General features: G+C 38.4%; 2 protein-coding genes across 3 annotated transcripts; both read right to left on the bottom strand.

Annotated features, from left to right (window-relative positions):
* Positions 1–19,344: 19,344 nt before the first annotated feature.
* Positions 19,345–72,299, bottom strand: ADAM23 (ADAM metallopeptidase domain 23). The gene is made up of 25 exons (XM_088523743.1): positions 72,116–72,299; positions 71,104–71,330; positions 63,780–63,856; positions 57,346–57,409; positions 54,470–54,552; positions 53,729–53,792; positions 51,459–51,531; positions 50,941–51,014; positions 50,056–50,121; positions 46,534–46,605; positions 44,781–44,947; positions 43,896–43,980; positions 43,077–43,167; positions 41,469–41,517; positions 39,643–39,742; positions 36,896–36,967; positions 36,151–36,237; positions 35,526–35,606; positions 34,926–34,976; positions 34,486–34,549; positions 32,782–32,887; positions 31,225–31,344; positions 30,117–30,285; positions 29,357–29,468; positions 19,345–19,439 (listed from the first exon to the last, which is right to left on the bottom strand). Exons 1-25 carry the CDS (start codon positions 72,297–72,299, stop codon positions 19,345–19,347), a joined length of 2,433 nt encoding a protein of 810 aa, XP_088379869.1.
* A 19,319-nt stretch (positions 72,300–91,618) lies between these two features.
* Positions 91,619–107,293, bottom strand: ZDBF2 (zinc finger DBF-type containing 2). 2 transcript variants are annotated; one of them, XM_088523733.1, is made up of 7 exons: positions 107,249–107,293; positions 104,607–104,744; positions 103,772–103,823; positions 103,203–103,254; positions 102,525–102,630; positions 102,111–102,238; positions 95,861–98,708 (listed from the first exon to the last, which is right to left on the bottom strand). In XM_088523733.1, exons 3-7 carry the CDS (start codon positions 103,821–103,823, stop codon positions 95,861–95,863), a joined length of 3,186 nt encoding a protein of 1,061 aa, XP_088379859.1. In that variant the 5' UTR covers positions 104,607–104,744; positions 107,249–107,293. The 2 variants fall into 2 exon arrangements, with proteins under 2 accessions (XP_088379858.1, XP_088379859.1); XM_088523732.1 differs by lacking the exons at positions 102,111–102,238; positions 102,525–102,630; positions 103,203–103,254; ... (1 more) ...; positions 104,607–104,744; positions 107,249–107,293 and adding exons at positions 91,619–91,891; positions 99,878–99,953 and having other exon boundaries at positions 95,872–98,708.
* Positions 107,294–114,493: the final 7,200 nt, after the last annotated feature.

Here is a 114,493-nt window from a genome sequence, read left to right as displayed (position 1 = left end):
GGCAGCATGCAAAACCATCCTTTGAACAGGAATAGGTTACTTGATAAAATGCAGAACAGTTCCAAAATGATGATACAGCGAAGCCACAGCATGTGTGCACACAGGCACAATAACCTGAGTAGTTCTGGTGCTGTAGTATTAGTGATCTGCAACAAGTACCTGTAAAGTTGTCAGGGATGTCAGAGTTGTGAAACTTGGTAACTAACAGCTACAGGTAGGAAGCCTAAGAGTGGTAACATTTTGGGAATAGCAAGGTCCAGTCATCTCCAACAAATTTAATTTCTAATGCATATTTCTAATGCATGTGAGAGGTAATAGGTCTGGGTTCTGTGGCAGTTGGCAACATCTGAGGCCATCTGAGCTGAAGGAGACTCTGCAGAGCTTTCAGTCCTGGCAGTGATACCATTGCCCGTCTCTGCCTGGCTACCTGTTGGGGTTCTGGGAAAACTTTGGTATTTAGACTATGGAGAACTAACTGTCCAAACTGTTCACAGGCATTTTTAAACCGAGTTAGGATCTTGAGAGCCGAGTTGCGCACAGACCTGGATGTGATCCCGCACTGCATGGGTCTCGCCGGAGCGTTCTGCCCCGCGCGCCGTCCCGCCGGGCAGCAGGCCCCGCGCAGCGCGCACGGACACCCGCTGCTGCGGCGCTTCCCGGCAGCGCATCCTGAGCTTCCTACTCAGTGACTCAAAAGGCACTTTGATACCTCTTCTTGTGGTACGGCCGCCTTATTCCTCTGGCAGAATTTGGATGAAGTTACCCTCCCCACCCCCTTTTATTTTTTTTCCCTCCAAAAGTCTCTTAATTCTCCTGTTCCTGCTTTTGAAATCAATTTGGTAATGACACATATGGCAGAAAAAAAAAATCAGTTCAAAGGTGCAGTTCTCCCCGAGGAGTGGCTCTGAAATGGGCTCTCAAGGATGGTTCTGTCACTCGGGCAGGGTTTGCCCGGTTAACGCGCCGGTTCCGCTGCCTTCCCCCGCCGCGGGCAGCTCTCCGGGCTCCAGCCCCGGCCGGGGAGGGCGGCCCCAGCCCGGGCAGCCGCGCGCCCCTCGTCCCGCTCGCGCCGCCCTCGTTCCCGTGCCAACTCGGCTGCGTTTCGGAGGGCTGGAGTCCCGTGCCAACCCGGGCGAGTTTCGGGGCACCAAGGGGGCGCCCCCGTGACAACCCGGGCGCGTTTAGGGGGCTGAGGGGCGCTCCCCACGCCGCCCTCTCTCCCGTGCCAACCCGGGCGCGTTTCGGGGGCTGAGGGGCGCTTCCCGCGCTGCGCGCTCACAGACGGTCCCGTGCCGCGCGGAGCGGGGCGCCCCGCGCGCTCCTCACCTCAGCGCTGCCCGCGCTCCTCACCTCAGCGCTGCCCGCGCTGCCCGCGCTCCTCGCCTCAGCGCTGGTCCCTCGCGCCGCGCGCTCCTCGCTTCAGCGCTGCCCGCGCTCCTCGCCTCAGCGCTGGCCCCTCGCGCTCCGCGCCCGCTGCCGCCGCGCGCGCCTTAAGAAGCCGCCGCGAGCGGCCCCGCTCGCTCCTACGTCAGGGCGCGCGGAGAAGCCCCCACCCGCCGCCTCCCTTTCGGTCCCCGCAGCGGCCCCGGCGGAGGGGCTGCCCCCGGCCGCAGCGGGAGCGCGACAGCCCCGTGGCAAAGCCGCAGCCTCCTCTCTGCCAGCTGTGCCACCCTGGGGCTAAGGGTAAGGAGCGAGTGCTCGCAGCAGAGTCCCGAGGATCCAGGCCTGCCCCAAGCATCTTGTTTCTGTGCCAGAGGGGCTCCCCGGGGTGGGATCTGCCTGGCCCAAAGGGTGGGGTTTGGGCAGCACTTGTTCCGCACAGCAGCAAGCGGGTGAGCTCTCCTGGTAAGGGCAGTCGAGCCCTAGAGAAGAGTCCAGGAAGGAATCGTTGCAGTGGTGGATCTGAGCTGCTCCCTGCAGCTCCATTCACCCAGCTCCAGGAGGAAGAGCTGCCCTGTGGGGCTGGTTCCCCTCCTGAAGGAGAGAGAGGGCCCTGAATGAATTCCCTTTCCCCTGGCTTGGTGCCTGCAGGGTAGGAAGGAAAGTCTGTGCTCTATGGTGCAAATGGCAACTCTACGTGCGTGCTCTGTCTGTTGCAGTCACCCCTTCACATCCATCATACTGCAATAAACCCTTTATCCCCAAAAGACGGGGCTCCAGGGGCAGGAGGGAGAAGGGGATAGGAGGGGACACAAGAAGGGGATACGAGGGGACACAAGACTGTTTCACCGTTCAGTATTTGACATTAGAACCTTAAACGTTCCTTGCTGAAGTGTGCAGAGCTGCACCACTTCATACCACCTGGGAGGTTGAGGTGAAACACTGGTTCTTTTTAACCATCTGTATCTTTATGATTTAAGTCTTTGTGTGTCCGCTCTCTGCAAGTGGTGATGCTTGTTTCTGTTCTGACCATGAGCTGCAATGTGTCTACAACAGCACAGACCGCACTATCTTTTCCTCTGATACTTTATTTCCTATACCAACTAAACCCAGTGGAGGTGTATTTGTCATAAGTGATATTACTTATGTAAACCTTTTTAAAAGAACCTTTTTGGATGTGAGAAAACATCTGACTAGAGCCACTGTAGTTAATTATGTTGTAGGACTCGTGCAGATTTGTAGATGTCCCATTTATTCCTCAAGAAAAGTGGCATTGGGAGTGGTAATCACCAACTGCCAAAAGGGACTTTGGGAAGGAATGATGAAGAATTTTGCACCTTGTAAAGAGCCCTTGGGGCATGGCAGGGGAAGCCCTTGTCTGACGTGGTTTCTTCTCTGTGCTGTCAAACACAGGCTACTCCGTGATGCATCCTTCTTCCAGGTTCTAGAACAAAGATGGGCCTCGAGCCTCTGCTCCTCTATCTTCCTCCAATCTGCTGGGTAGGAGCCACTTTTGACTTGCCCTATTTGGAGTCACCCTGGTGAGTGGGAAGGCTGAGTAACCAATGTGCTTTTCCCAGCCTCTCTCTGGCGTTGAATGGGATGGTAGAGAAGGAAAAAGCGTGGCTGTAAGAGAAGGGGGTCATGGTGTAACCTAGAGACAGCTCCTGGGTAGAAAAAACTGAGGCTCCTCGTGTTTGTAGGAGGCCACAACTGAGCGGGGTGGTGGCACCTTAGTGGCCGCAGCTCCTGCTCCTGTGGTGAAGTGCTCTGAGCACTGCCCTATATTGCTGAGTGCAGGGGAAAAGGCTGGAACTGGGAAGGAAAAGGTGGAATGTTTCTTACGAACCGGTATGTTTCTGCCAAGCTGGAACCTCTCTGAATTCTTTCTACGAAGCGAGTTTATTTAATTGAGTCCCATTCTGGGGAGCACTTTATCTCGTCTTGCATCAAGAACAACATTGGTTTCATTCCACTCGGGTTCCTGCTGGTAGACCCAAGGGTGCTGAACCGGAGGATCTGAGAGAAATGAGGGTTGCAGCTCCAGGGAAATACTGCCACAGATAACATGCCGTGCTCCATAAAAACCCTCCGAACCAGAGCACTCATACTCTATTTCTGGGAAAGAGGTTTTTGTTAATTGGATTCATCACCTCAACCTCCTCGCGGAGCAGAGACGTAGAAGGCTTGGCCGTCTCGTTCTGTTCGGTGTATGCTTTCTCATAGAGCTTTCTGTGCCCTTTTTAGGCTATGAATAAACTTTCTTTCATTGCGCTGCGTGATGTATTCCCCTGACAGCCAGTGCTCACATCTTCAATGGGTTTTCCATATCTTATGAATGGATTTAAATCAGACAGGCTGTAGATCATGTCCAGACTCAATTGCTAAACAAGAATTTTGTGAGGGAAAGTTTATTCTTGAACTCATACTAAGAGTTATTTCAGATCATGAAGCACTACCAAAATGGTGTATTTTTTACCAGAAGAATGCCAATTTAAAACACACAGATGTTAAAATGATCGGCTTGGAGAAAAGCGGGAGAGCATCACCTTGACACGGGTGTTTGGGAGAGTGTGAGGGCATAAACCACCACGTGCAGCGTTGGCCCCGTCCTGCGGTTTGCTCCTGGCAAACCCACCCATGTGGTTTAGCATTCACAGTTACTAGGTGGCCTCTGGTGGCTTGAGCAGTGACCTTTGGACCTTCCAAATGTAAAGAAAATAAGGGGCAGCAGCGTAGGATGATGTTTGCTGTCTATTGCCTCTCTTCTGTCTCTGTAAGCAGTGATATCTGGGTCCAACATTAAGCTTTTAAAACCATCTGAATGACGAGAGAGAGGCATATTTAAGCCTCGATCCAAAAGAAGGAGGAGGAGGAGGGAAAAAAAAAAAGCTTTTAGGAAACATTATTGCTTGAAATTTGTGTTTTGCTGAATGGAATTCCAGATTTTCTGAACTTTGTGTGAAATCAGAGCAAGGCGCAGCAAAGACAAAACTTGAGATTCTCCCAATTCAGGAAAATCTCCAAAGTTAGTGAGGTGATATGCGTGGGTTTGGGGAGTTTTGTTTCATTTTGCTCATTTGGATTTGTTTTGTGATGGTTCTTTTTTGTTCGTTTGTGTGTTTGTTTGTTTTGCTCTGTTTGTTCAGTGTGGCAGAATGTTATTTCTCTTCCAAGTCCACAAGGACAAAGTGGGCACCTAACTCTCACTCATACCTTTGCAGATTTTCTCTCAAGCAGGAGATTAAATTGTGCTTAAAATCGGCTCCCTGCCAAATATACCTAAGAGCTTCTTGGAAATGAAATGCTCATGCTTGATCCAAAGTCTGTTTGTGGATTTTTTTTTTTTATTAATTTTTAAAGTGATATTTAGAGCTTTGAGTCAGGACTTGGAGTTATCCTGCTGCCTAGTAAAGGACAACGCAAGCCCTTGATTGAACGAGGAACTTTTTAAATGGATACTCTGCTTTTAAAACAAAAAGGGTTAATTTCAGCTAAGGAATCGCATGGGACTGTGATGAATCTGGATGTTTTGCAAGCAAGAAGAGGAGCAGAATGGAACAAATTCATCTCAGAGCGATTCACTCTCTCCTTTCCTACACAAGATCGTTAGAGTAACTCTTAATAAATAGTCTGTGTCGAAGTAACAATGTTTTATCAAAACAGGGCTTTCACATCGTTAATGTGAAGTGTGTTGTGCCCTGTCCGGTGAGGTCTAATTCCGTGTGCGTGGAGCACGTTCCCCAGCAGCTCCTACTTCTCCTCACCCGGGACCAGCCGCTCCACACGTGGGCCCGCGCGAGGGTCTTTGTTGGAAGCGGACCCCAAGCCCTGGTGGCTGCATGGTAGCCCTGGCCAGGCACTCGTGTTGTCCTCCCTCTGGGCAGGTGACCTGGGCCAGCTTCCCCACCACTCTGCTCTTAAACAATTCTGCTAATGTTGCACCCTTAAGAGCCTCCCTAGTTTCTCTGGGACACAAGTAGTGAATCATATTTGCAGCCACGAAGTGGCCCATGACCCCACACTGCTCTGGACAGCCCTTTGGATCTATTTTCTATGGAAATGTCAAGCAGGAAAGTCACTGGACAGCAGTTTATGATGAAGATGCTTATGCAGTTCTTACTAATAGGGAGATCTTAGGTGCTTAAGTGTAGAGAAATCTTCATTTCACAGTCCTGCAGGGAACCTGTTCCAGTGCAGCACAGCCCTTGTTGCGATTTTTCTTTTTTTTGCTCTACTGTTAGAGCACCTCTCTTGAGCCACGAGCAAGTATGTGTGGAGTTTCTCTGGAATGCCACAGGGTTTTCCCAGCTGGTACTAGGGGGTATTTGCTTGGCTGCTCCTGGAAATGTGTCTGCAGATCCTTGTGTGAGCGGCTGCCGCCTCCTGAGAGGATGCCAGGACAGAGGCGACTGGCGTCTCCGTAGGGTTTGTATTTCCCAGCCTTCGCTGCCTGAATCTGGTGCTAGGTCATTATTCACAAGCACGGGAGCCCTGCAGCCCATGTTGTGTGTTTCCCCATTAGTCATTAGGGCCACATTCCCATATGGAATCTGTGTGCTGGTTGCTTGGGTTGTTGTTGTTTTTCTTTTCTTACTTTGCAACAGAAATGCAGGCTTTAACGCTTAGAGGTTTAATTTTTGTTGCTAAATCTTGTCGTCGTGTTCTGGCAATGTGAAAGGCTTCCTGTTATTAGGGCCTTTTTAAATTATTGGTAAATAATGCCTGATAAATTGGTGGCTGTAAGTCTAGTGCGCATTCCTTCCCCTCGACCCGTCCGGGGTCCTGCTCCCTCTAGCAGGAACCGCTCAGCAGCAGCAGTTCCTCAACAGAAGAGCTTGGTCCTTCTCAGATAACAACATTTTCTTCTTGCCTTGTCTACCAGCTGTTGTGTGCGGTATCGCTGGTGTATTTTTCCCAAGAGAAAATCAGGTTCCATTAGTCATAAATTTAAAGTGGCTTCATTATTGACTGATTTAAGTTAAATCAGTCAAAAGTGGTAATGTTCCTTGTAAGAGAAGTATTTTAGCACCTTTTGGAAAGGTGTTTGGAGCAGGTGCTTTACAAGTGCAAGCTAAGTGATGTTGGTCAGAAAATTAGGATTTTTTTTTTCCAAAAACATAATTTGGTGATGACACATTATAAATGCAAATGATCTTTGTGAAGAATATGACTAAGAACATACTATATTTGTATCCAGGTATACTAACACATTCTAGGAAAATCCTAAAAACCTTGACTAATGAATACATTAGCAATTAAATGTTCATGTCCTGTGGGCAGGATGTCTCACTTTAGCCATCTAGTGCAGTTTTTAGAGAGTTTTTGATTAATTTTAATGGGACCCATAGCTTGCACATCCAGGTGACTTTTAGTTCCCAAATGAAGGAATGTCCCTTTAGATGTCTCATATCTCCATGCTCCAAAGTAAATTTAGTACTTCCTGTTCTCCTTCCCTCCCCAATATTCACAGGCAGTGAAAAAGAAAGAAGAGAAAGTCCTCCTCACACTCAGGCGTGCCAGGCAGGAGCAAAGTCACCCTGGGAATGTGTCATGGGTAGAAGAGCCCCTGGGTGAACGTGTTTTCCCAGCAACATCTAAGCAGAAAGCAGCCCCGTTATGGGATTGCTTTCTCCTAGTGCTATAGCCAAATCTGGAGAAAAAATAGTGTTCACAGCGTGTTCTTTCTTGAGGATGAGTAGGAGCACAGTGTAGTCTCTCTTAGCCCTGCCCTTTCTTGAAAGGGATATTTCTTCCCTGCAGCTCTTGAGGGGTGAAGGATGTTTGAGTGAGCTGACCCTGGCTACCTTCTGTGCCAAGAGATGCCAGCAGGTGATCCTCTCTTTAGTATCTGGTTTAAGTAAGTCAGATTTTGGGAATCTGAAGTGACCTGAGTTGAACAAAGCCCTTTCTGTGCTGTCCTTGGTGAGGCAGCACTATCATCCAAATCAGCCAACCAGCCCTGTCTAAAATCGGAGCTCTCCAGGCCTGGTGCTAATGATCGCCTCTCAGGGACAGGTTCCTCTCCTGGGAATCTCCCTTTTAAGCAGAAAATACCCAGCCAAAAGAGAGGAGGGAAAACGGCCAAAACCAGCTGGGACCTGGATCTGGTCCAGCGCCCCGCTCCGAGGGGACGCGGTCGGGGTCCTGCTGTGTAAGGCAAGTGAGTCTCCTTCCTGCGAATGGAGCCCTTACGAGGCTTGAAGTCAGGGCCTCCTCATTAATCAAAGGAGAACTCAGTATTTTTAATTTCCTAAAGCTTTTCAGTGATGCTGGAGGACACTATAATAGCTCGAGTTTCTTGGAACTGCTTTCTCATTGCACAGAAATCCCAGTCAAGCATGTATTGTCCGTACGCTACATTTATTTTTAACCATGTCTGTAAGGGTAACTCCACAAGGGAGCAAGACTTGCGATGGAGCACGGAATTCAGATGTGCCTGACAGAAAACAGTGGAGAAATGAATGATTTCAAACAGCCAGGCTTGCTTGCACGCTTTGTCTGCACCCCTTGATTCTGCTGCTGTGCCACCCTCGCTAGGCTGGGGCATAAGGGAAAAGGACTGGGGAGGGAAGGGATGGTCAGCGTACGCCGAGTGCCTCCATCCATACACACGAGGGAGGTGAGAGGTGTGCTGGCGAGTGTGTATGTGACCAGGGGGTATTGGAAACATCAGCCTTGGCAAGCTAAAGACCAAATCTATGGAAAACACCTGATTTAATAAAGTGGGGAGGGGGCTTATTCCATTCCAAGGCAAACCAATACCCCAAACTTACACCGAGATGCAACATGTGTGAGCGCAGGTGCCTGAGGACATGACTTGTATTTTCCTGTAAGCAGTATTGTGCCTGTGCACAAAACACTGTAAGGGGTCGCACGGGAAACGGAGTTGTTGGGTGTTTCTGCCATGAGCTTGTCACGGCTGGTGCAGAAGCCAGGCCAGCGCGGCTGCTGCAAAGGCTCCGGTGTGCCGGCTTCCCGGAGTTCCGAGCTGTGCAGGCAGCTCCAGGCTCCCGGCCCGGCAGGGAACGCACCCGGCACCTTCCTGCCCGCTCCGGTCTGACTTGCAGCCCGGTCCCCGCTCGGAGCCGCGCACGCTCCTCCGTTACGCGCTCCCACCAAGCAGCTGGCTGAATAAACCCGCAGGAACGCGAAGCCGCGTTGCACATGGCAGCAGCCCGAGCGGCATGGGCCGCTCTCATTAGTGCGGCTTGGTGACCTTCAGGTTTCAACAGTATGGGTACTATAGTATCGCTACTACCTAATTTCATTTTCTTCCTTCAAGCTTCCCAAGTCTTTCTCTGGGCACTTAAAGAGTCTCTATTGTATTTCTGACATATGATTCACATTAATTTTTTTCATCTCTTTCAGGTAGGAAGCTATAATAAACGTATTTGGAACAAAAGAGGGTTTTTCTGGTTTGTACAACTTGACTTGCTGTGTGTGGCTTTTCATTCTTGCAGCAAGTACTCCAAAAGCTCACGCTTCAACACTTCTGCCTGGAGATTTTTTTTTTTTTTTTTGAATTATACTACTTGTAAACACAAAAGCAGAAAGGAATCTATATAATGTTATTACACCCATATATTGCAGTAAGAGGACTAATTCCTATTTTAGGAATGAGTATCCATTGCCAGAATGCTGGATTTTAACATTGAGTTTGTGGTAAATCCTTTTATGATCAAATGAGAGGAAATAAAGGCGAAGATGCTCGAAGCAAGAGTGTATCTAGAAAAGTGTTCTTGGATCTAACCCGATCCCTGCCCTGATCTGCCCTACCTTGGGAGAATGTGGATGCAATGGAGCACAAAGGCAGGAATGTTGTTACTGTACATTTTTCCTAAACTACAGAAAAACTCAAAGATGTTCAGAGTCACTGTGTTTTTCCCTTAAGGATGGTTTGCCCCTCACCCCAAATGCTATGTGTAAGCATACATAGTATTGTGAGATATTAAGGCAGAAATACCTTCCCCTCTTTGGAGCCGCTGAAAGCATAAAACTTGCAGTTATTTGGTAACTGATGTGTATTTAGTTCTTCCATACTGACTTCACTAGAATTAGTCTGGCAAATAAAATGAAATGAAATTTCATGCCACTAACATGACTGTATAATTTAACCCTTAAAATGTAGCATTTTTAAACAATTACAGATTTTTTTTTGTAATTATATCGTTCAGATCTCCACAATGCAAAAGGCTTACCTAAGCAATGCTTAACTCCCTGACGCCAGCAGATGAGACTTAAGGGAAGGGTACAGCCAACCTCCTTCCTCATTTGTGGTGTGTTTGACCATGTTTTGAAGCATCAGTCATTAGCTCTAAGCAAACCGGAAAGCCTGGATAGCAGATTCTGTCACAGGTGGAACCTGAGAGAGATGGGATCAAGTTTGGGAGATCTTCGGTACCAGCAGGGGTCAGCCCAACTACTCCCACAACTCTGATACTTTGAACACAGAACTTAAGGGAGAGAATAAGGGAAAATAATTGAAAATTAAACTCCATTCCATGTTCATGAAGTTTTTAATACTCATTTTGCTACGATGTAGAACAAGGACTATTAAATTTCCATTCATTAGCAGGCAACAAGGTATGAATGAGTATTAACTTCAAACAAAAACTGATTTACCACATCAAGTTGTGCACTTAAAAAAAATTACAAATCTTTTTAAAAAGAAAGAATAACAGTGGAAGCAAAAATGAATATAAAACATGTCTGATTAGGCTGAAAACATAATTTCAGTATTCTATGGCATTTCTTCAGGCAGTTGTCTTAGATTTGTTTGTGCAATACCCATCTTTGCATAGTAAAGAAAAAATTTGTTTAACCCAGTCTTAAGCAATTTTTGTTTCTTTTTAACATGCACCTATATATCTTTTGCTAGTTTGCCTACTAGATTTCTCTTTCAGGAGGATCAGGTCAATTCAGTGGGATCATGCAGCAAACTGGTATGAGCTATACAGTTACCATACAGCTTCATGGCCAGATGAACGGTAAATAAGGCAGATGTATAGTGGGTGACATGGAGACCTTGCTGACCAGGTATCCTACCAATGACACGTTGTGATGAGCAAATTATCATTAGATGCATTTGTACTCTCCAAAGCATACCAAAGGCATGATGTAGAAAATAAATATCTAAAACATTTTATTGTCTAATAGAAAGCACTTAATCTGTACCCACTCCAAGCTGTGTTGCCACTTGCATTCTGTACACAGAGCAGAGAGCGAACGTGTTCTTAGACATGCACACGACAGCTGATGAGTGGCGCAGAAATTCAGGCAAGAAGTCGTAATCCCTATGAAATTGCTGGCGTAAATAAAAAGTTACTCCAGCACTTAACGTATGTACATAGTAGTTGGGGACCACTGTGGTCTGATTTAAAACATCACATCGCACATTTACAATGTTGATTGTGAAATGCTTCTCAAAGGTTTATTACACAGGTAGTTGGTGCCTCTGCAGTTCAGTGGGGGATTCTGCTGACCGCCCATGCTTCTGTCGTGGCCACATTCCCTTTGGGAGCGGAGCTCCAACAAAGTTGGGGAATATGTTTCCAAACCAAGCAGTTTTACAGCACGATGATACCACTGCAGTATTTTTGGTTCCCCACGGAAGTAGTTGTTGTTGCTAACTTAATTCCCCCTGAAATCAGGCAGGGATTTTTCAGAATGTGATTTCTTATATATTTATAAATCAATGTTGACTACCTGTGTGCAGCACCTTTAACTCATGTAGTAAGTGTTAATGTGATTATGTTAAAGCTGTTTAAAAACACTTCATAACTGTCAGCCAGAACAATATATTGCAGTTCTCTTCTGAGACTGTCAGATTCAACGTCACTACAATACGAAATCTAATTAAAGCCAAAAAGATCTTGTAAGTCACAGGGAAATCTGCAGCATTTTTCCTGATGTTCTAGTTGAGCCTTAAAACTAACTCAGGCAACTGGTTTCCGCTGAACAAAGATGGAATAAATCTCGTAACTGGAATTCCATTGCTACCATTCTCCATCTTGTAAATTAAAACTGCAGAAGAGGCTTTAATTATGATTACCAGTTGCAGCTGTAGAATTTTCAGGTAATTTCACTTATTTAAACTGACATATACGACTGTAAACTTGGTACAAGACTGGCCAGACCTTATGGCTTTATAGTTGAAGAGAGGCCTAAGCTGGATCTCTTTGTGCCCTGCTCTCGGCAGGCGCCTGGGCTTGCTGCCAGCCACAAGTGCAGAACGGCTGCCCGGCCCCTCTGCAAAAACCTGGGCTCCCACACGAGGTACAGCTAAAAGTGATAACAACACACAAACCCTCCATATCTGTACGAGTTTCTGCACATTTAGTCACAGTAGCTATCATTAACAAGAGTCAAAATACTAATTTTTGTGTTAAATTCTGACAAGTGATACGTACCAGAGATACAGGGAGTGATTTAGGAACGTGAGTTATCGTGGCAAGCCAGTTTGGTGGGGGGAAGGGAGAAAAAGAATAGCTCATTCTAAGTTTTTACATTTGTGAGTAGTTTAAGGCTTTTAAGTTTCATTCACAGGAACTAGATTAAAAAAAAATAGCTAAAGTCTTTTTTTTTCAAAAAAAAAAAAAAAAGGTTGGCACTTCTGTGATTAATTTGAGAGGGTGTCACTTTCTTACATTATATACAGAAAATCTGCATGACAGCCACAAAAGTAACCCAGGAGGCTTATAGTCAATACACAGATATGCATTTATACATTTTAATTGTTTTTGGTTTCAAGCATACAAACTTCAGATCATGTCTGGTGTCAGATCTCCCTATATCTGCATGCCATTATCCGCCTTTTTTGCGCAAGCCCAGAACACCCACTGTACAACATGCTAGAGAAAATGGGGAGCGAAAAAAGAACCAACATCAAAAATAGATTTACATAAAGAATAGAACCTTTTTAGGGGAATCCTTTTCTCTGTATATAATCTGTGAAAATGATACGTCACTTTGATTTCCGTACTTACACCTTTTTTCCTTCCTGGAAGAACTAGACATCCCTCACTCCGCAGCTTCCATCCCCAACAGCCTCCTCGCGCCGGAGGCGGAACAAGGCGGACGAAAGCTCTGGGAGCAGGGAGCTCTCGAGGGCTGGAGGGTGGTCAGGACCCGCTCCCGGCTTCCCCGTGGTTTGTACGGATCAGGCTGCAGTTCTGCTGGGGGTCAGCTCGCTAGCTGCGCTGCTTGTATGTGAGCCATGCAGGTTACCCTTTCCAAAATAGCTCCTCATGCCACTGGAGTTTCGATAAGAAAAAGGAAGTCATGCGAACTCAGGTGAAGTTAGAGTACCAGCAGGTTGGAAAAAAAGTCTTCTGCTATTTCTTTATTTTGAAACAGTTCTCTTATTGCACTTGGTCTGTTTCTCCTCCTTGGCTGGAGAAAAGAAAAAAAAACGGATTTTGAAACAGTTTGCTTGTAACACTTGTCTGTCAACATGAAAAGAAGAAAGGTAATGGAGAAAGTATAACACACTTCTCTCCAAAAAGGACAGTTTTCTATCACCCCAAATCCCAACACCCCAGCATTGTGTCCAACGTAATTGTTTTTTTTACATGCTTCCTTACTGATTTATTTCCTCTACAACTACGGCAGAGATATCATACCCAAAATCCAGTAGTGCAAGGAGAAGCTTTGTGAATCAAGTTCCTTCAAATAGGGCCTTGTTGAGTTGGATCGAACCTTCTTTTTTTGACATTTCTTCCAGGTTGCATCAAAAGGAGATGAAAAGAAAAAAATGCAAAACGTTAGGTATGGCAGGAACAGAGCGTAGCACTAAGGTCATGGCGAAGCAGAAGGCTCACACTGAGAGCTTAACAACATAAATTGTTACTGCTTAGAAAAATTAAAGGAATTTGCATGCTTTTTGTAGCGTAATTCCAATTATGAATTTCCCTGGGCAGTTCAGGGTCACGCTGGCATCATTCAGTTACTGCTGCGGTACTGGGTGATGCTTTCAGCAAGCAGAAACGTTCTGCCCGGAGCCCTCAGTGAGCCCTCGCCTCGCCACGCGCCGCGAGGGACGAAGGTGACAACGGAGCCGAGACAGCGGCGCTCGGAGGAGACGGGACAGCCTGGCCAGCTCGAGGATCCAATTTGATTGTAATCAATCAGCGGGCAGGAAGCTGCGCTGCTCATATCCAGTCTCCTCCGATACTGATATCCTACGTCAAACAGCAAGACGTCACAACCGACAACAAAAGTTAGGTGCCACCTCCCCAGTATCTGGCTTTATGTGGGGCATCAAGCAAGGGGCTCATGCATTTAATTTTAACATTGGGCATATGCACCAGTACCGCCACCAAATGACATGCAAAGAATACCGAAAATCGAAAATTCCCCCAACCTGTGCACCAGCCCCGGGATATTCTGTTTCTGTAGCCCTACTCCTGCTGCACCGGTGTTTCCAGTGTACCACACTCATGGACTGCTGGGGGTTAAGTGACTAAAGGACACGTCCAAAAGGCAGCCCCCGCCCCCTTTCCCATGGGTACCAGTACCTTCATTTTTCTGTTTTTTTTAAAGCATGCTTAAAAATTGCTTCTTTCTAAAATATCATTATATTGTTTAATCATTTTCTTTCTAGCAGTGCTATACTAAATGCTCCTATAAACCATCATATTCCAGTTAAACTTGGGAGGACTAACGATTAGACTCTATACTGAACTTTGTTACCAGAACTTTATAAAATTAAATTGGAAAGTGGGTTTTGTAAGCCCTCGTATAAGCAATGGAGGAAAAACACGTTGCTAACGTCCCCAGTAGAATCTTCCAACCAATCTGTTTTGCCTTTTTCAAAGGGAGCCTTTCCTGTTCTCTCCTCCAGCGGCGCAGAAGCCTGGTCACTGCAGCGCCGGGTGCACCCCTGCCCTGGGCAGCAGTCCCGGTGCTGAGGAGCCCTCGGCTTGCGTCCCCCACCTGTCCAGAGCCCAGCTCGCTCGTGCCGCGTTCCATCCGGCAGGACGTCCCGCTAATCACGAAGCAGAGCGGCTCGCGCGGCCCCGGCAAGCAGGGAGGCTCCCGTGGGAGCCAGGATTCACTGCGAGGCCTCGCGGTGCTTCCGCGAGGGCTCTGCGCTCCCGGGCAGACCCGCCTGCTGCCTGCTCTGTAGCTGTTGTGTCGCAGCAGCCCAAGGTACTCCTGGGCAGGGAACCTTGGAGCCATCTCCTTGCCTGTGGCTGTCACTTCTGGGTCATTTTCCTGTTTCTGTTTAACCTTTCAGAAAGCTTCTTAGACTTTTATTTATTTATTTGTTTTCAATTACATATCACAACTAGTCTCCTTTGAATCTCTCCTACCTCTATGAGGAAAAGCAAATCTGCTATCTTTAAAGCTGGCAATAAAAGAAACAAAGGGTGTAGGACCTAAATGATACTTGATGCTGTTTCCTAGTCATTTGTTTTCTGTAGCATCTATAGAACATTAACACATTAACATACTTAAATAACAGTGTTCCACCTCTGTCTGTAATCCAGCAAGACAAGAACAACAAGGTCTCTTATCTGGAAAAAAACTAATTTATGGAGAGTCCTGACTTGGACGCAAGCAAAGCACTCTGTATGAGCTGTAGCATGTGGCTCTCTGCAACATGATTTTCCTTCATAGATGACAAAATATTTCAGAAAAGGAAACACCATTTTTTTTTCAAAAGGCTAGGTAATATATGCAAGAAATACCATTCTTTGTTCCTCTGTTCTCTCTCTCTTTCCTCCCAGCTAATTAGGAATGTGTTTATACAATACCTGCTTGGTCATGAGTCTCTGCCTGTTTTGTGTGTTGCCAAAAAAAAAAGAATAAAGTCTTACAAAAGTAGTTAAGACTTGCTCTAAATCAATATTCTAATCTCTTCAAATAGCTAATGTTTCTATACGCATTTTTAAAGCCAGGTTCAAATGCTGAAGAAGGGATTATATTAATGACCTTTTGCTGTAAACTGATGCAAATTAACAAAGCAAAGAGCTAAAATCAGCAGCTTAAAATAATATGTTGACCTGCCATTTATTGTATTAGTTTGGAAAAAAAAATAATAAAAAAAGGAGATAACTCAAGTTTGATTCTTTTGTGTAGGCATGACTATCTGAATCACCGTTCATGTTGTAAAGAAATACTGGTAACGGAGAAAAGCACGTACCTCCAAAACAACCTCCATTAGCATTTAATTACCTTATTTTGCAGAAACTTTTTTGGGCCTCTTTTGGGTATCTAGAGACCAGCTGAAAATTTGAAATCTGTAAGGACTGGGCAAGTCCTTGGTCCATCTGTAACTTCTTAGTTAAAAAAACATCTGCAAAACTCTGCTCAAGCACCAGAACTGCAGCCGCAGTCTACTCTTATCCTTGTTTCTCAGATACCGCCACGTTCTGATGACTGCAAGGGAGTCTTCCATGTGCATCCTACAGCCCCTTTGCTAGCACTGCCTTGTAGCAGGATTGCTTATTACCAACAATTGCCTTAACAGTGCTGTACTTTCAAGTCAGCCACATGTTTAACCGACTTGCTCCTTTTGCAGAGCTCCTGCAGCAGCGTCGTTGCACATGCCACAAAACACAACTGAGACCAGAGACCAAGACAGAGGAGCCAGGCAGGAACTGCTCATCCCGACAGGCCGTTCTTGTGCCGTTCTGGTTCGGAATGCTGTTCTCCATGTCCTGTGCTGCACTGAAATGAACTTCAGCTCTTGTGACTGCGGTGTTTCCATCTATTGCCCAGCACAGTTAAGGTCAGTCCTGACACATATGATTCCCTCTCTGCAATCTAAACACCAGCAAGGTTTCCATTCGCACCCTGTAATTCTAAACCACCAGATTTATTTATCCAGGGTCCCTGTGTCCCCTAAAACTTTGGCAGTAAACTTTTTTTTTCTTATTTCCTATTCTATTTGCATTATTAACCTGATTAGCAAACATAGCCTAAGATTCCTTCTTGCAACTGGAAGGTGTTACTTCATTTCCTAAACCTGCATCAAATCTTCTTTTCCAGTTCCCCTTCCCCCCCAAACTCCTCCTCACCTCAGTTCATGAACAAAGTTTGCTTAGTTGCAGCTTACGTTTGATTTGGACTTGACACCACAGTACCGTATGTACATATGAACATCTGATAACCTGTGGAACAAAAATCACATCTCCCAGTTTGTAAAGCATTAGCTACCTTCTCCCATAGTCGTAGTGACTAAACATATCACTTGCTTGAAAAGGAAAAGTTAAAATCCTCTGTATTCTCCTCAGCTGTCCCTCCACAGATGTCTGATGCCAAGTGTTGGAGGGTTCTTTGTGTGCAAGTCAGTTCCCCTCCGAGCCCAAGAAGAAACATGCACTTCAAGCTGTGAGCTAGGCCAGGCCAGTGTATTTGAGGTTCTGCTACAGAATAAATGTTTTTATCTTGCTCTTTTGAGAATACCCACTTCAAGAGACTCTTCCAAAATGCATCTTGTATAGGGATAACAAACTCCTTCATTGGGGCAAAGGAATAACACCAGGATGCAAAACTGAACAGTTATGACAGTTATTTAGGTCATAGGAGCACAAAGAGGAAATGAATTATGAAATAACGTATTGTTAAAAGGGAAGGATTCTAAATAAAATTAAGCGCTGCACCATAGCTCTAAGAGAAAGCTCCAGTCTAGGCCAAAGGTTCCTATGGCACAAGAGAGCTTCAAAAGAATTTGGAGCAAGATGCTGCCTAAAATGTGAGTATTTTAAATTTTAATGACTTCTGTTTTAGTCAAATTACCTTTTGTATTAGAAATATATTACTTAGGGAAAAATACTAATTTCTGTGCATGGAAAGTATATGCATTGTTAAGTAAAAATTCTGTCTCTGATACGGATCCAGAACTACAAACTGTCATGGTTTTTTCTACTGAAACTCAGAACGTTTAATTGCTATAGAAACTTATAAGATCAATGCTTTTAATATTATCATATTATTCAAAAACGCATACAAGAACACTTTGCCTCAATAAATAAAAAAACCCAAGAATGTTAAATACAAGACTTGCAGAAAACTTGGCTGTGTTTTTTTTAAAGCTAACTGAAGTAAAGTATAAGTAAAATCAGTTCTGCAATTAAGCTATTCCCATATAGCTTATATGTTTTATGTAGCAGAAAGTCTTTTCACCTATAATTGTACATCATTTCTGCATATCCTAGTAGATGCAAATGCACCTGTGCTAGTTAATGCTACAGAATATGTCTAGCAGCTAAAGAGGGTAAAAAGCACAAGACCTGGAATGGGCCCTTCGCTTAAAAAATCTTTGAATCCATCAAGTGAAGACTAAAATATACATGTTATTTGAATTTCTGCCTCTGAACATACATTTGAAGCAATACAAATCAAAATAACAAATCAATTTGTTTAAACAATACAACAAATTAAAAAATAAATATTAAATAAGCAGTTTAGAAATCTGGAAAATACTAATCTCAACCATTTTATGCAAAACAACGTAAAAGACACAACTGCATTAAAACTACTTCAAGAGCTGCCTGCAGAAATGTACAAATCCTGGAGGCCAGTTTAAATGAGGAGAAGCCATAAGAAAAAAGATTAAACAGCTTCAGGTAGGTCTATCTGCAGGGATTAAAAGGCCAGCAAGGATCACACGCCATGATTTAAGCAGAGAGAAGACTGATGAGGATTTCATCTTTCCCACTAAACAAATGAGGTGTGGTATCTTTGGACAGGCAACACATTTTCTGTTCTTGGATGGGCTAAAAGACACTTAGAAAGTTTTGAAATGCATAGATATATATGCACTTACATAATTAATGCCACTGAACACTATCAAAATGTAACAATCTGAAATAAGTAAGAAAACAAACAAAAAAAGCCACCGAAGTTAGGTGTCTTTTCATAGTGAAGGAGATAAATGTAACTTGAGCACTAATTTCTGTTTGGATTAACTTTGTACTCTTCATTTTAGATATGCAACATGAATACAGACTTGTAATTCTTCCAATGGTTATTGATGTTATTGTAGAACTGTGATTTACTGTATCATGTCTTAACTTTATATTATTGAAAAACAACAGCATCTTGAATACCTGGAGAAATAACCTGGTTTTATGCTTAGCGCTCTTAGAGTCTTTAAGTTTTAAAACACTGGTTCTGAATTTGGATCCTTTTTATCAAATATGGAGCATGTTATGGAGATAGACGTAAAGTATAAAGTAAAAAAAAAAAGGACAAAAAAAAAAAAACTCTTCTATGAGACTTTCTCTTAGCTTTAACAATTACAAGTAGAATGATTAGTATACTCCTCTTGATAGTATATATTAAACTAGAACTGAGTGAGAATTTTTACCATTTCAGGATTTCAAAATGGTCTCTAATACTGAATCAAAATAAAAAAACCTCAATTTGTAAATCTGATGTGAATTGATTATTAATAATCATCATTCATGACCAACAAAACTTGGCTCTAGTACTTTTGAGACAACCATTTCAGCTGCATGTTTTTGCTATTGAAAACTACTCCTTTACTGCTGTCACTTATTTATCAAAACCACATGATGGTTTTGATTATAAAAATGTTTATTAATTTTAACATTTATTGTATTCAGAATCAACACTCTTCAAAATATGCATCTTTTGAGATTATCTTTTAACACCCGGAGTTAATTTCTGATAAAAGAGAACCATGACACTACTAATTGGAAGTGAGGAAAAAAGGAGATCTCGCTTGTTAAGTGTTAGGGTGAACTCCTGTAAGTTAAATTATTTCTCTCCTCATTGTTTTTCAACTTTGCATCCTGATGGCATCTGTCTTGAATCCACTTCCTCCTCTCCCACTGTGCATATGTAATTCATTATCTTTAAAGAAGTTTGTTATAGTTCGGGATTTTTTCTTTTTTAAAATATAAATCTTGTAGCAGGAACTCAAAAATTAGTGATGTAAGCAAGAAAGAGAAATGCCATAGCCACCAAAGAGAAGACATGCGGCATTGCTTACTTAAAGCCCCATCCTGTCCCCCCAAGGACAATAGCTGCTACCAGGATGGCACCAGCGATGGAGCCTATTATAAGATTGGTGGCACTAGGACCTGTGATAAAGGATTACGGGAAGAAAGACATAAGAACCAACCACTTTATTCACAGTAAGTGAAGCAATCGAAGGGTAGGCAAACACTTAAAGGAAAATAGACAGCACACCAGGTGATGTCTCCATACATTTTCAGCAGGCTCTACTTACTTTAACAGTAAGAATGAACAAAGCTGTTGGCCTCTCCCAGGCCTACGTTAACATCTACCACATGTAAAGAGCTAGTCTTAAAGCAAAAACTTCATTATGACTTCTCCATTATCTAGCAAATAAACTGTCACCTGAGAGCTTTACGTTTATAAATTAGTTCCTTAACTTAAAGGAAAAATATGATTTTGTTTTACGCCTACAGCAAAAGAAAATCAGAAAGCCTGCTTTTTTTCATGTAGATCCTGAAAGGTACTAGATATCTTTTAATTTGAGCTAAGAGCTAAGCGCTGCATGCTAACCAGAGTCAGAAGTCCCTGCAATTACCTCAGTGCTAAATTTGTAAACAACAGCTTGACCAAAAAAAAAAAAAAAAAAAAAAAACACCAAACCAACCAAACAACAACAAAAAACCACAACTAATAGGACTATATAATAAGGAACCAAATTTGAAAGAAAAGCTGTATTGCCATTAAACTTTCCAACATCAAAGCATTACTTCAGCATCCTCAAGAAGCTACTTAACAACAAAGTGGGGAGGGGTGCAGCAGGAAGAAAGAACAAAAAGCAACAGCACAAAATGTATTTGTGTAATTTTCTGAAGAGGGCAAGAGAACACCTAAATACAAAACTTACAATTAACGCTTAAGTGATCTATTTTCTGAGGGTGGAGGCAGACAGACAAGAGGGATCACTTTTACCAGCCTAATTGCTCAGAACATGAATCTCCTGTTGAGCAGACTTTGATGTAGAGCTAATTGCAACTGAGTTCAAGGAGAAATGAAACCATCCCAGCCATTCCTCTACAACAAGTTGCACACTTTGAGTTCAAACATTTACATGTCCACAATTAGGCTTCAAAACCAGTTCTTATCTCCTATCCCAGGCCCCTCAAACCAATGTTTCTGCTCAGCAACAGGGACTTTCTATTCTAAATGCTCTGCTGCAGCGCCTGAGCACCCGGCAGGCAGCTGGCAGGAGGAGCAGCTCGAGGCAGCCCAGGAGAGCGCAGAGGAGCCGCTGCCACCGAAAGCCTCAAGCCGCCAGGTCAGTATCACAGCCCCGCGCCGTCCCGGGCACTACGAGGAGGGAGCACACGCACAGCAGCGGTGCTGCCAGGTACCGCGTTAGCCACAGGAAAGCCAAAATCGTCATCTGCCAATTTGTAACTTTCAGTGCTATGAAAGGATTATTCTGCAAACATTTTATTAACTGTTCACATAAATATATATTTCAGGCACTGCAGAGCATACAGACCCAGCTCAAAGTCCATATGATTTATCATTTTGAATTAGTACATGTAAAATTATCCCTCATCGTTCAGAACAAAAGCCCAGATTTTGAATGAACCTAGGTTGAATAGTATACTGGTTTTCTGAGGAGTCCACATGTACCTCAGGGGGACTGCTTGCAGATTTGTTTCAAACAAGTGTAGCAAAATGGACATTCTCCAAAACCCTTTCAAACATTTGGTTTAGAAATGGCTTTCTGCAATTCCTACACAAAAAGTGGTCAGGAATATTAGTAAAAGACTTCAACTAAAATATAGAAATATAATTGACTTATAACTATAAAATGAGATATAGAGAGTTTTGCATGTATAAGCAGTGCACAAACTTGACAGCAATAATAAAAAGGTAATTCTTCCACAGTTTGGAAGACTACGACTTACTCGGACTTACCTTTAAAATTCCACCTGGCTATAAACCAACAGCAGTGAGTGCAGCAGCGAGTAAACAAGGGCCCTTTCACAGGCATGATGTTCCCAGTTAAACCCTCCTTCAACAGTTAGTATTCTAATCAGCTACTGCACCTGGCTCTGAAGTAGCTTTGGCTTTCTTTACCAAAGGAAACAGCACACAGCAAAAAACTGACAACGGAGCAAGTATTGGCTGTACCAATTTTTAGACGCCTTGAAAAATTCTAAAGCTAATTTCTTCCTAACCATAGAATGTTATTTTTCCCACAAAAGAACTGATAGGGACTATGATTAACTGTTAGTAATATATTTATAATTTAGATAATGAGTTACCAAGCAGCTACTTTTTAACATTTCCTTATAGGAAATCTATGTTCCTGGTTGTTAATTGTTTGGGGGTGGGGATGTTTGCTAGTGCACATCCAGCTCACAGGCAGTGTGAACTTTCACACATAAGCATGGAAGAATTCCATTAAAATTTAAGCCAAGGAGGACAATAAGAGAGTCTCCTTCTCTGGAGATCTTCAAACCCGCCTGGATGCCACCCTGTGCCACGTGCTCTGGGTGTCCCTGCTGGAGCAGGGGGTTGGACTAGATGATCTCTAGAGGCCCTTTCCAACCTCAACCATTCTGGGATCCTGGGTAAATGTTAAAGGGGTTGCGATATGAAAAATGTTTTTATCTTACTCAGTTTTATGAAGTGTCATTAACTAAAATAATTGACCTTCATTTTTGACACAATAATGGTGAAAATTAAATGCTTATAAATATTAGACATGTAAATAAATCACTGAAGAGCCCTATAGCAATGTAAAGAATAGATGGCTGTGAACAGGCAGATGACATGTCTGTTCCTGTGGAACAATTCAAAACTCTTTCACAGTACTCTGGGAATAGCAGTTGATAGGAATGCAGAGAAACAGCTGTTTTTCCTAAATCGGTTAGAGAAACTGGAAAGGCAACAATCAAGGTAAAATTTTACTTTTATCAACAAGATGATAATCTAATTTAAACACTTCCATGTAAAAACCACTGATGAAGTACTTTTGCTTACTAAACACCATCACCTTGGCTATGTGAATAGAGCTCTCCAAGTGAGGAGCTCCAGATTTGGAATATTTACAGGGATTTAAGAGGATTGCTGGGAAGCCAAAGAACATAGCAGACTGCATAGGAAAGCACCTAAACAGGCATGCAAATACTTTTACATGGTGTTGTTTATCTTGCCTTAGAGACATACGCATCATGTTTTACGAAGCACACCAATGAATTACATTACTAATAAAGTAGAATTTAGCTACCCATATGAAGTATACTTTGCGTAACGTTGTTACTTACATTTTTTCATAAATGTTACAAACTAAAGTAGTTTTCAGCCAGATAACCTTTTCTGGTCACATAACTACAGGCAGACTGAACCTAACAGGGAGAATGTACCAACCACGGCACGCTGTGCCCGTCCCCCGAGGCACCCTGCCCGCCTCGGCCGGGACGCTCCGCTGCTGCGCTGGCTCCCATCTCTTTAGACCTTGGTGCAAGCCCTACTGTAGGTGTTAGGGATGAAACAGAACCTGCCTCTGCTAATTTCCCTAGGCTTTAGACTGTTTCTAAATCTTCATCATCATCGGACAGCCTCTACAAGAACTAGAAACACATTGTTTTGAAATTCTTCTCGTCATAGAAGAGTAAGGTTACCACAGATTGTCCTGAAAGTAACGACAGGCTCCAGGTTGATATTTTCTAAAACCTTTATTCCTTTTGCCTATCCCAACCAAAGCCACCCAGTCTAACTTAGCAAAGCCAGATCATAGAACCATAGAATTCTTAAGGCTGGAAGGGATCTCTAGAGATCATCTAGTCCAACCCCCCTGCATACGCAGGGTCACCTAGAGCACGTGGCACAGGACTGCGTCCAAGCGGGTTTGGAAGATCTCCAGAGAAGGAGACTCCACAACCTCTCTGGGCAGCCTGTTCCAGTGCTCTGGCACCCTCACTGTTAAGAAATTTTTCCTTAAGTTCCTGTGGAAATTTTGATGCTTCAGTTTCTGGATGACTATTTCAAGATGAAAGTTGGAAGAAAGAGATTCAGCTGTATCATTCCACATGGTTGTTATAATACAGAGCATAAAAGTGAAGTCATTTTTAAAGAAATGTTTGCAATTGAAAAATGAAGTGGATAGGGAGGAGGAGGAAGGGTTGGACCTGTTACTAGGGCTGCGTTAGGGCCTTTGGACATCACTGGAAAAACTCATGCTGAGCTGCTCAAGTTTCCAAACTCTGAACATTTTGTCTCCGCTGCAGCACTGCATGTTGACAAGGGTGACAAGTGCAGCCTGCCCTGCAGCCAGGGGCATGAGAAACGCGCAGGGCGTTTGTGCTGCCTCTGGTCTTTCTTGAATCCAAACTGCAAAATGCAGCAGTGCTCTGACCTGGAGCTTTGCAGCTGAAGGAACTAGAGGAGCAGGAAAGGGACAGATGGGGTCCTGGACAGAGCAGAAGAAGAAAAGCTGGAATTAAGAGCCGATGGATTCGGGAGCAAGGACAAACGCCAGTCAGAGCAGCAGTGAGCTGTAACAGGAGGTAAGGCAAGGTAAAAGCAGAAGGGAGAGGTACAAGACAGTGTAAGCAGAAGGCAGAACTGTCCTTAAGCTCTAGTAAACACTCTGCCCCCGAATAATACCTCTACCTGGTATATTCTGCTCTACAATCTTCATAGTCTTTTTTTTTTTTTTTTTAAATAGAGCAATCAGCTGAAAAAGCCACCAGTAAAACATAGATCTGGTCTTTCTGAAGCCTATGGTCTGAGACCTTCTCCCTTTTATTTGTTTTTCTGCAAAGTGTCCACTGTTGATCCAAGGGTCTCTCTAACCTCCTGAAAATCTAAGCAGTCCAATTCAGAAAATAAGCGTAGTTAGAGCTAGGGTTGCAAAAGTAAACACACGAAGTGCTGCCTATTCCTGGAAGGCTGCCGCGCTTCCTTAGCCTTACTGCGAGCTGTGCGTGAATGCTTCCTCACAGGGTCTGATTAGAAACCAAACTATCTTGTACTGGCCACCACTTCAGGGGTTGGCACAGGACGGATGCTTTCGAAAGACTGATGATACAGAATTAGAAATGCAGTGAAGTTGGAAATGTCAGAAGAGCAGAATAACAGCAATTCATTCTGCAGTTTGCACTGTGTTCTATGAACACAGAATAAAGATGGCTCATTCCAGTGGGTAGTGACCAAATGGTTCACTCAAATAACTACTCTTAAAATTGAGATAGCGCACTAACACTGAAGCTTAGTTCCCCGTAATTATGAAAAGACAGTAAAACTACATATTTTCTTTAGGTACGCACTACATATGAATTCTGCACTGTAGCGTTCTACTGCCTTGAAGGTACCATAATCTTAACAACAGAGGATTAGAAAACTTTACCCTTAAATTATATATAGACACTATTTTCATCAGACCTCCTATTCTCAGACAGACTTTGTGACCCATTAGACTGAAAACCCCATGGATTGGAATAAGCACTTTCTGCCCAGGTCGCTCTGAATCTATTTGTAAAATAATTATAAACTTCCAATTTTTTTCTATTCTTTTTAAAATTTGGAGTAATGGAAACATTTAGACATTCGATTATATTGTGACAATGTAAAAATTCACAAACTTACTGTTTTATGCCCCACATTATCCGAGACAGGAGAGGGTTCAACACTGCATGAGCAAATCACACAACACAGACACAGCCAAATCACACGACAAACACGGGCACCACACGACGAAGCTCATGGGGAGCACACAGAGGGCTCGGGTGCGCACGGCTACCTCACACACTAGGCACCAAACATCAAACTCAAACTGAGAAAAATGCTTACTCTATTCCCCACCCTGTGCCTCCAAAAATCACCCCCAAGGCCAGAATGGTCCCTGCCACTGCACCTATTAGTCTGTTAGTTGCCATGCTCACTGTGTGGAGGGAAAAGGGAAGATTTTTTAAGGAAATGATCACAAGTTATATATGTCTGAAATGAAAACATGAAATAATACCTCAAAGGAAAACTTCGCTTTGTAATCCATTCTCTGTCAAACAATTTAAACCTCCTGACAAACCTTCCTGTTCTCAAATACTGTATCTCTAAAAATGCCTATATTCAGCTTTATATGAAAATTTGCAAATATTTCATTAAGAAATTTTCCTGTAAAATTTAAGACCATTTTATTTTGCTTGTGATTCTATTGCATTCTTAAAAATGAAATGTCCTCAACCTACTGTTTTTTTGTTTAAAGTATACAAAGTGTAATAAAAATCACCAAAAACTTCCTTTTGATCACCAGAAACATACTGTATCCATAGTGCAACTAAACAAATGAAAACAGCTTGTTCGGAAACAGTTCCATTGCAGGAAAATGTTGGGTTTAATTAATTCTAGTATTAGTTATTATTTTGTATATACGGTAAATAGGGTAGTATTTACATATATGACTTCCTGTTTATTCGTACCTTACTAAAACAAGTTTTAAAAGGAAAAGACTATACTAGAAATTTGCTTCAGGTTGTACCCTGGAATTTTAATGTTCTGATCATCTTTTTATATTTGTTTTTTCTTTTTTTTGAAGGGAACTCCTGTGAGAAAAAAGCATCTATACACTTCCCATGCTATTAAAGATTAAAAATACAATCAATTCATTCAGTCATAACAGACCGTAAGCAAGTGCCTGAATTTACAGCTTCTTGGTCTAATGGGAAATTTTCTACGGTCTAAAACTTCATAGTCTTCACGCTGAAGAAAGTCTATTTTGTAACCTTTGTTTCTTACCTTTTTTCCATTTCATAAATACACACACACACACACTTAAGACAAAGTTCGCATTAAAACAAATGAACAAACACCATTCCACTTGTCAAACGAGGGCCAAATTCTGCAAATGAAATCGCACAGGAAGAAACTTGTGTACATATGGAGTCCCACTGACTTCAAAACTTGTGACCAACACTAACCTAATTCAGGGTTTCTGCAGTGGCCAAAAACTAACAGCAAGAATTCCTTCTCTTCCCAAAACAGCTACCAGCCTGTATTGCTCTAGTGTGGTCTGTTAGGACAGGATACAGTAGGTTGCTGAGTTTAAGCTAATTCAAGACTCATGAATTAATGCCAACATAATTACGGACAGCTTATTTTTAAATCCTGAAATACAGTATGAAGGCAAAAGCAATTGATGAATGATGGAAAGATCTGGAAAATAAAACAGAAGTGCAACAGGATGAGCAGTCAATTATCAAATATCATAACAATAAATGAAAGAAATACTTGTTAGCTGTACATCCTCACAGTAAGAACAATGAAGGGATTGATGGTGTGAAAACTTTTAAGTCACTTATACAAATTTTCACGGCTCTAAAAAGGTTTATAGCCTCTCTCTAAATAATCATCCACTCTCATGATATTTAGGTACTAGGTTTCAACACTAAATGTCATAGTAAATGATTGAAATTAGAAGATGTTAAAGCCCTGAATTAGGTAACACACAAGGGTTATTGACTTAAGCTAATCCTCATTCTTCAAAGTGCCTCACTATGAAGACAAAGAAGTCTATTTGGCTTTTTCCCTCTTATATCAAAATGCAGCAATTCCATTAACTGCAAAGTGTAACTCATTATTCAAAAAAAGGCTAACAGAAAGAAAAAAAATATATGTAAAAGAACTCTGTAAGCTATGGTAAGCTTTCCCAGGGTTGTGTTTATTCTTTTCAATAAGTATTAGGAGCTAAAATCTCCTCCCTCTTTAGTCTCTTATGCATAAATCCCTCAAATAGCTTGAACTACAGAAACTGAAAACAAGAAATGTGTCGGCTTAGGTCAACCCTAAATGACAAATATGCTAATCAAAAGACAAAAATAAATCCAATATTTTCTTTCTTTCTTACGTTTTTTAAAAGCACATCCTCAGTGCAATACTTAAAAACTCTTTTCCTCTTTTCCTTGAATCTGGACATGGTTCCATTTGAAGAATGAGGAAAAGAGAAAGATTAAGGTATTCCATGTGAAAGAACTTACCTCTCAAAAACTGACACATGGGAAGGGTGGCATCTCGACACTGTACAAACTGAAGGGCTGATACCACAGTTCCACAGATGTGGCTATTCACTCTGGCCAGGCTTTACTTCATGGATTTTCTCTGGCTTAGAGAGTCAGGTTACACTAGTCCTAGTAAAAATCCTAATCTGAGAATTCTCGTCATTCTGGATGCCATTTTGTGAGATTGCATTTTAGTTTGCATGTGATGTTCTTACACCTGAATCTGTGCTTCACGTAAAGAAGCTGAGTATTTAGCTTCTGGAATGTAAGAAAACTTAGGGCTATGGAAAAAACAAAGCATTCTGGTTTATGTCTGAGACTTATAAACTGGCATATGACAAGAAGTGCTGGTAATAAATTGGAAAAAGTCTTAAAAGAAAACTACCTAAGTACCATGGAACTTTACAAAACTACAGAAAACTACCTTTTTGTAACCTTTTTGACAAGGAAGTTGCTATTTTAGCAAAGTAAAACATAATGTAACAGCTGGCAACGTTCAAACTCCTATACTCATTTCTAGAAGGTTCAATATCAAAAAATTAACAATGTAGGTAAAAATAATTCCATCTTTTAAAATTTGTTCTTTGAGCCATCTTGTAACAAAAACTTACTCTGCCTTTTTCAGTGGAGTTTACTGAAAAATGGGCTTTATGTTTGTACCTACTGGCAGAAATCCATACAAATACTATTCATTTAAGACTTTTTCCTCTGGACATTTCAGCATTGATGTATTAATTTTTAAAAAGGTATTTCCATTCCGAAATAACAAAAGTTAATGTGAAGTACAAAAATCTAACAAGATATATTGTCTTATAGACAATTCCACAGAGGAGGAAATCTTAGTTCTAACCCACAGCACTTGGAAAGGAGCAAGACAAAATCAAGTGCTCTTCAGTGTCACAACAGTAAATAGTGCTGTCTCCTCCTGCAGGCAGGAGGAGCATCCTGCTCTATAGTGCTCTCTTCACAGAGCCATTACAGAGGCATATACCAAATTTCTGTCTTCCCTGGAATATCTGGATATTTTACATTTTGGATATTTTATCAGTTACAGTCTGCATCAGAAGACTTGCATTTTTAAACCACTCTGTCTTCTTTCAATCAGCTTTACAGAAGGAATGGAGGGAACCAGAACTGGGACACAGATGAAAAATTTTATTTGGGTTTCTCAGTTGATTATTGGTAACTTTTTCTCTAAATGAATAATTATGGATAAATGTAGTCTGATGTTTGATAACAGCCTGATGACAGGAAAAACAAAAACCTTGGATAGCGCAATCCAAAGACATTCTTGGGCAAAGATGTCAGGGAGAATCTCAAGTGCCTTTCTTCTAAGAAATATTTCTGACAAATTATTTTCCTAATAGCTCCTCTTTATATATCTACTTCGTACACAGTTGAAATATCTGCTTAGTACATAAGAGTAAAAACCCTAAGCAATAATGGTTGTAAGAACAGCCTAAGTTCCTAAATTGATTATTTATTTCTTTTTCTTCCCGTTTAAACCTGACGTCAAGAGCCAAGGCTTTCTCCTCCAGGACATTCCAGTTCCCCTTTTGCTGCGTCACAGCAACCTGAAGCAGCTGAGAACAACTAAGGGATCTGGAAACCTCTAACAATGGAGAAGTACTGAATTCTCATATATATTTTTATATATATATATATATATATACACATATATATATATATACACACATAAAAAAAGAACTATGTTTAGTCAGCTTCCAATTACTGGAAAAAAATGTTAAGAATGAAGAAAAAAGGATGAAAGAAGTATCGGGGAAGTACATACACTTATGCACTAAAATCTTCCCAACGTTTAAGTTAGAAAAATAAAAGTTTTATCAATTATCAAAGCAGACAGACAGACATCATCTAAATGACACAAAATTCTACCGTCTGGTTCTGAACAGGACTGTAAAGCATTTCTTGCTAATTCTAATACCAGCTACCAACAGAAAAATGTCAATTATTTGAAAGAATGTCAAAACTGAAATCACACAAACCCTTGGGTCCTTCATCCTTCTTGTTACCAGTATCCCTGACAGGATCGTCAATGCTGCAGTCTGTCCCAGCCCAGGAGAAATCACAAATGCAAGTGGCTTCATTACTACACACCTGGAAAAGAAAAAAAATGACAGAAATGGCTTTTTGACCACATTTTGACCACAGTTCTCTCACTGCTCACACCACTCTCCAAAAGTCCCAAGAAAATTTCTACATCCCTATTTCTTCCTCTACTTTCCAATTTAAAAGCTTTTCTTATGAAACCCTGACTTTCCTTTGTGGGGCTCACATTCACTTCACATATTCAATTTCACATAAGAAAAAAAAATATTGCATAAATTAAGCACATATCTGTGTGAACTGCAGCAAGCAACTGAAACCCTCAGTGACTCCTCCTTTCCTTAAGGAAAATGTGAAGTATAGTTAGCGTCAAATGAAAGAGTTTTGTCAATATTGCAGTTAAGACAATTTATTCAGCAAAACACACCTGACAAACTAACAGACAAGTTCTTTCTTGCTAACAGCAAAATCAACACTTTGGATATAATAACAGAACTAATTTAATAACCTTGCTTCCTAAAATTTTACCGATGCTGCTCACATTGGAGCAGAATAGCAACATTCCAGAGGATAACACTTGTTTTCAGGAGATGAACAGGTCTGAGGCACATTTTTGGGCAGAGAGCTGCACAAGGTGTTTTAAAGCACCACATACAGAGAGGCCAAGGGCTGGGCCACCACGGTCCTGTGCAGACTCACCCCGTGTCCAGAGCAGACTTTTCCATTAGAGCCGATGGGACAGCTGCTTATGTTCAAGGACTGGATGGGCAGGCACTTTTTGTCCAGACACATCATGTGAGGACCACAGGGAGCTCCATCTTCCACATAACCTAAATCTGTATCGTCATCTAAAAGAACATGAGCACCACTAGGGGAAATAAATTTTAACATATTGTTAGTATTGCAACTAGAATCTTTTGAAAATATTAAATATGTCAGTGCAGATACCAGAAACTCCCACAGCTTTCCCTCTTCCAAGCATGCAGTAGGAACAAAGTTACAGTTTTTCTGTGTTTGAGCTGACAGACTAAAAATTAATCTAAGTAAACCTAACTCAAAAAGGCACCTTAGTTTGCCTTTTTTTCCCATCCAGTCTTTGATAAGCCAAAGCTATTTTTAATGCTACAGAATGCTAAACACTAACTTCCCATGGAGAAGAGAGTATCACTAAAAACAATAAAAAGAAGGAAATAACAGAAAAGTCAGAAATTGAGTGAGCAATGGTTTTTAACTGTACACAAGAGTATTCAGAGCCTAACAATGATGTTGTCATGTCTTTAAAATACAAAGCCATATTGCACAGTAGATTAAAACCACTTACATGTCTTTTAAGTAGTCTGTAGCTTAACCTTTCATTCTGCCACAACTCTTCACCATGCCCTCCCTTATCAGCCTTCACTTTCCTAAAGGTTTGAGCATATCATACTCTCTCTCTCTCTCTCTCTCTCTATATATATATATATACATTTAGTATATAGATTTCTGGCAATTGCAGACAACACTTATTAATTTATATGTACAGAAAGGCCACAATGCTGAGTATTAATCTCCGGTCATGAAATTTTGCTTCTAATCCAGAGAGAGTAATCATGAGGGCAGCTCGCCTTTCACGTACTTCAAATATGGAGTATTAGTGGGGCTTTTTGTTTGTTTTGTTTTTTAATCAGATGGAGAAATACTGCTCAGAATAATTACTTTTTTAAATATTATTTATTTAAACATCATACTATTTTACATTTATCTCTATCATAACTGTATTAAATTTGACAGAAAAATCAGGTTGGAACACTGTATTATTTTCTTTTACCTGCAGTCCACTATGCGTCCTTGGTGATAAAAAGAATTTGGGATAATTTCTCCCTGAACTTGACCAACTCGTGGAACTTTAGTGAGATTAGTACAGAGCAAAAAGCCACAGAAAACATCACTGTAAAACAAAATACAAACCGAAAAGTTACGAAGTAAAATTACAAAAATAAAGACTGGCCTCCAGTCACAACAAATAATGTGTTACTGTAATTTGGGCGATACATTTTCAATTTACAACTTTAGGAATAAAATATTTAATGTACATAGCAGTGGCGGCCTCTGATATTAAGCAGCAAAGATTATTGGTCAAGGCAGAAACAAGTAATTGTTTAAACTAATGTGCCAGTGCATAATGTTTGTCTAATGTTGGCATAACAAAAATGTATCCGTGCTCTAAATACGATATAATTAAAAGGGGCCAAACTGTACAAAATCTGCTCATATTAGATTATGTTATGTTCCTAGTAGCTCAGACAGTGTATGCTAATGTGGAGGTTGAATTTTTAATTGCATTTTGTTCCCCTTGCAGGGCAATTGACCCATAACGATAACACACTCACAAGCAGTGTGTGTATCAGAATTTTGGTAAAGGGGCTATTTAATCTGCTGTTAATTTATACGTGCAAGCTTTGATAGCAGCCAGCAGGTTAAGTCTTACATTTCTTACCCTAATCGCCCAGAGTTATACAAACAGCTGGAAACTGTACTTGTTAAAACTGTATACAAGTGGCTCTTCAGCTCGGCCACTTTCATACATCTCTTAGGTAACAAAGAAAGCTCTTCTGCAAATGACATTTGCTATACACACACCGACAAAACAGTAATTCTTCATATGAATACAAAGAATATCCATTAAAAATTTACTTATGATCCTATCTTAAAATTTCATCACATAATATCCAAACAAAATAAATGCCTTTTCGATAAACATTGAATAGTTGAAGAAGAAAAACATGCAGAGACTTCATTTTTTCCATGCATACTACAAAATTAAAACCCATAAATAAATAAATCAAAAGAAATTTGAGTCTATTCATGAATGATCGCTGACACAAAAAGGAAATTTAATCCAATTTTCATCCAGTCATGATCATATGCAATGAATCAGCCATTTTGTCTTTAGCACCCAAATGTCTCCTAAGGTCAGAGATGGCTCCCCTCTGGCCTAGATAAAGTTTGGAAGAAACTTGAAATAGCACAATCAGATACCAATCAATTCCAGAGCGGTTCCTGCAGGCAAAAATAGTGTGCAAATGCGTAACACAAAATCTGAGGTCCCTGAACATTAGGAACTTTGTGACTTTATGCTGCCCCATCCCCAGCTCCTCTGAAAGCACAAAACTAGCAGTGCATCTGTTTGAAAACTCAGGTGTGTGAAGTTCTTTAGAGCTGCACTGCTGAGCAGCAGATGGATTTCTCAGAGCTACAGAACATTTTTGAGTTGTCAGCCTTGTGAGGTAAGGAAGAACAAACTGTTGAAATGTTAATGAAAAAAGTAGGAATTATTACACCATACTAATCTCTAGAGAAATTATCAATACCAAGGTGATCTTACTGTTTACTACACTGAATCCATCGGTCTCCATCCTTCCCACAGTTTCCTTTTTTTGTGCCTTCTGTATTAAGCTTCTCATAACAAAATTTGTCAGATCCTGAAGACTCTGAAGAAGAAAAAAGGAAAGAGGAACGTACTATCCACTGATGACACCAGAGCAACAAAAACTCTTTTCCCTTCCCCCAGCAATTCTTTATATGTTTTAACGCAAAAATTTTAAATCTGATCACAAATCTGTCTATACAAATTGTATTTTCCCGTGACTACAGTGAGAACCAAAGCAGGTTGATCTGTTGGTACCAGCACATGGCTTTTCAAAGATAATCCCTGCTGTTCAATGTTTGTTTTAGACTTTTGTAAAAACAGTCTCTATAGTGACAGTGACATAGTCTCCATTTGAATATATCTCTGGTCTAATTCTGTTCACATTTGTAACAGCTGCCCATAGATTCAATCTAGTTCCCTTCACTACAATTATTCCCGCACTTTAGGAGATATATGGCATATATCATGAGCACCTTTCTGACATTAACATAGGGATTTATTTATCTTTTAAGGAGCTCACAAGTTGAAGAGTCAGACTGATTTCTGCTCCTAAAAAGGAGCACACGGTGACTTTCCAAACTGATGAATTTAAGCCATAATTCTTTACTAACAATCCAATTTCTGTTTTCAAAAGATTAATTAAGATAAATAAATGAAGAAAAGCACCTGAAATATATAGAGCAAGATGAAATGTTAATGGTAAATAAGTTTGGTTTCTGGAAAATGATTGTACAGAAGAAAATCCAGACAATTTATAACATTATGTCGTTTTAGATGCAAAGAAATTAGTTAACAAAAACTTCTATTCCTTTTAATATTAACAACATCTAAGTGTAAGATGCCAATGCATAGCTCAAATAAAAGCAACAAAATACAAAGACAAATATAAAATGGGATGGGGAAAATAATTATGTAACATAAGAGAATATATGGTAAAATACCAGCCCCCAAACGAGGGTTATCACAAAAATCCAAAAATCCAAAATCCATCCCTCACAAATAGGCAGCAGCTGCCATTATATGTGGCTTTATTACATGCTTTAGGAAAAGCACATGTGGAAACACTACGTGTTAACATACAGGAAGGGCATGCTGGAAGTTCAAATCTCCTGCACTACCTTAAGTCATTACCGAAAACAATTATTTCTTCTCAGCTGTAAGCAAAATTCATCACAAACATACTTGTATTTTACTGCACACATCTGGGCTTAAATTTGTACTGTGTCATATTAATGTGCTAAACTAGACCTGGGATTAAAACAGAGGTTCTTTTTTTCCCTAGATAAAGAATAAATTAAGAAAAGTGAAGCTAGGCAGGACAGCTGTATCATGAACCACACCTGGCATAAGGAAATAAACAAAAAACCCTCACCTTTCTGTTTTGAACTTTAAGAAAAAAAATCCTGAAAATATTTTTTCCAGTCACATTAACTCAGAGTCATCAATATTTTATATATTTACAACATGAGATTTCACTTGGCAATCAAGTTACAGTTTCTACTGTTTCTTACTTCTCTATTCCACTGAGGAGACAGTTTCAACTGAAAGTAGCAAGAACAAAAAAATAAGACAATAAAAATACAACCACCTAAATACATAAAATAAAGGAGAGAATGAACTGGATATAAAATATATTTAAAATAGTTAAATTCAACCTACTAGATCCCCAGATATATTTGCACTGATTATCTCTTGTCTTGCATTCTCCATTATAGCAACGGCCCTAAACAAAACAGAACATGTTAACAAGGAAATCCAAACACTGTTCCTTTTCTTCCCTCTCCCTCGACATATGCCTTCCTGGCCAAGATTCTCAAGTATTTGGTATCTAATACTTACTTAAATTTCAGCAGTTGCTTTACACTTCTCACTTAAAAAGCTGTAAAGAGCTTATTAACATGCAGGACAATAAAAGATCACCTGTAAAATTTAACACACCAAGCATTTTTTTATAAACAGAAATTTTTACTATTCATAGAGTGCACAAAGCATAAACCCCATCCACATCTGAAAGACCAAATTCATGAAGAAAGCACAAACAAACAAAAAACCCACAGCTCCTGTCTGCTGACGCACAGTGATTTTAAAGCATTACATACCTGATTAGAATCACAGGCATATCCATCTTGTTTATGAAGATTTGGTGGACACTGGGAAAAAAAAAAAGTATATATTTGTAATTGGGTATACAGTAATAATGCATTAAAAGATCACGTATGGAATGCTCAGGTTTTAGAAGAGAAATATAATGCACAAGTAGATAATATAAATTTCAAGGCCTTTAGGTGGTTGTTTTATTATAATTACTTCAGAACTCTTTACAGCAATTAATAAAGAATGAAAAAAAAAGTATCCTTTCCTAAATGCTATCCTACACATTAGCCATGAAAAAACAGCTTTTATTCTAACTTTACTCCATACTTTTAATGGAAGTTGAGGTGAGGCAAGATATAGGACAACACAAACATGCTTCATAGCAGAGTGTTTGACAACTACGGCTGGGACCCATTTGCTGTCCTCTGCTGTACTGCATTCCTGTAATAAATCTCCACAGTTACTGGCAGGAATATGACAGTGCAGTTAGTCGGCTGGATCTTTTTTCTTAATTTGACATAAAATGAGTGCTAACAAGTTTCAACAGTATAAGCAGAGCTATACTATACACAGTATACTCTACTATAAAGCTTCCGCACACATACCTGGCCGGAATCCCCGGGGCAGATTTCTCCAATGTCACATTCATTCACTGCATATCGGCAGTCGTAGCCTCGTGGGAAAAACTGGAAAACGAGGAAAATAGTTCAGGAGGATAAAGATGATGTGAAAGCTAAATTCAAGGCTCCTGTTTGGACTAACTCCCCATGGTAAGACTTGGTAAATACTCTTCACACATATATTTGGCTTTTTTGTCTGTCTAACAACAGAACAAAATACTCTCAACAGTTATTTCAAGTGATTAGCAACATTTCAGCTTCTAGTCTTTAAAAGGTTAAAACTGAAGTATACAATATTTTCAAAATTTAAGGGCTTTTTCTCCCCATCTTCAATATTTAAAAAGCTGTTACACTTGAGAAGAGAACTACAGTATAACATTATTCATCAACAATAACACAGATACAAGAGCCATTTTCTGCAGGAATACATACCTAATCCAATCATTTATTATCTTTATATTCCAGGTAGCAGTCGCATAATTATTTGCAATAACACAGTCTCAGTTTATTTAAGACCATTCTACATGAAGCACACTAACTACAACAGGGTATACATGAGCTCCATGGACAGCTGGAGAGGGCCACAAGACCCCTTCCAAACAACACTCACGAGACATGTTGTGTTACAGCAGGGTCCATCACTGCAGTGAGCTCCGTTAGAAAGGGAGCACTTCTTACAACAGTCTGCGTAGCATTCCTGAAGAAAATAAATTAAGGGATTTGGTAGAACGAAAAATTCAGTTCAGCACTGAGGACTAGAAATTATCAGCTGAAAGAACCCTTTTCACTGCTGAAATATAAACTAAAGGGAAAGCAGTGACACACGCTACAGCAACAAGAGAGTTCACATCTTCTGAGGCCTCATATAGGGCTGGAGTAGCCCGCACCAATGCACATGTTTTGTCAAATAGCATGAAATGCAGAAGAAAGTTTATGAACATTGTATACGTGATTCTATTTAAAGAGTCAAACAAGGATTCAAGCCCGAGGGGCAATTTTCTGCAGAAAAAAAACCTTGGAATATTTCTACAAAGAAGAAAACAGGTTCTCTGAACATAGGCACATATCTCCAAAGCGCAGTCTAGAAAAGGGGTGACTGCTTCTACAGAGTGCCTCAAAAAATGCTGGAGACAGCTACATCCTTCCACCAGCACGAAAGGAACCTGTTCTGAGGACACGCTCTGTTTTCACACTCATTCTCACTGTAAAAAAACACAGCCTTCTGACCACGCTGCTCTGTAACAAAGGCAAAAAAGGTTATTGCCATAACCCTCTTTCCTCCTTCATCTATCATATAGTTTATCAAATTTTTTGAGAAAGACCCATAGAATAATACACAAGGAGTCTTTACTTGCCATTCGGAAACCGCAGTCACATTCTTCTCCTGCTTCTACGTACCCATTTCCACACTCAGTAGTTTCAAATAGCTGAAAGCAAAAAGAAACACCCACCAAATTAAGAATATAAACAGTATGAGCCGACTTTCTTTTTCATGCACAGCCCATCTCTGCAACGCTACTGGAGTCAGCCTCCTGCTGTCCCTTGCATATCCCTTGGTGCTGTGACAGAGAATTCAGCAAGGTTTAAGTTCACCTAGTTGAAACTCTACAGACATAAAACATGCTCAGCTAAATTATGTGATTCCCAACCCTATTTGGGAAAATATTGATCTCAGAAAATAAATAAATAAATAAAATCCTCAAAGTTGTAACATTTGAACTTGGTTTCATTCTACATATTCCCCTTTTTTAAATATTTCTCTGAAGAAAACAGTTGGTAATATGATCCCTGGATGTACACAGGCATCTATACTGGCATCATAGGCAGTTAGTTACTGCCTATTCCAGTGTAACATATTTGCACATGAAAATACGTAACAGTATGAAACATTACCTAAAGGAAGTTCTGTGCGTCTTATCCTTATTAAAAAAAAAAAAAAAAAGGATGATTTTTCCACCTATCACAGAAATAATTTTGCAAAATTCTCATCTGCCTTTGACAACAGTTCAAAACCAGTCCAAAACAGTTCAAAAAATTCTAAAACCACTGAAGAATAAAGTCCAAGTCAACTGGGTTATTAGCTACAGAAACAGTCATGACTTGAATAATGTGGAAAGCACAAGCAAAAGTGAGATCAGATAAATATGCAGCTTGATGCCTGTGCGATGTGAGTAAACATGTGGTTCCTTCTGCAAGGGCTTAATTCCAGTATAGCTGTTGAAAAATTATAAATATATGAAATGTAATACTTAAAAAAACAATATATAAAACTTTTAAGCTTGGAGGAAATTCTTCTTGGATACTTTTGAAAAGAACAAAGAGAAACAATGGTAGAGAAACAATAGTAATAGTAAAGAAAAAGAGAGAAAATATTTTCCTTTAATCACAAAAACTCCATAGGTAGTCAACATTAACGGCAGTCTGGAGTGCAAAATGACAGTGAGGCAATACCCACATGCACTCTTCTTCACTAGCACTGTCAACATGATTCAAAAAAGCCTTCATTTTAGCTCTCTCATCACTTGTTACTATTCTTTTATTTATACACACACACACACAAACGTGTGTGTGTGTGTGCGCGCGCGCGCACATGTGTGAACAAGATCTCTTATTCTGAGCCTGAAGTTCACTTCTCCATCAAGCAGAGTCAATTATCTGACCTGTAGCTGTTAAGACAGCTGGAAGGGGCCGACCAGAGAAACAGAAGGGGGAAAACATCCAAGGCTTGAAACTCCAAACATCAAAACAAAAAACAACAAAAAAGGAACTCCTATAGCACTAGCAGATGGTGCAGGAACTTTCAAACATTCATACCTGTCAGAGTCTAATTAAAAGGTTTTAATTAAAAATAGGATTAAGATGACTGTGTAACACAAGTGCTTTTGTTTACCTAACTGCTAAATACACTATTTCATAACTTACCTTCTAGCCATCAAAAATAAAAAGGGGGGATTTTAAACACGTTTAACAAAAGCAAATGAAAAGGATAAACAGTCCTTGAATTTCAAAGATATGAAACACTAGCACAAATAACAGACATATAGATGTAATTCAGTCATTTTCTGAGGAACACTTTTGCAGAAATCAACCAGATTTTCATTCTGCATGCAGTCCATTTGGCAACACATTCACTCTACCTTGCTAGATAACCATCACCATGCTTGCTAGATAACCACCATCATGTGCCATTTTAATGACATAAAATCAAACCTTCTCTCTTTTTTTTTTTTGCGCTACTTTTTTTTTTTTTTTTGCAGTAATGTATACAAGCAGAAATTATAAATAGCCTAGTCTGGGAAAAGATTAAAAAGTACAGTAATAAGCAGAATTTTTTAGTCCATTTTGTAAGGTGGGGATCTCTCAAGGGACACAGTAAACAGAACAACTTAACAGTCTCATGGCACTACTTTCCGCAAGGACATCAAATTTGGTAGAATAGATAGGATATTAACACCTTGAATTGCTCTTACTTTGCAAGAAGAGCCACATGGAATATTTTTACAGTAATTAGCCTTATAAGGATGCCACGCTACTACTGCCTTAGTTAGAAAAACATGTAAGTTAAAATGAAGAAAGAGAATGCAGTGGATGGTAGAAGGAAAAAGCAAAAATTACAAAGCTTATTATTGATACAACATTAAGTTGGTTAATAAACACATACTGCCAAATTTTATATGAAGCTAGTTATTGCTTTCTAATGATAACTTGCATTTTTCTCAATATCCTCATAGACAAAGTCCAAGAATTGAGTGGCCATGGAACATTTGCCATGACTTCTCTTCTGGATTTATTTTGCACTACTTCCAGCTTAATAAGCAGTATAACCATGATGAGTGGAGCTGTGTCTAGCAGTGTGAATCAAACTACAAGATTTGCCATTATTTGAGCCTGAAGAATTGATGGAAAGCAAGTCACGTGACTCCTCTTAAGATTATTTTAAACTGTTATTACTCTGCCTGGGAAAGAACATTCAACTAATTACAAATAACCTCAAGAAAATCTATAATTCCCACACAGATATTTGAATAAATCAGACAGGAGTTAGTGAACTGATTTTCATTATAATGCATGCAAAGGACATCACTGCCAACACTTTTATTACCTTTGTTGGCCTGTTAAAAAGACAGGCACCTCCCCCACGAAGCAAAAATTCTTTGTATTCTGCAATGCTGCACTTGGAGAATTTCCTGGAATGGTAAACCCTAAAATGGCAAAGAATCAGCTGAGTAAATACCTTGAAACATCAATGGTTACTAGAAGGGGGAGAGGAAAGGGTCACAACACTTTTCTAACACTATAAATCCCCATTTCTTACAACTATGCACAATAGAATGTCAGTTCAGTCTTTATCTCAAAAATAAAAGCAAAACAAACAAAAAACTTTTAAAAGATTCTGCATTTTTTGCTATACGAATCTATGATGTAGTGAACTTGTAGTCTTTTAATCCTTCTAGTGTATGTGAAATACACTATCATAACAGTTGCCGTGTAACTTCTTGATTGTATAATCCAGTGTTTTATTTGGTCTACTTTTGCTGCAGCTTCAGTTTAAATGATGGATTACATTCCAAATCCTCGATTGCATGACAGGGTTTCAGAACTGCTCAAGCATCTGTTGATAGGGTTAATTTTTAATCTAAAAGTATTTGCAACCATAAAAAACAATACAGTGTCAGACTACAAATACATTTTGCTCAAATCCCTTCTCTGACTTTGGTCCAGAAAATATAGCCTGGAAAAAAAAGCAAGGAACAGAGCACTGCATTACTACTTGCAGAATATTCTTCCCACTTCCAACAATTTTCATCTCAAGCACTTTCTCAGGAAGCCTTATTCTGCTTTATTTAAGTCTTCATTGTATTTTTCTTCCATGACTTTGTCCAGTCTCTTTAAATATCTACAAGATGGCAAAGCAAGGAGTTTTGCAGTTTATTACAGATTGGTAGAACAATTTAATCGTCTTTGTTCTGCCACCTATTTGCTATTTTCATGTTTCCCTAGTTCTTATAAGAAGAGGCAAAGATCATTTCCTATGCTGTTTGTGATGTTACAGCTTTCTCTCATATTCCCTTCTTAGCACTCTTTCTCCCAGCCTGATGAAACCTCATTTTATTTGTCATTGTCACATAGAATGCCTTTCAATGCCTTTAAGGAATGTTTTTGACATTTTATTTAGGTTTTCCAATTTTATTAGGCTTGTTTTGAGATTTGGGAACCAGAACTACTCATGCTATTATAGGTGCAGGCAATCAGTGCCATAACAATGTTCTACATTTTATTTTCTATTCCTTCCTGACAGTTTCTAACATTAGATTTGTTTGACTGCTACTAAGCTTATGGTGGAGAAAAGAATCTTTGGCAACATATGTGGGCAGAAGGCAAGGAAACCACATCTGCTTCCATAAAGATCTGTTTCACCCTCAGAATTCAGTGACCACTTAACCAAAGATTGAGAACACTTGCTGAAATCATGAAAGAATTCAGCTTTCCTGTTCTATTCACTGGAATGGAAGTAGAGAGAGCCGATGCGAACGTCCACACAAAATTTGTACATTGAGGTCAATGGTAAAAATATTAATTGAAAACTGGAAGGGAAATGGAAATACCACTTTCCAAAATTGTATTATAATATTTATCAGCTGTATATAAAAAGTATAACCATGAAAATGTTCTTTGTTTTTTGCATTAGGGATAACACTGCAGTGTACATTCACTGTGTGAATATCTTCATAAAATGGGAAGAGTGGAGGGGGTACTTGCTGAAATCAAGAATTGTGTTGTTGTGATTTGTGTTGTTCCAATCACCCTTAGGTTTTCACTTAATAGTACTAAACCAGATGGACAGAATCCAATATATAAATATTTGTACCATAATGTAAACTATTAACTCATTTGACAGTCCTCAAATTACTGAGGGTTATGACATACCCTGTTTCCTCCATGATGCAACCGCCCCAGGATTCAGTGCAGTCACACTCTTCTCAGACAAGACCAAAACGCAACAGAAAAGGAAAGCAGTTATAAATATGCTTACAATAGTTATAAAGTAATTGCTATAAAATGGACCTTAACTAATTATACACAGGTTATACAGCTGCTTGCCTGTATAGCATCCATCCCCAAAATGAACAGGGTCCACTTGAAGGGATGCTAATACACTTTCAATGAATGTCATGCTGGCATGTTTTGACTCAAGTTTCAGGCAGGATAGAAGGCCAAAGACAGATTTTAAATGTTCCTATCCCCTCTGTGACATGCCTTTCTCCTTAAACTGGCTACAGAACACCCTGAAGGAGAATTATTACTGCACAGGCCACATTTTTCCCCCGTGGCATTAGATTCTTAATAGTAATATGTAAATCAGCTTATCAAGCAGGCATTAAAAAAAGGCAGTTGAGTGAAAGGGGATTTACAGCTTGCTTACAGCTATAGCATTCAAGTCAACAGTGACCAAATTCATAAAACAAAAATAAATGTTCAATATCTTATGGTCAGTAAAATAGCAGTTATGAACTACTCCTAAAAACACATTTATTAAAACATGGAATATCTTAAAGAAAGATTCTATATCTTGGTTATGTAGTACAGTTAGCAAACCCCTACTGTTTTACAATAACAAGCATTCACAAATTATTCATATGACTATTTCTCTACCTGGGTGATTCGTTAATCTTTCCCTATATAAGGCAAAAAATAAGGAAACTAATGGAGCATTTTAACAACCCATAGCTACAACTGAAAAAAAAAAAGGCTGATTTCCAAATTATGTGAACTTTCTTTTACCCATAAACTGAAATCAGCGGTACAAAAAATACTTCAGCAATTTCCAAGTTTTTAGAGTTCTGAAGCTTTATAAAACAACATTTCCTCAGGCTTTCTACACTGATTTCTAATTAATAGATCTCTTCAGTGAGTGGGATAAAGTCAGTGTTGCCATTCATATTTTTATGGAAGAAGCAAAAGGACAAAGTTGCTGATTTCCTTATAAAATGTTAATGGGAGAACAAGCACTGATTTTGTTTAGCCCAATAAAGGGCTTCTGAAGCAGTTTTATACCTACACCCCGGGTTAAGGCTATGTCAACCCAATTTTCTGAAGTAGCAAGATACAAGTAAAGCTAATGTCACTCTGTACCTTACAGCTTCTAGCTATTTCTTTAAACACAAATTATGTTCTTATTGCTGTTTTTTTTAAACTTAGTAAAGTGAGGTCAGTGATCTACATTATAGATTCTCTTAAAATAGATAAAGAATTCTGAGCTAAATTAATGACATTTCTGCATTATACCTTTGAATATATCATTTATAAATCTAACCTCCTGACTCAGAACATCAGAAATCATCACAAAACCATAAATTGATGGCTCGCTCTTTGGTTAAACTCAAATTCTAGTACTTTTTTTTTAATATATCTCAAAGCGGCATTTCTTGCTCTGCATTTTGCAGATAGTTTGGTGTCTATTTCAACTATGGCAAAGGAATAGTTTCAATGTCTAGCCAAAGAAGAAGACAAAAGACTCCACGCCCATGTACATACTCGGTTTCCGGGCTGCTGGCTCCCACTGTATTCCAAGGTTCTGGGCGAGACTTTGTGCCAATTCCTGTGCCATGGCCAAAGGGAGGCCATACTGCATTTCAAGAGGACAGCAATTAAAAACAGCGGGGAGAAAGGCAAGGAGAGAGAGAGAGTTATCAATGAATACTACACTAGCTCGGTTTGGCTTACAAATGCATGCACTACTTCCAAATAATTTTGTCCAGCCAACCACAATTTTGTGTGCTTATAAGAAAAGAACCACAAGGAAATATTTAAAGGAAGAAATGTGCCCATCTTATTCTGAATGAATCCATCTACACTGGTTGATTTGTTTAATATATACTATAAGAACACTTAACTCCTAAAAAGAGCTTTCATTACACATTTTCAACAGGGCTGAAAAAAATCTATATTTTTTCTAGTTTTAACATTAAAAAAAAGAGAGAGAATGACACATCTTTAACACCTTAAAAGATCCATCCTCTTGCACTGAAAAGACCCAAAAGGAATTTCAATGATACATTTCAAATATTCAAGTCTGAAATTTTTGGTCTAAATTTCTGTCAGGCATACTGAAAAACAATTAAAATTCTAATGAAAGTGTAATGCAGAACGAAGGAATACTTTTTAACAAGTAAAGTATGGAGGAGGTAGTTTAAAGATGACATATGAAGTTTGGGTTGTAACAACTTTAACTTTTCAGTATGATAGTGATGTTTAAAGTTATCTTTAAAGCCATGAACACTGAAATATATATAAACATTGAGGCTATAAAATACAGTTCCTACTTTATTTCATTTTAGTAGTGAAAAGAATTACCTCATTCACTCCTACTCCTCTGGTCACAGAACAAACCCCTCCAAAGTAACTTAAGCTGCTCCTTTTGTAATGAAATGTCACATTCCTTATGGAAAAAAAATAAAGAAAATATAGCAAATTGACACTGGACACCAAGATGCAATTAACATTGTGTTGTAATCCCTGATTTAAGGCAGTGCAATTATAGCAGGGGCTGGAGAAGCTTTTCGTTTCTTCTCTCCTAACTTTAGCGTCCTATGCAGAAGGCTAATGCTAGCAGAACTAAACGGAAGAGATTTTGATTCCACTCTCCACAGCGGTGCAAACTGCTGGGAGAAGGCTTCAGATCTTTATGCTGCAGAGAGGAACACTGTTTTCCTCTTCTGTCCTCACAGTGCAGCAGAAAAAATGCTCAGTCCAGTGACACAACTGCAATTTTCCCCAACATACCTAGTGGCTCACAAAACAATTCAATACCCCTCTAAGGAAGGAGAACTTCTATTACTAAATGTCCCACTAGCTGCATAACTGCAATGCTCTTGTGGAAATACATACCAGTGTCAGCTCTGCCCCCTCCTGCTTTTTACCGGTAAAGCAGTATATTAGAAAGTTTGTTAACAAAACTAAGTATCCTTAAGAGCTTGTTGGATTACACTTTAAATATGTGAACACTGTCTCCCACTTGCAAAGACATTAAAATTTCATTGTATCACAAATCTCTGTGCACCTGTAAAACAGACTAACACGTGAAAATAAATATCAAAGTCGCTAAGGAAGGCAGATGTTGACTGATGTAGAGAGGGTAATTGAGTAAAACAGCAAACAGGAAGAGACAAGTAAACAAAAGCAGTAGATGTGGAAGTATATTTAACTACAATGTTCAAAATCACTGTTAATGCTACATACGAGAGCAGGTGGACAGCATCAGCATGCTGTTTGATGTAGTGCTGGCGGTATTTGGAGAAATCATGCAGCATCTGCAGAGGGTCAGGGTGAATATTAATTCGATCTCTCTCTGTCCAGGTTTCCACAGCCACGAGAACCACCCTGGTGTTCAGCTGTTCCTTGTATATCTGAGGGCAGAGACAGGACAGGCACAGGAGTAGAACACTGGGTCAAACATGCACAGTTAGCCAGTAAGAGTAAAGCGGAAGGACAAGAGGGATAAAGCAGGAGGGAAACACGGGGAAACAGTTAGCTGTGTGCCTTGCACCTCCTAAAGTTACTGCTCTGATCACCTTGAATTTTATGTTTTAGAGGGCCAAATAACTCGCTGCTCTTTTTTAGAGCTATCCCTTTCTCTGACTCTCACATCAAATAATTTCACCACTGAGTTTTGCACAAAACCCAGCAAAGTAAATAGATAAACACTGTGATCTCAACAGACAAGAAAAAGCCGCAGGCAATTCTTAAGCCAAGATTATATTTATACCTTCTAAGGTTTCCGCAATATACCCAAACCTTAATTATGTACAGTCCGATATTCATTTACAGTATGATCACTTCATGCTGCTAAAGTAACATGAGATGGAAATTAATAGTAATAACATTTTTATCAATTTTAATGTCACAGGAGAAGTAGATGAATAGGCACCAAAAGATTAGAAAACAGCTGTAAAACATCCATTTTAATTTTGTTCATGATCTGCTTCTGAGATAAAACAGCAGCTCACTATAAAGTCAAGCCATAAAGTGCAAAATTTTATTAACTAACATATTCAGAAAATGAAGAGCTACAAGAGATATTCTTCATCTGTCATAGATGCTCTGCATTATATAGAGCTCCAAGAACACTTACTGACTAAATATATTTAGTTATGATCTAAAAACATTCAATAATTAGTCCACTGGCTGCTTCATCCATAAAACATACAAATATCAGTTTACTAGGACTCCACAAGTCACCATCATAAACATATGATTTTAATTCTCTTTTTTTTCCAAATTATACTTATGATACATAACCTGAATTGAAAATATCTTCTTGCAGGTCCAGTAGTTAAATATACTGAATAAATTAGCACTTGATGGCATGCTTTTTTATATTGAAGGCAGCATTATCCTTATGAAAAGTTGATGGTATAATAGTCAGCATAGAAAGATGACAATAAACATAGGAAAACTTTTAAGGAAAAAAGAATGTTAATGTGCCTTATTTTGAAGGAGACTGAGGACATACACAAGAAAACTGACAACTACAAAAGAAAAACTAGTAAAATGAAAAATTAGAGAACGTACATGTACATTTTTTCTGTACAAAAGTTGTACAGAAATTGCACAATAAGCCTTTACCTCTGTTAGCTCAGAAGAACACTTAAGTGAACAGGAAGGGAAGGAGGAAAACGGGATGAGAGAAACTTGGAGTCTCTGAAAGACTATATAATTTTTCTGATAATACTTCAGTTAAAAATACAGCCCACTCCCTATGAACACAAGGGAATAACAAGGCAGAAATTTGTGCTATTTTTCATGCTGCATTTAAAAAGAGAGGTGGAACTGTTTACACATACATGCATGAGTGCAAAAGCACACGGCAAAGCATGATGAAAAAACAATAAGAATAGTTAAAGAAAGATAGATTAGTTTTTGTAGTAATTTTCTAAATTTGCTGCTAAATAATGTCATTCAAACAGTTTTCAGAAGTCACAGTGATACTTACAGCATCCACAAGGTTCACTACAGACTTGGCAAAATTGTTTGTGTATGCATTTGAAGAACGATGCTTTTTGAACTAGAAGGAGAAAAATATAGAAAACAGTGAGATCTTGAATATTTACTACCAATTCCTTATTTTTACAACATGTTTTATGCTCAAGAAACCCTGTGAGATAAAGGTTGCCATGGCTGCTAGAAATCTTTCACATCACCAAAAAAACACTCGGCTATAAGAAGTATCCTATTTACAACCATGGTTCAAATATTGAAAAGAAAATCAAAAGCAAATTGATTTCTGCAGATTCCACAAACAAGAACTGAAGAAAACTGAGAAGATGTTGTACCCATTAAAGCGTCACTTAACCTGATGACATGAGTACCAAACTCTGCTAGCCATATATCATGGCTACAAGACATGAAAACAACCCCTTTATCATTTGTCCTGTTTACAGCTCTTGGCAAAGCTATACTTCCTCTGGTGTAGGAACAGCAGTTCCTGGTAGTATCTGTTATACCAACAGAAAAAAAAGAGGGGGTGCTAAATGTGCATTTGAATATTGAAAGAGTTACATTTGATATCTTTTATGCTCTTAATTTTAAAGTTCTTCCATTTTCGTAGATTTAGATGAGCTGTACTGCAAGTTCTGTTTGCTGCGCACGTCAACACAGCATCTACGTGTTTTTCTGCATCCAGCTCTGCAAAGTCCTCTCTGTTCCAATTTGCCAAAGATGCTGCTATGATATCTGAGTATGAACTCACAACTTAAAAAGAAGGATTCAACTGCTGCTTAAAAGCAACACATTTCATCATCTCATGAGCAAACTTGCCAAGTTCCACAAAAGTGTCAGCTATTCTTACTCTGAAACATGGCATCCCCTGTAAGGCCTTCAAAAACAAGAGGGTCCAGACTCTTCCCTGAGGAGCAACTAAAAAGCTCCTCACATCCACAAAGAAGTTAGTCATATGATTAACTACTCTCCTAAACCAGAATGACAAAACAGAAACTCCCTGGTTTCCATGATTATGCTTAGATCCAAGGTGAAAGCAAAACTGAAAGACATCTATATTTAAAAACTAAAATAACCTAAGTTTCTCAAACTGAAAGTCAAAATAGGGATCTCAAGAGATATGAAACCCCCAACAAATTGTTAGGCTAAAAAAAAAAAAAGAAAAGAAAAACTTTTAAATTCCAGTTAATTTTGGACAAGTAATCAAGTTTTCCATGGCATTTCATGTATAATTCAAACTCTTTAACACTAGCTGAGGCTCATTCATCTGAATACAGAAAGGTAAGTTTTTTTTACATATATACTTATTCATTGTTAAATTCTATGATCGTCTCTAACCTCTATATGCACAGATCAAAAAATCCTACTACAGAGGTCTGCAGGAACCCCATCTCTATAACTACGCTCAAAACAAAGTGCTTTCAGCAGTGCTAGTGGAGCTTTAAAATACGCTTAAAATAACTGCCATATCACACAGCATTCTGTTTGTTCAGAACAGGGAACACAAGGACAAAATAATGGAGTGGATCATTAGGGAGGGGGAAGATTTGCTTTATCTTTTTGTTTTATGTTTTTCCAGAATTTGAAAACTAAAATAATACGGTTGAAAAGAAAATGTTCTTGGCTTTCAGCAACATTTATTTACTAAAACCAATACTGATATGTCATGACATGCCTTCAAGCAAGGTTTCTAAAACAGAAATTGCAAAGACTAAGTCTGTAAAAAGTACAAGAACACGATCAATAAATTTAACTGTGTCTTATGTGTTACAAGAAATGAAAGTTTTGTGAACATGTCCAAAGAGGTTTAAGATACTCACTTCCAATGCAGAATCTTGTCAAAGGAGAAATCTGCCCTCTACTGCTGGGTAGACAATCTTAAAAATACCTTTAATAAACTCTGGCTTGATAGCTCTTAACTGTGAACACTTTCTGTGTATCAATTTTACTCCTTGAAAAGCATCATTACCTACTTTTGAGTCCCTGGCAACATTGCATGTTTGTGGCCTAAAGTTCTAGCAAATAGAGCTTGAGATGTAGCAACATGGCTGATCATCCTTTAAGCCCCTAACACAGGAGGCAAGTGAAACAATCATTTCTATCATTTATAACCCAGAAATGAAGAAGTCTACCTGTCTGTTCAGCCCTGGAATGAACACATGATATTTCAGCCTATTCTGATCCCAATTATTTCTGACTCTTCAATAACCTCCTTCAGTATTTTCAAGGAGCCCAAAAAAACAACATACAAACTTGGGAACATATGCACTAGAATGAGAGACTCAAGGAGACCATACATCTATATAAATTTAAAAGGTGATTTTACTTGCACATAAAATAAAAAGAAAGTGTTTTATCAACATAATGAGATTGGAAAAGGAAAAAAAATGTTGATGCCTAAAAAGTTACACAAGGCAAGACCAAATTCAAAATGAAGCGTGTTTCAGGTTGCTATTAATACGTTGTGGGTTGCAGAACATTCTTAATCACTAGAAAATTTTCAAACCCACAATGTGTATTTCTCCATAATAGATATGGCTGTCACTAAAATGTAGCTATTAGACTCAAAAAAGAATTACTTCAGAAAAGCCCTTCAGCTTGTAAGCTTAGAATACCAGTCCTACCATCCATTACTGTACAAAAATGTAACTATTCACCAAAATAAATCACAGCACAGGGGATACATGTTCTAGGACTTTAACAAATAGATATTACCCAGTTCCAGCTATGTCTTTTGAAACTATGCCTAAAACTTTTTTTTTTTTCAAAAAGGATTTTAAAATAGTTCTGGAAGTTTACAAGAAATTATTGTCTAGGCCTCGATCTTCTGACTTCTTTTCTATAGTGGTAACGCACTGACATTTTGATAGCTTTGCCTTACTCGGCATAATTAGTGAAAGCAGTAACAATTAAGTAACATGTCAGTTGATCTGGGTTTTTTTTCCCCGTTATAATTCCAGGTCAAAAGGAAAAAAAATCCTCCCCACACACACTTTTTAATTACAAATGTCAAACATTTTTCCAAATAGAACTATCTTGTACTTCATTATGAATCTTGTTTGTATAAGCATGCTTCTATAAGCATGAAATAGCCAGGAAAAATAATGACATAATTTTTTCAGTATGCTTTGCTGCATTCAATTTTAAGTTAGTGAAACTGAACTCAGGGTAACAAGTTTTGACTTCTGTATTCCTCTAAAAATAGATGCAATTTTAGATTATGACAATGTATGTATTTCAGACAGAAAAGCTTTATTGCATTACTGTGTTGTTTATGGGTATATTAAATCAAAATGTTTCAGACATATTTTGAATATTTAAATGCAATAGAAAATGCCAGATACCATTAAGCATTATTAACCATCATGGTCTATACTGAGTCTTACAGTGAAATGGTAGTAATTGCTGATACAGAAAATACTTGAGCCAAAAAAAGCTAACGAGACATGGTGCTGTATGCACACCAACCTCCAAATTCTGAGCAAAAGGAAGATTGCCTGTGAATTGATGTACTTGCCATTTTATGATCATTGACTATCATGAGCTCCAGATATTTCATCTCTTCAAAGACACCACGAGTTGCCTGGTGGATGGAAGACAAATTTTGAGAAATAAAGAGGCTGTAGTAATTTTCAAAGATAACTGCAATTCATTTAATAGGATTAGTCATATATATTTCGTAGGGGGTAAACCTGTCAGAATTGTGTCAGCTCTTTAACTAGGGTAAATCATTATAGCTCCACTAACTTTGTGATTTATGAAAACCAACGATGGCCAAGAATCTGAAACACACCATTTGGAATAGTTTTAGAGTCAGTTTTTTCGTTTGATGCAGAAGAAGCCCCCAATTCTCTTATTTTCACAAAGGAACACTAAAAGCTCTTGGTTGAGCGTACTATTCATGATAGATTTAAGGGGGAAGTTACAACAAATAGATCAGCCTCAAAAACCTACTGTGTATCGTACAACTCAGTGTAGAAATATATCTTCTTGAACTTGTGCATTCCACTAGTTCTGACACGTATGCACGTGCAGATATATGGCCTGTCCACTTCTACACAAATCTGGGAGGAGCAGCTGATGCACCAGAGGGCTGTGCTGCCATTCGGAGACCTGGACAGGAGACTTAGGTGGAGAGGAACCTCATGAAATTTATTAACAGAGAAGGAAAAACTTCTTATCTGGAAGGGTGACAGAGCACTGGAACAGGTTGCCCAGAGAAGTTGTGAAGCTGCCTCTGGAGAAAGGCTGCCTGAACATGCCTTAGGTGACCCTGTTTAAGCCAAAAGGGTTGGAGACTAGATGGTCTCCAGAGGCACCTTGCTACCTCAACCATTCTGGGATTCTGTGAGGATATATATATATTTTTTTTTTTTTTATAAGTGGTCACACTTCTACTCACTGCTCTCTTTCTTCTCTTTCTCCTCAGCCACTGTAATTCAGATAGGAAGGGCCATTCAGAACTAGAGCCAGTTTCTGTAGAAAGTAGAATTTAAGGATTTCATTACCTCAATTAAAACTGCTGATGTATGCTATCCAAATCAAAAGTAGATTGAGTTCACCAAAACTAGAATAACCTTTGATACTTAACAGTTCATTCTTTAAAATCCACAGAGCAAAGTATCACTAGTCAAGCAATTTATCAAAAGTAATTTAGAGATCCAAAGTTAGAATTAAAGTATGCATGGTGATGTAGAGATTGGAATAGGTGTTCTCTTTCATCGCTTGCCCTTGTAATCACTTGTAATTTCTAAATTACATTGCAAAAAAGAAAACTCAGTTTAATTTACTACCTGTTTTTTTTTTTCTAAATAATCAGGAATTGAATATAGACTATGGTAACCTAATATGCAAATCGTTCAAGTTATACATACAATTATTTCCAGTATGTAAGAATTCAGTACATCAGCAAAAACATACCAAGATCTTGCAACTGCTTAGAGGCTGATGTTCCATAAGTTCTCTGGATGATGTGTGGTCTACTTTTACTTTCCTGGCAAGAAAAATATATGACATTTTCTTAATAAGGTCAAGATATTAAAAATACTGAAGAAGTGCTTCACCATATTTATTATTTTTCCACAGAATGCACTCAGCTATAGTGACAGTCTGACAGTGTCAAAATAATGCAATGCTGGCAATTCTGAGAAAATCGCAGAGCATCTATGCTTCAGACCATTCTCTGGCCTACAAAACAGAAATATAACATGAGTCTTTAAGATCACTTTAAAAAAATCCTTTAAAATCCGTAGTGTTACAGAATGCAAAACTTTTTTTTCCAGTAAATCAGATGCTATATAGCTAGACAAAAATCTTGCTCTGACAGATGAAATGTTAGTTAACATACAGTTAGTTAATGTACGGTTAATACGCATCACAGAAATGTGGCTTCCTAATTGCCGCAGAACGCAAGAAACTAAGCAAGAAGATAACTTCTTTTTTTTCTCCTGGTTTGAAACCTGAGCAGACCAAGAAAAAGGGAGAACACTTTTAATGCATGTTTTCTTCAGAAGTCTCATATGCCCCAAATTATCACATTTTGGTATCTACTCTATAATACACCTGTCCTTTCTTCCTTAAAGCCACTTCTGCACAGCTACACCAAAGAAGCAATTTTTTTTTCCTCAAGGGTAGGGCACTATTGTTCTCTAACTCCTGTGAGAAATATTTAATATTTTGAAGGAAAATATTGCACATTCCCTGTGTTTCTGTGAAAAATACACTTTATATATAGCCTCTACCATACTTAAAGTTAATCATTCTGACTAAAACGCATGCTGAAATTGATATTAGATGCGACCAAGATCTTTATCTCACATAGTACAATCAAAGATGAGCCTCTGAGGGCTCTCTGCAGATACATTATTTTGATCTTCAGCAGTTTTAGAAAAAATATTCATCTCATCTTTTTATGGTTCAAATTTCTGTTTGAATCCTCATCAGGTTTCACAGATGGCCATTTTTATAACGGGTATTGTATTTTAAGGATAGCTTATAACCTGCCTTTTTTTTCTCTACTTCCAAGTTTTCCTGAAATAATACACTGAGAGAGACTCTATTTTTCTTGAAGAGAACCTCCTCGTTTTCTGTTCAATCATGCAAGAAAACACAGTTTTGACAAATAGTCTTTTGCCTGCTATATGGATACCATGGTTTTAAATAACATTTTGATGCAATGCCTCAAAATGCAACACACAGCTTACCACATCGCACATATTGTTCCTGAGGACATTGAGAAACATGGGACTTTTTAAGGTGAAATACTTTCCAAAGCACCATTTCCACAGTATCATTTATGGACCAACAATTGACTGTTCAAATGATACTGATTCTTCCAAATGTTAATCTAGTCTACTTTAAAACTATGAAGAGTCAAAAAATTTATAGATCTTTCTCTGAACTCTTAAGTTCAGCTCTACAGTATCTAAAAAATGTACTACAGACCAGACAGAATAAAAACATTAAGAATTTCCTGTCTCAATGCTGCAAAATCATTTTTTTTCAAAATCATTCAAATCTTGGAGCCATTCAAGAGGTTGAAACACCTGCTTTTACATATGGTCTACAAAATGTAGTCAATTCTATTAACAGACAAAATTTTAGGAACAGCTGTAAAATTATAATACACTTCAGATGAAGCACCAAAATAATTATGGTTAACAGTCCCAAATGCTGACCCAGCATATTCAGGTGCTTGGAGTAGGATAATTTAAGCTATATGGTGACCATAGACTTTAAAACTACAACCTACAGGATACCCAGATATTCTGAAGATCAAATAGCATCTCACATAACATCAAAATTGGAACCATCGTTTTTGAGAGAGATTGATCAAATGACTTCCAGAGCACCCTTCTATGAATACATATATATATATATATATATATCTTTGATTTTAAGTAGCAAATCAAATTTATACACACTTTTTTTCCAGGCCATAATCACTTGCTATGGAAACATAATCTCACAATCAAACTTATTTTCAAAAGCAGAGAAAAATTCTAAATCATTCATATGTGCGTAGTTCTTGTCTTAAATAAATGCCAAGTAGGTATTTTAAAAGAATATATTTTTCATACAAATACTTGATGAGATGTCTCTGGTACTGATTTATTCTAATACTTTTATTTGCTATTTCTTGTGTAATCTCTTTCTCAAACCAAATAAAATAAAGATTGAAATAAACTTACTGCACTGTGGGTCAAATTCATTGGTTCTATCAAGTACAAGTAAGTACTGTCTTCAAACATGCCACTAGAAAATGGAGAAACAGCAGACAGACATTCAGAATTATCACAGGAATTTGACTCTAGTATATGCTTTTTGGTGAGATGAAACCAACTTTAAGGCTGAAAAACTGATCAATACTAAAATAAAACCTATATATAAATATTACTAATAAATGCGGCTAAAATGTAAAATTAATTTTGTGATAGACATGGTATTTTGTAATTAATTAATATTGAATGCTAAAGGTAATGTAATGGTAAAACATCAAAAAGAGTAAACATTTGACCTTGGAGAGAGGCCGTCCTGAGAGAGAAATTGGCATGCAAAATATAAATTAACTTTCCTTACATTCTTCCTTACATGATATAACAAAAAAATAGCTTTTTCAACAGGCTGTTGTAGTCATACTTGAACATCAAGTGCTGAACTACAATTCTTATCTATATTCTGCTATAGTCAGACATCTTGGTGAAGTATTTGTTAGTACTTACCATATTCAAATGCTTCATGAGACAGTATCAAAAATCTTAATCCTGATGACACTAAAAAAATGGGTTAGTTTGGTATGGCTGGCACTGGTAATTCAAAACATGAAAAACTCTGGGCATGTAGAATTTCAGTCCATCACACGTTAAGAGACAACACCAAGAGGAGTAGTAATCAACTAATAGTTTTGTCTGAAAAATAGAAAGCGTACTTACTGAAGCCCATTACAAGTTGAAAGAGCAGCTTTAGAGTCCTTGATACCTCTGATATTTCCATGATAGTAACAATGCTCTCCACCCTAATAATGTTAAAAACAAACAAAACACAAGAACAAAATTACTATGATGTCATATATGTTGCTTAAAATCAAGGGAAAAGAATACCTAACATCTACTATCAGATAAAATTTCAGAGAAAAGAGTGACTGCTAAATTAAAGGATCAGAACACACATAACACTGAGTGACAAGACTGAGATCCTCACAAAGCAGGGTTGTGGTGCCTTTATGTGTGTGTGTGTGTGTATATATATATATATAATGTAGGCTATTATATCAAAATTGCCCTCTCTGGGTAATGACCACAGCACTTAACCAAGGTTTCACAACTCCCAAATAATTTCCCAGATCATTGGTATCTACCAGCTTCCTAAAAATACATTCTATCCCCAAAGCTATCAGCTATTCTGTGTGGGAGCACCTTCTTTCAATCTTGCTGAAGCTGTTCCATTCTGTAGAAAATAAAAAAATTCACAGAGTCAGAACGGGGCAGCAAGTCTCTGCACCAAAGAGGCTAATAGGTGAGGCTAGTGGCTCTTCTAGAGAACAGTCCTAATAGTCGACTACAATATATAAATGACTGAGATCAGAAATTCAGAAATAATTGCATAGTCAAGCCACCAGCTGCTCATATATAGGAACTCCTCGTGTCAAATACTTTCATGAGAAACTTAAAAAAAAAAAAAAATTGTAGTTTCAAAATGTCATTTTTAGCTGAATAACCTGGTTTGTTTTCTATCAACAGAAATCATCAGGAGCAACATTAACAAATTGTTCAGGCTATACATGTTTAGAAAAAAAAACAATGCTGACTTCCTAAAGAGAAAGGACTCTCACATATTGTTTGAAAACATATTGCTCATCATCATAATATTCTTAATTCTGATAAATGTCTTATATCATCTGAATTCTAACAACCATATTAGATCCATAGCTTGTGCAATTATGTTAACTCAGGGAACCACCAAAGATGTAAAAGACCTAACCAAGTACAGCATTATTTTCATTTTGCATCTTGTTTAACAAGCTATTCAGATTCTGAACGAAATTTCTAATAGACTCTATTGGCCATAATTAAATACATGCATAAAGGAAAAAGCAATTGCTACATATTTACTCTCCTATCAATGAGAATGCATTATAATGGCAATGCTTTATAACAATCAAATTGTGATCATGTTTCTCACACAAGCAGTTTTCTGAAAATTGATTAATGTGAGTGAAAAAATATTGTTTTTTATTCAGTGTTTTCACTCTTCTAGTACACTACTATGCCTTGTGGAAAATGCAGTCTCACTTCTTTATAATCGCATCAGGAAACAAAATTACCTACTATTTATCCAAGTCTAAAAAGGATTATAAGGTATTGTAAAAGTTTAGGGTACAGTTCTTATCTGATCTACAGAAATGTGTGTGTATATTTTTTGAACTTATAATGAAGTCTTTTTTGGATTAGTGTGACCTCAAGAGCTACATTACTGTTTCTAAATCAATCGATTCAGAAAGCATCCCCTAGGAAGTTTGGATCAAGTTACTGCAGCATGCAAAGGTAGCCCATTTGCTGAGTCTAAAATTCTAATAAAAATTTCCAGTCAGATTCATGATTCAGCAACCGCAGTGCTCAATGCTTGTGCTGCAGCTGACAATTGCATGAGCTTGTCTAAATGCCAGAAGGAACTCTTTTCTTGCTTCATTTAGCATTTTTGCCCATTCTCCAGAGTATTAAGTCTTACTGAGATGAAAAAAAATCCTTAATACGGATGCATGAAGCAATTTCTTCTTTTAATGGAAGAAAACAAAACAGTATATTGCAATAATTATACTGCAATATAATCACCTAACTTCAACCTAATTTGTGATACATCATTCTATCTGAGTTTTTTCCATAACAAAGTCAAAACAATCAATTAGACATCTAATACTTGGGCAAGAAACAGTCCTCCCTTGGTCTGAAGGCATAAGTGTAATTTGAATATCTGCCTTCCTCCACTCTTCATAGTGATGTACAAAGTAAGTAAAAAGCTCACAACAAATACTCATAACAAACATCACTACAAATAAATTTGTACCAAATACGGAAAAAAAAAAAACACACTTCCATGAAAATGTGATTTATAATCTTCCTATGAGCCTACTAGGCTACCAACAGCAATTCAAAAGTTTATTTGCTTCCCTTAGTCTCTGCTGAAGCATCTTGCACAATTTTTATCTATGTCTTTGGATCACTATTCTATATCACTGAATTCAGTATAGGAGCTAGTCTCACAAATGTAAGTAATTAGGTGTCAAGTAATACACAGGTTTTGTAATGGCTCCAGAGGTAATGATTTCACACAGATCTCTATTTTGTTTCAAAATTGCATAATTCTTGCAAAGAAAAGTCATGGCAAGTTTGTCTTAAAATTTCATCATCTCTGCCACTGTACTTTGTGCTGAGCACAGGTAAATAATTAATGAAGATGATACTGATGATAACCTCTTTGTAGAGGCAATTCAAAAAACCAAACAAAGCCTTATTCTGATCTGGTAATGTCTGGATGAATTTCCACGATACTGAAGTAGTGCCACTACTAGGTGGTAGCACTGAAAATAAAACCACCACCTCTCCAAGCTTTCTTTGTTCCACATTCAATGTGCAGCATGTTGCACATTGTTCTTCATTATTACTCAGGTTACATCGGGTCAGAGTTACCTTATCTATGTGGACAAAGGTTTCTGGTGTTTTAAAAAGTCTTAGAAACCTTTTTTTAAAAGCATTGTATTGGTACTGTTCCTGCAGACACACAATCCTGCTACATATTCACAGCACAATACCTTAGAAAATTTCTGCTTTCCATCTTCATAGTGAATCTCCACATAATTGGATGATAACAAATCACTGTCAAGAAAAGAAAACATCAAGTTGACAAAAATCCAAATATTCTTTCTGCTTTTACATTGTGTTAGCTAGAATCCTCAAATCACTTTTAATTTCCCTGTAAATTGGTTAAAAAAAAAAAAAGAAAAAAAAAAGCAGCTTGTATCCAATGGTTTAATGATGCACTGTGATGTACAGTGTGTTTCAGACAGGATCATTCTGCAATCCAGTTGCCTTTATTTTAGCTTTACAAGAAGATTATCAGCCTTTTAAATATGGGGAAAAATTCAATGGCTTTGAATTATTTTGCTGCTAATTGCTATTGACAAAATGTATGTTTAGTTTGTTGCTTTCAAGTAAGTTTTATATGTAATGTAAAAATGACACACAATATATGTAAGACTGGACAAATACTCTTGTCTTCAGGACAATGATATATGTAATTTGAACACTTTTATCTGTACTTCAGCCAAAATCCTTGAATTTTTCCTAAAATTTTGAACATTCTCAAATAAATGAACAAACAACTCACTACCCCTTTATTCCCCTCAACTTTTCTTGTTAGATCCTTTTCTCACTCCTAATTCTTCACAAGCCATTCTGGTAAAACACAATATTCCTGAAGCATAAAAGGTCCCACACTGGAAAAAAAATTGCAGTCTTAATTTATTTTTTAAAAAATTAGGCAGTCTGTGCATATCCAAGGATAGCTTCAATGCCCCATTCAATTCTCAAATCACAATTAAAAACTCGATTATTATCAGAGTTGGAACATACTGGCCTGAGAACAGCAAAACAGTTAAACACCTTTTCAGGCACCATGACGTTCCCATTACATGAATTTTACTTTATATGGTCTTACTCAGCATTTTTCAGGCCTGTGAGAGCCTTTACTCTTCTAAGTTAAAAATTCATGGAAGGGTCTGACTGTAGCACAGCTATGAATAGTAATAAAATCCTTATGGAAGTCTGGTCTGACAAAATAGTATGGAAATTCATAATTAAAAACAACTTACAATAATGGATATCTCAAACACAAGTGAGGCTATTAGCAACCCTTATAACACTTATTCTAGAAATATTGGCTCAAAAAATCAATTCTTCATGGTGCATTTATCAGGCTTTACACTTACCACAGAATTTCCTGTAGAACTTAGTTACCAATGGTTCTCCCAACAGCCATTTTTCTTGGCACTGAGTAGACCACAACATGGACATTGCTTGTACATGCAAAACCAACAGTAACAGCCACGAATAATCACCAAATTCTCATAATTTGTCTTAACCTTAACTTTTATAGCAATATTTTAGATATACCTTTAATGTGCAGATTTAAAAATAAATTTAATTGTATAAAATCATTTTAAAATGCATTTGTATCATGATCAACTTTAATTCCTTGTAAAACAATACAATAGTTCATAACTCTTGAGTATAATACAGGATTCACTACATTTAATTTGACAACATTTGAAGCTACTAAAAAGGACTGCAAACACAAAATATCAGTACTTGAAAGTACTGATACATCCCTTTTTTGTTTATATTTTTCACTGTTATTCTGAAACATAAGGTCAGCTGAGGTCAGGTGTCCTTAAATTACCTACCAGGATGATCTAAACAAGACTAGAGAAAACTGACAATCTGAAAATTCTCATTAGGACATAAGCTAAAATAAATAAAAAAGAGATGATGATTAAGCACTGTAATGGGATCCCAGAGAATTTGAGGAAAAAAAAAGAAAAAAAAAAAAGAGTTCTGCGCAATCTGAAAGAGCAGGACAAGATAACCTTCAGAAAACCACCCCAACTTTAATTATTCTGTGTTCCTAACTGTACAGTTTTGTTCAACTCTTCATTGCAGCCACTGACGGAATTTATAGTCTTTACAGCAGTTCTAATGAAGTTGAACTGACAAATCAGTAATAAATTTGCTTGTCTACTGAAAATAATGTTCATGGGGCCGTACATAAGATTTTCATAGCTGAAAGTTCAAGTCTTTAAGTTGTTTTTTTAAACCTGTTGCCGAAACTACTCCTTGCAAAGGTGGTATCATTTCTCATTACAATTACATTCTCATTACATTACATTTCTCATTACATTACAAACCAGCCTCAGCTTGCATTCAAGTACTAGCTCATACTTAAAATCAGAACTTTTTCTCCAGTGTCAGTGCTTGCTTTATCTTTCCTATCTTAGAAGCAAAAAAGCGCTTTTCCCAGAAGACACCTACAGACCTGAGATCATTAACACTTTGTCTTGAATAATTGTCTCTATTGAGGTGCTCTGCCTCACTAGCTCTTCTACCAAAATTATGTTGGGAGATGACTTTATACACAAGCTAAAAAAGCAGCAAAGGAACATGTTCTTTCTCTTAGCTGCCTTCTTTGAAGGCATGGGGCAGCCACATGTGGATGCAGCTTGTATCCACCTCTGGGGCACACATGCCACTGCTGTGGTCACCATCAGCAGGAAAGCTACAGTGTGACAAGTGACTACCCCAGGTGTTGAGGCTTTGAACTCAGCCAAAGATTTTCAGGACAGTGCAACATTATTTAATTAGTGCAGAGGAATCTACAACTAAAGCACTTGAAATTCAGATATTGCAACACAGTTTCTATGGCTAAAATCATAAGCCGTCTCCCATAAAACATTCAGAGAAATAAATACACACTCTTATTTTATAAGTATTTGCCAAAAGAGATGAAGAAATGTCTTGAAGAAATAGGAGAGGATTTAGTATCTGTCTCTCAATCTTCTTGCATGTGGAATGCCCACAGAGATGAATGATGACATTTGCAACGAGGCAGGAAAGCTCTGTTATCTACAGCTGAGAATCTGCACATGCAAGACTGCACATGCTCACATGAGTGTACATGCGTCACTGGACAACCCTTGCACTGAATTCTTTGCATCTCCTCTGTGGTACAAGTTAAAAAAAACAAATGCAAGAAAACAGTTTGCCACAGTAGTATTATCTTAATTTATGCAGCTTGTGTATCTTATAGGATCCATTTGCTACTAGCAATGTTTGGATTAAAAAAAAAAAAATCATATTCCTGAAAATTTAGGTGGACTTCTACAGGAAAGAATAAAAAGAAATTAGGCTGTCTGCTTTTCTGTGTTTTTTCTCTACGTCCCAAAAAATAAATTTTCAGGGATGCTTTCATCTTGGCTTTTTTTTTTTTTTTGGCTTCTCTTTCTATCCTGATGACATACTGAATTCCCTATTGCATGTCTTTGCCTAACCCTCTAGAATCTCTGGAGAGGAAGGCTCTTTGCACAGCTCTTTGTTAAGAGACTGGGCTGAACCATCAGCCAAAAAATCTGTTTCTGTGCAGAAGGCACTTCAGCTAACTACCCTCCTCACTAGAAAAGCAGGAAGTACATATTTTTAATTCACTGCTTTTGATTACATAGTTTATCTCTAATTTGTATTAGCAACAGGCAACAATTGCACCTACAAACACTTGTCCTTTAACTTAAAAGTAACAAGGTGAAAGTCTTTTATAGTGTAGATAAAGAGAGCTCATTAGAGAATAATATGTTATCACCTCACACATGTGTTTATGTATGTAATATATAAATGACACAAAGGAAGAAAAATGTTCAGATGTACCACAGATCATATTTTTGTCTTCAAACTTAGTGCTGCCAGTGAAATGATTTTTTTTACATGAATGCACATACTTTAAATTTTTTTCTTAAAAACTGGGAGTTAAGACAAGACTATACAAGCGTTACTTGTTCGATACAGAATATATTCAATTTGGGCAGACGATCATAGCTGAATTATAAGAATTCTACTTTTCAAACGGAATTAATTTTATCCCACTAGAATCCAATTATCTTTCATTTTTGTACTAAGAGCACTACTTAATTCATTGTAGATGAGAAGAAAAGTATCACTATTCATGTTATTTTCATTATCTGTAACCATTATGCCCTAACGTCACTAATGACATCAAGTTGACAGCCTGAAATTAGTCAGACATTCAAGTGTGACAAAGGGCAAGGCATTCAACACTTCAGAGCTGACCCACCTTGCTAAAGAGTTCAAATTTCTAATTAGCTTCTATTTTTTTCCAAATCTTGTCAGCAAAAACTACCAGCAATATTCTTTATGATAACAAACTACTATTTGGTATGTTTTAACAACAAGCCTTAGGCAACAGAGATAAGGCTAATTACCCACTCAAGCTCCCTATAAATAAGATTTTGTAAGTGAATAACCAATTTTATTAAACAGCAGTTGGAATGTAGAGAGTAGACAACTGCACAGTTTCCAACAATGGCAAACTGAAGGCTTAAAACTGAAATGCATTTCTAGGCAGCAACTATCCTCTGATTTTAGTTTCATACACTTGAACAACTTTCAAAAAAAAAAAAGGTAGTGAGACAAAAATACGCTGACAAAACCACAATACACACTTAACTTAGACTGATACATATATATTCAACATATTTCACGTTTTTTCTAGATGTTCAGTACTTATCCTACAAGCAAGAGAGTGCATTATTTTGGTTAATAGGATACAATTGTTCAAGTCTACAACCTTGCATTTCCACCTTTTCTTCTCATCTGAGAAAGGCAACTGCCAAATAAAATTCAACATGACCAACACTATAGCAAGAGATAACATTTTGCTGAGGAAACATAATAGAGATACAAAGATTGGTCTTACTTAAATTGATTACCTACGGATGTTCATGATTTATAATGCTTTAAGTCTTATGATTAACAAATTTGTTGTTTTGTATAAAGAAGACAGACTTAAAAAAATCAGTGTGAGTTCCGGAGAGAAAACAGATTAATAGTTGAACGTTATGAGTCAGAAACAGCAGAGGTGGAGGATAGTTAACATTATAAGGACACGTGGAATGTGAGGATATGCAATTTACTCTGCATGGGTCCAACTCCAAAAAAGCCATAACTTTTTCCTTTGAAAAACTGTTGAATTTGATAAGGTTGCATATTTCTCCATAACAAGATTTTCACTACAGTTGACAGTTAAAAACAAAAAAAGACCTTAGATCATCCTCAAGAATACAGCAACGTTTTTAAATCACTGATAGGCAATTGCTTCTATAATATCTTCGTCTCTAAGTGTGCTGAAAGATTCACGGACATCAGAGGCTGCAAATGCACTTTTATTCAATACTTTAGATAATTTTGCCTGCCAGGTAACTTTATACTTTCACTTTACTCCTAAATTTTCTCAGTGTAAATTTTTAAAGTGGCATGAAAGCATTCATACATTTTTTTAGAAAGATACACAGTTCCACAATACCTTCAGCAAAGGATATAAATAGATGTGATACAACCAACCAAAGCCACATTGATGTGTATTCTAAGACAGATCACCTGGACCTGACAATATTGCTGTTTATCTTACTGCTAAGCAGACTCTAGCTGCAACTTTCAATATAGCCACTCCCTTAAGATTCCCGCTCCATAAAGAACTTGCTCATTATAATGATAACGCAGTGTTTTCCAGGTCATTACAGATGTGTAAAAATTTTTGTAAATACCTATATCAATGACTCACCAACATCAATAACTTAAAGGAAGCCTCACCCAAATTACAGCTCATCAATAAGTCAAAGAAAACTTTCAAACACTATGAAAGATTTTCCGAATGAACATTTTATACAACATTTTATGAAACATTTCTCATACTAATCTTTCTTTTACAATATTTCCATGTTTAGTACAGTGGCAACAACTGGCAAGCTAAATTATTGGCAATTTGATAGTTTTCTACATTTTTCTACTATATATGAACCTTATTCCATGTATTCTATTAGTCTTATTACAGGTTCTGAACTTGCAGGACATAAGTAAAAGGCAAACATTCTGCAATTACTTTTGTTCCATCAAAATATAAAGAAACATACTATACACAAAACATATAGAAAATGAAATTCCACTGTTCTTTATCATTTTCATTACCATAACTGGCTGACGGCTTAGCAGCCAGTAATTTAATCACAGTTGAAATGTGAGGTTCAAGCCATAACAATAGTGATAAATATAGTTACTGAACCTGTATTAATACAAAGATTATTTACAAATTTAGGAGTAAATGTTAATTTTAAATACTTTGAATAAGCAATTTTATGTTTAAGTTCCAAGAGTCCAAACTGTTTTGTATTTTCTATGTTCACATAACATTATTTTTCCTGAATGATAGAATTTAAGAGTATGTTATGGGTGCCAGCAAGGTAACAAGTCACCTCGCTTTAAAAAAAGCTGAATGCTGTTCTATATTAATCAATTTGCATAACAGGATGACTTTCCATAGATCTTGGGACTGCATGTGCCCTGGTCTTGTATCATAGAAGTTAAATAACAGAACGGGATGGAAAGAAATTTCAAAGTGTGCACTTACTTATTCAATATGAGGTCAAGGATGAATTTGGAGCCAAAGGCCTCAATTTGGAAACTCGCCTGGGCCAGATGGACAGCCTGTAAACATGAATACACAGAAGTACTTTAGAGTTTTGCAAAACAAAGTTTGCGAAAGAATCACCAAGTTTTATACACAGCAAATATTTGCTACAAAATCTTTGAAAAAAAAAAAAAAAGAATATTGTGGAAAATACGCTTATTTTCATGAATCTTACAGGAAGTTGAAATCTTTGCCCTTGCATTTGGGCAAATTACAAAATGAATTGGGATTCTAAAGGATTTGTCTTTTGGAGGAGAGAAGGAGTTTGAAGGAAAAAAGGTAAGTACACGGTACCTTCAAATACAGAGACAGAGCAACATTCCTTACAAAACAAACCCACCCTCACCCACAAAAAATCAGAGCATTCATAGAAATGTCTGCATTGTTTGTTGTCAAAAATAGATAAGCATGTAAGCAATTAAGTACATGGCTCTTAATTATGTTACTGGAGTCAATAACATAAAAATGAATCAATTATTAAAGTACTTGTGATACAAGTCTTCAAATGTAAAATCATGTCAAAGTTTCTATTGTATGTTATGAAGGTTTTCTTCAAAGTACACCTTTCACAATGAAAGGCCTTGTATTTGGCAATACTACCAAACCAATGTATAAGTGACTGTTGATGCTTAACATGCAGCAAAAGCACCCATTAGCTGGTCTCACATACGAGGTCAACTTGAACTTTTATGAAATTCAATTTTTGTCAGATTTACTGTATTCTTTAGTCTATTGTTTCTACATTGTTGTAATTGAAGGCAAAACATTTAAAATGTATTATCTGTTTTCTAGAAAAATGAGGAGGACAATGGAAACAATGCAAGAATTTGTTTTTGTGAAGACAGGATTCAGGTAGGCAAGAAGAGACTGGACCCATATATCACATAACCTCTCTCTTGGAACACCTCTTGAAAATCTAATCATGCTTACTTATAACACAATGAGATAAAAATTAGTAAATCCATAAAGTTGCAATATTATGTCTATGATCATAATCAAAAGAAAAATATATTAGTTTTTATTATATACCAAAATGAATCTTTAAATATGTCACTTTTTTTTTTTTTTTAATTTCATACATTGTCATTGTGTCTAAATCCAGCTGGATTGCTTCCTGTGTATCTGTTCTTGGGCCACATTCTTTGTCTCTCAATTAACAAGAGCCACAGAACTAAAAAAGAAATTTTCTAAAAAATTCTTAGCAAAAGATCTTAAAACAGTGTTAATATATATGTGTACAATAAACCAGAACTGAACTATATCAGCACACTATGTTGCACCTTTTGTTGAATTAAAATCAAGGGCTTTCTCAATAGTTTAGCAATTCAGTGAGATAACACTGACCAGGTGAACTGAGTTTACAACTACTCTGAAACATCAGTGTAAAAGTTGAAACAAAGACAAACAGGTACCTTGATGGAAAGGATTTGTTACAAGGATGAAAACTATGTTAAAAAAAACTACTTCAGTTCAAAAGCATCCCTAGTATGAGAGCCTTCTCAGCTCCTGCTTCGACTTCCTTTTACACAGTGAAACCAAAGGAAAAGTGCCACAAGGAGCTTTTCAAACATCTATTCATAAGAACGCATGTGTTCAATCTTTAAATAACAAAGTAGACCAAAGAAATCATGGCAAGAAGCTAAGAATATGTTCCACCAAAATATACAAGCTCACGAATTTTTAAGAAATAGTTGAAAATTTGTTACAGGAAAATGGTCATGACTAAGTGACCATTACCCCCCCTTAAAGAGTTACAGGAACTGTTGATTTGAGTCTCCTCTCCATGAAATGTTCATCTAAATTAATGATCAAATGTCTTTGCTACAAACAAGACTTCAACATTAACATTCTATAAAGTTTTTTAAAATATGTACTATTTCATCAAGATCACTTGAAATATATAAAAAAGGTAAGCACTGAGTCTCTTAAAGCATCTAGCTTTTATTGTTAGTAGTTTGGAAGTTTTTCAATGAATTTAAGTATATTGCACTTTTTCATTAAAAAAAAAAAAAGAAAAAAGTTGTTTCCTTGAGAGTAAAATAAATATTTACAGCTTTGATACATGACATGCCAAAGTTCAACTGCCCCATCAAGGTTCATTCAGTGTAGTTTATCATTAATGAGATTTACAAGTCTTTTTAGAAGTAAAACTAACTACCAGTGATCCTAAAAAGTAAGATAAAAAGTGACCAAACACTATTCCAGAGTTAGTTTTGAAAGAAAGTTATTATTCTTTCTTTCCAGATAGTAGCACAGCATTGTTTACACTTCTCCTAATGGATTCAGCAGCACTCAAAATAAACATTTTAACACATTTTAGGCCACTTAAGTGATTCAAATAAAGCTGAAACATGGAATATGACATATAACCTCCATTACTAAAACACATTTGAAAGGAGGTCCACATGGTGTGCTGATAATAACATCGTCACTCTTTAAAATATTCCAGAATTCACATCACAAATACTAAAAATTTACATGGGCTTATAAATGAAAACTGTATAAGCTAATGATAGGAAATTCCATCAAGGAAGAGCTGTTACATTAAAAAGACAAGTTCTGGCTCCCCGAAGACCCTGAGCCACAAACTGCTGGAGGCTGAGAGACCACTTGTGAAGCAGCACTGCATGGTTATGCTCATAACATATTCTTCTTAGGCATCTGTTAGTGACTGTTCATTCTAGTAGCCAGAAAAGCCTCTTAGCCCACCTGCTCTAACTTTTCTTAGGCCAAATCCATCCAACTGAGGTGATCAGCAAAAGGGTGATGCAGAACGCTTTCTTGAAGGTTCTAAAGTAATACATAGTTGATTACTTTTGCTTGTGCCATCCACAGTTAAAGTACCTTGTATTCTCTGTCTATAGTTAAACCAGAAATGGTTTTATCTTCTAGTATTAGATATAACTGCTATTTCTGAAAACAATAATTCCATATATAAAAACACCCTTTGCTAACTATTGCTGTGCCTCACTTAAAACAAATACAGTCTGTACACATAGGCAATTATTTCAAAGCAGCTGACATGCAGTAATTTGCTACCCTGCAGCAAGGAATGCTCTCCAACAAACTCTGCTCAAACCACTGTTTATAGAAGGCTTTAAATCCCTGCAGTTTAGCAAGAAGATAGTTTTGAATTCAGGTAAATCTGACACTCCACTGTAGTAAAATAAACATCTTGCTTAAGGCAATTAATAATTTGCAGTCACCTATGGAAGCTATGAGCTGGCAGTTAGATTAAGATAATGAGACTAAACTATTTCATCCTGAAACTGATATTTTTCCACTAAAAAGATGGCACAGAAAGCTACCAGTGAGTTACCATGTGGATTAGCCATACTAACTGTCAAGTAGCACTCTGACGGGAAGAATTATGTCCCCCCCAAAAAACCCACACTATCAGCTTTGAATTCTGAATGAACAAATAAGCAACGTTGTTTCTCTAAAAACTTTTGAGAATTTAAGATTTTACCCATCCTTTCCACAAGTTAGAGACTGTCCAGCAGATACACCCTTTTTCTTCATAAATGCCCAGTTCAAGATTTCCTCTCGCCCCTACTCACAATTAGTTTCCCTAAATTGCATTTCCCTGGAATCCCATAATCTTGAGATCCAATCTTGCGCTGTTAGATTTTTGTTGGGCCACCATAAGGATTTTCTCCTAGCATTTTGTGAAAAAATGTGTACCATGCAGTCTTCCCATTAGGTCCTAACAAACTTGCATGCAGGTTGCAAACAGAAATTAAAGCAGTCATCAGGGCTGATAAGTGGGCTACCATTTCATTCAAATCATTACCTGCATCTGCAGAAGTTTTGAAAAAGACAGACACAGAATACATACGACTCAGAGCTCCTTAACAAGTTTCAGGATTCTTACAAGCTTCTTTAGTGTGTTTTTATAAACAGATGCTCATTTCTAAGCATCTCACTTTAAAAATAATCTCAGATGATCTCAAAGAAAACTGCCAACCTTAACTTAAGTATGAAAAAAAAAAAGAGGTATTGGGAGATGTTAGGACCTTCAAGCACCAATTATTCAAAATACATCTTTTCTGAGTAATATTCTTTAGAAAATAATATATTCACTAAATTCTATCCACCTAGAAAGAAACCCTTTCACTTAATGGTGAAAATTCATTTTTGTCAACAGGGAGAAAAACCTTCTTTGGAGAACAAGAAGCTAAGAGAAGGTGGGTCCTACCAACAGTTTAGACCACATACACCCTCTCATTATGATGGTATGTACTTCAACAAATTCAAGAACAGAATGAAGATAAAGAGAATCAATTCTAAGAAAATGATTTATTAATTTTAACTTTTGATTCTCTGGTACAGTGTCTTCTTGATTACTCCTTTACTTCTACATGTATTTCATGACACAGGTTGCAGATCATTACTTTCGAAAAGAGAATTTTAATGGAAAAAAAAAAACAGATTTTAAGTCATTTTATCTATTTCTCTAGCTGTATCTTTTTTCCCCACACAGGCACGCAATTTTATCAACTATTCTCTCTCCTTACAGTGACTCAGCATTTCCAAGGCATTCACAGGCTTAAGACCAAAACTACCCATATGGCATACACTCTTCTGCTCACTATAAGCAAGATCCACAGAAAGAATTTACTGGACAATATCTGTAGTTAGGAACTGGTTTAGTATCGCATGCTCTTAAACAGTTCATTAAGCCTTACAAGAATATTCATGTCAAAGAATGTATGTTTCCAAGAGCAGTTAAAAAAAGAAAAGATATTTTTCTTCCTCAGCATTGCATACGACCATCATGTTGATCTTTGTTTTCACATGCACTCCTATTCACTCCTAAACACAGATTTTTTTTTATCCAGCCATAATATTATTCTGATTATTTTCTTTCATTACCAACATGAGAGACAGCAAAATCTCATAATCAGGATTTATTATAATATACCATTTATTTTAGTTCTGGAAAAAGATAAGAGCAAATGCTAAGAAATCCCCAACAAAGTCAAAACCCTCCTGTGTACCTTTCACATTTCCATTGCACCCTCTTTTCTCTCTGAGTTACTTCCATTTTGCATCCTCAGCACCTTTTTTCCTCAACTATCGCTCTACAGAGATGATTGTTAATCTTTTTTAAACACTGAACAGTAAGCCAAATAAAATAAACAAAATATTGCCTGTTATGTTATGGTCAAATAGATGGACAAGCACGGAAGAAAGGATTTCTGCAGAGATGAGAGCTGGAGTGCAGAGAGGGAAACACTCTGCAGCTCTGGAAGCAGAAGATGTAAGACCGATCTGGTCAAGGAACAAAATCAACCCTTTCTTTCAATTAAATGGATCAAAGCAATGAAGTTTCACACCAAAAGAATGAAGTCAATGTAACGCCACACTTTCCATAAAGCATCAGGCTTAAGGAACCTTCTGAGACCACTGCTGGGTTAGCAGGAATATAGTGAATAGAAAGGAGAATCACTTTGCACAACACTTAGCACCAAGCATACCCAAGGAAATCAATGTCAGTTCCATCAGCATTGATTTCTGAAGAGCTTTACCCCAACAGTTAAAGATAGAGTAGGGCAAAGGCAGGAAAGTCAACAGCAAGCAATGTTCTTGTGGGAATGCTAGGTAAGTAAAGAGATCAGCAGACATTCTCCTTCTGCGGATTCTTCCTCCACTCAGAGAGGAAAAAAAAAAAAAAAAAAAAGGAAAAAATCAACAACAACGAAAGCCCCCCAGAATTGATGTAGAAGCCTGGAGGAAGCATTGTTCTCAAAGGCAGGCCTACAGCAAATTCCTTTCTTTTCACACCATTTTCCAAAGAGAGAAAGTCTTCAGCACTTGAAGGTTTACTGAAAAGAGCGGTCTCACTTTAAAAGCCCCCCTAAAAATTAATCTGAAATAATCTGAAGAAAGGAAATACTAACAAATTTATAATGAGCAGCTTTAGGAGAAAAAATACAATTCCTAAAGATTAACATTTTTTCCATGGTTCTAGAGTTTGCAGTATGTTCAGTCTGTGTAAGAAATGAAGGGGTAAGGAAGTAGTTTTCTGTTGTTTTTAAAAAAGCACTTCCTGCTTATTTCTTACTAAAAAAGCATTTAGAGACACAGTTCTAACCTCTCTGAAAAAAAATTACTTCAAAGAGATATGGTGTTAGTCCTAGTTAGTAGGACAGTATTATTCTTTTAAGTAGCTCCATCTTCAAATAGTGGAACAGCTTTTCTGTGCCATCCACACGATATTGCCATACTTGAATGCATCCCGTGACACAGGCTTGGGAAGCTAAGAAGCAACACTTCTGAATAAAAATATCAAAATTATATAACTGCAGCTTCTTCCCTAAAAATTAAGGAATAACTTCATATTTTTACTTTTATGTCTGAAATGTTCCATAATAAATATCAAAGAAGCATTGTTACATAATGCATAATACATTCACTTTCTAAAATTTCAAAAGATATCTAATATTAACAAGTAGGGACTCCACTATATCCAAGTTTTTCAGTAGTATCATGCACACTGATCTACTTTAATGTCTCCCTTCTATCATGTCAATCTCGTGTTCTTATATCAATCTTTACCTCCATATTGTTTTTTAAATCTACTGAAAGAATTAAATTCTTAAAATACTGAAATAAGATGGAATAATTTAAAGTATTAAGTACCTCATAAGCAACATAGTGTAGAAGAGATTTACTTCTTCAAATAGTCATTTCAAAAAAATTATTCAGTTTCATACAAATTCAGGCATTTCTTTCATTAAAAAATGAAAAATGTAGGTGTTCAGGGTCTGGGTGCTACTTTTGACAAAAAAAAATGGTAGACCTTTTCCGTAGTTTTCACTGGTCATACGGTAGCAGGAAGCAAGAACTTCATTTATTAAGTACTGCATGACATGCTCAAAGCCAAGTAATTCACGCTTTAAGTTAAGGATCCTAAAGAAATCGTCTTTGCAAAAATTTGAGCAGTAAATAACTATTTTGAAAGAAGCATTTTGCTGATTGTATAAGTCAAGACACTAGAGCCTACTCTAATCAGACAAGCCAACATCATATAATTCCTATTCAATTTATCTACAGTTCAGGTTCTGAGCCAACCTGAAATTTAAAACTATTGGTTTTAATTAAAACAAGAGGAATCACATCCTTACTTAATTACTTGTCCTCCTTTAATTCCTAAAAACTATGGCAAGGACATTTAAGTCCCAGAGATCTTGCAGAATAGACCATTCTAACACATACTACCATTTTCAAAATTCTGCTGGTTAGCCTCTTTTTACCCTACCTTGTTGTGTTTCTGCTGGTGCCTTGCTCTAGTATCCAGGATATGGTAAGGGGTTTCAGAGTCTCTGTTGACATAATAGATCAGTCTTGAAGGCAGTGTGATTTCTTTTTGTATTGCATTGCTGTGGCTGTTATTTTTACTATTACTGTTTTTATTCTGTTGAAATGCATGCTCTTCATCTGCCAGTACTCCCTCCATACTGCCTGCCGTTTCATTCCAATGCGGGTCTGAGGAATAGAGTAATACCAGCCATAAATTAGACTGCAGAACATGTTTATTTCCATGAAATACAGCTATATATTTTATCTTACAGTAGTCTAACATTTTATTATTCACTCAAATAAACAAAAACAGAGCTTACTCATGGAGTTAGATTTGTTTCCACACATAAAATGGTTCTAGAAACAGCATTATTTATTTAAACACCTGTATGTTTTCACATGCAGTCATAGATCATAAATATTTTAATACATTTATCTTCCAAAAGAAAAAAAAAAAACACTTTCAATGGAGATAGATTCATCTCCTGCATACTAATTTACTAAGCTCTCTTTCCTTCTGTGACACATGCACATCTACACATACTTTTACAAAATGACTAAAACAACTTGAATTCAGAGCCCATGTGCCCTGAAAGCTAATCGATTCCATTTACATTAACAGCAAGTTTTCTTCCTTTCTCTTTTAACTTTGAGCATGGTAGGAGCCATTCTCTCCAGCGGCCTTTTCCATCTGAAAACGTCTACCTTTTCCGATTCAAATTCCAATACACACTCACCCAGCAGGCAACCCAACCAGTACGGCATGACTCAGAAAGCAACTACACCCAACTTCCACATATCACACAATCCCCATTAGAAGCAAATAGCACCCAAAACCACTTTTTTTTTTTTTTTTTCCCTTGGGGGGGCGAGGGTCGCATACTAGCCTGCATGTAGTACCCTTTTTCTTTTTTTTCCTTTTTTTTTCCCCGCACCGTTCCCCCTCGCCCCGCACGCACCGTCATACCCACCCGCGGCCGCCAGAGCCGAGCCAGCCCTGGGGCAGGAGGAGCCATGGAAGAGGAGCAGCAGCAGCGGCAGCAGCTGCGGGGACGGCGAGACGAGGCGGCCGAGCAGCGCAGGACAGCCGGCGGCGGGGAGGCGGCGGCGGCCGCAGCCGGGCGGCCGCAGGGAGCTGCTGCCGGGCGGCTTCATGGCTCATAGCGCCCCGGGGGCGGCCGGCCGGGGGCAGCGCGGCTCCGGGCAGCGGGTGGCCCGGCGGGCGGCGGCTCCCCGCGCGGCCGGCTCCTCGCCTCGCCGTTGCGGGCGGCCGTTACCTCAGCGCGAGGGCGGGCAGCGCGCGCGCGCAGCCGCTGCGCATGCGCGGCGGGGCGGGGGCTGGCACGGGCGCTGTCCGTTGTGCTGCGCCCCGGGGGAGCCGCCATGGCGCCCGCCTCGCCTCATGGCCGCAGTCCCCCGTGTTCTCCCCATCCCTCCCTCCCGCCACCCCGCGCGCGTCCAGGCACTGCCTAACCCCTCCCGGGATGCGATTCCCTCTCTTTATCCCCAGCGCTGCAGTGCTGCCTGAGGTGGGTCACGTCCATCTTCCGCTCAAGTATTTTGAATTCTCATCATATAAGCATATGCAAAAACGCATTTATCAGAGCCATGTGTTTATACAAATAAGATGGACACAAAGCCTTGTGAAATGAAAAGGAGCAACTGTTTTACGAAGCTACCAGACAGCCCTCCTGTGTGTTTACCTTGAGCCTGGGTACGTCACATACATAATTCCACAGAGCAAAGAGCTGTTTCCAGCATCTTGCAGCATTACAGGTGCACTCGGCCACCTGCTCCAAGTTGAACGGCCCAGCGAGCAAGAGCAGGAGCCGGGGCACAGCCAGCCGCGTGCACCTGCCCCCTCGCCAGAAGGCCCCCAGGGCCTCATTACACAGTAGCCGTTAGGACCTGACACGCACAGGCTGCTCAGGGAAGGGAGCTCCCCCCTCTCCCCCCTTTTACACTATTTTTACCTTAAGGGCACCTCTGTCATGGTGCGAACTGCAACACCCGGCGCAGGGGCAGCGCGTCCTTGCTGTCAGCTCTGTGACAGCGATGGGGCAGGCAAGGAGGAGAGGTGGCAGCTGAGCGCACCTGGCAGCGCAGGCAGCCATCGCCTTTGCCCTCATAATTGGGAACGGCAATTCCGTGACTGGAATAACGCGGACATCCGCTCTTACAACACCAACCATTTCAAGAAGATGATTCAAATATTTCCAAACCCAGCTTAAGAGCTTCCCGCAGAGCAAAATTGCTTTGAAAATTGGCAGCCTAAAGCAAAAGTTGGATGAGATTCTGGGAGAAAAGAGGAAGCTGCACATGGATCAGCTCATTCTTCTCCAAACTACTGAGGCAGGCATTTCCTTGGAAAGCTCTGCACATGCACAGATAAGGCAAATGAGCCATTGCACAACTTGCAATCCCCGTATACTGCAGAGGGCTGAAAAGATCCCTTCCCCTTAACTCTCACGCATAGGGCTTTCTGTGCAAGACTCCTGTGGAGGAGGAGGATCTTCTCTGCTCTTCCAGACATCTCCGGTCAGCAGGTATGATCCTTGCAGCTCCTCAGTCTCCCTTCTTTTGTTCGTGTGACCCATTCAGACACTGCTGTAAAGTGAATCAGCAGCCAGCTTGTAAAGATAATGGTTATGCAATTAAGATCCAACTGTTACCAAAAGAGAGAATATTGACAAAGAAATATGGATACATTTACATACCATAAGCAAAGTGGAGCACTATAGGAAGATTTGGAATCAGATTGCAGCCTGGTACAAATCAGCACCGGGGTGCTGCATATGCCAGCAGACAGTCTGGGCCACGAACAGAAGCATTAGTGCCTTTAGAGCAAGGAGTATCTCTTTTACTTCAGTCCAGCAGGAACTACCAAAAATGAAGAATATTTGCAAAGTTAAAAATAACTTCAAAGAGATACCATAAGATTAACCTGCTTCTTTGTATTCATTCTGTGGCTTCAGGAGTCAGAAAACATTGAGGCCTGACTTACTTCAGAGACAAGCTTAGATATTGAGTTCTTAGCACACATTTTGCCCAACAGACTTCTAATATCCCAAAATAGATATGTTTTCTTTCAGCGTATGTCTTGCTGCTAAGGAAATAAAGTGTTCCTCTTTTTTGTCCTTTTTTTTTTATGTGAATCCGAGTCTGGATACCAGATGAATTTCCAGGAAGATACAAATTTCCTCTGTTTCATATAATTTTCTTTAGAAAAACAGAACTGATGGAGGCTGGAATCTCTCTATGAATCCTTTATAATTGTTAATTTAGAAAGAATAAACAGTTTTATGAATCATTGCAATGCAGACCATTTTATAGCAGTAGTGTTTTGAATCCGAAAAAAAAAAAGAATACCCTAAGCTGTACAAACAGGTGCTGCTAAAGGAAGATCAAAATTCAAGTGTGCAATGGCATAAAACAAGTAGAAGACAAATCCATGGAATGACTGTGTGTGAAAAATAGCAGAAATCATGCCTTAGGATTTCTGAGTTATTTGGGTTTAGGAAGAAAATGATTCCAGTTTTCTACATAAATTGTTTTTTCCTTAATACTTGCTTTGCCAGCCACTTTCCACACAGTCTGTCTAGGCCAGTCATTCCTTGCACTGCAGATGCCTGAAACCAAAATATCGGAAGGATGGATTATCATAGCAGCATCTGTACCCAATGCAAGAAACTGAAAGCTCCTAAGTCAGAAGAACTCGGGAAACTGCTGATAGCCAGTGCTTCAGGACTGGCTAAGGGGCAAACTCATTACATAAGGAACATACCCTCAATCTGTGTGATAAGTAGAATCCACATCATATCTCCAGATTATTGCCCAGAGCTTTTAAATTCATCCCTCCTTTATCGGGACGGGGATCAGCAAGCACATGGGATAGAGATCTGTGCCAAGCTACAATTCACATCAGAAGGGCTTCCGAGGGAGAACTGTCGATAACGGTCTTGGCTATTCATACTTAATCGCCAGTTGGGAAGCACTAGTCCCGGTTCTATTAAATCAGTAGTAAGATAAAACTATTCAGCACAATCAAATTCCTTTTCTGATATAATCTAAGCAAAGAATAATGTCAGTGTATCACTTCACTTGGGAAGGTCTTTATATAGAATAAGGTTTTAATTAACTTGGCCCTTGGAAGGCATAATACCATTGATTTTACAGAGAACTTTACCCCAGCGAACACTGTAGGAGCATCTTACCCATTTTTAAGAAAATTTTGGGATTCCAATAGAATCCAGAAAGAGATTTAAACATAGATGCTCAGGAGAGTTTAGGAGATACAAACATAGATGACTAACTTGTCAAACAAATCTTGGCAAGGATGGCTATCGTGTTACCAATAAAGGCAAGAGGAGGAAACTGCCATATCCAGTATTGAGATTAAAGGGAGTCCCTGCTCGTAGCAAGAATGGCTTAGTTACTTTGGCAATAACAGATGATATGAGGTTAAGCACAGGGCATAGCACAGTAAAACCAGCACAAGCAGCAGAACAGAAACACTAGCAATGGCTGCTGAACTCTGCCATCAACCGTGTGCTGTAGTCAAGCATGATTATGATTTATTTGTATCACTGTACCCCCAGAAGGCTCAGCCATGGGCAAAGGTCCCGCTGTGCTGCATGCTCTACAAACAGAGGACAAGATGACAGAAATTTCTCGTCAGAGAAATTTCCAGAGAAATAACAGGTCAAGACATTGACATGGACTGACAAGAGAGCTCCAGGAAAAGCTATTTTTGGAAGATGATGCGGAGGTAGAATTGTGGCGAGCTCATCCCGAGTTTATGGGAGAGGAACTGCAGATGCTTCTTTAATAAACATAACCAGTAGGCACGAAGGCCTACCTTAGCTGCAATCATGAAAGATTAAACTGTTGCATTGATCATTTTAATCAGCTTAAAATGGCAATAGTAAATAAATCAACTGGTACTATAAAAAATTGAACAAGTGTAGCTAGTTGGGGCGGGAAGGAAAGAGGGTCAAAGAGGCAGTAACTCCGGAGGGAGCACTAAATAGTAGAAGCTCATTAGTTTGCCAATAGCCTGTAATCTGCATGCAAAAGAAAGCAGTAGTCATTCCGTTTCTCAAGAGGGATGTAAAAGTTAGAGACAAAGCTCCATGCAACTGAGGTTTCATTACTTTCATAAAAAACACTATAACACACTTAAAAGTATCATACGCAGTGTGAGTATGAAAAAAATATATTAAAAAAAACTTGTGAAATACAATGAGCAATGCAATGTATTAGCCTAACTTTTTTGAATCATACATGCTTGAATACTCAGTTACTCTCAATGTAAGTCTCTCAAGAGTTAGCTCTTCTCAAAGAGTTCTCTAACCATTACTGAAAAAGAGTATTTCTATATTCAAGCCCGTTAGATTTTTTTCATAATGTGGCCATCTGTTGCTACCAAATGCAGTCAAATGCTACCACCTTACAGACCAGCAGCAACCCAGCATTTGGTCAGCAAAACAGGCTCTTTTAATTCTTCCCTCTTTCTATGAGCCTAAGTACCTTTTAGCAACTGGAAAACAGCACAAGCATTGCAGTCAGGTGACAAACACATAAGACAGATTTAAGAAATATTCTTCTTAAGTAAGCATCACTTTCCAAAATGTAGAGCTAACAGAACAGGCTTTCCATTGCTCTCCTCTTTTCAGTGTCTTTCATTTCAGGCTCACAGTCTTCAGAGGAAGAGCTTTCTCTCGTTACTTAGACCATAGGTCATCAGGGTGCTAAAAAACAGCTCTCACCTTCAGATATGATCGCGTACAACACTATTTTGAACACAGTATCATTAGAAATTAGAATACATCAGAAATGCCATTCATTTACTGTGCACTGGGTGTGTAGCATTACTGCTAACTACTCCTCTCACCTATAGCATTACAAAATTGAACAAATACCATATGTTCCTTCCAGCATTACAGGCTAGAATATACACAATAATTAGAATATGCTTTCTCTCCCCCCCTACATTATGAAATGTTAATGACAAGGTCAAGAGAAAAAATACAATGACCAACAACATATCTTACCAACACTTCACAAGGAAAGGAGGAGAACACAGCTGTGCTACTAATACCAAAAAGGAGGTAGGTTTTAGTAATTGCTGTTTACTTTACATCCAGGTGAAACTTAGTGAGCTAATTCTGATTGCAAGAAAGAGTTGTTTTGGACAAGCCACAATAGGCTGTGATTTCAGAATGAACTTGCTGTGTACTCTCATATAATTAACTATGCTTTACATTTAGCATGGGTTAGTAACAAGGCACCTGTAACTGAAGGATTTTACACATTGTTTAGTAAGATTCCTTAAGGATGTTTAAATTAGTGCATGTAAGTCATTGTAGACAAGATACTGCAGTGAGGTACTTTTGCCATCAGTGGAAGTGTCATAATTCTGAAGGCTCTGATTATTTGCCATATTGTCCAATTTATCAGCAAGAGACAACAGCAGCAGAAACATGTGGGTCAGCAGGGATATCTAAAATATGTTTGTTATCCCTTCTGGCATGGATATACCCAACAAGTAAAACCTCTGCTGCCAGGGGACAGAAATGCTGCTCTTCTAATAAGCAAGTGCTTCTAACTGTGGCTCTAGCCTCAGGCTTGCTCCTTGCCAGTATGTTCCTCTCTTGTGTGTTCAAATGTAAAAAGAGTTACAAGACACTGGGGGGCAAAGGGGGATCTTATTTAAGGGTGTTTCAAGTTATAATTTTGTAAAACTAAGTACATGGAGTTTGCATCCCAAGGACTTGTCACAGCTGACCAAATGCTTCCTGGTGGGTTCTAGGAGAGCCAGACAGCAGCTATTCCAGCATGGCTTTGCAGAGAGGATGGAAAAAATCATCCCTCTTCCCCGACCCACTTGCACACACATGGGGGTGGAGGAGGACTGGGGCAAGGGACCTCCTGAGTCAGCAAGTCCAGCCTTGCATGGCTGTTCCATCTCACAATTCCTTTCAGGTGAGAAAGAAAAGGAATTGCTCCATTTCAAAGCAAGTCAGGTTTTTACCCTTCTACTAGCACTGGAAAGCTTTTCCAGAAGCTTATTGTTCCGATCCTCCTACTTCCCAGCCCGAATTTATTCATGCCTAAGAGAAACTCGCTTGTTCTTGTGCCAGCACTAGCATTAACAGCTCATTCCCCCTGCTGGTAGAAGTGACCGAACTGCGGATGCCTGCAGCATCAAAACCCAAGACGTGGGCAAAAATACCGTGAGACTGTCAGTGAAAACACCAAAGGTGTTATCTTCAGTACAGACACGACCGAAATAGCAAGGACTGCATTAGCTCCAGAAACAGGAGGGATCTGCTCATGCCGGTACAGCGTGTGCTTGAGGCGCTCAACCCCACTGAGGAAAAGAACTCGCCGACTGCGACTGCTCCTGTGGATTTGGACAAGCAGCATTTGCAAAAAGTGCCACAGTTGCTTTTCCTGAGTGCTCCCCCAAAACCTAATAATAATAATATAATAATAATAACAACCACCACCAAAAATATGCTCCCTATGCCCCCTCCAATACTTGCAGGCACTGAGGCTGTTGCTCAGACTAGCTCTAGCCCAGAGCTGCCGCCATCGGTGTGTGCTCCTGTGCTGAAAAAGGGAGCAGGAACAGCTGAGCAGTGTTAGTCAGGCAGGGGAAATCCTGGAGTTTCCATAAAATATTTCTCTATGAAATAAGACAAAAATAGAAACACCTACATACAATTAGCTGTTGTCTATTCTCCATAGACATAACTTGGATACGTTTCCTTTCTCTTTTCCTAATTTGGCATAGAAATGAATCATCAGATAGGAAACACTATCATGAAAGACTCCTGTTTGAGAATGTATGTAGGATTTGGCACTGACTCCTCTAGAGGACTTAATACAACAATACTACTTCACTAAAGAGGTGGTCTGGATTTTTAAGAAAAATCAGTGAAGGTCTGCACTGAAGGCTTAGGTGTCTGACACATGTGAGTTAGGGAAATATACATAATTTTGGGGAGTCACAAACTACTTGCAGAGTTAGATGTGAATTCCAGATTGGTGGTCCCTAAAAGATATTCTAAACAGATTTGCTTATGAGTCTGATACACAATTAAAGAAAACAGCCTTTCATTTTCTCCCCTTCAGTAAGCCTGGGCCCATAGGTTCCCAAATTTTGAAAAGATCACTCGCTTTTGCATGGATCACAGTGAATGCTTGGCATAATTTATGCTGCTATTTCCTGTAGCAGATCCTTGCTTGTTCAGGAAGCTGCAAGGAGGATGAGCTTCAGTGGCTCAAAGCACAGTACCGATCGCAACCCTATAACATTTTAGTAGTTTACTATAATCCAACTGCCAGCACCATAATGGAACAATCCTTTCCTGCACAACCCCCCCTCCAAAGCTGCCTACGTGCATATGTTTCCAGTGATTCTCCAGAGTCACCTATCTGATTGGCTGACTAAAAGGTTAAACATATTACTATAGAAGTGTTAGTAGTTTTTGCAAGCTTCCTTGAAAATTGAAACAACATTATTGTATTCCAGAATCTTTGCAATGCAGCCAAGTGAAAAACTGCATACTCAAGTGCTACTTTCCCAATTCTCTTTTCTCCCCAAGATATGTTTATTATTCAAAACCTGTACTTCAAAATATCTTTTTTTCTATTATTACACATCTACCTTTTAGAAGGAATTCATTAATTTGCTGTTGTCTCCTAAATTCCACCATTTAGCCAATTCCATTGTTAAAAATGCTCCAAGTTTAACCACCTTTTAGCTTCTCAACCTCTTCATCCCTCCTTTTACAAGTGGGTGACAAAAATACCTTAAATAAGGAAAGAGGTCACTTCTTTCCCTAAGATCATTGCTTTGTGAATCCAAAGATATCATTGCATAATGAATTCATAACAGTTTCTTGCTGCAGACAGGCATTTTTTCTATTTTGAATAAGACTGCATCAGGAAATACAGTCTGCTCGCTGGTTTTCTGGTATGGGGCTGGTTTTTGACCCTGCGTGTGCAGGGGGGTTAGACTAGAGGATCTCCAAAGGTCCCTTCCAACCTTAATGATTCTATGATTCCAAAAAAATAATAAATACACTTCAACTGGTATAATTGTGTGAACCGCAGCAGGGGAACTTTCCCAAAGACACAAAGCAGATCAGCTGCACACTCCGAAGTACAATCTGACCTCTGCAGGCCGAAGGCAGTTTAAGGCCCTTCGCACCGTATAGCGTTTTCCTACCTTTATTTTGTTACTGTTGTTGTTGTTGTATTGGGCCCATCCCAAAAATCTTTCTTGACCTCCCACGCACTTGCACGATCAATGAAACTCCCTTTTAGCTAAGAAAACCTGCTTAGCACAAAATGCCTTTTTCAACCCTGCACCTATAAATAAACTGGCCTCTCTTGTAGAGGAGAAAACAGCTTCTAAACAGTCATAACTATCCACTGATTTGGCCTCTGTTTAAACAAAGCCTCAGTTCTTCAGCAACATTACTCCAGCTACAGCTTTTGTGGGGGAATAACTGCAGCTGAATAGATATGGGCAAAAAGCATCACTGTAATAAAAAAAAAATCATGCTTAGAAAAAAAAATACATAATATAGTCAAACTTCTTCCATTTCTCCATTATTTTGCCAAGTGAACCACAGGAAACCCTGGCAGCTTTTGCTTCAGAAAGATCAGCTACCCAACATTATAGCACAGAATGCCAGCCTATTTTACAATACTTAAAGAAACCCACTATTTTCTGGACCTTAGTGATCTTAAAACTTGACTTTCCCACTCTGCCCAGCAGTACTCTCTACAGTACAGCAAGAAACAACACAGATTACCATGTTGGAAATGCCTTGATTTCCTAGCCCGACATGGTCTAAGGCTTTCAGGCTTGTTCAGATTCTCTGGGGCATGATTTTCAGCTAAAAAGCTACCCTAAGGATGCATTTTTTTACCCCCTTTAGAGCTCCCTTTAGACAGGCAAATGGCTGGGCAGGGTTCCCCTGGTCCTTCCTCTGTGAGGCAGGGCTGGGGGATGGGGAGAAAATATATTTAGCAATTCCCAGAGTGAGAGAAGCCCTTACAGATGTGGCCAGGCGGTAACATCCCCCAGTCTAGGCTTAGATAAGCACGCGGTTAGGTTTAAAACGACATTTAAATGCTGGCTTCTGCAGCCTCTTTGGTCCTAGATCTGCAAAGGCAATGTGTTGCAAAGCCAAAACTAGCATCTGCACTGGAAGCACTAATGTGCCTATCCAGCCAGGGTCTGAAATGTAGCTTGGTTTATACAAGCTGTCATGAAGCTGAACTGCAGAGCACAAATTTAAAATATTCATGATCATTCTAGCAGTCTTTTTTTCTTCTTCTTTTTCCTCCCCTCTCAAGAGCCCAAGGAAGAAACTGCCTTACATTTCAAAATGTAACTATTTGTTTTACAGAGGGAACATCTTTTGTGGGCTGCCAAGCCTGAGTCATCCCTACAGACTCATTTCCACAAGAGCGCATATAGGACTGACAGCTGATCACAAGCTATTTCCATTAAGATCTTACAGGTTTTAAGGTAACATAGTAAATTAAGGTACTGTAACCTTTTCTCTATAGTGGCAAACATTAATAAAACTCTCTGTTGCTGCAGTTATGAAGAGGGAAAAAGAGGTCTTTTCTTCATAAAACTAGGTCACCTAAGGCATAATATGCTCACGTTGCATGCTCTGCACCTGCAGATACAGCATCTCACAGCTTGAACTGCCCATTACAGCAGACCTGATAGAGATGGGTGAGAAAGGAGGCAGCAATTAAGCTTTAGCAGCTGGCATTTTATAGTACTAAGATGTCAAACTGTAGGTGGTAACTTCAACTACTAAAAAGCATAGACACTGGGTAAATGCTAACCTTCCCTTTGGGATTTTTCTTTCACTAGAGCATGGGAGTTTGATGGTTGCTTTTCAAGGTGAGCATTAACTTTCAGTGGGCAACTAAACCAATGGGCATGTGTCATTATGAGCACAGGCTTCGCCCCCAATCATTTTCTGAATCTGCAATTAAAACACAACAAATAGATTAAATAATCTGTACTAAGTGCAAAATGCTCTCACTTAAAATATGCCATTTATAAACAGGTTCATGCTAAGTCGTATAGGCCACAATCCTCCTTTCTGTTAGCCCAGTCACCTGGGACACCATCAATTCAGCAGCCAATCTGGCCTTAGGTGAAGCAGCCAGACCACCTTTAAATTTGTAAGCGATTTTCCAGTCACCCAGAAGGGAAAGGCTGCATGCTTACAACACAGTTTTTAGATGTGGAGGTTGCTATTAACAGTGGCATTTAAAAATCATTCCATCTCTCCATTGGATTCTGACTCAGAGATGATAAATTTGTTTTACAATTTAAGATGTACTGAAACAAAATTTGAATATAACCTTAATTATATCTAACTTTTCAGTCTGAAACAACACCAAAGGATATCCAAAGCTTGACAGTACCTGAAAGTTTCAGATAAGGCTGTCATGAGTCAATGAAATGTGACACACATTGAAACATGGCACAAGTGCAGTCTAACCTGCCCAATAACAGTCCAATTGACCCATATGAAGGAGGAATGTGGACGGGTCTTCTTTTGCCAGAAGACTTGGGCAGCAGAGAGGGACATGTTCCCTCCAGTCAGATGTGTTCTTCCAGAGCATTTTGCCTGTGGACGAACTCAACCAAGTGCACAGAAAGCCTGTCACTATTCCCTTCTCAGGGGACATTCCTAAACATCAGGCTGAGGGATGGCAAAGGGAAAAGGGGGTGTGCATCACACTTAAAACACAGTGTGTTTGGGCCTGATGGCCTTCGCTTGCACTATGATGACAAGGAGGCTCCTTTTAAGGCCCAGAAAACTCACTACCACACATGTGGAGATCGGTGCGTGCGGCAGGCGCCGAACTCCTCCTCCCTCCTCGCCGTCGCTGCCAAGCTCCTCTCTGGAGGAGACCTCTCTGCCAGATCCAGCCCTGGGCAGCACTGCTGCCAGCCACGCCAGGCACCTGCAGCCCCCACTTCGGGTTTCCTGCTGCAGCCACATCACCTACCCCCTCTCGCACCATCACTGTGGGGCCTAGGCCACACCACGCAAGGCCACTCCAGAGTTTGTGGTGTGAGGTTGCATTCTCTCTCTCTCTTTCCCTTTTCTTTGATCTTTTCCACCTTCAGGTCACCTTTGGCATCTGCCAATGAGTTTCTTGGATCAATAGTCAGGGTCCGTTCCTCCTCTAACAGGTCTGGAAGTATGGAGCTCTCTGTGTTGCCTTCATGGGGGTGCGTCTCAGATTTCATCAAACAATTTTCCAGTATCAGGCAAGCATTTTTCCTCCCCTCTCAGGCCTCTTTCTGGCTCGTTTGCTCGCATGTTACGTTATCACCTCAATGGAACTGCAAATAACGAGACAAGAAATGCCAAATGGTCACCCAGGGAACCTTACACCCTGCTGCTCACAGGTCTCAAAGCTTGCAAGGAGACACTGAGAGAACATTTGCTGTCTCCCTTGAAAATTAACTGATTTGTTGGAAGAAGCTCTGACCTCTTCTAAAGCTGCAAGAATTTTTATTTTTATTTTTAAGCCATCTATCTGCTGTCTCTGAAGAATAACCAAGCTTAAACTGACCTTTTATTCACTACCTTGACTTTGGAAGTTTCAGCTTCAAACTAAAGTGGATTTTTACACTACCACTCTTTTTGGATGTCAGATGCTGTAAGTTAAATGTTATCATTCAGCTTTGTTCTACCATCCGTAACATCCTGTAACTTCAGCTTTAGAAAAACCTGTAACAATATTTGTTTCTAAAAGGATAATTATGACCTATAAGGCAGCTATTTTGCAAGAGTTTTGTAAGACCAGAAATAAATATAGATCTTTGGTATACACAGAATGTTCTGTTCTGTGGGAAATATCTTCCTGTAGATGATGGCCTCTTACTTTCCAAGCATATGGAAAGCTTAGAATGGTCACAATATACAATATAAACACTAAATTTCTTTTTGATGCCTATTTATCACAAAATTGATAAATAAACATCATAAACTGTCTTTCCAATTATCAGCTACTCAGGGAGTAGCCAAATTACTTTTTTCAGCTAAGTCTAAATCCATTTGCAATACTTGGGATATTCCAGTCCTGTCCTACAAAGGAAGGAAGAAAGAAAGGAAAAAAAAAGCTTCCTTCCTTCCTTCCTTCACTCAGTCCTCCAGATATTTTCACTCCCGTTTATCCTGCAGAGTGTGGCACCCAAAACAACCTCCATCCAGCACAAACCCCTGCAGGGATATGAGTTAGGCTGACTGCAAGCCCTGTCACTTTTGCAATTGACACCTGGAGATGGCAGAGATTTCTTACGTTTTTTTCCCCCACTTTTGCAGTGCAGTTGCCTTCAAGGAATTTATATGAGAATCTTTTTTTATTACCTTCACCAGCAGGCATTTCTGCTCCAACATAAAGGCAAACGAATATCTCAAAGGCTCTCTCTGGGCAAGGCACATCTTTGCAAGTATTGCTTGTGCTGGCAGGAAAAGGATTAGGCCCCTCTCCTGCCATCCAGTGCACACACCTTTCCAATGTTAAAAGAACATTTTGCAATGTAAACCGCTAGATGGATGTAGTCACACAACTTTGAAATTTTGTAATTTTCCAATGAAAAATATATTCTTACACTATATTTAATTGCAATTTAGTTGGTTTTGAGTTCTGTACAAAGGAGGGTAGAGCTCCAGCTCAGGCACAGTCTGTCTCTTAGACTCACAGACCGGTTGTACTGCCTGACAGTGCAGCAGTTGGACCTTTCTTCTGCCAGGCCCTTTTCAAAACAGGTCTTCAGCATTTTGTACCTGCAGCTCTTCATGCAGATAATAAAAGGAGCAGGAGATAAGAGAGAAGGTTATGCATAGTCCACTGCCAAGCCGAGTCTTATGTCGGGACAAAAAACGCTTACCACCAAATTAAGCGTCCTTAAATAACAGCTTTCCTCTTGTTTCAACATTCATAGTCTACTAGCTGGATCCTGTGATGTGATTAAAACCTTAAAAAGAGCTGCTGAGCATCCTCAGCATCCCCCGACTTCAGAAGCTGAATGTAACACTGTGAGGACTAAACCTGGATGGAGCTTTGTGCCTCAAAAGAGTTCTTCTGATATCTAATTTCTGTAATTATTTAAAACCCAAACCACAACAGCCCTGTTACACTTTGTGAGCCTTGTCACGAGTACAAGCCTTCACACTGGCACATTTTAAAAATAACCAGTGAGTAAGATCCTGTTCTCATTTCTATAAAAACTCCCCTACTGATGATAAAAACTGGTTAATAATTTAACAAAGTAATCTCAGTGTTCTGAAAGTGGTACAGGGCCATTTATATTTAAAGAAAGTGCTTAGTTATAGAAGATTAATCCCTGAAAGAAGGCTGCTATTTAATACAGAAAACACTTCCAAAATCATTGCATAGATACCTTATGTTACCTACCTATGGAAAAATGTAAGCTACACATTCCTTATGCTGAAGGCTTTCATATTTTGAGAATAGTTCCACTTACAAAAGGTTGGCTGCTTACAGATTAAAATGTTGATAATCCATAGGAACTAAATCAGTTTGGCTCATGCAATTAAGATGTTAATGCCAATCACTTTACTGAGGTCCCAAAGTCAGTAAAAGAGTCAGTCCAAGCAGCTGAGTCTGTTGATCTGGATTAAAGAAAGGAGAGTTTATGCCTCTTCTGCTTAAATTGCTTATCCTCAATTTTTCAAGCATCTCCATTCATTCTGAATGCCATTTTGTACATTTATTTCAGGTTACCTACAGCCTGATCTTTATATACTCAGCAAAGACTTGAACCAGCATCAGGGCCTTTTTGACCTCTAAAAGTTAGTCAGCAGGCCTCTTCATTTGAAATTGAAGCCAAAATTAACGAGCATTTTAAAAATAATTTGTTCCTAAAAATCTTACTTAATTTTTTTTCCTAAATGTAAAACACGTATAATACTAGCTGGTTGTAAGGAAATATTTTCAGGATAGAATGATAGAATGCTTAAGGTTGGAAGGGGCCTCTAGAGATCATCTAGTCCAACCCCCTGCACACGCAGGGTCACCTAGAGCACGTGGCACAGGACTGCGTCCAAGCGGGTTTGAAGATCTCCAGAGAAGGAGACTCCACAACCTCTCTGGGCAGCCTGTTCCAGTGCTCTGGCACCCTCACTGTTAAGAAATTTTTCCTTAAGTTCCTGTGGAACTTTTCATGCTTCAGTTTGTGGCCATTTTCTCTAGTTCTGTCCGTGGCCACCAGTGAAAAAGAGGCCAGCACCATCCTCCTCACTGCCTCCCTTGAGGTACTTCTAGACACTGCTCAGGTCCCCTCTCAGCCTTCTCTTCTCCAGGCTGAACAGGCCCAGCTCCCTCAGCCTCTCCTCATAGGGCAGATGTTCCAGGCCCCTGATCATCCTTGTGGCCCTGCGCTGGACTCTCTCCAGCAGCTCCACATCCCTCTTGCACTGGGGGGCCCAGAAACTAGCAAAGCCATTCAGAGAATGAAGGACACAAGTATTGTTTGTTTTCCTTATCTGGTTAATGCATCCCTACAGCCTTCACTTTTCATCTTGGAAGTAAGAATATAGTTTTTAAAATGCTTAGACTTATATTTATGCTGCACAATTTTAATAATTGGACTGGCATTCATTTATTTTGTTCTTCAGAAAAGTTAAATTTTACAACCAAATCTGAATATGAAATACCAAGCTTTTGGATAGCTGAAAGTGAAGCCTGGAATTACGGTACTTAGGTATTCTCTAATTTGTTTTAAAAATAGATGGTTTTGATATACCGCTCAAAACAAAGCTATAGTTAGCTTGCCTGCGGCAGCTCTGCAGCTGGGAGAAGTACCCTGGCAGCCTATTTATGCAGTCACCTATGTTGTGATACATGCTATCAAAAGCATCAGCTAAGAACACAGCAAGAATTAGCATTTCTGCTTAAGGCAGGGTGATAGGAAGTGACTTTTGATTTTATGCTATCCAACGTGTAAAGCCATTCAACAAAAGCAAGCTAAAAAGATTTCTAATGGGAATCAGCAGATGAAGAATTCTAAAGCAAGTGACTTTCTTGGGCATTTTGGACAAGACTGGTAAATCTATGTAAAAAATATTCTTTTCTTTAATTGTAACTGCTTAGCAAAATAATTCATATGTTTAGGTCTGAAAGAGGCACAGATATTCTCAGGGAGAGCAAATACTCCACAGTAGGGCACATCCTGTCCAGGGCTCAGTCCAGAGCCCATCTACATCGCTGGAGGCTTTTGCATTGACACTTGGTCTCAGATCAACTTTGAGGATTAGCATTATCATACAGATGGAGCAATCTGGCCCTAAATTAATAGAATGACTTAAAGCTTTTAGCTTAAGTTTAGAAATAAGTCCCTTTGAACTCATGGAAGTTAAGTTGGGCTGTAACTTACTGGATTTGTGCCCTTTGTTGAACAGGGTAGATGCATCAATTTAATAAATTACAGAGCTGCTATATTATTCAAACTGCAAAATTGAGGCACGCCCAAACTTTCCCAAAAGCTTAGTTACTTCAACATGATTTGTTTCAGATCCATATTTTGATAAAATAATTTCTAGCTGCCTAATAAACCTAACCCCCAAATAAATATGAATGGATAAAGCTTCAATAGCACCCAGTGAACAGCACAGACACCTTTCATGCTAGAGCAAAGTATCTTGAACCAAGAACAATTTGTTCTGCTCTCCCCTCCTTAATTTTGGCTCCAGCATTAGCTTTCACTGTGTGCAGAGGCGTATGCTTTGCAATCACAAAACAAAAATTCTATATGTATTAACTGACATAACAAGTAGTTGAAAAAGACCACGCAGCCTCCAGCACGTGGCTTACAGATCTTCAGCCACTGAGATGCTATGTGACCTCCACTTGCAGCAGCTGCATTAGGTTTAAACGCACGCTGTTTTTAGAAACTTTGCCCACAAATGTATGCACATTTAGCATATAAATGCCATCCGAATTTATCATTCGGAAATAAAGATGTGAACCTTCCTTAAAAGCACATACCTGAGACTGTGATAAAGTGATCGCCCTCTTCGAGTGGCGGAAACATTAAACTAAAAATTAAAAGCAAGAGTCTAAACTCATGCCACATTGCACTGTGCTGTCCTTTCAAATCCTCTTATAGCTTGAGCACTTTGACTGTCATTCAAGGAACTGATGAAACCTCGATGTCTAAAGGAAAAAAAAAAAAGTTAATAACCTAGGACGAAATTTCCTGAGACGTCTGGATAACTTGGAAGCTCATTCCTATAGCCCAGAGGTAATTTGGAAGTTTAGTAAGGATTAGGTACAGTGGAGCTCAGACTCACAGATCAGTAAAGCATTTTGCAAATGTTATTTCTTCACCTTATAAACTTGACAGAAATTAGTACACTTCCCCAAAACAAGCAAAAAACAGAGCTATTGCCTTACGTAAGTACCTTCAGTATTATCACCATTAACTAATGATATAGGCATGCCACAGTACTCAAAAGAAATGGGAATAAAACACCATCCCAAAGATAAAGTAAGAAGAAGAAAGACAACTCAAACCCACAAAATGTTTATGATTTCAGCTCTTTGATATAAATTTATCAAATCCTTGCTTGCAGCGTTTTTAGAAGACTGCAATGGAAAAAAAAATGCACTAATCTGTCTAGTATTGCTGCTTTAGCTATTCTGCAACATTTTTATCTACATCCCCATTTTACAGACTAGACACCATTGATGTTTAATGAAGGAGACAAAGCCACATATTATAAAAATCCAACATAAGAAAGTCTGGGTTTTTGCACAACACTACCAGCCTACTTCAGAGAAAGCAGTGGCAGCACAGTCACTGAAAGGGCTCTGTTTTAACTCCTGTGCTCCCAGCCACTCTTATGACAAAATATTTAATCTAATTAGCCGTAAGGGAAAACTAAAGACACTCTCTTTACAAACACAGGCAAGAGACACCATGCAAAAAAAAAAAAAAAAAAAAAAAAAATTTTGATGGAAAAAAAGTTTGCTAAGTACAGGGGGGAAGAAGGGTAAAGTTTGAAGTAGAAAACAAAATACGTAGAATACTGGAATTCCAGTCTGCTGTTCTAAGCTTGAAAAAAATCCTGCGCTTTCACAAAAACTATTGAATAATGCTAAAATAAGAAAGAATACTAAAGATAAATATTGATAATATTGAACTTAGTTTTTTGTATTTGTAAAAGCGCTGTATTAATTGTGGTAGGGAAAATATGCTGACGTTGACTGCAACATTATCCTAACCTCAGATTCAATGAGAAGTACAGTATGTTGGCAATAACTCAGGAAATGACAACTTTCTAGAACAGACTGGAAAATGAAAGCATTAGACACATTTGGAAACTAAAGCTATAAAATATCTGTTACAGAAAAGCATGTTTATTTGTAATTGCAAGCAGACTGAGTCCAATCCCATTAAAAAGGGGGGGAAAAAATACCTCCAAACACTATCTGGCAACTGATTGTTTAGTCATCATTAGGCCTAGAGTTACCTTCTTACTAGAGTTACCTTCTTTAGCTGGAGAAATCTATTAGTGGTCACATACTGCCTTATATCTTTTATCTTTAGCCTTCAAAAAGATCTAGGTACATAACCTTTATAATATGGATTTGTTTCATCTTACAAGTAGCTGAAAGGATCAAGAGGAACACAAGAGAAACATTATCCATGTAGTAAGAAAATAGAAGTAACATACTGGAAGGAAGAAGGACTGAATTCAAATTGATCCTCCACAGGAAGATGGATTTTGAAAATTGTTTGCAAAAGTTCTGACAAGACATAGGTAAATATACAAAAATGAAGAAATTCATTGATCTGGCTCCTGCCTCTGCTACAGCTCTGACTTTTGCTCTGCATTTCTGCCTCTCCCTTAACCCTGAAATTTCAGTAGTAAGAAGCAAGCCATGCACGTGTATCACACCCGCACAGGATCCAGCTGGGATGTGGAGGAGTAAACCTCCTCCCTTCACCATTAACTCCTGCAGTGCCATCTCCAGACCCGCAGTGTTTGAGCTCTCTGGTTAAGCTACGGCAGAGGCACGTTTGGGTTCTGCAGCTTGTTTGTACAATATTAACAGCCTACAGCTAATACTTTCAGCTGCATTAGTGCCGACATTAATGCGGTATGACACAGCAATTATAAAAGTTAACCAGCTTTAACATACATTCTGTTTGAGGATGGGAGAGATTTTAAAAAAATATTTAAGAGCACTAATATCTGGGCAGAACTGTTTTCAGTTTTCCTTAAGGAAGGATAATTTACCAAGACTGAAAAAGCCTAGGCCTAACACGATGGTATGATATACTGTATAATGACTCCCCTTCGTATGTTATTTCCTTAAAATCAACCCTTCATCACTTAAAAAAAAAAAAAAAAATCACTGATATGCAGGGCTACAGAAACACAAAGTTTTTGTGTATGAAGCCACTAATAATTCCAATGAATCCCAAGAGAACTGAAGGCAGGTTATAAAATTCATCACAACTCTCAGATACTCTAACTCAGACCGGACCTCCATTGAGCTTGACATGCTACAAGCGTACCATGAATTGTTCACACAAAAGATACAACCACCAGACCTAGAATTTGGTTACAGTACCATGTTTATAACTCTGGCTTTCGTGGCTGAGTTGTATCTTTTATTTTCAATGCATCTGACAGAACGATCATGAGTCACTATGACCCGATTCAACCAACCACATAATACATCCCTGCCTTTAAGTATAGGTTCAAACTCATAAAGCATGTCCTGTAATTCTGTGGCATACTGACGCCTTAGAAAGAACATAGCTTTCAGTCATGTGTTGATCTAAACTGATAAACCTGCACACATCACTCCTGCAAAAAAGATTGGTTTAAACAGGCCCTGCTATAAGCAGCAAATGAGTGCACAACGCATGCTGCCCAAGGTAATGTCTACCAGAAAACACCTTTTCTGTGTATTTTGCATACATAGCTTTGAAGACACTTCTGTACCCATTTTAGGATTATCATAAAGAGGACTGATGTGGGATCTGGCTGCCGTATGGCACTGATTTGCTTGATTTCCTGTTACTAGCATGCAATTAAAAGACACGTAAAATATATCAAACACTCTTTCAATGCTATCTTAGGATGTTATTGCTTCAGTTGGCACAGGATGGTATGATCTTAGCTTCACTTCAGAAGAAAAGACTTGACTGGATCAAGATATCATTCAGCTGTGAAGATCTGTTAAAATTAGGACTCAATTTCAACAAAGAGGGAGCTTATTTCACGCATTTTGTGGTACCCTCTCCACCCCCCCAAAAAAAGCAATTAACTCCAGCTAAATAACATTTCAAGAATAAAGAAGCTACAAACATGAAAATTCAGTCTTCATTTTATTAAAAGATTTGTTCTGTTGGAAGAATGAATAAATTTGTATCTGCAAAATGTTACAAGCAAACAAAACCTTTGCTTATGGGCATGCTCAGACTTATTCCACTACCATTTTCTGAAAAAGAGCATCTAGAATATTGTAATTCATAGCAAATTGATCATTAATGAAAAGATTCTGGGATTTATATTGCATTACAAAGCGAGGTACATTTTTACTTTCCTTATCTGTTCCAAAAACATCAACAGTTCAAACACTGTTCTATTCCAGAACAAGTATGAATTCAGATTATTCCATTCTCAGGCAGATTTACCCTAGGGGAAAGAGAAAGGAAGACAGCTAAGAGAAATTATGAATCACTATCTCACTCTGTTTTAGCACTGCTCAGTGCTGTAAGCAGATTCCCAAGCACAGGAAAACATGTGCAAGTCTTCCCTTTGCACGTTGGATCAGGACACCATCCACTTCTATTCCTTGTCACCAACTCATTTCCAAATTGAATATTCTATCCCATAATTTAGCTCTTCACAGCACACGCACACACACAAAAAAAAAATCAAATGCATGACTGATGAAAAAACATGAAAACAATAAATCTGAAATATAATGAGCTGAGGATATAATGTAAGAACACTCAGTAGTAGCCTTGGACAAGCTTGTAATGTTGTGTTATTACAAACTTGTATGATGCTAAATGACTAAAGACAGTAGAGACAGAAGAAAGTAAAAAATTACAACAGCAATCAATATTTCAAGACCCATTACCACATGTCCGAACACAAAAATCACAATGACATGTATTCTCATTTTAGCACAAACCCAGCATGAAAATTAAATACAACTACAGATTAAGCCAGAGTGTCATTATAAATACAATTAGATACCTTGTTGAATCTGAGTCCCCAAAAGAAGCACTTTGTTACTACAACCAAAGATGGCCAGATGCAAAATTAAAAGAACTACAAAGCAAAAAAAGTCCATTAGAAAAAGAACTGAAGAACTGCTAGGTGCAAGTGCCAGATATGTAAACTCTGAGGGCTTTATTCTGTTTGTTCAGCACCTGGCACAGTAAGAGTCTGGTTCACACTCAATGTCCACAACACAATTAACTAAAAAAGCTGCTTAGTAAGAGATTGTTTTAAATGACTGAATGGGTACTTTGAGGGGGAAAGAGACTTGAAATTTTATCAACTACTGCAAAATATTCTGCCATCAGTTAGATCCTAAAAGCATTATTTTATTCCTTTTTAATTCAGTTTGACCACAGCAGTCAAGAACCACCCCTCTCTCATCAGCCTCAGTGAGAAATTATTTTTCAGAGTTGGTGCAGACTCCACAATTACTACTCATGCCTTGCATTTTCAGTCATGCCGCTAATGAAATTATGCACTGATTAATAATGGTATAAGAATCTAGACCATTGATTTAATGGGGAAGCATGTGACTAATTCCTGAAAACCACAGAAAGCCGCTTTCTTCCTACTCACACATACTTGTGTCATACATGTCCCTGCATTTTTTTTGCACATATCTTCATCAGTTCTCTTTCCAAACCAGTTTCTATATTTACTTCTAATATCAGTCTCCCTTCTCTTTCTTATTCATTGAGCATGCATACCAGAGGTTTTTAACAGTCAGAAGTTAAGCATATAATAAAATCTGAAAATACAGTAAATCTTATTTTGACACTGTCAAGCACAGAAGTGTTTCCAGACCTTTACCCCAAATCTTATTCTTCAAAAATAAAAGTTAGATTTCATATTTTAAGGAAAATATATAATTATTTATACTCTTATTTAAATATAATACACTTTTATTTAAAAATTGATGGAGGGGGTTATTTACAAAAGAAAAAAGCATTACATGCTAAAAAAGTCAGTTATGTAGTTCTGAAGATGCATGGTTTCAAGAAAAAAAACGTGCGGAGGAACACAAGCTTGCAATAAACAAGTATGGAGAAGAGTATTTTTGACTGTAAACAAATACACACTAGTGTTGTTAAAGTAGAATGTGCATCAAATCTTATTCACAAAAAAACCTATCCATGCTCTTCATCTGTACAATCTGTGGAAAAGGAACTGGAAGAAGTTAGGAAAGATGGGAAGACAGGAAAACTCTCGTATCACAAAAATACGTTAGGATTGGATTTATCTATGTAGTTAATTTAAAGCTTTGCTTTAAAACATAAACTTTATCTTAAAAATCTTTTTTTTTTGCTTTAGAATTTTAATCTAAAAACTAGCCTTTCTATAAAAAACATTCTTTTAAATTTTTGCTTTTAAAATTATCCTTGTTAGACAAAATATTAAATTATACAGGCACAGTTAAGAGGATAAGAACTCATATTACAACCCTTTGTTTTCCAGTAACTTATTACACAGTCCTAAGATTTTGTGTCAGCTGATAATCATATGGAGAATACATAATGGAAGTCAATTTTTATATCAAAATTATTAAAAAAAAAATCTGTCAGGCTACAATTGACTTGCAAAGGAATTTTGTTTCCAGCTGGTTTAAGTACATCCACATCTTATTTACCTATGAAATATGCACATGCATCAAGAATTTACCCTAAACTCTTTTTAAGCTGAGCGTTTTATGGCGACAGCATTTCTCTTTACTTCAGGTATTGTATCTAAAAAACACAGCATTTTGAAGTCACTCTTATTTCAGTCCAAGCTAGCAACCCTGGACACTTTAGAAAAGAATCAAAGTTTGTGATATTTTTTTTTCTTTTGTTCTCTTTTGACTATTTTTGCAAATGCACAGATATGCCATGCAACAGCAGGGAGAGCAGAGTCTTGTCTTTCATGCTTTAATAATCTTTTTATATTTCTTGCATTCTGAAAGACTGTACATGTATAGAATCAAAGAGCTTTAAAACAGAATATATGTATGTAATATTCCCAATTGCAGATTTAACTCAATACAAGAGAACAGAGTTTAATCTTGCATTTAAAGCACAGAAATATCTGGAAGATTGGTGCTCAAGTCTCTTAAATATTCCTTAATAAAACGGGTTGTCGCCATAATAGCTCTGAAATAAAAACTGTGGTCTTTTGTGCCATAGGAACCATAACGGTAATTAGACCATCCATGGCCAAACATGAATTTGTATGCAATATTTTTTCTTAATTCAGCTAAAAAATTTAAACCGATATGTAAATATGTACATTTAATAAGTTTTGATGAACTTCATTTTGTGTTTGATTTTACTTAAATTTTACTGAGCTTTAAAAATTAAGGAACATTTCAATCCACAGTATACAAAAAATTTCGACAGGAATACATTAAATTAAACCCAAGAAAACTCACGAATTCACACTTATGGTTGAAATTTTGGAGCAACTCATTGCTAATTGTTCATATCATAACTTTTCCTTCCCCACATTGAACGATATGAACTTTATAGGTAAACTGAATCAAGAAGCTACTAAAAGCAAGAAAAACTAAAAACCTTAAGCCTATGTTTCTTCTGGAATTTGAGATATCATTATAGCCACCACCATTTGAACATGCCCTGGAAAGACACATTTCCTTACCATTATTGCTTGATGAAAGCCCACAGTGACTTAGTTTTGTCCAAAACTAGCTGTTTTGGACAAGGTTTCAGGGAAAAAAAAAAAAAAAAAAAAAAAAAAGACACCACCACTATATAACAACATGTACAATAACGTATTTTTGAAGAAAGCACTGAACTGAACTGTATCATACTGCATTAATTTCAGTGCCACTCCAAAGGAATTATGTATTTCACGTTGAATGAGGTGTGCATATACACAAACACAAGATACATACATATAATTCACCCCAGATTAATACATCTTCATTTAATTTCAAGCATAACAACTGAGTTATTTTCTGGACTTGAAAAGCCAGTGGAAAAATGAGAACAGGCACAAGTATGAATATAGCTCCTAATTTACCCTATTTTAGTGCACTATTATGCACTGGTAATACGACAAAACACATGATACCATTTAAGCTTGCAATTTTTCAGATGTATAGGCGAAGTCTTGTCAATAGGGTTCTAAGTGCTTTTAATGCAAACACAACTTCTGCAGCTTTACACAGTAGAACAGTGCAATATATAGTGTGCCCATATTACAAGAACAAGTGCTTAGTTTACAGCTGTACTTGTTTCACATTAGACTGGCTTTGCGCTTTCTGCAGCTGTAGCACTTCAGCTGCTTTTATTAGGACAACCTTTTTCATCCCCCTTTTTTGTTCCCCCTCCTCAATCTTCCCAGGTGTCGGCTAATTAAAAGTCACTGTTTTGGTGGTTAGCTCTCACCTGGTAGGACAAGACAGTTCCGAAGCGACGGTACAGCAGAGGTTCTTCTAGAGGGTCGGTTCACAGTGCTAGGGTGACCCCTATCTCCACTTACCTCCCAGCTCCTTATTTTGGAAGCAGTTTGCTCTGGCTTCTTCGGAAAGGATCCTGATCCAATTTTCTGCCGCTTTTCAGGAATCCCTGCGATGACTGTTGAGTTCAAAAAGGTCCTCTTTGGTTTCCTCCTTACCTTCATTTTTTTAGCATCAGGCTTTTCTTTCTTACGATGCTTTCCCACTGTAGTCTTCTTTGTCTGGTGCCTACAGATGGAGAAGGCAGAAGACTTCTGGGTATGAGGAGGGAGTTTCCTTCTTAGCTTCTTTCCCTCTTTTTGCTGTTTTTTAGTTCTAGAAGTTTGTTTGACTGGGTTTACTCTGTTTCCTCTCCTCCCAACAGTACATCTGACAGACCTAGGTCCTGCAGCCTTTTTGGAAAAACTTGGTTCTTTATTAGGGCCTTCTTTTCTCTTCCATCTCGATTTGGAATTTTCTCTCTCTAATCGCTCACTCTTGACAGAAGTCAAAGGGATTTTGGCAGCTCTGCCACTAAATGGAGTCAATCTACCATCTGTTTCCATCTGAGACGGGTGAGAGTTCAAAGGCGAAATGATCAGGTGTTTAAAAGAGTTCTCAGAATGACCAGATACCAGACCCTCCGATCTTTCTGTGGAAACAGAAGATCCATCTGTCTTTTGACTTGAGGCTATATCATTCCCTTTACCAGAATCTGGCAGGAAAGATACTGAAGATGAACTATTGAAGTCTGACCAATTAAAGGATTTTGAAGGCATGCCCTCTTTCTGGAAATCGGCTACTTTCCTTGTGTTTTCATCAAAGCTGAGACTTCTGAAAAGCTGTCGGATATGAGAGGGCTTTTTGGCCTTTTCTCCACCTGTACTCTTAGGAGGCGTTTTCAGAATTCGATTTGTCAATGGGTCATAATACTTGAAAGAACACTGTTTATATTTATACCTTATAGAGTCCTTGCTATCTGTGGAGTTGCGATTTTTCATCATTTTGGGAATATCTGTAGGTTTACTTTTACACTGTTTAATTTCTGGACATGAAAGCACATAGACCACTGTCTTCGGCTGAACAGGGCTCATAATCTTGCTATAGGACTCGGGAAGTTTAAGGGCACATAGTCTAGTTTTCATGTTTGGAGTGTTTTCATTCTCTGGCCACACAATGTTTGCTTTTTGATCAGCTGGATCGGGTTCCTTTCTAGCCATTTTTCTTTTTGCTACAGGGTAGTTCACTAGACTTGTTTGGGTGCCACGGCTCACTTTAACCACTTGGCATCTTGAAGCCAGGCGCCATGTCCTTTTCCTGGGTGTTTTAAGAATCTGTGGGTTGCATAGTGTATCTGAGGCTAAAAATGGGTTATCAAAATCAGAGCCACCACTTAAAGCATCATTGAATTCTGGCAGTGCTTTAACAGACGCACTTTCAGTTCTATTACCCTCAACAGTATCATTCTTCTTTTCATCTTTCTGCTTCTTTTTCTTTATTCTCTTCCCTGCACATTTGGCTGAGGACTCACTTTCAAAGTAGCAGCGAAAACGACCTTCCCTGAAATCACGCACAAGTTCTTCAATTTTTATATCATCTTCATGCATTATTTGAGACCAAGTCTTTCCCACGAAAGAAGGAGGCACATGAGGCAGAGCTGGAAGAACCGGTTCTTCTTTAGTATGAACTAACACATCCTGTTTTGGTGCTTCTGTTTGCTCCATAGACTCACTTTTTAAAACAGAAAAAAGTTGTGTTCCATAGTCTTTATCTTGCAGACTTATTTGGACCTCTTTCAGGAATCCTATATCTTTTATAGCTGCCTTAGGTAAGTCCATTCCTGACTGAATAGGTGCATCACAGTTAAAACTCACTTCAGAGCCCTCTAAATGAGTATGGTCCAGAAGCGAAGAAAAAGTCAAACAGGGATTATTCTCTTCTTCTTTGAAAGGTAGTTCTTTAGAAGTAGTTTCATGGCAGTATTTCAGAATAACATCTTCAATAGTTTCATCCACTGAACTTTCATCAGCTCTGTTCATCTTCATTTTTTTGCATCTTGCTAGCTGTGGGGATGTCCCAAGATCTAGGGAGCTGTTGATACCCACAGTATCCCTGAGTTGGAAGTCAGACACCAAAGTTTCACCCTGAGTTTGTAAACCATCACGTTTTAAGAGAGATTGACCTGAGGTAATACATAAAGAATTGCTGGGGCTGCACGTAGGGTTCTGATACAAAACAGAAGGTCTTTTGGGGTGAACCAGTGCCAGAGCAGGATTCAAGCATGGGTTCAATAAAACATCCTTACCGCATACCTCCGTTCTTTTTTTATCATGTCCGCTATGTGGAATCACAGTTGACGCCATCAAATTCCTTACATTTTTTACTATTTTAGGATTAACAGAAGAACTATGAATTAAAGGACTGACAGAAAAACATTGAGGTACTGCGTTCACAGCTGCAAACTGGCCTTCATGGCTATGATTTGCAATTTGAGTATCTGTCAGGGTATGCCTTTTCTCACCGCTACAGATCCCCACAGACTGCTGGGATATTCCCGTAATGTGTTCCTGTCCTTCTTCTGGTTTCTGGATAAACGCCTCTGTTACAAAAGTCTCCTTTGTGCCCTTATGAGATGCAGAAGATCTCATTTCACCGATGAACTCCTGATCTTTGCTGGAAACTTCCTGTTTGCTTCTGTTATTCTTTTTCTCTGCATCTTCTGGAGATAGACAAGCATCTCTTGCAGTCTCTGGAGTGACAGGGAGCGGTATGTCATCATAGGTTGGTCTACAGTGAGAAGAAGGAAAAAAAAAAACCCTATATAAATACTGCAAGTACACTTAATATTTTTAAACAAAAGTGAAAAATAAATAAATCCCCAAACAAATATAGAAAACTATAGTGCATTACACCTAAAGAGTAAAATTAGGTTACTGGCTTTTCTACCTTAGTAATGAGGTTCAGCGATTCCATTGCAGAAAAAAAAAAAAAAAAGTATCTCAAAGAGTGGAAGAGTGAGAAAATGCTGTACAATGCTAATGATGCCAATTTGGAAATTTGTTTGTTAACCTGCTCATGCACCCATCTACTAAGAACAGTCAAAGAGACAATACTATAATTTTATATAGAGAGCAGAGCAAGACTGGGTGTTTTTCTTTGTTCTGAGCTGTGAACTTACAAAAAATTCATTTCATTGTTAAAACTATATTTAAGTTGCTGCAAATAAATGGAACATAACATTGCATACCATAAAAATGCAACTGAAATGCTACATGATGCTACAATGCTACATAAAAATGCTACTGAAAACAGCTCTTTCACTATAAAATGTGGTTGTCCAATAGAATTCTGCAGATAATACAGGAATTCCCATGCTTGTTGCTTCTCTCAGAAAATGCCCAGCTTCAGACTTACTTCTATAGCAAGCCACGCTATGACTGTTCAATCTCTTTGTGACAAAACAGCAGATTTATATATATATATATATATATTCTACAATGAATATTCTTTAAAAGTCCTATCTTTAGGACCACCTCAAATGGGTTTGTTCTGTTAATTTTGTAATTACAAATGTAGATACAAAATAGTCTCCATCTGTCTTTGTTCTTAATTCTGCAGGATTTCTGTATTTCTCTAATGCATCACACGATTCCACAAAGATTCAATTTGTGTACAATTTGTGTACAACATCTGGGATATCCAATGAAAATACTAAAAAATTAAGTAAATACAACCTAAGAGAGAGAATAGGGCCCTTCACCTAGAAATTATAATCAGACTTGCAAAAGTCAGAGGGATGCTTGCTTCAGCACATGGCAGACAGCCTCCACTGACTCCATTATAGTGCATTTACCTGCCCACAGAAAGTAATTTCCTTCGAAGCTGACAAAAGTTACTACTAGAAGTGCAAGTTTCCAGAAGAAACATACATAGGACCACAAAAAAAAAAGTCATACCTGGAGCCACCTACTTCAAACTGATCCACTACTGAATCTCTCTCTGCATACTCATTTTATTATCATTTAATCTCCAATCATATTTTCCTTAGCATGTTATAAGCCACATAAAGAACACGTCAAAAATCATGCTAAACAAGGTAGATGGCATCCAGATGGTTCTCCTCTATTCACAAGGTCTGTTATCCTGTCAAAGGAGGAAATTAAAATGGCCTGACATGATTTGCTCTGATAAATCAGCAGTAACTGTAACTTAGTATTTCATAATCCATAGTCTCATAGGTTCGCTTTGCTTGCTTACTTCTCAGGGAAATATTACAACTTAAGCAAAGACATCTATAAGACCATCCCCTCTTGGCCTCTACTAATAAATGACAGTTTCTACATTTCTTCTTTCTTTCCCAGTCTTTCTGAAACATCACACATTCTCTGTGACCTCTCAGAAACAACTCCCAGACTGCATCGTGGGGTACCTGTACTCAGTATTGAGAGCTAAAATCCCTATTCATTCACGTCACAGGAACTACAGAGCCACTAACATGCAGCAGTTAACATCGCAATTTGTAAACTATGTAGTTCAATGAAGATGTATTCTATTAAAATATCATGTTCTTTTTTATGAAAGGTAAGAATAATCGGTTTGCTTAACAATATATAGAACAAAATGAGGAAAAAAAAAAAACAAATAACTATCAACACATTTTAACAAGTTATATTTGAGATGCAGGTACTTGACAACATCTACTTTCCTGGGGAGTAAATTACGTGTATGTGCACATACCCTATCATATTTTAATAATAAACAATTTAAGTGAAGGTAAGAAAACTAAAGTGATAAATGGCCCAGCTCACACACGTCAGAAGCAGGAAATTTGCAGAAGAGATGGTTGAGTTTGCTCATCTCTGTGGGTTAAATGAAGCAGCCACACAAAAACAACATCACTGAGATGCCAAATTTTATTTTTCCTCCTTGCTGTAAAGGTTAATTGATACCTGCCACAGTCCTGAGTTTTATTCCTAGTAAAGCATATGGGGTATAAGCACAAGCTCAGAGTCAAAAGAAAAGAAAATGCCAGAGCAAAACTTTTCTAATAGTTTATGGTTATAAAAGACTGGAGGGTGGCAAATGTAATGCTGATATCTAAAAAAGATAAAGTTCTAGGTGGCAGATAGCTTGTTTCTCCCAGTTAGAAGGTTCTGTTCACTAAATCAAATAACTTTTGATTTGCAACAGCTCAGGAAATACATGTAGCTGTTGCATTAAAGTACCTTCAGTATTTTTTAAATGGCAAAAAAGCTGGATGCTTTCAAGCTTGAAATACTGATTTATATATAGTGATGTGTTCACGTCACAGGCTAATTTGTCGCAGACATGTCTAACAGCCTGTTTTGCCATATATCTGATAGTATCAATACAATAGAAGCCTTTTCTGTCTAAACCCTATTTATTTGTTTATGAGATCTACCCTAGTATTTCACTTGAGTGATGCAGAACATGTTATTTGTGGATATAAGCCTGTGTCAACAAAAACAAACTGCTGAATATACAAGAAGGAACAAGAATACCAAAGGAAAAAAAGAAAAAAAAAGAAATCGACATACTCTGATATATTTAAATTGGGCTTAAGACTGGGATTTTTTAATCACCTTGTAGAACAAAACAAAGCTGGTGGTTCTACAGGGACAAAACTACACACTCACAACTGTTACCACTCTTAAATACACTCATGACAAACAGAAGAACACTCTTCAAAATATGAGCATGAATGAATTGACCCATTAAGGTAGTTCATATAAGCCTTAACTGAAAGTGTGAATAATAATGAGGGATTAAAAAAAAAAAAAAAAACACCTAAGGTAATCCAACAGCCACTGTCAACAACTGAATATTAAGAATTTTCAGTATGTACCACAAAATATACACATACAAATATAACTCTGGAGTGTATACATTATAGATTTAGTAAATGCACATCAGGCTCTAGTCTACCAAGGTCCCAGCTGCCCCATATGTTCCTACTGTCATCAGGTCTTCACACTCAATTGCTATCAAAAAGCTGTATTGAATCATTAAGTAATGAAACAGTTTGGATGCAAGTGGGGAGAAAACAGAAAAATAATCTACCTTGACCAATAATAGGCTAAATTTACTGCTCAGCACAACAGAAATAAGTACTCACAATATATACATTCTACAAATGCACACACACACACAAAAATATCTGTGTTATACCTGCTGTCATGGTATCTGTGTGGATGGTGCTGCAAAACGTCTTGCAGGAAACGCTCCATCAAACTACTGGTACCCATACGATTCCTACAGTAAGTGGTAAAATGTCTGTGTTGGGAGCTGAAAACATGCTGATGAAAGATGAAACAATAGTATTAAATTAGCAATATATCAACACAGTGACCTTTCCATAAAGATGACTTTCTAGTTTGAATATTAAACTGTTACAACAGAAACATCTAAACAAAACATTATTTTTTCAGTCTTTTCTATTCTTTAATACCTTGATTCAGTGAGATTCTTAAATACTCAACTGAATTAATTTAATAGCCACAATAAGGAATCACAAATAACCCTAAAATGTGCTTCTTGGTACTTCTTGCCAGCTGTTCCCAAGTTACGCAGCAGCTTTCCTACCTGTTCGAGATTACTGTAGTGTACATGGCAGCAGTTGCAGTATCCTTGTCTATTTTGCACAGTGGCTACACCAGGTCCAAGATGTTCTTGTCCTCTTGTGTGTAAACTGAAAGTTAATATAAAAAAGACTTGTCACTGAGAAAACAAGAACTGTTAGACTGCAAGTTCAAGGGTTTAAGATGAAAATCCTGAATATCTATGACATCCTATAGAGGTGGAACAAACCTGTATCCCTAAGATTTCTATTTTAAAATCATAACGACAAGCAGCATTATATATTTTTAAAGTATTCCTAAGCAAATGTCACTAAAGAAAACATTTTATTTAAAGCAGAATGAAGCATAACAAGTATTGAAGGCACAGGTGAACACAAATTCTAATTTCAGTTAGTCATAATCTGACAATAACTCTCTTGAGAAAGAAGCAGAGCCATCTTCGTATCCTTCTCATCATATAGAATGAAGACCAAGAAATTTTGACATCAGTGATATTACGTTTTGGTCACAACAGTGCCCCTTCCCTACAGTTTTTACTAGTTGCTAGCTCCATGCGCTTGATCTGCACTGTATCATTGATCATCAATCACACACGATTACAGACAAGGTTGAAAAATACATCCTTCCTGTTTCACGTTGCATAAGCAGTAAGTTGCACACCAGTCAGACATCATTAACTCACCTGCTATTACTCCCCTGCTGTAGAGAGCCTTCAATACCATGTCTTCCCATTCCTATAGCAAAAATACAGAAAGTCAAACACAAGAAGTCAAGATCTTTAACTGTACCTAGTTATTTTCCTTACATTGTACTTGTCACAATTAGTATTTTAATAGAAGGTAAAAAAATTAGTAAGTTCAAGAAAACATTACAGAGATTCTTTTGTTCTCAAAAATCCACTACAATCTTTGTAAGATAAGCTCTGCCCTTTTTTGTTTCAAGTGAGCGGGACTTTTTCTATCGATTTGTCTGGGATGAAGATTAGACAACCTGCATTTAGACTGCTATACCCATAGCCACCATGATAAAAACGCAGCATATCTTTAGCAGCTTACTGCACGACAAGAAAGTTGCATCTATACGGAAACTACATGGATGATTCAGAAGTTCCTTCTTTCATCTAAGGTTCATGTTAAAATTTAGAAAATCAACTTATTGAATTGCAATTGAAATTACAAGGTGAACTACTACTTCTTATATTATTATGGTGAAAAAAGAACAAATTAAACAAATGCATCTATTTTAAATTACCTTGTGTGGAAGAAGCAGAAACTTCGTCAGATGGCTTGACTTTGTCAAACATCTGTAAGCCAAAAACATACCCAAGTATATATATATATATATATATAAAAAAAAAAAACACATAGTAAAGCTTTACCTCAGCTGAATTTCAGCATGCCCAAGTTTTTAAAGAAGCACAGTATTATTCCAGCTATTTTAAAGCTAATTAAAGGCATCTGTGCTGTAAAAAGTGATTACTGCCTTACAAGGTTACTCTCGTATTCTATTCAACAGTGCTCTATATTATCCATAAAACAACTCCTGAGTGACTGCAAACTGTCAACAGCCACCAGCATTGGCAGTTGAAAAACTGCCAATGTTGGCTCAAACGCAGCAAACTATTTTATCCAACCCACTTGCCAGGAAAAAAAAAGTGGAACAGAAGCCTCTCTGATAGCACTTTTGAAGCTACATTTTAGCTTTGACAGAGCATGGGACAATTTCTGATCTAATAAGCAAAATATTTGACTTTGCTAATGAATACGGCTTAGATTGTTAGGCTGTTAAGCAATAACTTTGCAAATTCATTTAATGACAACTTCGTCAGTTACATGTGCAATACAGATGAAAAATGTATGTTAATTAAAAAAAAAAATGACCCAAATAATAATCCAGGATGGAAAAATAATTATAATTGCTTTTATTCAAAAGATTTGCAAACCAACAGTGACTCTCAGAATTTTTAATTATTAAAATATGACTGCAACAACATGCAACTAAAAGTTTTAGGGAATCTAAACATAAAAGACTTCCAAGTTTCATGGTCCTTTACCTTATAGACATAAAATTATTTTATTGTACAAACCTTGATGTATCAATCTTTTTCTTCCACCATAGGTGATTCCAGGCTAGTAAAGAGTCGATGTCGAACAGGAGGCCATTTGCAGCACAGGACATTGATCTCTTCTCATCCCATCGGGCAACAACGAAGTTAAAGAGCTTTCTAAAATATAATTAATAAAGCACATTCTCCATACTCTAGAGCATGTCATTTTTTTCTCTATCAACTTGCCAACATGTCAGTCAACAAAAGGAATAGAAATCTTTTTGAAGTCCACTATGCACCTTCCTTTTTCCATTACACAAGTGTTTCCTACCTAAGTGCTGACTATTTCTCCTGAAATAACTTTGCTCTTCCCTCCTTCCTCATATTCCCTATCTATTAAATATCATTGTGGTTAATACATATATACAGAATTATATTTCTGTATTAATAGAAAAATTGATCAACATTAAACAAATTGAAATGTGCATTCTGGGCACAATTCTCTAATCTGCTCAAAAAATATTTTTTCTTTTGCTTTTCTTATGTTAGTTTAAAAAATGCAATTGAATTGAGTATTAGTTAAATTATTAGTCAGATATTGCAACAAAACACTAGCTGGTTATATAAACTAGTTAAATATTGCAATAACATTAAGTATTAGTTAAATATTACAATAAAACTCTAACTGGAATTTTCATAGTTCACTGGAGATTCAAAGCATTTTAATCAATTAATCACTACATTCTCCACAAAACTGTATCATTTCCATATCACAAGCAGGGAAACACAGACATGGTCACAGTAATTTGCACAAGCACTGCCAGAATAATTACAGTGAAACCCCCATGTCTCATCTCAAAACTCGTGACTCAACAATTCCTAGACCTGCTCTTGGTTTACCAAACATATACGCCAGTGTAGAACAACAAACCTAAGGTTTCAACTCAAGCACTTTTTTTTTTTCTCCTAATAAACTGTTTTTTTTGTTGGTGGTGTTTTGTTTTTTTTTTTTTTACAAGAATCATGCTCTCCTTTCTGCTTTTTCATTCTCATATGGAAAAGATATTACACTCCTGTACGAGGCCTTTACCATTAGTCTCAGTAAAAAGACAGAAATACTGTATTGGGGAACTCAGATAATCATTCCACAGTCAGCAGGGGGCACCACATCTATTCATCCCAATTCCATTCCTCTAATTTGCCCCCAAAATGATTTACAGTGCATTATCTGTAAAAGTTTTATATTAAAAAAAAAATAACTCTTTAATTTCCACTCATGGATGCCAAGTAGTGTCAGCTGTAGAATATTTGCTTTACTGGTTTATTAGTTTTTTCATTTCAAGGAATAAGAGCTTAGTCATCACATATACAATTATTCAGGCTACAGCCGTAAGTCAAGTCACACACAGACGGATGCACAGTTAAACTGAGTTACCATCGTAGTAACCTTAAACAGCACAGGACGATTAAGGGGCCTACGTGGAATTAGTCCAGGCTGGATCTCTCTCCCACCTTTTGCAGCTGAACACTGAACGGAGCAGTCATCCTCATTCAGAAAGGGCTAAGCAAAACCTGAAAAATCCTGCATTATTGCTAAAAAAAATGGTAGGGCTTTATTCACATTTCAGAGAAGACCCTCCCCAGAGATACTTCTCTACACAGCTGACACACGAGAAGATATTTCCCTTTATCTCGATGTTTTATGAGAATATTAATGTACAGAAGGAAAAAAAAAATCTCAATGAAAGCTATATCCAGGTTACCCCTTCACGCTGTGCTCAAATCTCAGTCTAGCAGCATAAGGGGAATCTCCTACATAGATGCTGTATTTACATCCCAAGCCCCAGAATAGACTAGGAAAAGCCAGGAAGCAAAACCCAGTCTAACTCAGCGGAAAGAGAAACCATTTCTATAAATCCACCAATGATTTTTAAGATGTGTAGGCTTTGCACAGACACCTCTTATTTTGTTATGATATTTTCGACTTGAAATATTGCATTAGAAATTAATACTACCACAGTTCAAAGTGAACTTTTCCTATACACCTTTAGCTGAAGGATTTTACCATGGAAAAAGTTCTGCAACAAATATAAAAACAAAAACAAACAGCTGCACTTTGAAAGGTTTGATTTGGTTAACTTCTAACCCAAGCACTACTACTTCTTGGCTCTCTCTTTCGTACTTAGACTCTTTTTTTTTTCTCTTTCTCCCTCCAAATTACTGAAGGTACCGCAGCCAGCGTGTGAAAATACCTCGAACAAGCACATTTAAAATGATTAGAAACAAAATCCATGAAGAGGATGCCAACAGTCATGAAACACACCTATAAAACCCAGCAGAGCTTGAAAACACATACAAATGCAGCAAGGCACCAAAGTAACTCTGCAGGAGACACTACTCGCCTACTGCATGCAATAAATTTTAAATAAAAAGGGGGAAAAAAAAAAAAAAAAAAAAAAAAAAAAAAAGAGGCGCTTCCAGCCGCGGGGCGCGGCCCCTCAGCGGCAACACCGCCCCGCCCCCGCCCTGCCCGCGCGCGCAGCCCTGCGCCTGCGCCAACGGCCGCAACGGCCGCCTCAGCCCCACCCCGTAACGGCCCCGCGCCCCGCCGCCCCCCTGCCCGCCCGCGGCCATGGCTGCTCCCGCCGCGCCGCCGTTTTTCCCGGCCCCGGCTCCCTCACCTCCATCGCTTCGCCCAGGAGCTCTTCCGTGCCGCGCCGGGGTCAGCCGGTGCCATCCGCCGCTTCCTGCTCCGGGTCGCCGCGACGCGGCCCGAGGGGCGGAGGAGGAGGCGGTGGCGAAGGAGGGGGCAGCGATGGCGGGCGGGGCCGCGGCGGCTGGGCGGGAGGAGCGGCGGGGGCTGCGCGGCTCGCGGTGCCGCCCCGAGCTGTCGTAGCGGGGCGGTTTCGGTCCCTCGATCTCTCTTGTGGCTTTACAGAGGCACAGGTCTGCGCTCGCCCTCAAAAATGTTAAAAAAAATGGATCAGGTCACCCTTGGGGAGCTCAGATTGCCCGATGATATTTTGTTGCCTCTTATGACATAGAATTTGGCAAAACTGAAACTGGAGGGGAAAAACAAAAGAAAAGGAAAAAAAGGAAATTTGACTTTTAAGTATATATAGTAGAATGTTTTTGCCTTTTAAGGCTAACACTATACTAATAACTGTATACATATTTTAGCTACTTCTCATAGGGGGCAACAAAATAAGATCATGGGTTAATTGTGCCTTCTTGGCAGACATAAGACTGCCATACAAGTGTATCTGGGGGAATCACTCAGTTTGGTAGCCTGGCAGGGATCCTTTAATTTAACCATAGATAAAAGAAAGCCTAATTTTGCATGGAAGTTGTCAGGTAGGAGCGTAGATTTGTAAGAAACAGTCATAAAATTCTGCAGAAGCAACGTAGAAAATGTTTAAATAAGTGAAAGTACAAATGCAAGCCCAGATCTTTGCATATCAGCTGAGCTGCGTTTTTAAACATGGGTGTGCTCCATTTATGGCTAATGCAATGTGAAATATGTTATCTCAGGCTAAAGTAGTTTACTTTTATGATGGATTTATAACAGGCTTAACAGGTTACTGCAGCCCAGCTAGCCCTTTGTAATATGTTGAAGCAAAGTAAACGCAGTGAGGTTTCTGTGTGCTTAGTTTAGCCCGATACTGGTATTTCTTTCCTGGGATGGTTCAAAGAGCTTCTTGGCAAGAGAAGGCTTTAGCGTCTGTCTTCCAGTGTTACGTGAGCTGTCCTTGGCATGTTTCTCAAAAGTCTGCAAATGGAAGAATGGAATGTTCTATCTTACGGACTGTCGGTCAAGGATAACAGATTTTAAGCTTGTGTTTTGAGGTATTTCTTGTTTTTTAACCATTTAATCAGAGGCAGCAGATCCCCTCGGCATGCTTGTGCATGAGCATGGAAATAGGACTGAAAAACTTCCTTTCCTCATCTTTCCTGATCTGAGCTTCCAACCTTTCTATCTTGCCTGATATCTTCCCTAATTTAGACCATTCCCATAAACAGTCCCATATGCTTGCCACCACTTTGCCTTCTGTTTTTGCTTTGATTTGCTGTGCTTTTCCACTCCTTTTAGCCAAATATAGATTAAAATTGTACCTATGAAAAGCATTAAGAAAAGCAACCTTTGACAAAGCAGAACACTAGGTACTTTTGCTAAAAGAAGTTTCTGGTATCTTCCAAGGGTTGATTTCAGATTGCAAAGACAAAATATTGCAGTGAAAATGGCAATTGGTAAAACTAGCTGTCAGTAAACTGACCCAAATTTTTGGTGTCTTGTACATGTTCTTCAAACATTCTAATCTAAAACTTTAACTTGTCCTTTCATTTTTGTTACAGTAAAATGCTTCGGAAGAGCTGAGCTTATTGTGAATGCCCGAGAGCAACTGAGGGTTGGGATTTGAGCCAAGCTGAGTGCCTCTGCCAAATGTTGGCAAAGGTGCGTTACTAAACCTAACCTGGATTCTAAAAGGTACAGGAAATTTCAAGACAGTCCAAGTGCACACCTAGATTTTAGAGCACTTAGAATTTTTAGAGTCTAGCTCAGGAAAGGAGGTTCTTTCTAACTTCATAGCAAAATGGGTGTTCCTTAGTATGTGGTATGATATTAAAACTTTTAATTACTAAAAAGCATAAAATATCCCTTACAGGGATTGTGGTATCTTCCTCTGCAGATTCTTGTACTGGCCATTGTTGAATATCAGATGCCTGACTAAGTGGAGCTGTGGTCTGATCTTGTACAGTGTTTCTTCTCTGCCTTTATAATTAGTTCAGTTGTATTTAATGATAAGGATTTTCAAGGTGTAAATAAAGAAGAGAATCCCTCATCCATTCCAAAGGCAAGTATAATTTATTCATCTTTTAAGATTTTTTTTTTTTAACAAAAAGAATGATCTTCTGTTTACCTCTGTATGGTACGGGAACAAAACACAAGCTGGAAAGAGCAACAAATCTTTAATCAAAAAGAGTGCTGGTTTGTCTTACAGGAAAGCAAGCTTGTGGGAATTTTGTTTGTTTTCTAATTGTATAAAACTGGGCTTCTCTCTTTTTGTGTTGCAGTCAAGGTATTATAAAATTTTAAAATAAGGGCCTTAACTGAATTAACAATAAAAACATCCCTAATGTCATGGGATGCTGGGGTGTTAAATGTACCCTCATTCTCGTACTACCTGAGTTAAAGGTGGTCGTTTGTGTGCTTTTTTTTCTTTTTCTCCCCCCCCCCCTTTTTTTAACCTGCACTACCTTAAGTTATTTCCTTAAAGAATTAAATTATCATTTTAAAATTGAAAAAAATCATTTAGACAAGAAAAAAACTTAGAAGTGTTGTAATTTAAACATGATTGAATAGTGACCCAGGAGGAAGTTAAAAGCCTTTGGAAACTAAAAAAAAAAAAAGTATTTTTGAAATGTATCGGTCAAGAATTTTCCGCAGAAAAATATATCTTACTTTCACTCAGTAAATTGGAAACATTCACCCCTTTTATCTGTTTTTCCAAAGAACTTAACTAGTTTGAGTCTTCTTGCATATCTTCTTAGAAAGAAATGATCCCTAAGTGCTTTTTTGTGACCACAAATGGAAGATCTTTTTCTGGCCTTCATGGGCTGATGTTACTAAATTATATGGTTTTTTTTTATACAATTGTTTTTGGTGCTAAAATTGCTCTAAATAATATATTCGTATATACATGTACTTCAGAGTATATGATGGTGGGTTGCTAAAGGTCTAAATTAAATTTCAAATCCATACTGTAACACTGCTGTAATTGTTTCGAATGTGTCCATTAGCTTAACATGATTTTAGTTTTTGTGGGTTTTTTGTTGTTGTTGTTGACTTGAAAGAAGATGCAAATAAATTAAAGCAGTGGTTGAGTTAGACTTATTTGCCATGACTCTAGCAGTGTGTGAAATTTGGTCTTTACTTGACGAAAGTTATCCATATTGTACCTAAGAGAATATAGGAAAATGCTGTGCTCTTGACAGCTGTCCAAACAGCCCTCTTGTGGAGCAAAGTAAAATGCTTCTCAGTTAAAGTGAATGTGAAACTAATCACCAGATCCTTTTCCCATTTTTATGCTGAAACAGCATTCTGTTTTCATAGAACATATATTTAATGATATAATGCTATCTAGTTTAGTATGACATTCATTGTTACTGCTAGTTTCTGCTAATGATCTTCATATCTCTCAGAAACTATACCAATGTCCTTACAGAGCTGGCCCAAATAAAAAGACTAGACCAGGTAGTAGATAGGGTTGTCCATAGGTGACTGGACATAAATTGGAGGATATTCTTTGACCTTCATCTTATGCACTAAGTTATTTTTGGGATCAAAAATAATAGTCCCTGAGAATTTCTCAGCTGTGTGCTTTTGCTGCATATTTATTTTCAAAAATAATACAGAATTTAAAATAGTCATCTGATATAGTCAGATTAAATATTCAGAACCTGCGGAACCTTCAAATGCAACTTTTTATTTCCAAATTACTAACAGAAGGAAGCACATATTTGTGATATATATGTGCTGTAAAATGCAGTGGAAATTAGTTAACTTAAAAGGAACTCCATTTCCCCATGCTGAAGAAAGTCTAAAACATGAGAGCCTTCAACTACAAGGGAGATGGATAGACCGATGCGTATGAGCATTAACCAGAGTCAGGTAACAGAAATTGAGCAGATTTAGAATGGAAATGTTTTGATCTGCGTGGCAAAATGTTTTAATTGGTGTGTTTTCAACCTTTCTTTTTCCTAGTCTAAATATGGTGCAAAATTAGTGCTGACTTTATAGGAGATGCTGCTGTCAGAATCATAAACCATTTTAAATAAGAACAGCATATGATTATTATTCTCTTCTACCTCACTGTCTATCATAGTTGGAATGTCAAGGCATTTTCTCAGAAGTAAATATTAATTCCCACTATTCAGACAAGAAATAATGTATTTCTGGTACAGAAAGGTTATTTTCTCAGAGCTGCTTAGGAAATTACTAATTATGTGTTTCAAGAATTTTGCAATTTTTAAGCTTTCTAAAGTTGAGTATCTTCCTTGACCCCTTGGAAAATTCTGAATTAAATGTTTATCGTCTTCAGTAAAACTGCTTGACTTTTAAAAGGTTTCAGATGAATTTAACGTGACCTCGAATATAAGATACTTCTTCAACTTCCTTTTCTGCAGTTTGTAAGAGTCAGGGAGTTCTGAATATATATGAAGTGTTACGTTGAGTGAGTGGATGTTCTGTTGTCAGTTTAAGGTGGGGTCAGGATTTGTTCCCAAGGTAGTTAAGTAAGCCGTCTTTTCTTCCACATTGGCTGTTGTAGATTATACTGGATTTTTTTTATGTTCCCACAATAAACCACATAATTATTTTCCTACATCTGAAACCAAGCAGACACTTTACCTTGCTTTACCTTGGGAATAACTTAAAGAAAGATTTCTTTATCCCATTCAGGAAAAAAAAAAAAAAAAAAAAAACAAGAGACAAGGTAGAATAGAGAAGCTGTGTTTTTCTCCAAGGAAAAAGTTTTAGGCTAAAAATGTGATAAGCCAAAACATAAACCTTTGTAAGAAAACTCTTTCTGACAGATTTTGAAAATATAGAACCTTTTTCATGGGACAAATTTGAAAATACAAGAGGAAAGAGAGAAAAAAAAAAAACTTCTGAACAAAAGGCCGTTTGTGTTTCTTCAGCATTTCACATACCATTACTAGAACTGTAGGATTTCTTTGGATCGGAGGTTAGTGTCTTTGTTTTCTGGTCCACCAATAAAACCATAAGCCTCTTCCACTTCATAGGATGGTCTGTGTTTTCAGAGTTTCAGTGTTCCGACACCTAAAAAATGAATGGGCAAAAAATATTTTTTTCTTGCTGCATTGTTTGGTCGATCCAAAGTATTCTCAAGGACCGATTCTGGAATACGAGGCCCTTTGATAGCTGATTGTTATCTCAAATTTGACCTGAGCATACTGTGAGCTAAAATTACTCTTTAATGGTTGTTCACCTATGTAAGTTAAACATGCCAGTGATTTCGTCATGCTTTCCAAGAAAAGTGGAGACCCTACATGCATTTAGCATCCAGCTCACAAAGAATGAAATAGTCGTGGTCTTTCATTTTTCCCCAGAAAGTTTTAAAGCTATATGGCTGCTGGCCTTAAGTCATGTGAAGCAATAGGGAGCAAGCATATTAATGAAACTGAGAAAACCACTGTGCTGCTGTCTCTTTTGGCTTTTTTTTTTCCTGGAAACTTGAGTGATAAGACTGACACACAGCATAGAAATTCTCTTGCAGCACAATATTCAGGCAGACACATCTGAGCCATATTGTGCCCAACTCTGTTTCTCATAGCCAGTCAATATTAGCTTTGTTTATACTTGAAGTGCAGATATTCAAGCTCTAGAACTCTAAGCATTTTATAGATTACTTTCTCTTCCTCAAACAATTTCAATAATGTCATCTTCAAAGACTGGAATATATTTTTCATCTCTGTAGAAGATTGGTAATATGTCCTCAAGACAAACAGCCGCTTAAATAGCCTTTACAGAAAATGTTTCATTTCTAGTCTCTACACCTATGTAAATCCTGCTTCTATGCTCCCGTTAAGTGCTGAATTTGAAGCATGAAACCTAAAACAAAAGCCAAAAGGAGTTATATTAACCTTTGTGTTACTTGATATGATGTAAGGAATAAAACTAGAAGAAAAAAATAAGTGTTAGTGTTTTAGCTGAATAACTGAGTTTTTTTAGACTGATTTCCCATGTTTTCTTCGCTTAGACAGTTTACTAGGGACAATGCTAATTTTGCTTTTACTGAAGTCAATGGGAAAGTTAGTGTTGACTTCAGAGAGAGGACTGAGCTCTTAATCAGAAAAGTTGTTTTTCAGAGCTAGTAATTTGTTTGACCTTTATCACAAGTAACATTTATTGGGATGAATCAGTGCCCATCTCATCAGAGGGGCCAAGGGCTGGGTAAGCTTTTGCAACACAACTGTACTCACTTCCTTGAGAGTGATCAGAGGAGAGAGGCAAATGCACGCTTTGCAAAAGCACTGGGCAGAAGCTTGCGCTGCTGCTCTTTGTCTCAAATTCACTTCTATGGATAAAAAAGTCTCTGTGTAGTCCAGGTTGCCTGGAACCTTTCACAAAATTTGTTTACATGCAGCAAGCATAAAAACAGACTAACAAATGTTGCTGGCTATAAAAAGCAACTTTAAAAATACAAATGAATATGTGCTGAAACCACCAACCACAGCTTTTTCAGAGCATCCATAGCTGATTGAGCTTGACTTGGATTTGATTTGTACTGGTGGAAAGAACCATTCTTCATTTATGTGCAAAAAGCTACAGTTCAGTTTAGAGCCTTCGCATCTCATGAACTGAGCAGTGTCAGTTGCTGGACAGTATTATAAAGAGTACCATACAGCTGCATGATTCCATATGTGCATAGATGTTTCTTATAGTTTAGATTTTGAATAGTAATACTGCAAAGCAGAAACTTTGCTCAATCATCTGCCTATTCATGCATTTGTAGGGAGCTGTCCTTGATTTTGTACCAAATAGCAGCTTTTGCTGGTCTTTAGAACTCCTCTTCAGTGCCCTGTTTGCCATCTGATAGTGCTTAGGAGCAGCTCTGTCACAGCCAGCACTGAAGGTGAGGGTAATTGTCTCTGTATAGGGTAACAGAGCAGTGACAACTGTGGAGTACTAAAGAATCAGAGCTTAATCTTCTCCTAACTGGGAATCTGTTTTCTGCACTGTTTCTGTCAAGCAACTTGTCCTTGTCAATTGTGAATTGTGAATAGATGAACACAGAACATGAATCTGCAGTGTCCAACCCTCCAGGGGCTCACTGAGTCCTGTCTCATCATATAACCCCAGTCAGCCTCTGGATTTTAACCAAAGACATGTTACATTAAAAAAA

This window comes from Tinamus guttatus, unplaced genomic scaffold, assembly GCF_059628265.1.
Source record: "Tinamus guttatus ecotype Peru unplaced genomic scaffold, ASM5962826v1 Tinamus_guttatus_pri_ptg000197l, whole genome shotgun sequence".
NCBI classification, from domain to species: Eukaryota; Metazoa; Chordata; class Aves; order Tinamiformes; family Tinamidae; genus Tinamus; species Tinamus guttatus.
This window is presented reverse-complemented; position numbering and strand designations above follow the sequence as displayed.

Coding starts and splice junctions, on each gene's coding strand:
- ZDBF2 (XM_088523733.1), bottom strand. CDS start 103,823: ATGTTTGACAAAGTCAAGCCATCTGACGAAGTTTCTGCTTCTTCCACA. Junction 102,631..103,202: donor CAGCAGGGGAGTAATAGCAG/GTGAGTTAATGA, acceptor ATTAACTTTCAG/TTTACACACAAGAGGACAAG. Junction 98,709..102,110: donor CACAGATACCATGACAGCAG/GTATAACACAGA, acceptor TTCTCACTGTAG/ACCAACCTATGATGACATAC.
- ADAM23 (XM_088523743.1), bottom strand. CDS start 72,299: ATGAAGCCGCCCGGCAGCAGCTCCCTGCGGCCGCCCGGCTGCGGCCGC. Junction 63,857..71,103: donor ACCAGCAGAAACACAACAAG/GTAGGGTAAAAA, acceptor TCATGTTTACAG/GCTGTCCATCTGGCCCAGGC. Junction 35,607..36,150: donor GCTGTAACACAACATGTCTC/GTGAGTGTTGTT, acceptor CTCGTTTTCCAG/TTTTTCCCACGAGGCTACGA.